General features: G+C 36.5%; 2 protein-coding genes and 8 pseudogenes across 2 annotated transcripts; all 10 read right to left on the reverse strand.

Annotated features, from left to right (window-relative positions):
• Positions 1-14846: 14846 nt before the first annotated feature.
• On the reverse strand, positions 14847-20035 carry LOC102285965 (olfactory receptor 4A47-like; annotated as a pseudogene).
• Positions 20036-31109: 11074 nt separating this feature from the next.
• LOC102286240 (olfactory receptor 4A15) lies at positions 31110-32027 on the reverse strand. Its single transcript, XM_005888752.2, has one exon. The coding sequence runs from the start codon at positions 32025-32027 to the stop codon at positions 31110-31112; it is 918 nt and encodes a 305-aa protein (XP_005888814.2).
• A 10323-nt stretch (positions 32028-42350) lies between these two features.
• LOC102286531 (olfactory receptor 4A47-like) lies at positions 42351-67612 on the reverse strand (annotated as a pseudogene).
• Positions 67613-68181: 569 nt separating this feature from the next.
• LOC102286821 (olfactory receptor 4A47-like) lies at positions 68182-69083 on the reverse strand (annotated as a pseudogene).
• A 1855-nt stretch (positions 69084-70938) lies between these two features.
• Positions 70939-78987, reverse strand: LOC102287101 (olfactory receptor 4A47-like; annotated as a pseudogene).
• A 16183-nt stretch (positions 78988-95170) lies between these two features.
• LOC102287381 (olfactory receptor 4A47-like) lies at positions 95171-95980 on the reverse strand. Its single transcript, XM_014482324.1, has one exon. The coding sequence runs from the start codon at positions 95978-95980 to the stop codon at positions 95171-95173; it is 810 nt and encodes a 269-aa protein (XP_014337810.1).
• A 6236-nt stretch (positions 95981-102216) lies between these two features.
• Positions 102217-103135, reverse strand: LOC102287665 (olfactory receptor 4A47-like; annotated as a pseudogene).
• An 11144-nt stretch (positions 103136-114279) lies between these two features.
• Positions 114280-115204, reverse strand: LOC102287953 (olfactory receptor 4A47-like; annotated as a pseudogene).
• Positions 115205-126171: 10967 nt separating this feature from the next.
• On the reverse strand, positions 126172-127100 carry LOC102288239 (olfactory receptor 4A47-like; annotated as a pseudogene).
• Positions 127101-141408: 14308 nt separating this feature from the next.
• Positions 141409-142364, reverse strand: LOC102264439 (olfactory receptor 4A47-like; annotated as a pseudogene).
• Positions 142365-144179: the final 1815 nt, after the last annotated feature.

Here is a 144179-nt window from a genome sequence, read left to right on the forward strand (position 1 = left end):
GACAAAGGGTTAATTGCCAAACTATACAAGCAGCTCATACAACTCAATACCAGAAAAACAAACAACTCAATCAAAAAGTGGGAAAAATCCTAAACTAAAATTTCTCCAAAGAAGACATATAGATGGCTAATAAGTGCATGAAAAGATGCTCAACATGACTCATTATCCAATTCAGTCCAGTTCAGTCACTCAGTCATGTCCGACTCTTTGAGACCCCATGAACTGCAGCACGCCAGGCCTTCCTGTCCATCACCAACTCCCAGAGTCCACCCAAACCCATGTCCATCAAGATGGTGATGCCATCCAACCATCTCATCCTTTATCATCCCCTTCTCCTCCTGCCCTCAATATTTCCCAGCATCAGGGTCTTTTCCAATGAGTCAACTCTTCGCATGAGGTGGCCAAAGTATTGGAGCTTCAGCTTCAACATCAGTGCTTCCAATGAACACCCAGGACTGATCTCCTTTAGGACGGACTGGTTGGATCTCCTTGCAGTCCAAGAGACTCTCAAGAGTCTTCTCCAACACCACAGTTCAAAAGCATCACTTCTTTGGCATTCAGCCTTCTTTATAGTCCAACTCTCACATCCATACATGACCACTGGAAAAACCATAGCCTTGACTAGACAGACCTTTGTTGGAAAAGTGATGTCTCTGCTTTTGAATATGGCATCTAGGTTGGTCATAACTTTACTTCCAAGGAGTAAGCATCTTTTAATTTCATGGCTGCAGTCACCATCTGCAGTGATTTTTGGAGACTGCCCCAAAAAAAAAAAAAAAAAAAAGTCTTTCACTGTTTCCATTGTTTCCCCATATATTTGCCATGAAGTGATGGGACCAGATGCTGTGATCTTAGTTTTCTGAATGCTGAGTTTTAAGCCAAAATTTTCACTCCTCTTTCACTTTCATCAAGAGGCTCTTTACTTTTTCTTTGGTATATGTATACATAAATTTCATCTTTTATGAATTTCCTTGCCACTTAGGTCACCACAGAGCATTGAGTACAGTTCCCTGTGATATACAGTCGGTTCTAATTAGTTATCTATTTTATACATGGTATCAATAGTATGTATATGTCAACCTCTATCTCTTAATTAATTTTCATTTAATCTTTACCTGTCCCATGGCTATTAACCCACATATGGTACATAGCAATATTTCAGAAAATATTTCAGCTGTCTAACTCACAGCTGTTGTCAACTATTACACCAACAGATCAGCAGATAATATTTTTTTCAAAACTCTTGGGGTGAGCTAGATAGTGACTTTTAGTCCATAAGTACTGAGAGTGCTAAAAAATAGGACTTCAGTAAGCACCATACTGAAGGGGAAAATCTGAGCTTAGTATGAGAAGGCATGGGTTTGAGTCCTTTTCTAACTGTAATGGAAAGTCTGTCTCAGTTTGCTCATTGGAAAATAAAGGAATTGAACTAGATGATCTTAGAATCCTTCCCAGTCTATCTGTTATACTCTTTGTGCAACTCCACCTTACGCTATTCTGCTGACATCTTTTTTCTTTCTTCAAATTTTTAAAATTAAGCCAAACTTTTCATGCTTGTGATTGTTACTTTAAAAATGCTAGGTAGCACTCAATAAAGGGATTTGATAATTATGGGGACCAAATAATTACTACACATTTCTCATCCAGTGTGCTCCTATTTAAAATCCAAAATATCCTTGAAGAGAGAGTATGGCACAGTGATGAGTAATGTTTGCTTAAGGGCTGTGCTGCCTATGTTGGAATCCTGACTTCATTATGTACAATCCAGGTGGCCTTGGCAACTTAATAAACCTCTCTCAACATCATTTCATCTGATGGAAACAGAGGATACCAATAGTGTCTGCCTCTTAAGGCTGTTTGTTTTATTAAATGTTAAATCCCTAGATGTCTCCATAGTACTTGTTAAAGGCTATATAAATGCTAACTATTATTACTGTTTCTAAATACTTTACTATGAACATTGTATCAGAAAAAATCATTTGGATTTTTTAGGTTAATAATATTTATACACAAAGTCAAGGATAAAAAAAAAAAAATAGTATGCCTATAAGTCACGAACCCTTACTTGGGCATAGAATACAACTATACACTTTAGGAATGATCCATTTTATTACATACAAGTATAATATTCATTTGTGATAGGATGTATTTTGACCAGAAACAAGCATAAAGATGGAGAAAAATAGGAAATGAAAGAAAAGAAGCCTCAAATCAGGAGGGAGAAATTATATTTAGGAAATGAGTACCTACAACAAATAAGAATATTTTTATGAAAATTAAGTCTTTATTTAAAAAAAAAAATCTTCAGAAAGATTTATTTTTTTAGAGAGGAAGTGCTGGAAGCCTATTCCTCTAGACTTCCATGAGTTACTCAGGGGGCTTACGGAACACATATTTGTAAAAAAAGGAAAATTCAAAAAGAAAAATAGCATTGATTATTCAGAGAACCCAAACTTTCATGTTATTCAGTGCTCAGAAAAGTTACAAAATCACTAAACCTCAAATGTAGACAAGTTGATTTTGTTTATGTATGTTTGCTGAGGGGAAGGGAGTGGACAGAGGATGATGAAGGAGGAAACATTGCAGAAAATGTTTGAGCTTTTCTTAAAAGCCCGCTCTGATAATATTCAACATGACTCACTCATGTTACTGCTCCCATCTGATTCAGGAGTTGTATCATTGTTGAAGTTATAGACTGATAAAGGCTATAGACTGATAAAGTTATAGACTGATTAAGGGTATATAGTAGTGTATAGCCAGTGATTTTTTTCCCCCACTCCTACTGAGAGTGTTAACAGCCTAAGTAGGCAGGCCAGAGGTCCCCAAGCAGAAAGAGGAAATAAAATGCAAGTGGAAGACATTTTTCCCTTTTCTCTTGAGGACACCTGGTTCCACCTGAATTTAACTTTTCTCAAACCTTGAGCTAACCAATTTTTTTTTTTTTTTCTTATAGAAATGTTTTTCTTAAGCTATGGTAATGAAACTATGTATTTACTTTGGAATCTTCCTTTCTTCAATGGATTCTGCCTAAGGCTAACTGTTTTTGTTTTGTTTTGTTTTTTCTTTTTCTTTTTTCTTTTCTCAAACCTTGGGGGTGATAATGGCTCAACAAACCAGAATTCATGTCAATTATTTTATGGACAGGGATGACACGCCTTGTGCCATTCCATCTTAAAAATGCATATTGTGGAAGAGGGGCCTGGTGAAACTTCCTCAGCCTTGAGGTGTTTCTTTTATCTGATTAGAAGCTTGCTAGCAGACATAAAATGCCTTGCTAAAAATTAACAAGGAGGCACTCTTTCTCTCCCCTTCTGATGTCCCTGTCAGAAGCCTTCCCTATCTCTATTATACTTTAATAAAATTTTGCTACACAAAAAGCTCCCAGAAGTCAAGCCTTGTCTCTGGACCCTGGATCGAAATCATCTCCTCTGGAAGTCACAAATCTCAGTGTGCCACAGCTTACAACCTCAATGTTTCACTGCTTTCTGCAAAATGTAATGCCCATACCTTTACTGAAATTATCAATGTTGGATGTCATGAGTATAAATTTTCTGGTAGGCATATATTTGCATGTAAAAATTAAGTATAAAAACTATTTTCTATCATTTAAGTTATCCAAGATCAACTAAATAACTTTGAAATTGATTTGAAATTTTTGAGAAAACCAGTTTATTTTGTAGTGTGAGTTTAAAAATGCCCTTTTTGTCACTGAATTCATATCTAGATTTGATCATTTTTTTTTTCTATACAATGGATTGCTTAAACAAAATAAATCAAAAAAAAAAAAAAAAGAGAGAGAGAGAGAGTAACGGGCTGGCTTTCTAGTTGGATTTTGGGTAAAATGTGCTTATGGTGAAGAAGGAATTCATAGGGCATGGACTCCATCTTAGGCCTGTTCATGCTGATCATGCTTGGCCACCTTTCTGATGGACTCTGAACTCTGTGTTTAGTGCCTATGAAAACAACAACAGAAGGATAAGACCCCTTCCAGACAGGGGAACCTTGAAGATCGTATCTAGGTTACTCATCACCTAAGAGAAAACATGCACTAATCACTCCTTCCTCCAGACAGGCCATAAATTTTTCTGTATCTATTGGAGTGTAACCTTGGGTTTATTAATTATTGGCTAATTGTTTGAGTACATTAGCACATAGTACGTGAATGATGGGGTTATTGGGATTGTATTTTCCTTGGTTTATATAAGTCTCAAGGAATTTGGGGAGGTGGGTTTGGACACGTACACATGGGGTATGAAAGATTTAAAATCCTTAACAAAATTCTAGCAATCAGAATCCAACAACACATTAAAAAGATCATACACCATGATCAAGTGGGCTTTATCCCAGGGATGCAAGGATTCTTCAATATCCACAAATCAATCAATGTAATACACCACATTAACAAATTGAAAAATAAAAACCATATGATTATCTCAATAGATGCAGAGAAAGCCTTTGACAAAATTCAACATCCATTTATGATAAAAAAACTCTCCAGAAAGCAGGAATAGAAGGAACATACCTCAACATAATAAAAGCTATATATGACAAACCCACAGCAAACATTATCCTCAATGGTGAAAAATTGAAAGCATTTCCTCTAAAGTCAGGAACAAGACAAGGGTGCCCACTTTCACCATTACTGTTCAACAGAGTTTTGGAAGTTTTGGCCACAGCAATCAGAGCAGAAAAGAAATAAAAGGAATCCAAATTGAAAAAAGAAGAAGTAAAACTCTCACTATTTGCAGATGACATGATCCTGTACATAGAAAACCCTAAAGATTCCACCAGAAAATTACTAGAAATAATCAATGACTATAGTAAAGTTTCAGGATATAAAATCAACACACACAAATCCCTTGCATTCCTATACACTAATAATGAGAAAAAGAAAGAGAAATTAAGGAAACAATTCCATTCACCATTGCAACGGAAAGAATAAAATACTTGGGAATATATCTACCTAAAGAAACTAAAGACCTATATATAGAAAAAACTATAAAACACTGGTGAAAGAAATCAAAGAGGACACTAATAGATGGAGAAATATACCATGTTCATGGATTGGAAGAATCAATATAGTGAAAATGAGTATACTACCCAAAGCAATTTATAGATTCAACGCAATCCCTATCAAGCTACCAACAGTATTCTTCACAGAGCTAGAACAAATAATTTCACAATTTGTATGGAAATACAAAAAAACCTCAAATAGCCAAAGCGATCTTGAGAAAGAAGAATGGAACTGGAGGAATCAAGCTACCTGACTTCAGGCTCTACTACAAAGCCACAGTTATCAAGACAGTATGGTACTGGCACAAAGACAGAAATACAGATCAATGGAATAAAATAGAAAGCCCAGAGATAAATCCATGCACATATGGACACCTTATCTTTGACAAAGGAGGCAAGAATATACAATGGATTAAAGACAATCTCTTTAACAAGTGGTGCTGGGAAATCTGGTCAACCACTTGTAAAAAGAATGAAACTGGACCACTTTCTAACACCATACACAAAAATAAACTCAAAATGGATTAAAGATCTAAACATAAGACCAGAAACTATAAAACTCCTAGAGGAGAACATAGGCAAAACACTCTCTGACATACATCACAGCAGGATCCTCTATGACCCACCTCCCATAATACTGGAAATAAAATCAAAAATAAACAAATGGGACCTAATTAACCTTAAAAGCTTCTGCACATCAAAGGAAACTATTAGCAAGGTGAAAAGACAGCCTTCAGAATGGGAGAAAATAATAGCAAATGAAGCAACTGACAAACAACTAATCTCAAAAATATACAAGCAATTCCTACAGCTCAACTCCAGAAAAATAAACGACCCAATTAAAAAATGGGCCAAAGAACTAAATAGACATTTGTCCAAAGAAGACATACAGATGGCTAACAAACACATGAAAAGATGCTCAACATCACTCATTATCAGAGAAATGCAAATCAAAACCACTATGAGGTACCATTTCACACCAGTCAGAATGGCTGCAATCCAAAAGTCTACAAATAATAAATGCTGGAGAGGGTGTGGAGAAAAGGGAACCCTCTTACACTGTTGGTGGGAATGCAAACTAGTACAGCCACTCTGGAGAACAGTGTGGAGATTCCTTAAAAAACTGGAAATAGAACTGCTTTATGATCCAGCAATCCCACTGCTGGGCACACACACTGAGGAAACCAGAAGGGAAAGAGACACGTGTACCCCAATGTTCATCGCAGCACTGTTTATAATAGCCAGGACATGGAAGCAACCTAGATGTCCATCAGCAGATGAATGGATAAGAAAGCAATGGTACATATACACAGTGGAGTATTACTCAGCCATTAAAAAGAATACATTTGAATCAGTTCTAATGAGGTGGATGAAACTGGAGCCTATTATACAGAGTGAAGTAAGCCAGAAGGAAAAACATAAATACAGTATACTAACGCATATATATGGAATTTAGAAAGAGGGTAGCAATAACCCGGTGTATGAGACAGCAAAAGAGACACTGATGTATAGAACAGTCTTATGGACTCTGTGGGAGAGGGAGAGGGTGGGAAGATTTGGGAGAATGACATTGAAACATGTAAAATATCATGTAAGAATCGAGTTGCCAGTCCAGGTTCGATGCACGGTACTGGATGCTTGGGGCTAGTGCACTGGGACGACCCAGAGGGATGGTATGGGGAAGGAGGAGGGAGGAGGGTTCAGGATGGGGAACACATGTATACCTGTGGCAGATTCATTTTGATATTTGTCAAAACTAATACAATTATGTAAAGTTTAAAAATAAAATAACATTTTAAAAAAAGACAAAAAAAAAAAAGAAAAAAGAAAGAAAGATTTTCATAAACACTGGTTGGGGTCCTAGGCTAAGAGCAGACTCTGCCTTGGGCCCGCCGGTGTAATAAACTGCACTCCACTATCTTCATTGTCATTCTGAGTGAGTTTATTTCCCGGAATGTATGGCTACAACAGTGGCCAGAGATCTTCCTTGGTATTTGATCTTTCCAACTCTTTTTTTTTTTTTTTTTAATACTGGTAGGTGTCACATTTATATCTGTACATTTAAATTCTGTCATATTTCACTCTAACCTTCTAGTGTGGCAAATGATTTTTAACTTTCAATTAAGCATTGCTAATTGAGCATCTGGTAATACTAGGAAATTATTCTGCAATTGAGCTTTGCACTCACCACATATGAATCATTCCTCATCTCTGATGTGCTCCAAATTCAGCTTCATTTTCCACATACCTTGATGTAGAATAAAGTATTTCATTATTCGGTGCAACAACAACAACAATAAATCTGTAATGAGCCTTATTAACTCTGGAAAGATTGCATTATTTGTCAGAAACAAAAAAATCTTTAACTGAGATAAATTCACAGTATTAACTATAGCTTAACTCATGACATAGAACATAAATCTGTGGTCTCAACAAAGATATTTTACATAAAAACTATACACAGTTTCATAAGACTTTCAATAACCTTAAAAACATATTTCAAACAAAATATATGTTTTGAACTAAGAAATTATGAAAATCTTAAAAGTATGTTTTGATCCCTGAAGGTATTCATATAATAAGAGATTTTAACAATGCCCAAGTTATTAAACCTGAGGAGAAATTTACTGCAGTTAAATAATAACACGTGGTTTTCCTGGAAACAGAAATTCTTCATTAAAAGTAGGTCATATACTTCCTTGCTGCCTCATTATCTTTGTGTGGCCCAGAGCTTTCTCATGCCATTTTTTCATTTCACCATTTCTCAGAGTGCAGATTAGAGGGTACAACATAGGGGTGACAATGGTGTAAAGCCCTCAAGGACTTACCAGTGGGTAAAATGGAAGGAGGTCTCACATACATACAAATATAGGGCATAAAGAAAAGCATCAGAGTAATGTGGGGGCCACAGATTCATAAGGCTTTAAGCTTCTCTTCCTGACTAAGATTCTTCAGGGAGTGCAGAATGACCCCATAAGAGATGAGTATGACTAATGAGGAGGCAAGTGATTAGAGACATACGTAGGAAAAGGACACATTACTAAATAAATGAGTATTCACAACTAGTTTTCAATCTAGAAGCTAATTAAATTATACATATAGTTAATAACTTACACAAAAATAAAAGTTGAGACATAAAGGTTCAATATAAAGTACACCAAGATTTACTTCATATTCTGTTTTGTTGCTTAGTCACTAAGTTTTGCCTAATACTTTGCAATCCCATGAACTGTAGCCCACCAGGCTCCTCTCTTCATGGGATTCTCCAGGCCTGAATACTGGAGTGGGTTGCCATTTCCTTTACCAAGGGATCTTCCGGATCCAGGAATCAAACCCGAGTATCCTGCATTGGCAGATGGATTTTTTTACCACTGAGCCACCAGGGAAGTACTTCATATATATATTTCCAGTTAATAAAGGAGATGACTTTCTTCATTCAATGGGTGGAAGAACCATCTGAATCACTCACTGAATTCCCAAATAGATGTCTTTGACAATTTCATTTCTTTATGTTGATCATAGCTTTGCTGAAGAACTGATGATTTTGAACTGTGGTGTTGGAGAAGACTCTTGAGAGTCCCTTGGACAGCAAGGAGATCAAACCAGTCAATCCTAAAGGAAATAAGTCCTGAATATTCACTGGAGGGACTGATGCTGAAGTTGAAGCTCCAATACTTTGGCCACCAGATGGAAAGAGATGATTCATTGGAAAAGACCCTGATGCTAGGCAAAGTCGAAGGCAGGAGGAGAAGGGGATGACAGAGGATGAGATGCTTGAATGGTATCACCAACTCAATGGACATGAGTTTGAGCAAGCTCTGCGAGTTGGTGATGGACAAGGAAGCCTGGCATGCTGCAGTCCATGGGGTCACAAAGAGTCCAACAGGACTGAGTGACTAAAGTGAACTGAACTGAACCACAATGTCAGTAGACAAAAGTAGTTTGTTGAAATTAATTACATCTTACAAGATATACACAGAGTTAATATCTAAAATAAATATTTCTAAGAGATTAACTAATATGATATAAAGAAAATAAAGAAATTATAAACAAGCAGTTCACAAAAAATAAATCCAAATGATCAACAAACATATGTTAGGATGCTAAAACTCACATGTGAACAGAAAAATAGTAGTTGAAGTAACAGATTGCTTACAGCAGTATTACCTTGGGTTCTTGAAAGCCATTCAATCAAGTTTCTCAGATGCTACACCACCTTCTGATTTTTTAACAGATAACTAAGTATCTTTAGAGAACATTATCAATTGAAACTATATGAGATTTAGAAATATCTGCCTTTTAAAATAACCTCAGATAGATGAACTCAAAATATTTCTAGGTATACTTAATGTGGGAGAAAGTAAATTCATTCTGTACCTCTGTAACATGAAAATATCCCAAAATAGTATTACATAATTGAATTTATCCCCACATCACATGCTAACAAGCTTGTGCTCAAAATCCTTCAAGCTAGGTTTCAGCAGTATATAAACCAAGAACTTATAGATGTACAAATTGGGTTTCAAAGAGGAGGAGGAAACAGAGTTTAAGTTGACAACATCACTGGACTATTCAAGGATAGCAAGAGAGTTCCAGAAAAACATTTACTTCTGCTTCATTGACTATGATTTGTGGATCTGCGATTTTGTGGATCACAACATGGAAAATTTTTGAAGAGATGGGAGTACCAGACCACATTGCCTGTCTCCTGAGAAACCTGCAGGCAGGCAAGAAGCAATAATTAGAATCAGACATGGAACAATGGACTGGCTCCAAATTGGGAAAGCGGTTCATCAAGGCTGTATATGGCCACCCTATTTATTTAACTTGTATGCAGAGCACATAATGTGAAATGCTGGGCTGGATGAATTACAAGCTAGAGTCAAGAATGGCAGGAGAAATATCAACAACTTCAGATAAGCAGATGATACCACCCTAATGACAGAAAGTGAAGAGGAACTAAAGAGCCTCTTGATGAGGGTGAAGGAAGGGAGTGAAAACATTGGTTTAAAACTCAATAGTCAAAAAACGAAGATCATGGTAATCGGTCCCATCACTTCACGGCAAATAGATGAGGAAACAGTGGAAACAGTGGCTGACTTTATGTTTTTGGGCTCCAAAATCACTGCAGATTGTGACTGCAGCCATGAAATTAAGACACTTACTCCTTGGAAGGAAAGTTATGACCAACCTAGACAGCGTATTAAAAAGCAGAGGCATTACTTTGTCAAGGAAGGTCCGTCTAGTCAAGGCTATGGTTTTTCCAGTAGTCATGTATGGATGTGAGATGTGGCTTATGAAGAAAGCTGAGTACCAAAGAATTGATGCTTTTGAACTGTGGTGTTGGAAAAGACTCTTGAGAGTCCCTTGGACTGCAAGGAGATACAACCAGTCCCCCCTCAGGGAGATCAGTCCTAGGTGTTCATTGGAAGGACTGATGCTGAAGCTGAAACTCCAACACCTTGGCCACCTGATGTGAAGAGCTGACTCAATTTAAAAGACCCTGATGTTGGGAAAGATTAAAGGCAGGAGAAGAAGGGGACGACAGAGGATGAGATGGTTGGATGGCATCACCGACTCAGTGGACATGAGTTTGGGTAAACTCCGGGAGTTGGTGATGGACAGGAATGCCTGGCATGCTGTAGTTCAAAGGGTCGCAATGAGTCAGACACGACTGAGCAACTGAAGTGAACTTAACTCAACAGTCATCAAGACAGTATGATACTGGCACAAAAACAGAAATATAGACCAATGGAACAAAATAGAAATAAACCCATGTTCCTATGGGTACCTTATGTTTGACAAAGGAGGCAAGAATATACAATGGGGCAAAGACAACCTCTTCAATAAATGGTGCCAGGAAAACTGGACAGCTACATGTAAAATAATGAAATTAGAACACTTCCTAACACCATACACAAATATGAACTCAAAGTGGATTAAAGACCTAAATGTAAGATCAGAAACTATACAACTCTTAGAGGAAAACATAGGCAGAACACTCAATGACATAAGTCAAAGCAAGATCCTCTATGACCCACCCCTAAGAGTGATGGAAATAAAAGCAAAAGTAAACAAGTGGGACCTGATTAAACTTAAAAGTTTTGGCACAGTAAAGGAAACTATAAGCAAGGTGAAAAGACTACCCTCAGAATGGGACAAAATAATTGCAAATGAAACAACTGATGAAGGATTAATTCCAAACTATACAAGCAGATCATACACCTCAATGCCAGAAAACAAACAACCCAATGAAAATATGGGAAAAAGACCTAAACAGACATTTCTCCAAAGAAGACATATAGATGGCTAACAAACACATGAAAAGGCACTCATCATTGCTCATTATTAGAGAAATGCAAATCAAAACTACAATGAGATATCACCTCACACCAGTCAGAATGGCCGTCATCAAAAAGTCTACAAACAATAAATGCTGGAGAGGGTGTGGAGAAAATGGAGCACTCCTGCACTGTTGGTGGGAATGTAAATTGATACAGCCATTAGGAAAGACAGTATGGAGATTCTTTAAAAAACTAGACCGAAGCCACCATAGGACCCTGTTCATTGCAGCACAATTTACCATAGCTAGAACCTGGAGGCAATGTCATCAACAGATGTCCATTGACAGATGAATGGATAAAAAAGTCAGGTACATATACACAATGGGATAATACTCAGCCATCAAAAGGAACAACTTTGAGTCAGCTCTAGTGAGGCTGATGAACGTAGAACCTATCATACACAGTGAAGTGAGTCAGAAAGAGAAAGATACATATCATATTCTAATGCATATAAATGGAATCTAGAAAAATGGTATTGAAGAATTTATTTTCAGGGCAGCAGTGGAGAAACAGACATAGAGAATAGACTTATGGACATGGGGAGAGGGAAGGAGAGGGTGAGATGTATGGAAAGAGTAACATGGAAACTTACATTACCATATGTAAAATAGATAGCCAATGGGAATTTGCTGTATGACTCAGGAAACTCAAATAGGGGCTCTGTATCAACCTAGAGGGGTGGGATGGGGCAGGAGATGGGAGGGAGGTTCACAAGGGAGGGGATATGTGTATACCTATGGCTGATTCAGGTTGAGGTTTGACAGAAAACAACAAAATTCTGCAAAGCCATTATCCTTCAATTAATAAAAGAGAGAGAAAGAGATCACTGGAAGTCAGTAGAGCCCTGTCTTTTTATCCAAACACATAGCATATTGTACAATACAAAGTTTGAATATCAAGTAATGAGGGAAAATATACATCTATATTATCTATTATACATTGATTTTCTATTATACATCTATATATTATATACTATACATCTATATCTATATAATACATCCATAAAAATGGTCATTTTCAAAAACAATTAAAATTTAATCCCTACTTAATATCTTATACCAAAGTGAAGATGGGTCAAAATTTACATATAAAATATATTTTTAAAGACTTAAAAATTAAAGGTCTACAAATATGGGAGAACATTTTGCTAAAATTGTAATAGGGAAATTCTTTCTTAGCAAATCATAAAAGAAATTAAAATATTGACAGATTTAAATACACAAATGTCAATATAATTCTCCATGACCTAGGATATTCTGCACCCTATGGATATAAATCAAATCAAACAAAGCATAAACTGAAAAAATAATAATGCAACACACATGGTAAATGGGATAATTTCCTTGGTATTTAATTAAATCATAAGAACAGTATGGAAAAAGATCAGCAGTCAAATAAAACATGTGAAATCCATTCACAAGCAAATCACAAAAAGGAATTTCCATGATTTTAAGATGTGAAGAGATGCCAAAATTTAAATCTATGTATTTGTATTTAAAGCATAAAAATGAAACACAATAGCATTTTTAAGACTGTCATATACCAGCAATGCTTATCAATTACTGATTGTTAACAATGTGATCAAATACACACATTCCAGAATTAGCGGAGTAGTGAATTTGAAGGTCATATATGTCATTTTGGCAATAAATATGAACATCAATATTTTAAATATATATACCGGTTGACTCAACAATTCCACTTCTAAGATTTCACATTTAGAAAATTTCATAAAGACTTATTGTAGAATTGCTTATCATAGGGATAAAATACGAAAATATGAAGAGAACTAGATACATTAGTTTTAATGTATATTCATATAACCCTTAAACAATATAAGGAAACAGAATGAGTTAAGTCTATTTAGCCTGATATGTAAAGATTTTGAGGAGAAGGACTAGTGAAATGCAATGTGTATACAGAGAGACATGATCACAAATCCATATATGCACATATATTTATTTTTTCAAAAGTTTTTGCTTGAAGAATTCTAGGAACAGAGTGACTGCATCTGGAACAACTGAATTTGGTTTGGTGTGGAAAGGAGTTTTTTTCTACACATTCCTTTTTACATGGTTTCTATTTTTAATATTTCCTATTAGCCATTATATTTTCTGTTTCTTACTTAAAAATCTAAAATGTTCCATTAAATATCACCCTACTTATTTAACTTATATGCAGGGTACATCATGCAAAATGCTGGGCTGGATGAACAAGCTGGAATCAAGATTACAGGAAGAAATATCAATAACCTCAGATATGCAGATGACACCACCCTTATGGCAGGAAGCAAAAGGAACTAAAGAGACTCTTGAGGAAAGTGAAAGAGAAGAGTGAAAAAGATGGCTTAAAACTCAACTTTCAAAAAATGAAGATCATGGCATTCAGTCCCATCACTTCATGACAAATAGATGGGGAAACAACAGAAACAGTAATAGACTTTATTCTCTTGGGCTCCAAAATCATTGCGGATGGTGACTACAGTCATAAAATCAAGAGATGCTAGCTCCTTGGAAGAAAAGCTATGACCAACATAGACAGCATAACAACAAAGGTATATCTAGCCAAAGCTATAATTTTTCCAGTAGTCATGTATGGATGTGAGAGTTGGACCATAAAGAAAGCTGAGCACTGAAAAATTGATGCTTTTGGACTGTGGTGTTGGAAAAGACTCTTGAGAGTCCCTTGGACTGCAAGGATACCAGTCAGTCAGTCCTAAAGGAAATCAGTACTTAATATTCATTGGAAGGACTGATGCTGAAGCTGAAACTCCAATACTTTGGCCACCTGATGAGAAAAGCTGACTCATTTTGAAAAAGACTCTATGCTGGGAAAGATTGGAGGCAGGAGGAGAAGGGGATGACAGAGGATGAAATGGTTGGATGGAATCACCAACTCAATGGACATGAGTTTGGGTAAACTCCAGGAGTTGGTGATGAACAGGAGAGCCTGGTGTGCTCTAGTCCATGGGGATGCAAAGAGTCAGACAGGACTGAGGGACTGAAATGAGCTGAACTGAACTGATTTCATTAAAATGTCATTTTAACACAAATGAAATTGATTGAAAAGGATAGTCTACATAATATTAAATATTTTATCTAGCAAAATAAAAAAAATGAACATAAAAATACAAGACTGCTGACAAACAATAACACTAAGAATGATAAAATAATAAAAGTAAAAGCAGAAATTAAGTAAAAATTAGTGGAAATATATATAAATTCCATAGACTAATTTATTGCATATGATTTATTGACTGTTTATTGTAAATGCATGCTACTTCTCTAGATGCAGAGCCAAACCAGACATTATAAAGTTTACAGTCTAAAAAAAAAAAAAAACCTGTTAATAGCAGAGTAAATTTACAGTCCATTCTTTAATTGTAAATATCATAACTCCTTTAAAGAAAAAGAAGTTTGTATCACTTTGGAAACTTCTATAATCCAAGAAGATTGGCTCTAATGCTAAATTAGCTTAGTCATATTGGATTTACCACTTTATATGATTTTTTTTTCTGCAGAGTTTCTTCACAGCATTAGACATCTTAGAATTTCTTAGACTGTAAATTAACAGGTTCAGCATGGGAGTTATGACTGAATAAAACACACTCAATTATTTGTCAATGGGGAAGGTTTTAGCAGGTCTTGTATACATGAAAATACAGGGAACAAAGAAGCAGACAACCAGAGTGATGTGGGAACCACATGTCTGGAGGGCTTTCCGCCTCCCTTCCTGACTCAAGTTCTTCAGAGAGTGCAGGATGACTCCATAGGAGATGAGTAGGAGCAGAAACACTATAGAGCAGATCAGTTCTCCATTGGCCACAACCAAAATGCCAATGACATAGGTGTCAGTACAGATGAGTTTTAGTAAAGGGAACATGTCACACATAAAGTGATCAATGACATTGGGGCCATAGAATGGGAGTCCATAGACAGTGCCAAGTTGAATTACTGAGTGCATAAAATCTCCAACACAGGACACCACCAGCAGTAAAATACACACCCTCTGCCTCATGATCACAAAATAATGCAATGGCTTACAGATGGCCACATAGCAGTCATGGGCCATCACTAGCAGAAGGATGATCTCTGATATACCAAAAAAAGTGCTCTGTAAACAGCTGGATAATACAGGATTGGAAAGATATGGTATTATTCCCAAAGAACAAGTCTGAAATAAATCTGGGGGAAATAGAAGAGCAAAAAACTAAATCTGTAAATGATAAACAAGCAAGAAAAAGTACACTGGTGAGTTCAGGGTCTTACTGCCTACTATAGTCGTGATGATGAGCAGATTTCCCACAACCGTCAAAATGTAGAGGAACAAGAACAAACAAAAAGAAATTTTCACTTCTTTGGATTCTGTGTGAGGCCCAGGAGGATTCCTTGGTTCCATCTAGTCTGAACAGGAGCTGAGTTAACCTATTAGAAGTTTACCTGTAAAACAAGGAGAAAAAAAATTAATGCATTATTGCATTTCTGCATGCTGTCACTTTAGCCATGTGCAACTCTTTGTGACCCTATGGACTGTTGCCCATCAGACTCCTCTGTCCATGGGATTCTCTGGTACAGAACACTGGAGTGGGTTGCCATTTCCTTCTCCAGGGATCTTCCTAACCTGGGGATTGAACTTGTGTCTGCCTGCATCTCCTGCATTGTAGTTGGATTCTTTACGCACTGAGCCACTTGGGAAAACCTAATGCATTAGAAATTTCATTTCTTCATCCATTCAATTAAAAGAATATGTTGGAGTATATAGATATTGTGATTACCAAGTAGAATAAGGCATAGCTCCCTACCCTCAGAACCAGAAAATTCCAGACCCACATAATAAGTACCATTATAAGAGTATATGTTCACACAAGCTAAGTGTAACAGAATAGGAATACATTAATTAAACTGAAATTGGAAAATGTTTCCCAAAGGAAGCAAATACATTAGGTGAATTTTAAAGGAAAATTGAAACAAGAGGAGAAGATGAGAAGGGAACTCCTTAAAAAGGTATACCATATATAAAGTCACAAATGTATAATATTGAGACCACTTTAACTCATTTACATATTTATTGTGAGTAGCTCAAATAAATAAAACATTACCATCCTGAATTTTCTCAAACCACATAGAGACTCTTTAGCGTCTTTAGTTAGATATTCCTCCTTTTCCTGACCAATACATGCTGAAGCAAATTAACTTTGTATCTCAAGCACCTATCTGCCCTCTTATTTCCAAATCTGTGTAGGCAGCATCTCCAGTTTAGGACATCTACAACTGGATATCAACCTAGTATAAAAAATAAATTTTAAAATTTCCACAATATAAGACATTAAATGGTACTACCTTCCTTTTAATTGCTGAGAAAACAACAACAACAACAACAACAACACACCTCAGAGTGTTCTTCACTGATTTATTACTCTCAGATTGTTTATTGATGATTTTAATCATGTTGTCTCACTTCCAAAGTATGTCACAAATTTGATCATTCCCTACTAGACTTACTCCCCAACAGGTTTTCTTCCTGGCTCACTGAAACAGCCTCCTGCCTACATCCTTCCACTTTTATTCTGGCCTCCAGAAAACTGTTTTCTTGAAGAAGCTCATATAATCCTCTTTAGATCTTGTTCTGATTATATCATCCACTTCTTAAAACCCCTACAGGGGACTGCGAACATGCCCCCACAATTCAATATGTCACGTGAAAATTTACAGTAACCAGATATGTAGTCCCCATTTCAGTTGGAGAAACTAAGGCTCAGAACATCTACTTTTCCAAAGATTGCACTTTCTTAAGTAATAAAGCTAGAATTGAATCTAAGTTTATTTCAGAGTAATTTAGTTTCTTACATAATAAAGCCTCACAATGGGGAAGCCCACTTCCCACTAGTTCTTTAGTCTTACCTTCTTACTTTATTTTTAACTCACTCATAGGACCTGAAATACCTCTTTTATCAAGTTAGATGCTAGATGGCAAAATACCACATTATTATTTGAGGTTGATTTTTACTTCATTCCATTGTCCATTTTATTCATGGAATTTTCTGATTATTCAGAATGTAAAGTTTAAAAATAAAATAAAATTAAAAAAATAAAATAAAATAAAGATGTTAAAAAAAAAGAAGATTGTTTTTATTTGCACTGTAAATTTTTAAATGAAATTCCATGCTGCATGTACACACACACACACACACACACACACACACACAAAATATACACACAATTTTCTAGGTTGGGATAATTTATCAAAGACAAATAAATGTTCTTTTAAAACAGGAAGAGCAACTAACCATTTGCAGGAAAAGTGTCACTAGTTACTTCTTTTCCTACTAATTTCAAGATAGAAAGATACCATCCAATTATTCAGCCATTTTCATTAGATCATCCAGACTACCTGACTTGGGACATGAGAAATATTTGTGTGTTTTGTATGCAATGCTTTAAGCCTAACCAAGGACCTCCTAAAATTTTTATATCAGTTCTTATAAGGATAAGATACTTTTCCTGATATGGGCAAAGATCAGGACATTTTATTCCTTTTAACCACATTTATGCTTGAATCTTTTTTATTTTTTTCTTGTATTGAGTCTTAGAATTGGAATTATCCAAGACTGACTTATGCTTAATTAAATTCACTGGGATTTTCCACAAAGATTTAAAAGTATATGTACTTGTAAATATACTGTTGGGGCAAATCATGTAGACAGGATCATAAAGCATAACATGAAGGAAAAAATAGTTTTAGAATCATTTTGAAGTTATTGGAACTTAGAATAAAAGATCAGCCCAATTATTCTGCTCCACTTAGACTGTTTAGAAACATGCTTTCTCAGTTCAGTTCAGTTCAGTTCAGTCACTCAGTCATGTCCACTCTTTGCGACCCCATGAATCTCAGCACGCCAGGCCTCCCTGTCCCTCACCAACTCCCGGAGTTCACCCAGACTCACGTCTATCAAGTCAGTGATGCCATCCAGCCATCTCATCCTCTGTCGTCCCCTTCTCCTCCTGCCCCCAATCCCTCCCAGCATCAGAGTCTTTTCCAATGAGTCAACTCTTCGCATGAGGTGGCCAAAGTACTGGAGTTTCAGCTTTACCATCATTCTTTCCAAAGAAATCCCAGGGCTGATCTCCTTCAGAATGGACTGGTTGGATCTCCTTGCAGTCCAAGGGACTCTCAAGAGTCTTCTCCAACACCACACTTCAAAAGCATCAATTCTTTGGCACTCAGCCTTCTTCACAGTCCAACTCTCACATCCATACATGACCACAGGAAAAACCATAGCCTTGACTAGATGCACCTTTGTTGGCAAAGTAATGTCTCTGCTTTTGAATATGCTATCTAGGTTGGTCATAACTTTCCTTTCAAGGAGTAAGCGTCTTTTAATTTCATGGCTGCAGTCACCATTTGCAATGATTTTGGAGCCAAAAAAATAAAGTCTGACAGTGTTTCCACTGTTTCCCCATCTATTTCCCAATAAGTGATGGGACCAGATGCCATGATCTTCATTTTCTGAATGTTGAGCTTTAGGCCAACTTTTTCACTCTCCACTTTCACTTTCAAAAAGAGGCTTTTCAGTTCCTCTTCACTTTCTGCCATAAGGGTGGTGTCATCTGCATATCTGAGATTATTGATATTTCTCCTGGCAATCTTGATTCCAGCTTGTGTTTCTTCCAGTCCAGCATTTCTCATGATGTACTCTGCATATAAGTTAAATAAGCAGGGTGACAATATACAGCCTTGACATACTCCTTTTCCTATTTGGAACGTACTTTCTAACCACCTACAGAAAGCTTTTCTTTCCTTTTATTTAATACTAAATTTATTCTGCCTTGGAGTTTGGATAGATTCATAAACAATTTTATCACCAATTTAGATGTAATGATCATTTATCTATTTTTTAAATTTAATGTATCTATTTAATGTCAGGAACTATACTATCAGTGAGGACACAGTAAAATAAAAATACTGGGGAAATCATGTAAAAGTTCCTTCCTACAGAGATCACATATTCTTATAATAAAGTTAAACAATTTTAAAAAAGTAAGTGAGGTCATTTGGTTTCAGTTCAGTCCCTCAGTCGTGTCTGAGTCTTTGTGACCCTATGGACTGCAGCACATCCATCACCAGCTCCCCGAGCCTACCCAAACTCATGTCCAATGCATCAGTGATGCCATCCAACCATTTCATCATCTGCCATCCCCTTCTCCTCCCGCCTTCAATATTTCCCAGCATCAGAGTCTTCTCCAATGAGTCAGTTCTTCGCATCAGGTGGCCAAAGTGCTGGAGTTTCAGCTTCAGCATCAGTCCTTCCAATGAATATTCAGGACTGATTTCCTTTAGGATGGACTAGTTGGATATCCTTGCAGTCCAAGAGACTCTCAAGAGTCTTCTCCAACACCACGGTTCAAAAGTATCTGTTATTCAGCACTCAGCTTTCTTTATATCCAACTCTCACATCCATATATGACTACTGGAAAAACCATAGCTTTGACTAGATGGACCTTTTCAGTAAAGTGAGGTCATAGTCACTTCTTGTAAGACAGTGAATTACAAATAGTAAAGTGACAGAAACTTGAAAGGAGATTGAGTCAGACCTACTTACTGATCTTAGAGAGAGTCTCCCAGAGAGGGAGGAAGCAGTTGGGACTCACTTTGGGGAGATAGATGTTGATAGCAGCCATTTTGGGGAGATATCCTACAATAGGACACTGGTGCTGGCAAGCTTTGTTTTGAAATTCTCCCTCTAGCTTTTTAGTTGTAGGACCCAGTCCCATCCACTAGCCAGCCAATCTATAAAATGTAACCAAATAGATGTCTTCCTCCGTGTTATACATGATATCAGGAGGTGAAATGTATGCTATGCCCTTTGGGTGAACAGCAGTGTGTCAGAAGGAAGAAAAGTGGATTGGAAAGAAGAAAGGTTTAGAGCAAGAAAAACCTGAGTTAGCATCTTATTTCTCCCATTTAACAGGTATGGGACTTTGGGAATACTATTTCACCTCACAGAAACTTAGTGTCTCATGTAAAATTGTTCATTTAATTTTAGGGTATTCTTGTGAAGATTAAGTTAGATACTACATGCATCCCCATCATGTTAGCCTTTTGTTGAAGTCTACTCCAAATATTTTAACTCACTGATGCTTCTAGAGCTCATTCTTCAGCTTTAGGATTCCAGATGTCATCCTGGCTTGTAGCTACGTCAATTGAACTGCCTTGTAACCAAATCAGTTATAGTGTAATTTGCATAAAATGAAAATGGCACACATTTGAAAAAAATGTAAGCAAAAGAAACCCAAAAAAATCTCTGAACATGCCCTTTAGATATGTGGATGATTGTATTTTTCAAAAATTAATACAACACCACTCATCCCATGTTCTATAAACACGATGTGACTTTGTCACTTTCAAATCACATGATGCCATCAATTTCTCCACCTCCTCAACCTTGGGCAGTGTATCTGACTGCTTTGAGCAATAGAGGATGGTGAAAATAGGAGTAAGCTAGTTTGGGGATAAGTTCTTAACTGGTGTGACACTATCTACTGTCATCCAGTGGGATCCCTGACTATCATGTCAAAAGTCTGACTATTCTACTGAAGAGAACTAGCTGACCTTCCTCTAAATAAATAGGGAGAGAAACCCCATGGGTCCCTTCCAGCCAGCACTTCTGAGATACCACACATGTATATTAAGTTGTCCTGGATCCTAGGGGCCATCCAGTTATCAGTTCAATAGCACAGAGTGACTTCATTCCATGACATCTGAAGCAGAAGAAATATCCAGTCAATCTCTGCTTGAATTCTTGGCCCACAAAATTTTGGGATAAATAAAATGATTAAGTCAAGAAAATGTAGTCTTATGCATGTAGCAAAAGATAATCAGAGGAAAAGGGGAAAGGTGCTTCCCTAACAAAAATTTAAAGCATGTGGCATTGGCTTGGTGCCAGAAGACTGATAGCAGTTAGAAGGGTTTTGAAGAGTCTGTAATTAAAGGCTTACAAAGAAACTGTTTTCTTTCCTGGAAAGGTCTGGCCATACCATCACCTACAATAACTGGAAAATAGAAACAGGTACTTTGATTAAGATTTCTAAGTAGAATACTGAAACTGACATCTGTTTCTTTTAGACGTGTTCAGTTCAGATCAGATCAGTCACTCAGTTGTGTCCAACTCTTTGCAACCCCAAGAACTGCAGCACTCCAGGCCTCCCTGTCCATCACCAACTCCCGGAGTTTACCCAAACTCATGTCCATCGAGTCGGTGATGCCATCCAGCCATCTCATCCTCTGTCGTCCCCTTCTCCTCCTGCCCCCAATCCCTCCCAGCATTAGGGTCTTTTCCAATGAGTAAGCTCTTCTCATGAGGTGGCCAAAGTACTGGAGTTTCAGCTTCAATATCAGGCCTTCAAAGTACACCCAGGACTGATCTCCTTTAGGATGGACTGGTTGGATCTCATTGCAGTCCAAGGGACTCTCAAGAGTCTTTTCCAACACCACAGTTCAAAAGCATCAATTCTTTAGTGCTCAGCTTTCTTCACAGTCCAACTCTTACATCCATACATGACCACAGGAAAAAACAGAGCCTTGACTAGACGGACCTTTGTTGACAAAATAATGTCTCTGCTTTTGAATATGCTGTCTAGGTTGGTCATAACTTTCCTTTCAAGGAGTAAGCGTCTTACTTTCATGGCTTCAATCACCATCTGCAGTGATTTTAGAGCCCCCCAAAAAATAGAGTCTGACACTGTTTCCACTGTTTCCCCATCTATTTCCCATGAAGTGATAGGACCAGATGCCATGGTCTTAGTTTTCTGAATGTTGAACCTTAAGCCAACTTTTTCACTCTCCTCTTTCACTTTCATCAAGAGGATTTTCAGTTCCTCTTCACTTTCTTCCATAAGGGTGGTTTCATCTGTATATCTGAGGTTATTGATATTTCTCCCAACAATCTTGATCCCAGATTGTGCTTCTCCCAGCCCAGCGTTTCTCATGATGTACTCTGCATATAAGTTAAATAAGCACGGTGACAATATATAGCCTTGACATACTCCTTTTCCTATTTGGAACCAGTCTGTTGTTCTATGTCCATTTCTAACTGTTGCTTCCTGACCTGCATATAGGTTTCTCAAGAGGCATCTCTCAGAATTTTCCACAGTTTATTGTGATCCACACAGTCAAAGGCTTTGGCATATTCAATAAAGCAGAAATAGATGTTTTCCTGGAACTCCCTTGCTTTTTTGATGATCCAGCAGATGTTGGCAATTGGATCTCTGGTTCCTCTGCCTTTTCTAAAACCAGCTTGAACATCTGGAAGTTCACGGTTCAAGTATTGGTGAAGCCTGGCTTGGAGAATTTTGAGCATTACTTTACTAGTGTGTGAGATAAGTGCAATTGTGTGGTAGTTTGAGCATTCTTTGGCATTTCCTTTCTTTGGGACTGGAATGAAAACACCTTCTCCAGTCCTGTGGCCACTGCTGAATTTTCCAAATTTGCTGGCATTTTGAGTGCAGCACTTTCACAGCATCATCTTTCAGGATTTGAAATAGCTCCACTAGAATTCCATCACCTCCACTAGCTTTGTTCATAGTGATATTTTCTAAGGCCCACTTGACTTCACATTTCAAGATGTCTGGCTCTAGGTGAGTGATCACACCATCATGATTATCTGGGTCATGAAGTTTTTTTTGTACAGTTCTTCTGTGTATTCTTGCCACCTCTTCTTAATATCTTCTGCTTCTGTTAAGTCCATACCATTTCTATTCTTTATCGAGCCCATCTTTGCTTGCAATGTTACCTTGGTATCTCTAATTTTGTTGAAGAGATCTCTAGTCTTTCCCATTCTGTTGTTTTCCTCTATTTCTTTGCATTGATCGCTGAGGAAGTATTTCTTATCTCTCCTTGCTATTCTTTGGAACTCTGCCTTCAGATGCTTATAACTTTCCTTTTCTCATTTGCTTTTCACTTCTCTTCTTTTCACAGCTATTTGTAAGGCCTCCCCAGATAGCCATTTTGCTTTTTGGCATTTATTTTCCATGAGGTGGTCTTGATCCCTGTCTCTGGTACAATGTTACAAACCTCTGTCCATGGTTCATTAGGCACTCTGTCTATAAGATCTAGTCCCTTAAATCTATTTCTCACTTTCACTGTATAATCATAATGGATTTAAGTCATACCTGAATGGTCTAGTGTTTTTCCCTACTTTCTTCAATTTAAGTCTGAATTTGGCAATAAGGAGTTCATGATCTGAGCCACAGTCAGCTCCTGGTCTTGTTTTTGCTGACTGTATACAGCTTCTCCCTCTTTGACTGCAAATAATATAATCAATCTGATTTCAGTGTTGCCCATCTGGTGATGTCCATGTGTAGAGTCTTCTCTTGTGTTGTTGAAAGAGGGTGATTGCTATGACCGGTGTGTTCTCTTGGCAAAACTCTATTAGCCTTTGCCCAGCTTCATTCCATATTCCAAGGCCAAATTTGCCTGTTACTCCAGGTGTTTCTTGACTTCCTACTTTTGCATTCCAGTCCCCTATAATGAAAAGGACATCTTTTGGGGGTGTTAGTTCTAAAAGGTCTTGTAGGGCTTCATAGAACCGTTCAACCTCAGCTTCTTCAGTGTTACTGGTTGAGGCATAGGCTCGGATTACCATGATACTGAATGGCTTGCCTTGGAAACAAACAGAGATCATTCTGTCATTTTTGAGATTGCATCCAAGTACTGCATTTCAAACTCTTTTGTTGATGGTGATGGCTACTCCATTTCTTCTAAGGGATTCCTGCCCCCAGTAGTAGATATAATGGTAAGTTGTGATAAATAATGGGTAAAGAGAGATGAGTCACTAAAGCAACTGTTAAATTTTCAAGCAGAATTCAGGAAAAAAAACAAAAAAACATAAAGGAGCCTGTACTTACTTTTCCATAAAATGGAACTGGTCCCATTCCCAGTCATTTCAAAGAGTCAAACTCTCTTAGAAGAAATGGCATCAAGATAACTGTCATCTCAATGTTGTAAATATAAGACTATTTGTTAAGACTTCAGAAGGACTTAAGGTGTGTCTCATAAACAGTTTAACTACATAAAATTATTTCTAAAAGCCTTAAGGGTATTGTCCTACTGCACACAAACTTTAACCAAAACGTGAGAAAGGTTATTCAGAAGATGTTTGTGGATGTGGCCCTTGTTTAATGAAGTAAACTCCAATTTTGAAAAGTCTACAAAATCTTTAAGAGGGCTACACTAAAAGAAGCAGTATAGACTTTCTTTGTGAACAAGAATATCATTTTATCCTGCTCCCATGCAAAATAATTATATGTAAGTTTATGTGGAAGAAATAGAATGTCTTTAGCTCATAAGTCTTCCCTTTTGAATTTTTAAAATATATACATATATTTTTCAGCTTTATTGAGATACAACTGACATGTAACATTGTGTAAGTTTAAGGACTCTGGAGGAGGAAATGGCAACCCCTTCCAATATTCTTGCCTGGAAAATTCCACAGACAAAGGAGCCTGGTGGGCTACAGTCCATGGGATTACAAAGAGTCAGACACCACTGAGTGAATAACATACACACCCTAGTTGTTTCAAACTTGATGATGATTTGGTATAGATACATATTGTGAAATATATGTATGCATATATTCCCAGCTGGCACAGTGGAAAAAGTATCTGCCTGCCAATGCAGGAGATGCAAGAGATGCTGATTCGATTCCTGGGTCGGGAAGATCCCCTGGAGAAGGAAATGGCAACCCACTCCAGTATTCTTGCCTGGAAAATTCCATGAACAGAGGAGCCTGGCAGACTGTAGTCCATGGGGTGGCAAAGAGTCAGACATGACTGAACACAATAACAACAGTATATATACATATATAAAATATATGTATGTATTATGAAGAGATTGCCATTATAAAGTTAATTAATGCATCCACCTGGAGAAGGAAATGGCAAGCCACTCCAGTGTTCTTGCCTGGAGAATCCCATGGACAGAGGAGCCTGGCAGGCCATGGTCCATAGGGTGGCAGAGAGTCAGCCACAACTGAAGCGACTAAGCACACACGCATGCAATGCATCCATCACCTCACACAATTATAATCTGTGTGCATGAGGTGAGAGCATTGAACATCTACTCTCTAGGAAACTTTCAGTATATATTACAATATTGTTAACTATTGTCACCGTGCTGTACATCAGATGCCCAAATCTTATTTATCTTATTAGTGGAATTATCTACCCTTTGAAAAACATCCTCCAATTTCCGTCATCCATCAGCACTTGGCAGTCAACATTCTACTCTCTGCTTCTGAGTTAAATTTCACATATAAATGAGATAAAATAGTATGGTCTTTCTATTTCTGCTTATTTCACTTAGCATAATGTGCTTAAAGTCTCTTCATGCTATATTGTCACAAATGACAGGACTCCCTTCTATTATATCATTGAATAATATTGCATTATATATATATATATGCTATTCTATTATATATAATGTTCCATTCCATATATATGTGTGTATATGTGTGTATACCATATTCAAAAGCAGAGACATTACTTTGCCAACAAAGGTTCATCTAGTCAAGGCTATGGCTTTTCCTGTAGTCATGTATGGATGTGAGAGTTGGACTGTGAAGAAGGCTGAGGGCTGGAGAATTGATGCTTTTGAACTGTGGTGTTGGAGAAGACTCTTGAGAGCCCCTTGGACTGCAAGGAGATCCAACCAGTCCATTCTAGAGGAGATCAGCCCTGGGATTTCTTTGGAAGGAATGATGGTAAAGCTGAAACTCCAGTACTTTGGCCACCTTATGCGAAGAGTTGACTCGTTGGAAAAAACTCTGATGCTGGGAGGGATTGGGGGCAGGAGGAGAAGGGGATGACAGAGGATGAGATGGCTGGATGGCATCACTGACTTGATGGACGTGAGTCTCAGTGAACTCTGGGAGTTGGTGATGGACAGGGAGTCCTGGCGTGCTGCGATTCATGGGGTCGCAAAGACTCAGACACGACTGAGCGACTGATCTGATCTGATCTGATCTGATATGCATTTGGGGTATTTTTTTATCCTTTCATGAATCAATGGTCATTTAGGTAGTTTACACATCTCCTGTGTTCTGAATAATATCTCAACAGGTTCCTGATTTCATATTTTGGATATAATCAAAGAAGTGAAATTCCTGAATCATAGGGCAGTTTTATTTTTAATTTTTTGAGAAATCTTCATAATATTTTCCATAGTGCCTTAACACATGTACATTCCCAACAACAGAAGTGGGGTTCCCCTTTCTGTACATCCCCACAAACATTTATCAACTTCTACATATCTCAGGTATCTCATTTTTATTACAGTTTGCATTTCCCTGATGATTAGTGATGTTGAGCAGTTAAGCACCTTCTAATGTTCCTGTTGGCCATTTCTATGTCTTCTTTGGACAAATATCTACTCGAGTTTGTTGCCCAGTTAAAATTGACTTATTTGGATATGTGTTAGTGAATTGTAGAGTTCCTTATGTAATTTAGAAATTAGCTTTGCAAATATTTTCTCCTATTTCATAAGTTACCTTTCCATTGTGTTGATTGTTCCTTTGATGTGAAGATCAGTCTGGATTAAGAACCTTAGGTCTTGGACTTTAGGCTGATGTCATGCTAGGATCAGACTTCAATAACCTTCTAGCTTTTGCCTCCTTCCTCTGGGAACTCTGAGCTGACATTTTACAAGGTTGACAACATCACTGGGTACCCACTGTATACATAGTCATGTATCTACATGGAGAAGGAAAGATACCTGGAAGAACTGATTTTCCAGCCATCCTTACCAAGGCATCATTCATATAAGTAAGTCTTCAATCTTTCTTAAAGTCCAGAAATTTGGCTTTGACTAGCAGAGTGACTTCAGTCCATACCACATGGAACAGAATAATTGTTCATCAAGTTCTATCTAAATTCATGTACATTCAGATACAGACCAATGTATAGCAAATTTTAGCCTGGTGTATGGACAGATACAAGCCTGTGTGTGATTAAATACAGACCTGTGAATGGCAAGATATGTGCAGACAAATCAAGTCTATGTGTGATCACATCAAACATATATGCATATACATATGCAAATACATTCAGGTCGGTATTCAGATACTCATCCATGGGTTTTCAGATGCAGACTGGTGTATGTTCACACACACTTGTTGTTGATGTTTAGTTGTGTCCAACTCTTTGTGACCCTGTGGACCATGACCTGTCAGGCTCCTCTGTCCATGGTTTTCTTCAAGCAAGAATACTGGAATGGGTTGCCATTTTCTTCCCCAGGGGATCTTCCTGACTCAGGGGTCAAACCTGTTTCTCTGCATCTCCTACACTGAAAATGCATTCTTTACTGTTGAGCCACCTGGAAAGCTCCTTCACGTATACAGACATACATGCATATAATTACAGATCTACAAATCATTGATGATGTACATACATTGTGGTCCTACAAATTCACAGGGGATTGGATACAGAGCTGAAGGCATGATGGGACTCATTGCACATTTTTGGATTTGGGCCTATTAATGTTTGAATACAGATATACACCTGTAGATTTGGGGTTGTGCTGTAATTCATGCCAGAATAAGACATTAAATCCTTTCTGACCAGCTTACTGAAACTGAATCAAATATAAGTAAGAAAAGCAAAAGGCAAAATTTTATATACTCCATGGAGATGATTGTAAATTTTTATTAATATGTCAATCAGTTTTCCACAATATGTGTCTTTTTCTAGATGGGAAAACAAAATATTAAAGCATGTAATTTTCCTCAAAATAAAAATGCAGTCATAGTATTCTAAATATGTCTTTATGGGATGTTTCCCATCTTTGTAAATGATCGTAAATTTTAGAAGAGAGGGGGGAAGTAAGGTAGGAGGACAAAGAAGAGGAATTAATAATTACGGTGACAGATATTTTCACCTGTTTGCAGAAACACAAGCAAAAATAAATTATTGATGGGTTTAACAATAAAATATTTTGAAAAGTTATTTAAAGAAAAGCAAGAAGTTAAAATTTATAAAATCAATGGAAGGAAATGGAGTTTTCCAAGTGTAATGTGATAGAAGGAAGAAAAAAGTGAAATTATATATAAATAGCATCATTATATTTAAAACATCCATTATTATGTCACTAATAGTATGATAAATGAATATTTATATAAAATGTTAAAGAACAGTAATTAGTTGTAGCAAATATATATTTAATATAGGAAGAGTTAATCAAATCAAATTTATCAATAAAAATTCTCACTCCCATATATTCATGATTCAAGGAATTGACACACTTTATGAAGTGGATTCTATTCCCATGTATGTATAAGGAACAGGGAATACAAAGACAATTAAATACCTTTTTCTGACTTGGTGAAGATGGTGATTGCAGCCATGAAATTAAAAGACGCTTACTCCTTGGAAGGAAAGTTATGACCAACCTAGACAACATATTCAAAAGCAGAGACATCACTTTGTCAACAAAGGTCCATCTAGTCAAGGTTATGGTTTTTCCATTAGTCATGTATGGATGTGAGAGCTAAACTATAAAGAAAGCTGAGCACCAAAGAATTGATGCTTTTGAACCATGGTGTTGGAGAAGGCTCTTGAGAGTCCCTTGGACTGCAAGGAGATCCAACCAGTCAATCCTAAAGGAGATCAGTCCTGGTTGTTCATTGGAAGGACTGATGTTGAAGACGAAACTCCAATACTTTGGCCACCTGATGTGAAGAACTATTTGAAAAGACCCAGATGCTGGGAAAGATTGAAGGCAGGAGGAGAAGGGGACGGCAGAGGATGAGTTGGTTGGATGGCATCGCTGACTCAATGGACATGAGTTTGGGTGGACTCCGGGAGTTAGTGATGGACAGGGTAGCCTGGCATGCTGCGGTCCATGGGGTCGCAAAGAGTCAGACATGACTGAGCAACTGAACTGAACTGAACTGAACAGACTAATGAACAAAGCTAATTAACAAATATTTTTTTTATTTTCTTTTCCTAATTTTATTTTATTTTTAAACTTTACATAATTGTATTAGTTTTGCCAAGTATCAAAATGAATCCACCACAGGTATACATGTGTTCCCCATCCTGAACCCTGCTCCCTCCTCCCTCCCCATACCATCCCTCTGGGCCGTCCCAGTGCACCAGCCCCAAGCATCCAGCATCGTGCATCAAACCTGGACTGGCAACTCGTTTCCTACATGATATTTTACATGTTTCATTGCCATTCTCCCAAATCTTCCCACCCTCTCCCTCTCCCACAGAGTCCATAAGACTGTTCTATACATCAGTGTCTCTTTTGCTGTCTCGCATACACGGGTTATTGTTACCATCTTTCTAAATTCCATATATATGTGTTAGTATACTGTATTTATGTTTTTTCCTTCTGGCTTACTTCACTCTGTATAATAGGCTCCAGTTTTATCCACCTCATTAGAACTGATTCAAATGTATTCTTTTTAATGGCTGAGTAATACTCCATTGTGTATATGTACCACAGCTTTCTTATCCATTCGTCTGCTGATGGACATCTAGGTTGCTTCCATGTCCTGGCTATTATAAACAGTGCTGCGATGAACATTGGGGTACACGTGTCTCTTTCCCTTCTGGTTTCCTCAGTGTGTATGCCCAGCAGTGGGATTGCTGGATCATAAGGCAGTTCTATTTCCAGTTTTTAAGGAATCTCCACACTGTTCTCCATAGTGGCTGTACTAGTTTGCATTCCCACCAACAGTGTAAGAGGGTTCCCTTTTCTCCACACCCTCTCCAGCATTTATTATTTGTAGACTTTTGGATCGCAGCCATTCTGACTGGTGTGAAATGGTACCTCATAGTGGTTTTGATTTGCATTTCTCTGATAATGAGTGATGTTGAGCATCTTTTCATGTGTTTGTTAGCCATCTGTATGTCTTCTTTGGAGAAATGTCCTTTTAGTTCTTTGGCCCATTTTTAAAAAAAATATTTGTTAATTTTTAATTAACAAATATTTTTAACTCATCATTTAAAATATCTCTACAAATTAGAAGATTAAATTTCTGTCTTTGATCACTTTGACTGCAAAACAAAGTCCAATTGGCAAAATAACTATGATTTGATTATTTTCTGCATATATACCTTTTCATTCAGATTGGTTTTGTATACTTAGCCTCTTTATGCTTAGTATTATATTGTCTGAAACATCACTTTTCTTCACTGTTAAGATGCTCAGCTATATGAAAAATAAGATATGAAAATTATCTGACAAATACTAACATAAAATACTTACTTCAAATATTTATGTGGGCTTTCTTTGAGTGGAGAGATGTGAATCAAGGTGTTATGTCTTATTTTTTATTATTGTAAGCTCTGTAATAGACCTTATTGATTCCAGAAAGATTACATTACTTAAGACAGAAACATAGAAAAAAATCTTCCACTAACTTAAATAAATTACAGTGTTAACTAAAGCTTAACACAGAACATCAATGTATAGTATCAACAGAGATATTTTACACCCCAAGTCTATACATATTTTCATAGTAAATGGTGACAGTGTTAAAAATATATTTAAAACAAAATACATATTTTAAACTAGGAAATTAGGAAAATCTTAAAAGTGTATTTTGATCATTGGAGGTATTCATATAATAAAGATTTTAATTATGCCCAAGCTATTAAACCTAAGAAAAAATTTACTACAATTAAAAAATTATACAAGGCTTTCATGGAAAGAGTAATTTTTCATTGAAAATAGGTGATACACTTTCCTGTTGCCTCATTTTCTTTTATTAGTCCAGAGCTTTTTCATGGCATTTTTCATCTCAGCATTTCTCAGAGTATAGATTAGAGGGTTCAGCATAGGAGTGATAATTGTGTAAAACACAGTCAAGGATTTATCAGTTGGTAAGGTGGAAGGAGGTCTCACATACATAAAAATACAGGGCACAAAAAAGAGGACCACCACGGTAATGTGGGAACCACAGGTGGACAAGGCTTTGCGCCTCCCTTCCTGACTAAGATTCTTCAGGGAGTGCAGGATGATCCCATAGGAGATGAGTAAGAGCATGAAGATGATCACACAGATCGCCCCATCATTGGCAACCACTGTGAGGCCAATAATGTAGGTGTCAGTGCAAGCAAGTTTCAACAAGGGATACATATCACAGATGAAGTGGTCAATGACATTGGGGCCACAGAAAGGAAGGTTGTAAACAAAGAGAAGTTGAACTACAGCATGTAAAAACCCACCAACCCAGGCCAGGAGAAGAAGCATAACACATACTCGCTGATTCATGATGGTCAAATAATGCAAGGGTTTGCAGATGGCCACATAGCGGTCATAGGCCATGACCACCAGGAGCAAAATCTCAGCACCACCAAATAAGTGTCCTATAAAAAGCTGGGTCATGCAAGCTTGGAAGGAAATGGTTTTCTTTACATAGAGTAAATCTATGATCATATTTGGCGTGACTGTAGTAGAATACACAGCATCCATAAATGATAAGTAGCCAAGAAAGAAGTACATAGGGACATCCAGGCTTGGACTGAACACCACAGTCAGGACAATGAGTAGGTTGCCCACCATCGTCACAATGTAGATGAGCAAGAACACCACAAACAATATTTTCTGACCCTGGACACTCTGAGTGAGTCCCAAGAGGACAAACTCAGTTACATTTCTCCTTTGTTCCATAGATTTTTCTATATGTCATATTTCAGAAATATTTCAGGACGAATTAGCTGTAAATATAATTCTTACACATGGCTGCCTGGAAAATTAAGATAATGCATTTACTTATTGAACCAATAGGCAGTATGGTTGTTATGTTCTAATACTTTCAGAGATTGTAATACCAGCCTGATTAAAATATCCTCCCTAACTTCAACAATATTATAAGCAGGAGGCAAGTGATTAGATAAGTCAGTGGAGTTCTACAGATACTATGTCATCTTCTAATGTTTAACATATTAACAAACAATGCTTAGAGAACATTATCAATTGAATCTATCAATGTAGAGATTTAGAAATACCTGCCCTTTAAAATATCCCCAGATAGAGATATTTGAATTTGGTTTCCAGGAACACTTGATATTAGAGAAGGTAAGTCTATTCTGGATCTTTATAATTTTAAACTATTTGGAAAAATGACACATTACAAAATAAATGAGTTACCACAACTAGAACTAGCTTTCAATTTGGAAGCTAATTAAATTGTACATATAGCTAATACCTTACACAAAAATAAAAATTGATTAAAAACTCAAAAAAAGTAAAGCAAGATTTACTTCATATTTACATTACAGCTAGTAAAGAAGACAATTTTCTCCATTCTAATGGTGGAAGAATCTTCTTAACGAATCACTGAAATTCCAAATAGATGTCTTAGAAATTTTCCATTATTTTTAAGGATTTAGGAAAAGATACCACAACATCAATAGACATACGTAGTTACTAGAAATCATTTTGGAGAAGGCAATGGCACCCCACTACAGTACTCTTGCCTGGAAAATCCCATGAACGGAGGAGCCTGGTAGGCTGCAGTCCATGGGGTCGCGAAGAGTCGGACACGATTGAGCGACTTCACTTTCACTTTTCACTTTCATGCATTGGAGAAGGAAATGGCAACCCACTCCAGTGTTCTTGCCTGGAGAATCCCAGGGACGGGGGAGCCTGCTGGGCTGCCATCTATGGGGTCACACACAGTCGGACACGACTGAAGTGACTTAGCATAGCATAGCATAGCATAGCAATCATTTACATTTTATAAGATATAATTGGAAATAATATCTAAAATAGACAAAGATCCCTAAAGAATCAACTAATAAAATATAAATTAAATATAAAATGAATTAAAAACAAGCAATTAAAAAAGAAGACATCTAAATGGCAAACATACATATGCTTGGATGCTGAAGCTCACCTGTGAAGACAAAAATAGGAATTGAAGTAATAGCTTGCTTGCTGCTGCTACTGCTGCTGCTAAGTTGCTTCAGTCGTGTCCGACTCTGTGAGACCCCATAGACGGCAGCCCACCAGGCTCCCCCGTCCCTGGGATTCTCCAGGCAAGAACACTGGAGTGGGTTGCCATTTCCTTCTCCAATGCATGAAAGTGAAAACTGCAAGTGAAGTCGATCAGTCGTCTCCGACTCTTAGCGACCTCATGGACTGCAGCCTACCAGGCTCCTCCATCCATGGGATTTTCCAGGCAAGAGTACTGGAGTGGGGTGCCATTGTCTTCTCCGCATAGTTTGCTTACAGCAGTATTACTTTGGGTTCTTTAAAGCCACTTGATCAAGTTCTACAGATGCTATATAACCTTCTAATTTTTAACATGTTAACAAGCAATACTTAGAGAACATTATCAATTGAGCTTATCATGAGATTTAGAAGTATCTGACCTCTAAAATACCCCCAGATAGATACACTTGAAGTTAGTTTCTAGGTACACCTGATGTTAGAGAAGGTAAATCTATTCTGGATCTTTATAATTTGAAAGTATTCTAAAACAGTATTACATAATAAAACTGATCCCAACATATTTTAGTAATAGCAAAGGACTCCTGATTTGGCTGATCATGAGAATAAGATAGGAGAACTTTTAAAGGACTGAATTCTCACCCCATCAGTGTACTGTTGCAAAATGGAAAGCCTAGTTCAGAATCTTGTTTGTCAATACACTTGCTGAGTTACCTGCATAAGGAGAAAGACTTTCAATCGATATTCTGGGCTCTGGTGGCTTCTTTTTTGTCTTTGAGGCACTGATGCCATCTCTGGAAACACAGAGCAAGATACATGCAGCGTCACTGGACCTTGAACTGGACACTTTTCATGTTTGTAGAAAATCAGATTATTTCCAGTCTTTCAGAAAAATATTACTCTTCATATTGCTGGAATTTTCAGAATGAATCTAAATGTCCTGTTGCCCAAAGAAATTTGAATCTTTATTGTGAGCAGACATTTAAAATATTCATTGCTGGCAAAAATTCTCCTTTTAAAAAGCTAATGTTAAATCAACATTTTGAGTAGAGAGAAAATTGTAAGTTCTGTGTGTATTTTCAAACAAAAATTGCTCTTTTTGTTTTATAACAATAAAAGTGAAACAGAGAAATAGCATTTACCACATTTTCATTCTCAATCAGTTATATTATTCTGTCTTCACTCAGTATTGTTGAATTTTGGGTTTTCTGAAAGGTGGAGAATAATTTCATATACATACTTTATTTATGTGTATGTATTTATTGTGTTTTTGAGTCTATCATTTTAATGCATGAAGAAGTCAGTCATGTGAGCACTGGTATAAGCTAATACTCTCAGAGGTAAGGGCAAATGTCTGTAAACACTTTATCTGCCTTTAAACTACACCACATATAATTGAGGCATTTAATTGGTGCATCTCCAAGAGTGATTCTTTTCTAATTATATTCTTGGAAACTTAATCAAAATTTTGACAACAGACTCTACCTCCAGAGATGCCACCAGATCACCAAGTTGATCTGGACTTAGAGAACTCTTTTGGGGAAAAAGCATAAAAGAACAAATTGAGGTCAAGCCACCAAAAGGGAAAAGCCCAATCTGGATAGAAATGAAACATGTGAAAACTTCTCTTTTAAATCATGACCTTCAAAGTCAGCAAATCTGTTGAAGTTCATTCTTTGTCTTTGCACATGACATCTGATCTGATTTCCAGAAATGATGAATGCCAACTTCAGAACAAGTCATTTAAAACTTGTTTCTATTGCAGATAAAATTGTCAAAAGAATCTGTATTTGTGTGAGAGTGAAGAAAGGAAAAAACATTTGTGAGACTCTTCTACCTATCTCAAAGTTCTGTTCACGGAGACACAATTCAGCAATATAAACAGCACATGACATACAGATGGCTAACAAACACATGAAAAGATGCTCAACATCACTCATTATCAGAGAAATGCAAATCAAAACCACTATGAGATACCATTTCACGCCAGTCAGAATGGCTGTGATCTAAAAATCTACAAGCAATAAATGCTGGAGAGGGTGTGGAGAAAAGGGAACCCTCTTACACTGTTGGTGGGAATGCAAACTAGTACAGCCACTATGGAGAACAGTGTGGAGATTCCTTTAAAAACTGGAAATAGAACTGCCTTATGACCCAGCAATCCCACTGCTGGGCATAAACACTGAGGAAACCAGAACTGAAAGGGACACATGTACCCCAATGTTCATCGCAGCACTGTTTATAATAGCCAGGACATGGAAGCAACTTAGATGTCCATCAGCAGATGAATGGATAAGAAAGCAGTGGTACATATACACAATGGAGTATTACTCAGCCATTAAAAAGAATACATTTGAATCAGTTCTAATGAGGTGGATGAAACTGGAGCCTATTATACAGAGTGAAGTAAGCCAGAAAGAAAAACACCAACACAGTATGCTGCTGCTGCTGCTGCCGCTAAGTCGCTTCAGTCGTGTCCAACTCTGTGCGACCCATAGGTGGCAGCCCACCAGGCTTCCCGTCCCTGGGATTCTCCAGGCCAGAACACTGGATTGGGTTGCCATTTCCTTCTCCAATGCATGAAAGTGAAAAGTGAAAGTGAAGTCGCTCAATCGTGTCCGACTCTAGTGACCCCATGGACTGCAGCCTACCAGGCTCCTCTGTCCATGGGATTTTCTAGGCAAAAGTACTGGAGTGGGGTTCCATTGCCTTCTCCCCAATACAGTATACTAACACATATATATGGAATTTATAAAGATGGTAACAATAACCCTGTATACGAGACAGCAAAAGAGACACTGCTGTATAGAACAGTCTTTTGGACTCTGTGGGAGAGGGAGAGGGTAGGATGATTTGGGAGAATGGCATTGAAACATGTATAATATCATATATGAAACGAGTCACCAGTCCAGGTTCCATGCACGATACTGGATGCTTGGGGCTGGTGCACTGGGATGACCCAGAGGGATGGTACAGGGAGGGAGGAGGGAGGAGGGTTCGGGATGGGGAACACATGTATACCTGTGGCGGATTCATGTTGACATATGGCAAAACCAATACAATATTGTAAAGTTAAAAACTTAAATTAAGGGAAAAAAAAAAAAAAAAAACAGCACACGAGTGCTTAGTCACTCAGTTGTGTGTGACTCTTTGCCACCCTTTGGACCATAGCCCATCAGGCTCCTCTGTACATGGGATTCTCCAGGCAAGAATACTGGAGTGGGTTGCCATGTCTTTCTCCAGGGGATCTTTCTATCCCAGGGATCGAATCTACTTCTCTTATGTCTCCTGCATTGGCAGGCAGGTTCTTTACCATTAGTGTCACCTGGGAAGCCACAGGAAATATACATATATATAACATTTTCCAGCTACTTATGAATTAAACAACATATCTAAATTACTAGTGTATAATTTAGAAAAAATAAAATTTCAATAGGAATATAATGGCATAATGTATAAAAGATATATGTAAGATGTTTATGAAGACTATATAAACTATATGCTGTTATATATAATATTGACTGTTGACTGGAGGCAGCTAAAGAAGTGGTTAGACATTTTTAGCTTTAAAGGCAAGTATTAGAAGACAAGATATGTTAAAAATGAACTAAGTTTCATTGTCAGGAAACTAGAAAAAGAAAAGCAAAATATGCATGGATAATATGGTAAAGTAGAAATAGTAAACATTAGACAGAAATAATTGAAATAAATACTAATTGCAAAATAAGGGAAATCTGTGAATGCAGAAATTGCTTCTTTGAAAGTTTGATAAAATTGATAATCTCCTAGCAAAATGAATTAAAAGAAAAATAATAGGAAAAACAAAATATCACTTGTTTGAAATTGAACTGAAATTCAATCAATTGAGTTGAAAATAAAAAGACTGTCTTCACTGCAGATTTTACTGATCTTAGAAAGATGAGAGAAAATATGATAAGTGAACTTATGACAATATACTTGCCAACTAAAAGAAGATGGGCTACTGCTATGAAAAACACAACTTTATCAAAACAGTAAGAAAAATAATGAAAAACGGGAATAATCTAATATTCCAGAAAAATGAGACTTCCCTGGTGGCACAGATGGTAAAGCATCTGTCTACAATGCAGGAGACCTGGGTTCAATCCCTGGGTTGGGAAGATCTCCTAGAGAAGGAAATGGCAACCCACTCCAGTATTCTTGCCTGGAAAACACCATGGACAGAGGAGCCTTGTAGGCTACAGTCCATGGGGTCACAAAGAGCCAGACACGACTGAGCGACTTCACTTTCTTTCCAGAAAATTAATTCTTACAATCCTTCCCTTCCCAAAATGAAATTCTATTATCATATAGCTTTGCAAATAAATTATATATTAAAATTAATCAAGAAATAGTACCAATCTTTTATTAACATTTTTAGAGATGACTAGAAATTATACTTCCCAAGTCATTTCATGCAGGCAGCATCGCTCTTACACCGGAATGAAACAAGGGCATCTCTTGTTTCATTATCATTATAATGTGAGATCAATATCTCACATTAACACAGACACAGAATTCTGAACATAATAATGTTAGATTTTTTTTTGAATGTTTTCTTTTTGGATTATTTTCCTTGCTGTTATGGTTTATGAGGAAACTGCAGAGGAGTGCTCAGTCTTGGGCTAATTATGTCCTACTACTTTCTTCACATTCATGAAGGATCATATTCATGATGCTTAGCCTCCATCATATTCAACCCACTGCACAGGCCCTGTGCATTATGAGGTTTTCCAGCTGGTGAAAATGAGTGCTCTTTCTGGTTCAGTGTGAGCACCAAGCTATCTTCTCTCTAACCCATCTGGATAAGTCTTTCCCCAGCCTGATGTAGTCTCCTCAAATGCATGAATAATTGAGGGAATGCTATCCAGATCGCCAGCATTTCCTTCCTCAGTCTCTCTCAATCTCTCTCACTGTATCCCAGGTCTATCAGTCTATCATTTGCAATATTCTATCATCACTGCTCTAGCCACCTTCGTCTCCTCAGAGCCTCAGCTTCATTTTTTACACTTAGGGGAACCATTCCACTCCAGAGGGGAATCTTTCTGACCCAGGGATCGAAACCCAGTGTCCTGCATTGCAAGCTGATTCTTTACTATCTGAGCCACCAGGGAGGCCCTGACTGTGATAAGTTTGGAATGCTACTCAGTAATGAAATGAACTACTGACAAACAGTAATCTGTATAAATTTCAAATGCATTCTACTGAGCGAAAGAAGAGATATTTAAAAGACCAGATATTAGACATTATCTCACATATAGAAAATCCATAAATTGCATCAAAAATTATTAGAACTAATAGATAAATTCAAGAAGCTTGCAGGATACAAAATCAACAAAAATTAGCTACATTTGCATATACTAACAATGATTATCAGAAATAATTTAATTTTAATTTTGTGTATAACCACATATACACTAGCATCAGAAAGAATAAAATACTTAGGTATTCACATGAGGTGATGGATGCATAAATCAACTTGATTTTTATAATCATATTACAGTGTATTTGTATATAAAACACTGACTTAAAACTCAGCACTCAAAAACCTTAGATCATGGCATCCAGTCCCATCACTTTATGGCAAATAGATGGGAGAAAAAGTTGAAACTGTGACAGATTTTATTTTCTAGAGCTCAAAATCACTGTGGATAGTGACTGCAGGCATGAAATTAAAAGACGCTTGCTCCTTGGAAGAAAAGCTATGACAAACCCAGGCACTGTATTAAAAAGCAGAGACATTACATTTTGAACAAAAGTCCTTAGAGTCAAAGCTATTGTTTTCCTAGTAGTCATATATGGATGTGGCAGTTGGACCATAAAGAAGGTGGAAAGCCAAAGAATTGATGCTGCCAAATTGTGGTGCTGGAGAAGACATTTGAATGTCCCTTGGACAGTAAGGAGATAAAATCAATCCTAAAGGAAATCAACCCTGATTATTCATTGAAAGACTGATGCTGAAGAGGAAGCTCCAATACTTTGGCCACCTGATGTGAAGAGACAACTCATTGCAAAAGATTCTGATGTTGGGAAAGATTGAGGGCAAGAAGAGAAAGGGGTGACAGAGGATGAGATGTTTGGATGGCATCAATGACTCAATGGACATGAATTTGAGCAGACTCCTGGAGGTAGTGAAAGACAGGGAAGCCTGGACTGCTGTAGACCATAGGATCATTAAGAGTCAGACATGACTTAGAGACTGAATAACAAAAACAAAAATTATGAAATTGTACAACTTTAGATACAACTCTAATTTATCAGTTATACCTCAATAAAGTTGGGGGGAAAGGCTAGGACGTTCTCAGTTCAATTCAGTTCCTCAGTCATGTTTGACTCTGCGACCCCATGGACTACAGCATGCTAAGCTTCCTTGTCCATCACCAACTCCCAGAGCTTGCTTAAACTCATGTCCATCGAGTCGGTGATGCCACACATTTTCCAGTGAGTCAGTTCTTCACATCAGGTGGCCAAAGTATTGGAGTTTCAGCTTCAGCATCAGTCCTTGTAATGAATATTCAAGACTGATTTCCTTTAGGATTGACTGGTTTGATCTTGCAGTGCAAGGGACTCTAAAGAGTCTTTTCCAGCACTACAGTTCAAAAGCATCAATTCTTCAGTGCTCAGCTTTCTTTAGGATCCAACTCTCACATCCTAGAAAAGAATGGAAATAGATCAGGGTTTTCCAAGACCTGGAGTGAAAGAAGGAGATGATACAAAGGGGTATGGGTAAATTTTTATTGATTTAAAATGATAAATTTTAAGACATCCTGCATATTTATTGATATGTTGGTTACCTAACTGTATGTATTTGTCAATACTTGGAGAACTTTAACTAAAAAGGATGAATGATATACTATGAAGATTATATCTTATGTAAAAATGGAAACAAAAAGAATTCTTATGCTGAAACATCAGACAACTGGAAGATATAATAGAAGACAAAATCTTGTTCACAATAGTAGCAAAACAAATTTAAAAAAAAATTTAAAAAGTAGCAAAATTCAAAAAGACTAAATCTCCAAAGAACATAGAAGAACACTTGTTAAGCGGAAATATCTACCCAGTTTACAGATAAGAATTCTCTTCTCTAAAGACATGTTTTTTTAATCAAATCTTACTGAAAATGCTATCTAAATGCAGCTTTTACCAACCTACCTAATTGAATTTTAGCTTAAGACTATAAGTATGGAAAAATAAGAGCTACCCTGGCAGCTCAGATGGGAAAGAATCTGCCTGAAATGCTGGAGACTCGGGTTCGATCCCAGTTTGGAAAGGGATCACAGTGTATTTTAAATCTAATGCAGTCATGTCACATGTTAAATGGTATATGAATAAAGAGATCACTGGCAATTAATATCACCCTGTTTTTTTTTTTTTTTAATTCAAACACGTCATATTGTAGGATACAAAGTTGGTATATCAAGTCGTGAAGGAAAATAATTATGCATCTATACAAATGGCCATCATCAGATTAAAATGTAGTGCCTACTTAATTCCTTACATAAAAGTATATGGCTCAAAAATTTAAACAAAAAAAAGACTTTAAAATGTTGAAAAATATTCAAGAATATGTTGATAATGTTTTAATAGAAAAGTTCTTTTAGCAAGACATAAAAATTGACAGATTTCATAATATAAATGTAAAAAAATTCTACATGACCAAAAATATTTTGCACCATATAGAAACAAAAAAATCAAATCAATGATAAATTGGAAAAAAAATGATAATCAACATGCATGGTAAATGGGGTAACTTCCTTACTACCTAATGAAATCATGAAAATCAGTATCAAACAGGACCAGTAGTCAAATAAAATGCATAAAATGCATTCACTGACAAGCCATGAAAAGAAATACACAAGACTAAAAATATGAAGAGGTGCCCAAATTTGAATCCATTTATTTGTAATTAAACTACATGGATGAAACACAATATCATTAACCAGACTCTCATAACTAAAAATGTTTAGCCTGTATGGGTGGTTGACAATGTGGTCAAATATATATTTGCCAGAATGAGAGAAGTAGGGAGTGTGATTGAAGTCATGGATGGCATTTTGTCAATAAATATAAACAACAACTGTTTATTTATTTTTTTCTAATTTTATTTTATTTTTAAACTTTACATAATTGTATTAGTTTTGCCAAATATCAAAATGTTTAGATACACATACTTATTAACTCAACAATTCCACTTCTAGCAACTCCCATTTAGAAAATTTCATAAAGACTTTATTGCAGAATTACTTGTCAGAGGAAAACATGAAGATAATTGGATACATTATTTTTAATGTATAGAATGGTATACAAAGGTCTTGAATAGACATAGTAGTAAAATACACGTGTATACACAGAGACATAATCACAAACACATATATGAAAATATACTTGTTTGTGCAATGACTTTTACTTGAAGAAGCATAGCAATAGAGTAACTGCATCTGAAACAACTGGAAGAATCTGGATTGGGATGGGAAAGAGGTTTATCTTACCTATTTCATTTTGCATAGATTCTATTTTTCCTATTTATTGTTATCCATTCTATGTTTTGTTTCTTACTTAAAGGATAAAAGACTATATTAAAATGTCCTGTGTAGCACAAATGAAATTGAATAAAGAGAATGCTCTATATGATGTGAAATATTCTATCTGGTGCAATAAAAAAAAAAAAAGATAAATTAAGACCTTAAGAATAAAACTAAAAATGGGAAAATAATAAAAAGTAAAAATAGAAGTTAAGGAAATTTTAGTGGAACTGTATAAAAATTTAATTTATTAGTCCATTGCATCCTATTTAGTGAGTTTCTATTGTAAATGCATTCTACCTTTCTAGGTGTGGTGTTGAAACAGAGTTTACATTCTAGCAGGGAAATAGTTACTAACAACACAAATACATAGCACATTCTTTAACAACAGCTACCATAAATCTTCAAGAAAGTGAAAGTTTGCATCAGATTTTTTAAAACTTCTACATTCCAAAACAATTGGCCATAATGGTAAATCAATCTCTTCAAACTGGATTTACCAACTGATATGACATTTTTTTCTAAAGAGCTTCTTCATGGCGTTAGTCAACTCAGAATTTCTTAGACTGTAGATTAGTGGGTTCAACATGGGAGTTATAACTGCATAAAACACACTCAATGATTTGTCAATGGGGAATGTCTTAGCAGGTCTTGCATACACGAAAATACAGGGAACAAAGAAACAGACAACCACAGTGATGTGGGAACCACAGGTCTGGAGGGCTTTCCACCTCCCTTCCTGACTCAGGTTCTTCAGAGAGTGTAGGATGACTCCATAGGAGATGAGTAAGAGCAGAAATAAAATAATGCACATCAGTCCACCATTGGCCAACACTAACATGCCAGTGACATAGGTGTCAGTACAGGCCAGTTTCAATAAGGGGAACATGTCACACGTATAGTGATCAATGACATTGGGGCCACAGAATGGGAGCCCATAAACGGTGCTAAGTTGAATTACTGAGTGCAGGAAATCTCCAGAACAGGACACGACCAGCAGCACAACACACACCCTCTGTCTCATGATCACCGAATAATTCAAGGGCTTGCAGATGGCCACATAGCGGTCATAGGCCATCACCAGCAGAAGGATGATCTCTGACCCACCAAAAAGGTGCTCAGTAAAAATCTGGATCATACAGGATTAGAAAGATATGGTATTTTCCCCAAGGAACAAGTCTGAAATCAATCTGGGGGAAACTGAAGAGGAAAAAACTAGATCTACAAATGATAAACAGGCAAGAAAAAAGTATATCGGTGAGTTCAGGGTTTTACTGACAGTTATAGTCACAACAATGAGCAGGTTTCCCACCACGGTCAAAATGTAGAACAAGAACATAGCAAAAAGGACTTTCTGCTCCTTTGGATTCTGTGTGAGGCCAAGCAGGATAAAGTTGCATTGTTCCTTTGTTTCATTCAGGCTGACCAGGAGCTGAGTTCATGTGTTAAAAGCAGTTCACCTACAAAGCAAGGGGAACAATTTTAAATGCATTATAAGTTTTATCTTTTTCACTCATTCACCTAAGATGTGTATGGAATATCTATTTGTGTCCAATGTTAGTGATGGGTCAGTTTTCATTTCAATACCAAAGAAAGTAAATGTCAAAGAATGTTCAAACTACTGCACAATTACACTAATCTCACACTCTAGGAAAGTCATGCTCAAAATTTTACAAGCCAGGCTTCAACAGTACATGAAATATGAACTTCCAGATGTTCAAGCTGGATTTAGAAAAAGGCAGAGGAATCAGCGATCAAATTCCCAACACCCATTGGATCATCAAAAAAGCAAGAGAGTTTGAGAAAATCATCTACTTCTGCTTTATTGACTACACCAAAGCCTTTGACTGTGTGGATCACAACAAACTGTGAAAAATTTTTCAAGTGATGGGAATAGCAGATCATCTTATCTGCCTCTTGAGAAATTGGTATGGAGGTCAAGAAGCAACAGTTAGAACTGGACATGGAACAACAGAATGGTTCCAAATAGGGAAAAGAGTACATCAGGGCTGTATGTTGTCACCCTGCTTATTTAAATTTTATGCAGAGTACAATATGCAAAATGCCAGGCTAGATGAAGCACAAGCTGGAATCAAGATTGTCAGGAGAAATATCAATAACCTCAGGTACATAGATGACACCACCCTTATGGCAGAAAGTGAAAAAGTATTAAAAAGAGCCTCTTGATGACAGTGAAAGAGGAAAGTGAAAAGTTGGCTTAAAACTCAACATTCAGAAAATTAAAATTGTGCAAGGAGATCCAACCAGTCCATCCTAAAGGAAATGAGTCCTGAATATTCATTGGAAGGACTGATGTTGAAGCTGAAACTCCAATATTTGGCCACCTGACACAAAGAGCTGACTCATTTGAAAAGACCCTGATGCTGGAAAAGATTGAAGGCAGGAGGAGAAGGGGTTGACAGAGGATGAGATAGTTGGATGGCATCAATGATTCAGTGGACATGAGTTTGAGTAAACTCCTGGAGTTGATGATGGACAGGGAGGCCTGGTGTGCTGCAGTCCATGGGGTTTCACAGAGTTGAACCCAACTGAGCAACTGAACTGAACTGAAGATCATGGCATTGTTTCATCACTTCATGGCAAATAGATGGAGAAGTGATGGAAACAGAGAGACTCTATTTTTCTGGGCTCTAAAATCACTATAGATGGTGACTGCAGCCATGACATTAAAGATGCTTGCTCCTTGGAAGAAAAGCTATAACCTACCTAGACAGCATATTGAAAACATTTGCCAACAAAGGTACATCTAGTCAAAGGCTATATATTTTTTTTCCAGTAGTCATGTATGGATGTGAGAGTTGGACTATAAACAAAGCTGAGTGACAAAGAATTGATGCTTTTGAACTGTGGTGTTGGAGAAGACTCTTGAGAGTCCCTTGGACTGCAGCAAGGAGATCCAACCAGTCAATCCGAAAGGAAATCAGTCTTGAATATTCGTTGTAAGTATTGATGCAGAATATGATTTGGGGAAGATTGAAGGCAGGAGGAGAAAGGGATGGCAGAGGATGAGATGGTTGGATTACATCACTGATGCAATGGACATGATTTTGAGCAACCTCCGGGAGAAGGTGATAAACAGGAAAGCCTGGTGTGCTGCAGTCCATGGGGTCACAAAGAGGTGGACACGACAGAGCAATTGAACTGAATTGAACTGAACTGTGTCATAGATAATCTTATCACCAAGTTTATAAGGCTGAGTTCACTACCTTCGGTGATATGATATGGCAAGGAATGAGAAAATTCCAGACCAATATAATAAATACCATTATAATACCATTCAAACAAGCTAAGAGTCACACAAGCTAGGAATATATCAATCAAACTGAATTCAGAGAAACCTTCCTAGAGGAAATAATGCTTTCAGCAAGTTCTAAGGGAAAAATGAACAAGAGAAGACAGGAAGTGAATTCCTTAAAAAGATATAACTTATAAAGTCACGGAGTTTAGTGTTTGAGATCATTTAATCTAATTTGCACATCCATTGTGAGTAGCTCAAACTATAAACAGAACATTGTTGTTGTTCAGTAGCTAAGCTGTGCCCAACTCTTTCTGACCCCATGAACTGCAACAAGCCAGGCTTCTCTGTCCATCATTATCTCCCTGAGTTTCTCAAACTCATGTCCATTGAGTCATTGATGCCATCCAACCATTTCATTTTCTGCCGCCCCCTACCTTCTTGCTCTCAATTTGTTCCAGCATCAGAGCCTTTTCCAGTGAGTCATCTCTATGCATCAGGTAGCCAAAGTATGGGAGCTTCAGCTTCAGCATCAGCCCTTCCAATGAATGTTACGACTGGTTTCCTTTAGGAATGACTGGTTTGATCTCCTTGCTGTCCAAGGGACTCTCAAGAATCTTCTTAAGCACCACAATTTGGTGCTCAGCCTTCTTTACAGTCCAACTCTCGCATCCATACATGACTACTGGAAAAAGACATAGCTTTGATTATATGGACATTTGTCTTCCAAAAGTGATGCCTCTGCTTTTGAAAACACTGTCTAGGTTTGACATAGCTATTCTTCCAAAGAGCAAGTGTCTTTTAATTACTGTCCTTAATTGTTTCAAATCACATTGAGAATCCTTAAGGTCTTTAGGTGAATATTCCTCTTTTTCTAGACAAATAAATGCTAGAACACTTCAGTGTTTTATCTCAAGCATTTACCTCCCCACTTATTTCTAACCTTGTGTGGAAAACATCTTCAATTTAGGATACCAACAATTGGATGCCAATTTAGTAAATACAAAAATAAATGTTAAAACTTCCACAAAAGGCGTTTCTCATCTCATTAAATTGTACCACCTTCCATGAAGTTGCTCAGATGAAAAACCTCACAATGTTCTTCACTCTCTTATTGTTGTCATATTATTTATTGATCCTTTAAACAAATTCTGCTGTCTCTACTTTCTTTTTTTGGGGGGAGGGAGGGGTGTGTTGCATGCTTTTGTTTTATTTTATTTTATTTTATTTTATTCTAGAAAATATAGTAACGTTTTTTTTTTTATTTTTTTTTTTTTTATTTTATTTTAAACTTTACATAATTGTATTAGTTTTGCCAAATATCAAAATGAATCCGCCACAGATATACATGTGTTCCCCATCCCGAACCCTCCTCCCTCCTCCCTCCCCATACCATCCCTCTGGGCCGTCCCAGTGCACCAGCCCCAAGCATCCAGCATCGTGCATCGAACCTGGACTGGCAACTCGTTTCCTACATGATATTTTACATGTTTCATTGCCATTCTCCCAAATCTTCCCACCCTCTCCTCTCCCACAGAGTCCATAAGACTGTTCTATACATCAGTGTCTCTTTTGCTGTCTCGCACACAGGGTTATTGTTACCATCTTTCTAAATTCCATATATATGCATTAGTATACTGTATTTTTGTTTTTCCTTCTGGCTTACTTCACTCTGTATAATAGGCTCCAGTTTCATCCATCTCATTAGAACTGATTCAAATGTATTCTTTTTAATGGCTGAGTAAAACTCCATTGTGTATATGTACCACAGCTTGCTTATCCATTCATCTGCTGATGGACATCTAGGTTGCTTCCATGTCTTGGCTATTATAAACAGTGCTGCGATGAACATTGGGGTACACGTGTCTCTTTCCCTTCTGGTTTCCTCAGTGTGTATGCCCAGCAGTGGGATTGCTGGATCATAAGGCAGTTCTATTTCCAGTTTTTTAAGGAATCTCCACACTGTTCTCCATAGTGGCTGTACTAGTTTGCATTCCCACCAACAGTGTAAGAGGGTTCCCTTTTCTCCACACCCTCTCCAGCATTTATTATTTGTAGACTTTTGGATCACAGCCATTCTGACTGGTGTGAAATGGTACCTCATAGTTGTTTTGATTTGCATTTCTCTGATAATGAGTGATGTTGAGCATCTTTTCATGTGTTTGTTAGCCATCTGTATGTCTTCTTTGGACAAATGTCTATTTAGTTCTTTGGCCCATTTTTTGATTGGGTCGTTTATTTTTCTGGAGTTGAGCTGTAGGAGTTGCTTGTATATTTTTGAGATTAGTTGTTTGTCGGTTGCTTCATTTGCTATTATTTTCTCCCATTCTGAAGGCTGTCTTTTCACCTTGCTAATAGTTTCCTTTGATATGCAGAAGCTTTTAAGGTTAATTAGGTCCCATTTGTTTATTTTTGCTTTTATTTCCAATATACTGGGAGGTGGGTCATAGAGGATCCTGCTGTGATGTATGTCGGAGAGTGTTTTGCCTATGTTCTCCTCTAGGAGTTTTATAGTTTCTGGTCTTATGTTTAGATCTTTAATCCATTTTGAGTTTATTTTTGTGTATGGTGTTAGAAAGTGGTCCAGTTTCATTCTTTTACAAGTGGTTGACCAGATTTCCCAGCATCACTTGTTAAAGAGATTGTCTTTAATCCATTGTATATTCTTGCCTCCTTTGTCAAAGATAAGGTGTCCATATGTGCGTGGATTTATCTCTGGGCTTTCTATTTTATTCCATTGATCTGTATTTCTGTCTTTGTGCCAGTACCATACTGTCTTGATAACTGTGGCTTTGTAGTAGAGCCTGAAGTCAGGTAGGTTGATTCCTCCAGTTCCATTCTTCTTTCTCAAGATCGCTTTGGCTATTCGAGGTTTTTTTGTATTTCCATACAAATTGTGAAATTATTTTTTCTAGCTCTGTGAAGAATACTGTTGGTAGCTTGATAGGGATTGCGTTGAATCTATAAATTGCTTTGGGTAGTATACTCATTTTCACTATATTGATTCTTCCAATCCATGAACATGGTATATTTCTCCATCTATTAGTGTCCTCTTTGATTTCTTTCACCAGTGTTTTATAGTTTTCTATATATAGGTCTTTAGTTTCTTTAGGTAGATAAATTCCTAAGTATTTTATTCTTTCCGTTGCAATGGTGAATGGAATTGTTTCCTTAATTTCTCCTTCTGTTTTCTCATTATTAGTGTATAGGAATGCAAGGGATTTGTGTGTGTTGATTTTATATCCTGAAACTTTACTATAGTCATTGATTATTTCTAGTAATTTTCTGGTGGAATCTTTAGGGTTTTCTATGTAGAGGATCATGTCATCTGCAAATAGTGAGAGTTTTACTTCTTCTTTTCCAATTTGATTCCTTTTATTTCTTTTTCTGCTCTGATTGCTGTGGCCAAAACTTCCAAAACTATGTTGAATAGTAATGGTGAAAGTGGGCACCCTTTGTCTTGTTCCTGACTTTAGAGGAAATGCTTTCAATTTTTCACCATTGAGGATAATGTTTGCTGTGGGTTTGTCATATATAGCTTTTATTATGTTGAGGTATGTTCCTTCTATTCCTGCTTTCTGGAGAGTTTTTATCATAAATGGATGTTGAATTTTGTCAAAGGCTTTCTCTGCATCTATTGAGATAATCATATGGTTTTTATTTTTCAATTTGTTAATGTGGTGTATTACATTGATTGATTTATGGATATTGAAGAATCCTTGCATCCCTGGGATAAAGCCCACTTGATCATGATGTATGATCTTTTTAATGTGTTGTTGGATTCTGATTGCTAGAATTTTGTTTAGGATTTTTGCATCTATGTTCATCAGTGATATTGGCCTGTAGTTTTCTTTTTTGTGGATCTTTGTCAGGTTTTGGTATTAGGTGATGGTGGCCTCATAGAATGAGTTTGGAAGTTTACCTTCCTCTGCAATTTTCTGGAAGAGTTTGAGCAGGATAGGTGTTAGCTCTTCTCTAAATTTTTTGTAGAATTCAGCTGTGAAGCCGTCTGGACCGGGCTTTTGTTTGCTGGAAGATTTTTGATTACAGTTTCAATTTCCATGCTTGTGATGGGTCTGTTAAGATTTTCTATTTCTTCCTGGTCCAGTTTTGGAAAGTTGTACTTTTCTAAGAATTTGTCCATTTCTTCCACGTTGTCCATTTTATTGGCATATAATTGTTGATAGTAGTCTCTTATGATCCTTTGTATTTCTGTGTTGTCTGTTGTGATCTCTCCATTTTCGTTTCTAATTTTGTTGATTTGATTTTTTCCCTTTGTTTCTTGATGAGTCTGGCTAATGGTTTGTCAATTTTATTTATCCTTTCAAAGAACCAGCTTTTGGTTTTGTTGATTTTTGCTATGGTCTCTTTTGTTTCTTTTGCATTTATTTCTGCTCTAATTTTTAAGATTTCTTTCCTTCTACTAACCCTGGGGTTCTTCATTTCTTCCTTTTCTAGTTGCTTTAGGTGTAGAGTTAGGTTATTTATTTGACTTTTTTCTTGTTTTTTGAGTTGTGCCTGTATTGCTATGAACTTTCCCCTTAGGACTGCTTTTACCGTGTCCCACAGGTTTTGGGGTTGTTGTGTTTTCATTTTCATTCGTTTCTATGCAAATTTTGATTTCTTTTTGATTTCTTCTGTGATTTGTTGGTTATTCAGCAGCGTGTTGTTCAGCCTCCATATGTTGGAATTTTTAATAGTTTTTCTCCTGTATTTGAGATCTAATCTTACTGCATTGTGGTCAGAAAAAAATGCTTGGAATGATTTCTCTTTTTTTTGAATTTACCAAGGCTAGCTTTACGGCCCAGGATGTGATCTATCCTGGAGAACGTTCCATGTGCGCTTGAGAAAAAGGTGAAATTCATTGTTTTGGGATGAAATGTCCTATAGATATCAATTAGGTCTAACTGGTCTATTGTATCATTTAAAGTTTGTGTTTCCTTGTTAATTTTCTGTTTAGTTGATCTATCCATAGGTGTAAGTGGGGTATTAAAGTCTCCCACTATTATTGTGTTATTGTTAATTTCTCCTTTCATACTTGTTAGCATTTGTCTTATGTACTGTGGTGCTCCCGTGTTGGGCATATATATATTTATAATTGTTATATCTTCTTCTTGGATTGATCCTTTGATCATTATGTAGTGACCTTCTTTGTCTCTTTTCACAGCCTTTGTTTTAAAGTCTATTTTATCTGATATGAGTATTGCTACTCCTGCTTTCTTTTGGTCCCTATTTGCATGGAAAATCTTTTTCCAGCCCTTCACTTTCAGTCTGTATGTGTCCCTGTTTTGAGGTGGGTCTCTTGTAGACAACATATGTAGGGTCTTGTTTTTGTATCCATTCAGCCAGTCTTTGTCTTTTGGTTGGGGCATTCAACCCATTTACATTTAAGGTAATTACTGATAAGTATGATCCCGCTGCCATTTACTTTATTGTTTTGGGTCTGAGTTTATACACTGTTTTTGTGTTTCCTGTCTAGAGAATATCCTTTAGTATTTGTTGAGAGCTGGTTTGGTGGTGCAGAATTCTCTCAGCTTTTGCTTGTCTGAAAAGCTTTTTTGATTTCGCCTTCATACTTGAATGAGATCCTTGCTGGGTACAATAATCTGGGCTGTAGGTTATTTTCTTTCATCATTTTAAGTATGTCTTGCCATTCCCTCCTGGCTTGAAGAGTTTCTATTGAAAGATCAGCTGTTATCCTTATGGGAATTTCCTTGTGTGTTATTTGTTGTTTTTCCCTTGCTGCTTTTAATATTTGTTCTTTGTGTTTGATCTTTGTTAATTTGATTAATATGTGTCTTGGGGTGTTTCTCCTTGGGTTTATCCTGTTTGGGACTCTCTGGGTTTCTTGGACTTGGGTGATTATTTTCCCCATTTTAGGAAGTTTTCCACTATTATCTCCTCAAGTATTTTCTCATGGTCTTTTTTTTTGTCTTCTTCTTCTGGAACCCTATGATTGAATGTTGTAGCATTTAATATTGTCCTGGAGGTCTCTGAGATTGTCCTCATTTCTTTTAATTCGTTTTTCTTTTATCCTCTCTGATTCATTTATTTCTACCATTCTATCTTCTAATTCACTAATCCTGTCTTCTGCCTCTGTTATTCTACTATTTGTTGCCTCCAGAGTGTTTTTTAATTTCACTTATTGCATTATTCATTATATATTGACTCTTTTTTTATTTCTTCTAGGTCCTTGTTAAACCTTTCTTGCATCTTCTCAATCCTTGTCTCCAGGCTATTTATCTGTGATTCCATTTTAGTTTCAAGATTTTGAATCAATTTCACTATCATTATTCGGAATTCTTTATCAGGTAGATTCCCTATCTCTTCCTCTTTGTTTGGTTTGGTGGGCATTTATCCTGTTCCTTTATCTGCTGAGTATTCCTCTGTCTCTTCATCTTGTTTAAATTGCTGAGATTGGGGGTGTCCTTTCTGTATTCTGGCAGTTTCAGGAGTTCTCTTTATTGTGGCGTTTCCTCACTCTGTGTGGGTTTGTACAGGTGGCTTGTCAAGGTTTCCTGGTTAGGAAGCTTGTGTCGGTGTTCTGTGGGTGGAGCTGTATTTCTTCTCTCTCCTTTCGAAGAGTTGGGTTGCTTTTCTGGGTTCCTGATGTCCTCTGCCGGCATTCAGAAGTTGTTTTTTGGAATTTACTGACGTTTAAATGCTCTTTTGATGAATTTGTGGGGAGAAAGTGTTCTCCTGTCCTATGCCTCCGCCATCTTGGCTCCTCCCTCTTATTTTTTTAAACTTTACAATATTGTATTAGTTTTTGCAAATCTACTTTCAAAATATATCACAAATTTGATCGTTTCTAACTGCCCCACTCTGCTTTTTTTCTCTGTGCAAAGAAATAGCCTTCTGCCCACATTTTTCAACTTTTATTTTAATCTCAAAACTTGTTCTCCTAAAGCAGCCCATATGATCCTCTTTAATTTTCTTCTGATTATATCACTCTATAGAGGTTCCCTTTTCTCCACCCTCTCCAGCATTTATTATTTGTAGACTTTTGGATCGCAGCCATTCTGACTGGTGTGAAATGGTACCTCATAGTGGTTTTGATTTGCATTTCTCTGATAATGAGTGATGTTGAGCATCTTTTCATGTGTTTGTTAGCCATCTGTATGTCTTCTTTGGACAAATGTCTATTTAGTTCTTTGGCCCATTTTTGATTGGGTCATTTATTTTTCTGGAGTTGAGCTGTAGGAGTTGCTTGTATATTTTGAGATTAGTTGTTTGTGGTTGCTTCATTTGCTATTATTTTCTCCCATTCTGAAGGCTGTCTTTTCACCTTGCTAATAGTTTCCTTTGATATGCAGAAGCTTTTAAGGTTAATTAGGTCCCATTTGTTTATTTTGCTTTTATTTCCAATATTCTGGGAGGTGGGTCATAGAGGATCCTGCTGTGATGTATGTCGGAGAGTGTTTTGCCTATGTTCTCCTCTAGGAGTTTTATAGTTTCTGGTCTTATGTTTAGATCTTTAATCCATTTTGAGTTTATTTTTGTGTATGGTGTTAGAAAGTGGTCCAGTTTCATTCTTTTACAAGTGGTTGACCAGATTTCCCAGCACCACTTGTTAAAGAGATTGTCTTTAATCCATTGTATATTCTTGCCTCCTTTGTCAAAGATAAGGTGTCCATATGTGCGTGGATTTATCTCTGGGCTTTCTATTTTATTCCATTGATCAATATTTCTGTCTTTGTGCCAGTACCATACTGTCTTGATAACTGTGGCTTTGTAGTAGAGCCTGAAGTCAGGTAGGTTGATTCCTCCAGTTCCATTCTTCTTTCTCAAGATTGCTTTGGCTATTGAGGTTTTTGTATTTCCATACAAATTGTGAAATTATTTGTTCTAGCTCTGTGAAGAATACTGTTGGTAGCTTGATAGGGATTGCGTTGAATCTATAAATTGCTTTGGGTAGTATACTCATTTTCACTATATTGATTCTTCCAATCCATGAACATGGTATATTTCTCCATCTATTAGTGTCCTCTTTGATTTCTTTCACCAGTGTTTTATAGTTTTTTTTTTCTATATATAGGTCTTTAGTTTCTTTAGGTAGATAAATTCCTAAGTATTTTATTCTTTCCGTTGCAATGGTGAATGGAATTGTTTCCTTAATTTCTCTTTCTGTTTTCTCATTATTAGTGTATAGGAATGCAAGGGATTTCTGTGTGTTGATTTTATATCCTGCAACTTTACTATAGTCATTGATTATTTCTAGTAATTTTCTGGTGGAATCTTTAGGGTTTTCTATGTAGAGGATCATGTCATCTGCAAATAGTGAGAGTTTTACTTCTTCTTTTTCAATTTGGATTCCTTTTATTTCTTTTTCTGCTCTGATTGCTGTGGCCAAAACTTCCAAAACTATGTTGAATAGTAATGGTGAAAGTGGGCACCCTTGTCTTGTTCCTGACTTTAGAGGAAATGCTTTCAATTTTCACCATTGAGGATAATGTTTGCTGTGGGTTTGTCATATATAGCTTTTATTATGTTGAGGTATGTTCCTTCTATTCCTGCTTTCTGGAGAGTTTTATCATAAATGGATGTTGAATTTTGTCAAAGGCTTTCTCTGCATCTATTGAGATAATCATATGGTTTTTATTTTCAATTTGTTAATGTGGTGTATTACATTGATTGATTTGTGGATATTGAAGAATCCTTGCATCCCTGGGATAAAGCCCACTTGATCATGGTGTATGATCTTTTTAATGTGTTGTTGGATTCTGATTGCTAGAATTTTGTTTAGGATTTTTGCATCTATGTTCATCAGTGATATTGGCCTGTAGTTTTCTTTTTTTGGGATCTTTGTCCGGTTTTGGTATTAGGGTGATGGTGGCCTCATAGAATGAGTTTGAAGTTTACCTTCCTCTGCAATTTTCTGGAAGAGTTTGAGCAGGATAGGTGTTAGCTCTTCTCTAAATTTTTTGGTAGAATTCAGCTGTGAAGCCGTCTGGACCGGGGCTTTTGTTTGCTGGAAGATTTTTGATTACAGTTTCAATGTCCATGCTTGTGATGGGTCTGTTAAGATTTTCTATTTCTTCCTGGTCCAGTTTTGGAAAGTTGTACTTTTCTAAGAATTTGTCCATTTCTTCCACGTTGTCCATTTTATTGGCATATAATTGTTGATAGTAGTTTCTTATGATCCTTTGTATTTCTGTGTTGTCTGTTGTGATCTCTCCATTTTCGTTTCTAATTTTGTTGATTTGATTTTTCTCCTTTGTTTCTTGATGAGTCTGGCTAATGGTTTGTCAATTTTATTTATCCTTTCAAAGAACCAGCTTTTGGTTTTGTTGATTTTGCTATGGTCTCTTTTGTTTCTTTTGCATTTATTTCTGCTCTAATTTTTAAGATTTCTTTCCTTCTACTAACCCTGGGGTTCTTCATTTCTTCCTTTTCTAGTTGCTTTAGGTGTAGAGTTAGGTTATTTATTTGACTTTTTCTTGTTTTTTTTGAGGTGTGCCTGTATTGCTATGAACTTTCCCCTTAGGACTGCTTTTACCGTGTCCCACAGGTTTTGGGTTGTTGTGTTTTCATTTTCATTCGTTTCTATGCAAATTTTGATTTCTTTTTGATTTCTTCTGTGATTTGTTGGTTATTCAGCAGCGTGTTGTTCAGCCTCCAGATGTTGGAATTTTTAATAGTTTTTCTCCTGTATTTGAGATCTAATCTTACTGCATTGTGGTCAGAAAAAATGCTTGGAATGATTTCTATTTTTTGAATTTACCAAGGCTAGCTTTACGGCCCAGGATGTGATCTATCCTGGAGAACGTTCCATGTGCGCTTGAGAAAAAGGTGAAATTCATTGTTTTGGGATGAAATGTCCTATAGATATCAATTAGGTCTAACTGGTCTATTGTATCATTTAAAGTTTGTGTTTCCTTGTTAATTTTCTGTTTAGTTGATCTATCCATAGGTGTAAGTGGGGTATTAAAGTCTCCCACTATTATTGTGTTATTGTTAATTTCTCCTTTCATACTTGTTAGCATTTGTCTTATGTACTGTGGTGCTCCCGTGTTGGGTGCATATATATTTATAATTGTTATATCTTCTTCTTGGATTGATCCTTTGATCATTATGTAGTGACCTTCTTTGTCTCTTTTCACAGCCTTTGTTTTAAAGTCTATTTTATCTGATATGAGTATTGCTACTCCTGCTTTCTTTTGGTCCCTATTTGCATGGAAAATCTTTTTCCAGCCCTTCACTTTCAGTCTGTATGTGTCCCCTGTTTTGAGGTGGGTCTCTTGTAGACAACATATGTAGGGTCTTGTTTTTGTATCCATTCAGCCAGTCTTTGTCTTTTGGTTGGGGCATTCAACCCATTTACGTTTAAGGTAATTACTGATAAGTATGATCCCGTTGCCATTTACTTTATTGTTTTGGGTTCGAGTTTATACACTGTTTTTGTGTTTCCTGTCTAGAGAATATCCTTTAGTATTTGTTGGAGAGCTGGTTTGGTGGTGCAGAATTCTCTCAGCTTTTGCTTGTCTGAAAAGCTTTTGATTTCGCCTTCATACTTGAATGAGATCCTTGCTGGGTACAATAATCTGGGCTGTAGGTTATTTTCTTTCATCATTTTAAGTATGTCTTGCCATTCCCTCCTGGCTTGAAGAGTTTCTATTGAAAGATCAGCTGTTATCCTTATGGGAATTCCCTTGTGTGTTATTTGTTGTTTTTCCCTTGCTGCTTTTAATATTTGTTCTTTGTGTTTGATCTTTGTTAATTTGATTAATATGTGTCTTGGGGTGTTTCTCCTTGGGTTTATCCTGTTTGGGACTCTCTGGGTTTCTTGGACTTGGGTGATTATTTCCTTCCCCATTTTAGGGAAGTTTTCCACTATTATCTCCTCAAGTATTTTCTCATGGTCTTTCTTTTTGTCTTCTTCTTCTGGAACCCCTATGATTCGAATGTTGTAGCATTTAATATTGTCCTGGAGGTCTCTGAGATTGTCCTCATTTCTTTTAATTCGTTTTTCTTTTATCCTCTCTGATTCATTTATTTCTACCATTCTATCTTCTAATTCACTAATCCTGTCTTCTGCCTCTGTTATTCTACTATTTGTTGCCTCCAAAGTGTTTTTAATTTCACTTATTGCATTATTCATTATATATTGACTCTTTTTTATTTCTTCTAGGTCCTTGTTAAACCTTTCTTGCATCTTCTCAATCCTTGTCTCCAGGCTATTTATCTGTGATTCCATTTTAGTTTCAAGATTTTGGATCAATTTCACTATCATTATTCGGAATTCTTTATCAGGTAGATTCCCTATCTCTTCCTCTTTTGTTTGGTTTAGTGGGCATTTATCATGTTCCTTTATCTGCTGAGTATTCCTCTGTCTCTTCATCTTGTTTAAATTGCTGAGATTAGGGTGTCCTTTCTGTATTCTGGCAGTTTGTGAAGTTCTCTTTATTGTGGCGTTTCCTCACTCTGTGTGGGTTTGTACAGGTGGCTTGTCAAGGTTTCCTGGTTAGGGAAGCTTGTGTCGGTGTTCTGGTGGGTGGAGCTGTATTTCTTCTCTCTCCTTTCGAAGAGTTGGGTTGCTTTTCTGGGTGCCTGATGTCCTCTGCCGGCATTCAGAAGTTGTTTTGTGGAATTTACTCGACGTTTAAATGCTCTTTTGATGAATTTGTGGGGGAGAAAGTGTTCTCCCCGTCCTACACCTCCGCCATCTTGGCTCCTCCCTCTTATTTTTTTTTTAAACTTTACAATATTGTATTAGTTTTGCCAAATCTACTTTCAAAATATATCACAAATTTGATCGTTTCCTAACTGCCCCACTCCTGCTTTTTTCTCTGTGCAAAGAAATAGCCTTCTGCCCACATTTTTCAACTTTTATTTTAATCTCAAAATCTTGTTCTCCTAAAGCAGCCCATATGATCCTCTTTAATTTTCTTCTGATTATATCACTCTATTTCTTTTTTTCTTTTTTAAGTGGTAAAGATATAGAGCTTGATGGATTTTTTAATATAAATTTATCTATTTTAATTGGAGGCTAATTACTTTACAATATTGTATTGGTTTTACCATACATCAACATGGATCCACCATGGGTGTACATGTGTTCCCCATCCTGAACCCCCCTCCCACCTCCCTGCCCATTCCATCCCTCTGGGTCATCCCAGTGCACCAGCCCCAAGCATCCTGTATCCTGCATTGAACCTGGACTGGCGATTCATTTCTTATATGATATTATACATGTTTCAATGCCATTCTCCCAAATCATCCCCCGCCCCTCCCACAGAGTCCAAAAGACTGTTCTATACATCTGTGTCTCTTTTGCTCTCTTGCATACAGGGTTATCATTACCATCTTTGTAAAGTCCCTATATATTCGTTAGTGTACTGTTGGAGAAGAAATGGCAACCCACTCCAGTATTCTTGCCTGGAGAATCCCAGGGATGGGGGAGCCTGGTGGGCTGCCATCTATGGGGTTGCACAGAGTCGGACACGACTGAAGTAACTTAGCAGCGTACTGTATTGGTGTTTTTCTTTCTGGCTTACTTCACTCTGTGTAATTTGCTCCCGTTTCATCCACCTCATTAGAACTGATTCGAATGTGTTCTTTTTAATGGCTGAGTAGTACTCCATTGTGTATATGTACCACTGCTTTCTTATCCATTCGTCTGCTGATGGACATCTAGGTTGCTTCCATGTCCTGGCTATTATAAACAGTGTTGTGATGAACATTGGGGTACACATGTCTCTTTCAATTCTGGTTTCCTCGGTGTGTATGCCCAGCAGTGGGATTGCTGGGTCATATGGCAGTTCTATTTCCAGTTTTTTAAGGAATCTCCACACTGTTCTCCATAGTGGCTGTACTAGTTTGCATTCCCACCAACAGTGTAAGAGGGTTCCCTTTTCTCCACACCCTCTCCAGCATATATCACTCCATTTTTTAAAACTACTACAGTGGACTGCAATCATGCCTTCACAATTCAGTATGTCACGGTAAATTTAGGTATCAAGATATGCAGTCCCCATTTCACAGTTGAAGAAACTAAGGCTCAGAACATGTAATTAATTTTCCTACATTTTAAGTGACAAAACTAGAATTTAATCTAAATTTGATTTATTTCAAAGAAATGTAATTTCTTACGAAATAAATTCACACATTGGTAAAGCCTGCTTTTCACTATTTTCTTTTAGTCTTACCTTCTGGAGGCTTGTTCACAAAATGAAGGAAGACAACTTAACTCACTCATAGGAACCTGAAGTTCCTCTTTCATCCAGTTTGATACTGGAAGGCAAAAGACTGCATCATTACTTGAGATTGTATTTTATTTCATTTGACAGTCTGTCCATTTTCTCCATAGAGTTTTCTAATTATTCAGAAGATTGTTTTCATTTGCACTGTAATAAAAAAAAAAATTCCATGGTGCATACACATACACAATTTACCAGGTAGAAATCATTTATCAAAAAGACAAGCAAACCTTTTGTTGATATAGGAAGATAGCAACTAGGCATTTGCAGATAAATTGTCTCTAGTAACTTCTTTTCCTACTAACATTAAAATATAAAAATGACATTTAATTGTTTGGTCCTTCTCATTATATCATGTTGTAGAGCCAGACTCACTAACTTGGGGTTTCGAGAGTAATTTTTCTGCTTTTTGTCTTTTAATGTAATGCTTGAAGCCTGACAAAAGAACTAGTGAAATATTTTTATCAGTTCTTAAAAGAATAGCATCTTTTCCCTGATATTGACAGAATCACTGAATGTTTTATTCCTTCTAACCACATTTATCATTACATCTTGGTATTGGATTGTGTCCAAGACTAATTCTTGCTTAATTAAATACACTGGGATTTTCCATAAAACATTACAGTATGTGTACATGTAAAGATATCAACTCCAAACATAATTAGGATAATAAAGTGTAACATAGAGCTACAAAAAAAGTAGCTTTAAAACCATTATGAAGTTATTGCAACTCAAGAATGAAATATCTATTTCACTTATGATAATATACATGTTTCAGTGCTATTCTCTCAAATTATCCCACCATTGTCTTCTCCCACAGAGTCCAAAAGTCTGTTCTTTACATCTGTGTCTCTTTTGCTGTCTCGCATATAGAGTCATCATTACCATCTGTCTAAATTCTATATATTTGTGTTAATGTACTGTATTGGTGTTTTTATTTCTGACTTACTTCACTCTGTATAATAGGCTCCAGTTTCATCCACCTTATTAGAACTGATTCAAATACATTCTTTTTAATAGCTGAGTAATATTCCATTGTGTATATGTACCACAGCTTTCTTATCCATTTGTCTGCTGATGGACATCTAGGTTGCTTCCATGTCCTGGTTATTGTAAACAGTGCTGTGATGAACATTGGGGTACACATAAAATAGATCACCAGTCCAGGTTCAATGCATGAGACAGGGTGCTCAGGGCTGGTGCACTGGGATGACCCAGAGGGATGGGATGGGAAAGGAGGTGCAAGTGGGGTTCAAGATGGGGAACACGTATACACCCATGGCTGATTCATGTCAGTGTATGGCAAAAACTACTACAATGTTGTAAAATAATTAGCCTCCAATTAAAATAAATAAATTAAATTTTTAAAAAAGTATAAAATATCAGCCCAGTCATTTTGATCCAGTTCAACTTATTAGACAGGTATTTACTGATATGCCACAGCAAATTTTTCTTTCTTTTTATTCAGTACTGAATTATTCAGTCTTGAAGTATGGGTAGATAGATAAAAATTCACCACCAATTTAGATGAAATAATTAACTATCCATCTAATTACTAATTTTAAACTAAAGTTAGCCTATTTAATGCCAAGAACTGTACTAAGGACACAGCAATTAATAAAACAGGAAAAAAATTACACAAAAATTCCTTCCTACACAGATCTCATATTCTTATGATAAAGTCAAACAAGAAAAGATAATATCTAAAAAAGCAAGTGTAGTCTTATTAACTATCAATAAGACACAAACAGAGCACTGTGACAGAAATAAGGAAAGTTCTACTATGGATAATGTAATCGAAAAAGCCTTTCCTAACATGTGATGTTTAACATAGATTAAAAATTGGAAGTGGCTACCATGGCACACACTATTGCAGACAGTTAAATTATGCAAAATTTAGTTCATTAAATAAAACCTATGTTCAGAGATGACACTGTGGGTGCGTGGATGCTAAGTCGCTTCAGTCTTGTCTGATCCTTTGCCATCCTATGGACTGTAGCCCATCAGTCTCCTCTGTCCCTGGAGATTTTCCAGGCAAGAATACTGGAGTGGGTTACCTTGTCCTCTTCCCTGGGATCTTCCCGACCCAAGAATTGAACCCACCTCTCATGTCTCCTGCATTGCAGCAAGTTCTTTAGTGATATCACCATCTGGGAAGCCCCAGAAATAGTATTATATACATGTACAAAACTTGAAAAACATCAAAGGAATTATTTTTTTGCCCTACAATAGGAAAAAAAAAAAGTAGTTCCTGTGTGCATTCTTGTCCTGGTCCTAATTTTTCTAGGAAAACTTTCAGTCTTTCAATGGTGAATGTGATACAAGCTGTGGATCTGTCACATACAGACTTTAGTATGCTTAGATGAAATACTTCTGATTTTCCCAGGTGGCTCAGTGGTAAAGAATCCTCCTGCAATGCAGGAAATGCTGGCTCAGTCCCTGGGTCAGGAAGAACTCCTGGAGGAGGAAATGGCAACCCACTCCCGTATTCTTGCCTGGACAATCCTATGGGCAGTGGTGTGTGGCGGGCTATAGTCCATGACCTCACAAAGAGTCAGACACAAATGAGCATGCACATACAATCCTTCTATACTCATAATTTTGTGAGGTATTTTTTTAATCACAAAAGAATATTTGATTGCTATATTCTCAGCCATCTAAATTAAGAAAATTCCATTTACAACAGCTTCCAGAAGAATAAAAAAATATTTTATTATTACTTTTTATAATACTTTATAATGCTTTTTATAATAATTAAAAAACTTAAGCAAGGAAGCAAAAGCTTTTTATGATGAAAACTGAAAAATGCTGCTGAAAGATATTACAGAAGGCACACATTGACAGAAAACATTCATGAATTGGAATATTGAGGCATCAATACTACCAAAATGGATCTACACAACCAATTCAATCCCTTTTAAAATTCCAAAAATGTTGTTTAAAGAAATAAAAATCCATGTTGATATTTATGTGAAATCTCAAGAGAATCCAAATATCCAGGCAAGAAGAACAAATTTGAGGGTTTCCTATTACTGGTTCTAAAACATACTACAAAATGATGGTAATCAAGGCAGTGTGGGTCTGACATAAAGACCGACACATAGGAAGTGGCTAACACAGCAGCTTAGAAAGACCCTGAGTTCACTTCCTCCCATGGGGACACCAAAATTACAACCATTTGCAGAGATACTACTGATGAGATCAACTCGAAGACTAGCAGAAAAGTTCCTGTATGACAAAAGGGTAGGAATACTCAAGAGAAGACACAGAATAGTCAAGACCCTTACTCCCAAGTGGGTGGCCCACAAATGGGAGGGTAACTGCAATTGCTGAGATTCTACCTAAGAAATCAGGGGTCCAAGATCTACATCTAGCTCCAAAGACAATAAGTCCTGCGCCAGGATGACTAACCTCCAAAATATTAAAGCACTCTCAATCCAAATGAAATATTAAATGGTATTTCAATATATTAGCATTAATAACATTTGGAAAACTGAAACAGTGTGTTTACCTTTCACAAAAGCATCTAGAAATACAAATACTTTAAACTATGAGAAAAGCCCTGCAGGAAAAATACAAGTCTTTTCAAAACTCCTAAGTAGATATATATCATGTTCAGGAATTAGAAAACTCAGTTATGGTAAAAAGCTATTCATTCTTAGGCCATCTATAGACTCAACTCAATCATAGTAAAAACTCAGATCCTGACTTTTAGAGATGTGGACGATTGTGTTTCCCAGAAATGAATACAACAGTATCTCCCATCCCACGTGATCTTCCACAATGTGACTGCCACTTTACCATTAAACAATGTCATCTATTTCTCCACCACCTCACATCTGGATAGGACATGTGATTACTTTAAGCAACAGAGGATGCTGAAAATGTGAGTAAGCTAGTTTTGGAAATAGCTCTTAACTGGCATTACTTTCTCCTCAGTAGACTTTCTTCTAATTTATTCCCCTGGATTCCCTGAACCCTGTGTCAAAAGTCTGATGTTCTATGGAAGAGAACTTGCTGACCTGCATCTAAATGGATAGGGGGAGGAACCACATGGGTCCCTTCCATCCATCACTTCCAAGATACCACACATGTGAATTAAATTGTCTTGGGTCCTACAGGACATCCCATTATGAGCTGAATAACACTGAGTGACTTCAATCCATGCCGACTAAAGCAGAAGAAATACCCAGCCAATATCTGCCTGAATTGCCAGCCCACAAATTTTGAGATAAATAAAATGATTGTTTTAAGTAAAAAAAGAATGTAGAGTCTCATGTGTGTAGCCAAAGATAATCAGAGCAAAAAGGGGAAGCTGGAAATGTAATGCTTCCATAACAAAAATTTAAAGCATATGGCATTGTCTTTGGTACCAGGTCACTGATGGCAGCTGGAAGGGCTTTGAAGAATCTGTTTGTAATTAAAGGCTTTAAGAGTTTGTAATTAAAGGCTTAAAAGGAACTGTTATCTTGTCCTGGAAAAGTTTGACAATATCATCACCCATAGTAACTAGAAAAAAAGAAAATATACTTGAGTGAATACATATTTTGATTAAGATAGCCAATTACACATATAAAATCTGAAATCCAGGGATACTTGGTCACACAGTCCATTACTGTCTGAACTGTATTTCAAAACCATGTCTCATGTCTCCTGATCTCTACTTCAGGTTTCTCTCCATCTTATCACAGAACTACTCATCTTAAGACTGGCCAGTGTTAATTATTTTTAATAAAACCTGACATGTTTAAAAAAAAAAAAAAAGATAGGCAATTAGAGTATTGAAAGCTCCACTTGTTTCTTTTATCAGGGTATACTGTGACAAATGGGCTTCCCAGGTGGCTCACCGGTAAAAAAAAAAAAAAATCCACCTGCCAATGCAGGAGATTCAGGTTCTTTTCCTAGGTTGGGAAGATGCCCTGGAGGAGGAAATGGCAACCCACTCCAGTATTCTTGCCTTAAGAACCTGAAGAGGTGCCTGGAGTGTTCTTGGGTCGTAAAGAGCGGAACTTGATTGAGTATGCACGCACACTGTGATAAATAATGGATAAACATGATGCGTCAAAAAAGTCACCGTTGAGTTTTCAAGCAGAATTCAGGAAAATCATAAGAGCCTGAACTTACTGTTTCCTGTAAATGAAACTGGTTCACATTCCCAGCAGATCCACAGAGCAAAATTCTCTCAGAGTTAGAAATGGCATCATAATAACTGTGATCTCAATGTTACAGATGTAAGACCCTTTGTTAAGACTTCAGGAAGATTTAAGGTGTGTCTAATAAATCCATGAACTACACAAAAGTATTTCTAATAAGCTTAAGGATTTATCCCACTACACACAGTTGTTGGTGGTGGTCTGTCGCTAAGTCGTGTCTGACTCTGGACTGCAGCACTGCCAGGATTCCCTGCCCTTCACTATCTCCCAGAGTTTCTCAATTCATACACACAGACTTTAATTCAAATGGGAGAAGGGCTATTCTCAAGATATTTGTGGATCTGATCCTTGTATAATGAAGTAAACGCCAACTTAAAAAGAAAGATGGAGAAAGGTTTACAAAACTTTTAAGAGGACTTCAGTAAAAGAAGCACCATAGCTTTCCTTTGTGAACAACAATATCTATTATGGTTATCTTGCTCTCTCCAAAATAAAGTGTGTGAAGGTACATGAAAGAAATTGCACAACTATATTTCATAGACCTTCCTTTTTTGTTTCATTAGATGCAATTGACATATAACATTGTATAAGTTTAAGGAATACACAATGATAATTTGATATACATATATATTGTGAAAAGATTACCACAATAAAGTTAGTTAACATATTCATCACCTCACATAATTATAATCTCTGTGTGTGAGGTAAGACACTTAACAACTATTTTCTTAGCAATTTTCAGTATATATTAACAATATTGTTAGCTGGTGTCACCATACAGAAATTCTTCATGTTATAAGTGTAAGTATGTACCATTTAAACAACAGCCAATTTCCCCTAATCACTAGCCCTTGGCAATCAACATTCTACTCTATGCTTCTCAGCTTTGTTTTAAATTCCACCTAAAACTGAAGTCATATAGTATCGATATTTGTCTTTCTATTTCTGTTTATTTCACTTAGCAAATGTTCTCAAAATCCCTCCATATTGTCAGGAATAATAGGCTTTCCTTTTTTATATTGCTGAATGATATTCATATGTCTTCTTCATCCGTATTTCTTTATCCATTCATTAATGGACATTTGAGTTGTTCCTGTGTCCCACCTATTCTACACAATGGTTCAATAAACACTGGAGTATGAATAGCTGTTCAGGTTTTTTATTTCATATAATGGATGTATTTACACAAGTGGGATTCCTGAATCATAATGGTAGTTTTATTTTTGTTTTTGTGAAACTTCTGTAATGTTTTCCTTAGTGGTGTAACACATTTATATTCCCACCATCAGTGTAGGACGGGTCCTTTATCTCTATATTCCACAAACATATATAAACTTTTATATATCCATATAGCCATCCTAACGGGTATGAGATTATATATCATTTTTGTTATGGTTTGCATTTCCCTGATGATTTGTGATGTGAACACTTGAGCACCTTCTTATGCTACTGTTAGCAATTTCTATGCCTTCTTTGGAAAAATACCTATACAAGTTCTTCATCTATTTTTTAAATTGGGTTATCTGATATTTGCTATCAAGTGCTAGAAGTTCCTTATAATTTTAGACATTAACTGCTTATGAGATACATGTTTTGCTAATATTTTTCCCATTCCATAAGTTACCTTTGCATTTCATCATTTCCATTTATGTGAAGAGTTGTCTGGATTAAGTACCTGAAATTAAATACCTGGATTTTAGACTGATGTCAAAATGGGATGAAGCTTAACTAACCTGATAGCTTCTGCCTCCTCCCTCTGGAAGCCCTGAGCTCGCATTATACAAGTCTGACAACATCACCGGACAGACACTGTCAACATAGTCCTGTATGTACATGGAAAAGAGACCAGAAGGTCCTGGGCTTCCATTCATCCCTGCCAAGGCAGCATTCATATAAGTGAAATCATCTTGGACCTTCCTGAAAGCCCAGAAATCACCTGAATAGCAGAAAGTGATTTCAGTCCATGTCACATAAAACAGAACAATTGTTCATCAAGATTCTATCTAAATTCATATATGTTCAGATACAGACCTGTGTATGGTAAATTTTAGCCCTGTGTATAGAAAGATACAGGCCTGTATATGATCAAACATAGTTGTGCATGACAAGATACAGTCCTGTATGTGTAGATGGATACAATCTACGTGTGATCAATAAATACATTTGCATATGCTTATACAAATGCATTCATGTCAGTAGTCAGATACTGATCCATGTGTTTTCAGATCCATATGTTCATATATACATACACACATGCGAATGGACAGAAGCCCACATATCATTAATAATGTACATACATGTGATCATATATCTTACAGGAAGTTAGATAAGATCTAAATGTGTGATGGGACACATATGTGTATGTTTTGGACTCAGGCCTATGAATATTCACATACAGACATGCACCCATGTCTATGGGGTTATTCTGTAATTCATATCAGAGTAAGAGATTAAGCCCTTTCTGACAAGCTCAGCAAAAATATGAATCAAATGTAAATAAGAGAGTTCTCCTTTTAAATAAGAATACCAAAAACCAAGATTAATGTACATTCTATGGAGAGGAATGAAAATTTTTTAATGAAATATCAATCAATCTTTCACAGTATTTTTTTTTTCTGGAAGGGAAAAAGATATCAAAAATGTCATTTCCCTAAAAATAAATGTGTAGAGTCATGACATTATAAATATATCTTTATGAGATGTTTATAAACTTTTCAAAATGACCTTAAAGGTTATGGAGGGTACGGAGGTAGAGGATAAAGAAATACATCAGAATTTAACCTTCTAGATGGTATAAAACCTGACATACTAAATAGAGAACATTCAAATTAACAATTATGTTGACAGATTATGTCACCTGTTTTGGGGAAAATAGTCATAGATATTTCCACATCATGAATGAAATTCTAGCTCAGTTAATTAATAAAATGCTTTGAAAAGTTATTTTAAAAGAAAGGAGGTTAAAATTCATAGGATCAGTGGAAGCAAATGGATTTTTCAAGAGCGATGTGAGTGATGAAATCAAAAAGTGAAAAAAATAACATATTTATATAAACACACTCATTATTACACATAAATACAAAATAAATATTTATAGCAAATGTCCAAGAACAGTAAATATTTGTAGCAAATATATATATATATATGTATGCTGCTGCTGCTGCTAAGTTGCTTCAGTCATGTCAGACTCTGTGCGACCCCATAGACAGCAGCCCCCCAGGCTCCCCAGTCCCTGGGATTCTCCAGGCAAGAATACTGGAGTGGGTTGCCATTTCCTTATCCAATGCATGAAAGTGAAAAGTGAAAAGTGAAAGTGAAGTCGCTCAGTCATGTCCAACTCTTAGCGACCCCATGGACTGCAGCCTACCAGGCTCCTCCATCCATGGGATTTTCCAGGCAAGAGTACTGGAGTGGGGTGCCATTGTCTTCTCCATATATATGTATGTATGTGTGTGTGTGTGTGTGTATATATATATATATATATATATATATATATATATATATATTTCATGTGTAAAAAGTGAATCAAGATTTTCCAATAAAAATTCTCACTTCAGTAGATCAAGAATTCAAGTAATTGGCAAGTTTGATAGAGTGAATTTTATGTTTCATATATTGTGTAAGGTACAGAAAACACAAAGATAGTTAAGCAACTTTCCCTGTCTTTAGGGAGCATACAGACCAATCAACATAGACCATGAGCAAATATTTGTATCTCTTGAAATATACAAGTTTAAAGAATAGCTAAACCTGACTGGCATCTCGTTTCAAATATTTTTTTTTTTTTAATAAAATAAAAAAAAAAAAACAAGAATAAAATAAAAATTTAAAGAATAGCTAAGTTTCCATCTTTGACCACTTGAACTGCTATTACACAACACCATGGACTGGATGGCTTAAAACAAACAAAAAAAAGGCATTTGTTTTTCACAGTTAAGGTATTCAGAGGTCCAAGTTTGAGATGCTGGCAGATTTCATGTCTGCTGAGGTTCCCTTCTTAGGTCATACAGAACTATCTCTTGCTGTGTCTGCACATGGTAGTAGGATCAAGTGAGATCTCTGACACCTCTTTTGTAAGGTGTCTAATTCATAAGAGTCTCACCTCCAGGATGTAGTCATTTTCCAAAGGTCCACCACCAAATGCCAACATACCTTAAAGCATTTAACTTTATAATTTGGAGAAGAAAGAAATTTTGTCTTTAGAAACATCCAAAAGGGGAAGAATTAGTTGCACAAAGATCAATTCAAATGCTTGACTTTATTTGGTAAATGCTAAAATATTTGGGAAGATTGAGATAATATAAGAAATTCCCAATTTATAATAATAGTAATAAAAATCAGAATATAAGGTTTATTCAGACAGTGCAAACTGACCAGTGAAAAACAGTCACTAACTACAATAAATTCATAGTATTAACTGTAGCTTAACTCAACACATTGAATATAAATTGATAGTCTCAACAAAGATATTTTACACCCTAAAACAATATATATTTTCATAAGAAAATATAAAATCTTAAAAATGTATTTAAGACAAGATACAGAATTTTAATTAGGAGAGTATGAAAATCTTAAAATTATATTTTGGTCATTGGAACCATTCACCTAATAAATGTTTATGTCATGACCCAGTTATTAAACTTGAGGAGAAATTTAATATAGTTAAATAACCACACATAGCTTTCCTGGAAAAAGCAACTTCTCACTAAAACTAGGTGATCATTTCTTGACTTCCTCACTGCTTTTTTCAGTCCAGAGCTTTCTCATGGCATTTTTCATCTCTCCATTTCTCAGAGTTGAGATTAGAGTGTTCAACATAGGGGCAATTGTGGTGTAAAACACTGCTAAAGACTTATCAATGGGTAAAGTGGAAGGAGGTCACACATACATATACACGCACATACATACGCAGGGCACAAAGAAGAGGACCACCACGGTAATGTGGGAGCCACAGGTGGATAAGACTGTGCCTCCCTTCTTGACTAACATTCTTCAGGGAGTGCAGAATGACCCCATAGGGGCTGAGTAAGAGGATAAACATAAGCACACAGACTGTCCCATCATTGGCCAGCAAGCCAGTTTTAACAAGGGGTACATATCACAGATGTAATGGTCAATGATATTGGGGCCACAGAAGGGAAGTTTGCAAACAAAGAGAAGTTGAACTATAGCATGTAAAAAATCAGCAACACAGACCAACAGAAGCAAGAGAACACACACTCGCTGATTCATGATTATCAAATAATGCAAGGGTTTACAGATGGACACATAGCAATCATAGGCCATGACCACCAGGAGTTAAATCTCAGCACCAACAAATAAATAATCCATAAAAAGCTGGGCCATGAAAGCTTAGAAGGAAATGGTTTTCTTCTCATAATGTAAGTTAATAATAATTTTTCTGGTGACTGTAGTAGAATAAACAGCATCCATAAATGATAAGTAATAAAGAAGTACATAGGGGAATCCAAGGTTGGGCTGAATACAACAGTCACGACAATGAGTAGGTTTCCCACCATTGCCACAATGTAGATAAGCAAGAAGATGATAATATTTTCTAACCCTAGACACTGAGTGAGCCCCAAGAGAAAAAACTCAGTTACATTGCTCCTTTGTTCCATAGGAGCAATTGCTCCTTTGTTCTTCTGTATGTCTTATTCCAGAGATCAGGACAGAATTAGCTCTAAATATAATTATTACTAGTGACTTTCTAAAAAATAATGTGTTCACTTATTGACCCAATAGGCAGTATGGTTATGCTTCAGCACTTTAAGATATTATAATATAAGGGTAATTAAAAAATCATTGCTAATCTCAAAAATCATATAGACTAATGGCAAGGCAAGTGATTAAGAAATATAAATGTGAAAAGGACACATTATTAAATAAATGAGTTGTCACAACTAGCTTTCCATTGGAAGCTAATAAAACTGTTTACAGAACTAACATCTTACATAGTAATAAAAGTTGATAAAAGATTTAATAGAAAGTAAAGCAAGATTTATTTCATATTTTCTTTACAGTTAATAAAGGAAGAGAATTTCTCCATTCTAGGGGTAGAAGAACCTTCTTTAACCAATCACTGAAATCCCAAATAGAAACCTTGGACAACTTCAAAATTTTTTAAAGATTTAGGAAAAGATACCAGAACATCAATAGACAAAATTAGTTTGTGTAAACAATTTATATTATTGAGGCTATCCACATAGTTAATATCTATAATAGTAAAAAAACTTTAATAAACTAACTAATAAAGTATAAACAATTACAGATGAATAAAATAACCAACAAATATAGGATGTTGAAACTCATGTATGAACAGAAATATAGGAATTGAAGTAACATCTTGCTTACTACAGTGTTATCTCAGGATCTTGAAAGCCACTCAGTGAAATTTTACAGATGCTGCATCATCTACGTTTTAACAAGCAATGCTCACAGAACATTTATTTATTTATTTTACCAGTTGATATCCTCATCTTTGCTATATTTTTTCATTTTTTAATTTATTTATGTTTAATATAAATTTATTTATTTTAATTGGAGGTTCACATTTAAATTGAACCTACAAAGAGCTTTAGAAATATCGGTCCATTAAAATATCCTCAGATAGATACATTTGAAATTAGTTTCTAGGTGCATGATGTTAGAGAGAAAAATGTATTCTGGATCTTTAAAATGCAACAATATTGGAAAGATAATTTACAGGATAGAATCAGTCTTTACAGATCTTAGTAAACACAAAGGATCCCTAACTTGGTTGATCATGAGAATCATATGGGAGAACTTTTAAAAGACTAAACTGTCACATCCCCAATGTATTCTTTCAAAATGTAAAGCCTAGCTCAGAATCTTACATATAAATACACTTCCTGGGTTACCTGCATGAGGAGAAAGCCACTCAGTCCATGTTCTGTGCTCTGGGGTCTTCTCCCTTGTCCTTCCTACACTGATACCAGATCTGGGAACACAGATAGTAAAAGACAAGCAGCATCACTGGACCTTCCACTAGTTCCACGTGACCAGCTCTTTCTGTGCTTGCAGGAAATCTAATTCACCTCAGTCATTCAGAAAAATACTCCTTTTCAAATTGTCAATACTTTCAAAATGAACATGAATGTCCTGTTACCCAAAGAAATTTGAATCTTGATTGTGAACAGAGACTAAGCAATATTCATTGCTGGCAGAATTTGTCCTATTAAAAACCAAATGTTAAATCAATAATTTTGAGTGGAGATAAAGCTTTAAATTATATATGAATTATTCAAATAAGAAAAGTATTATTGTTTTCATACCAATAAAAGTAAATTAGCCTTAAAAACATTTTAATCTCAATCAATTATACTACACTGCCTTCATACAGTATTGCTGAACTTTGGGTTTCCTGAAAGATGGAGAATAATTTCATCCACATACTTAATTATGTTTTTGAGTCCATCACTTTAATACATGAAGAAGCCCACCATGTGGTACAGACTAATACTCTTGGCGGTAAGGACAAATGTCCACAAACGCTTTATCTACCTTTGAACTACAGCCCACTCTATTGAGGCATTTAACTGGGGCATCTCCAAGACTGACTTTTATCTAATTAAATTCATTCGGACCTCAATCAGAATTTTGACGATAAGACTCTTTATCTCCAATGCCACCAGAATAATCACCATGTAGAAATGGACTTACAGAACCCTGTTCTCTGGGGGAATAAGCATAAAATAACAACTTGAATTCAAACCACCAAAAGGAAAAAGTTCAGTCTGGGCAGAAAAGAAATATGTAAAACCTTTCCTGTTTAAATTATGGCCTTCAAAATAGGCAAATCTGTTAAGTTCATGCTCTGTCTTTGTATATGACATCCGATCTGATTTTCAGAAATGTTGCATGCTAATCTCAGAAGTCATTTAAAATTTATTTCTAGTGCACATGATTTGTTACACAGTTTCAGACATGCAATTTAACAGAATCTGTATTTGTGTAAGGGTGGAGAAGTAGAAAGCATTTGTGGGACTACTCTATTCATCTCAAAGTGCTACTCATGGAGCATTCACCAAAATAAACAGTGCACTTGGCCACAAAAGAAGTTGCAATATATTTCAAAGGACTTAAATCATATAGAACATATAGATAATTTAAATATGCAATTCAACTAGAAAATGATTTTAAAAAACTTTTCCTAGCTATTTACAAATTAAGCAATGCATCTATGAACATTTTGAAAAATAAACTTTCAATAGAAATATGATCACTCGTGCATATATGTATATTAAATATATCTATGAAGTGTATATATATTAGAATATATGTAAATTAATTGGATACACAACATCACTAATAATTAGAGAACTACAAATCAAAACTACAATAAGGTATCACCTCACACCAGTCAGAATGGTTATTATAAAAAATCCACAAACAAAAAATGCTGGAGAGGGTGTGGAGAAAAGGGAACCCTCTTGCATTGTTGTTGGGAATGTAAATTGATATTGCCACATGGAGAACAGTATGTAATTTCCTTAAAGTACTAAAAATAAAACTACCCAGCAATCCCACCAGTGGGCATAAACCCTGAGAAGACCATAATTCAAAAAGACATATTACCCCAACATTCATTGCAACAATATTTACAATAGCCAGGAGATAGATGCAAGCTAAATGTCTGTTGACAGATGAATGATAAAGATTATGTGGTATACATATACAATGGAATATTTCCTGGTCATAAATAGGAACAAAATTGGGCCATTTGCAGAGATGTGGATGGATCTAGAGTCTGTCATACAGAGTAAAGTAAGTCAGAAATAAAAAATAAAATACTGTATATTAACTCACATATATGTAATCTAGGAAAATGGTACAGATGAACCTATCTGCAGGGCAGGAATACAGACGAAGACATAGAGAATGGACATGTGGACACAAGGGCAGGAGGTGGGTGGAGGATGAGTTAGGATCGGCACATGTTGACCAACATGTGTAAACTACATGTAAACTACACCTGTGCTAGCATCAGGGAGCTCAGCTCAGTGCTCTGGGTGATGTAAAGGGGTGAGAGGGAGATCCAAGAGGGAGTTTGAACATAGCGGATTCATTTCATTGCACAGCAGAGACTAATGCAACATTGTAAAGTAACTATACCCCAACTAAAAAAAAAAAGTGATTCTTAAAACATCAAAAAAAATTAACTGGATATAGCTTAAGGAATGTTTAGGTAGCTGTTTATATCTTTAAATGCAAGTATTAGAGAACAAGTAATGTTAAAAATGAATTAAACTTTGATATAAGAAAATATTGATAGAAAGGAAAAGCAAAATAAGCATAGAGAACATTGTAGAATGGAAATAGAAGATAGAAATCAATGAAGTAAATGCTAATTGGAAAATAAATAAAATACATGAATCCATGAATTAATTCTTTGAAAGTTTGATAAAATTGATAAGCTCCTAGCCAAAAAAGAAAACTAAGAAAACAAATTATCAGAATTGAGAATGAAAAGATCATCATCACTGCAGATTCCATAGATCTTAAAAACATTATAAGGGGATATGATCAATGAACTTATGACAATATACTAGCCAACTAATGAAAATGGGCCACCACCACAACTTTCTAAAAGCACTGTGAAAAATAATGAGAAACTGGAATAATCTAATATTCCAGAAAATTACTTCTTTAGAATACTTCCTTTCCCAAAACAAAATTCCATTCTCACATGGCTTTACCAATAAATTCTATATGGCAATTAATCAAGAAATACTACCAATCCTACAGAAATACTTTTAGAGATGGGAAGAAATTATTAAACTTCCCAAGTCATTTTATGCACCAGAATAACTCTTATACCAGAATGAAGCAAGCACATCACAAGAAAAGCAATCAGATCAAATCTCACAGTAACACAGTCAGAAAACTCTGAACATAATATTATTTGGATTCCTTTGGATGTTTTATTCATTTATTTTCCTCTTGCTGTTGTTGTTTATGATCCAGGTCTGGAGAAGTGCTTAGGCCAGGGCTAATTATGTTGTATTCTACTGATGCACAACCTCCCTGGTATTCAACCCACAGCACTGACCCCATGAATTATGAGGTTTACCAGCTGTTGAGAATAAGCACTATTCCTGGTTCAGTGTGAGCACTACTCTCTCTCTCTAATCCATCTAAGTAAGTCTTTCTCCAGCCTGGGGTAGTCTCCTCAAACACATGAATAATTGAGGGGAATCCTCTCCAGATATCCAGCATTCCCTTTCTATGTATCTCTGAATCTTTCTCTCTGTCCTCTTGATCTATAAGTCTATCATCTGTGATATTCTACCATCAGAATTCTAGATGCTTTGGTCTCCTTAGACCCTCAACTTCATTTCCTCTGCTCAGGGAGTCTCCCAGGATCTAAGTTATCTCCTTCTCTACCAAAACATGAAAATATCTAACAGTAATAAACAGGAAAAAATCCTAGAACTCAACTTGTTTTCCATTGCTCAGTGATCACTATCAATTATTCCTGACATCCACTGTCTTCAAAATAATTACTTCATATTTTTTGTTTACTTGGTTTTACACAAACATGTACATTAATATTTATAACAGCTCTACTCATAATCACAAGTAGCTCAAAACAAAATAGCTCTTAATGGAGAAAAAGATAAGCAAACTGTGATACTGTTTGTAATACTATACAACAATGAAATTAACTATGGAAAAATACAATATATACATAAATCTCAAATACAGGATACTGAGTTCAAGAAATCAGATTAAAAGACTAAATATTAGATATGATATGACATATAAAAATGCAAAAATTGCCCCCCAAATTTTTATAACTAAGTTTTAGAAATTCAGGAAGGTTGCAGGATACAAAAGCAGCAAAAAGACAGCTGCATTTATATATATTAATGATGAACCATTCAAAATACAATTTAATTTAAATTTTATAAATAATTCAATTTAAGAGAATAAAATACTTAGGTATTCATGTAAGGTCATGATGTACAACTTACTTGATTGTAATAATCATTTCAATGTATATATTTACATAAAATCTTGACAATGACACCACCCTTATGGCAGAAAGCAAAGAGGAACTAAAGAGCCTCTTGATGAAAGTGAAAGAGGAGAGTGAAAAAGTTGGCTTAAAACTCAACATTCTGAAAACTAAGATCATGGCATCCAGTCCCATCACTTCATGGCAAATAGACGGGGAAAGAGTGGAGCAGTGAAAGACTTTATTTTGGGGGGCTCCAAAATCACTGCAGATGGTGACTGCAGCCATGAAATTAAAAGACATTTGCTCCTAGGAAGAAAAGCTATGACCAATCTAGACAGCATATTAAAAAAGCAGAGACACTACTTTGCCAACAAAGTTCCATCTAGTCAAAGCTATGGTTTTTCCAGCAGTCTTGTATGGATGTGAGAGTTGGACCATAAATAAAGCTGAGAGCCAAAGAATTGATGCTTTTGAACTGTGGTTTTGGAGGAGACTCTTGAGAGTCCCTTGGACTGCAAGGAGATCCAACAAGTCCATCCTAAAGGAAATCAGTCCAGAGTATTCATTGGAAGGACTGATGCTGAAGCTGAAATTCCAATACTTTGGCTACCTGATGCGAAGAACTGACTCACTAGAAAAGATCCTGATGCTGGGAAAGATTGAAGGCGGGAGGAGAAGGGGATGACAGAGAATGAGATGGTTGGATGGCATCACCGACTTGATGGACATGAGTTTGGGTAGGCTCCAGGAGTTGGTGATGGACAGGGAAGCCTGGTGTGCTGCAGTCCATGGGGTTGCAAAGAATCGGACATGACTGAGTGACTGAACTGAACTGAATACCTTAATATATATATAAATACTCTGCATATTGAATAATATGGTGGTTACTCAACAGTATGTATTTTTCAATAGTTGCAGAACTCTGACTAAAAAGATGAATGACAAACTATGAAGTTATATTTTATGTAAAAATGGAAAACAGAAAGAATTACTACATTGAAACATCAAACAATTGGGAGATGCAATAGAAGACAAGATCCTAGGTACCACAGAAGCAAAAAAAAAAAAAAAGAAAGAAAATCTCAAAAAGGCGAAATCTTCAAAGAAACATACTAGATCTACTGCTACTGCTACTGCTAAGTCACTTCAGTTGTGTCCGACTCTGTGCGACCCCATAGACAGCAGCCCACCAGGCTTCCCCATCCCTAGGATTCTCCAGGCAAGACCACTGGAGTGGATTGCCATTTCCTTCTCACTTTCCTGCATGAAAGTGAAAAGTGAAAGGGAGTCATGTCCGACTCTAGCGACCCCATGGACTGCAGCCTACCAGGCTCCTCCGTCCGTGTATACATAAAAGAAGACTTGTTAAATAGAAATACCTCCTTAGTGTGTGGAAAAGAATTCTCAATTCTCTGAAGAGACAAATACTTTCTCAATCAAATCTTATTGAAAATACTAACTAATTAGTTACTTACACTAGACTACCTTATTGGAATTTGATTTTAATATATAAATATGCAAGAATAAATGTAATTCTGATAAGGAAAATAATGAAAGAGTGCCAGGCTTATGAGATATTAGAGGGTATTTTAAATAAAATGTCATAACATCATATGTTAAGTGATTAATGAATAAAGAAATCACTGGAATTTAATAGTGGCCTGATTTTAATTCAAACATATACCATATTTTAGAATACAAAGTTCAGATATCAAGTCATGAGGAAAAATAAAAATGGCCGTCTTCAAAAATGACTAAAATTTATTCCCTACTTAACTCTTTACACAAAATTGTAGATGGTTCAAAAATTTAAACATAAAATATAAAACAACAAAATTACCTGATATTAAATGTTGAAGAAATGTGGAAGAATATTTTTATAACATTGAAATATGGAAATTCATAGCAAGATACTGACGACACAAAATATTGATGGATTTATTATACAAATGTAAAAATAATTCTACATGATCCAGAGTATTCTGAACAGTATAGAAATAAAAAAATAATAAAATGGAAACTTTCATTTAATTCCATATACATGGTAAGATGGATAATGTCTTTAGTAGTTAATTAAATAATAAAATTAGTATGGAAAAAAGCAATCAATATAACACATAATTCATCAATAGACATTTTATGAAAAGGAATACAAGTCATTTATAATATGTGAATAGATGTCCAAATGAAATTGTATTTATTTTGCAATTAAAGTGTGCAAATGAAATACAGTATCATTAGACTGTCAAACACCAAAAAATGTTTATCAATCACTAGTTGCAGATGATGTGTCAAAACAGATATTTTCCAGAATCAGGGGAACAATGGGCTTAGTTGAAGGTTATGTATGGCATTTTGGTCATAAATATAAGCATCAACATTTTCAACACATATACCAATTGACTCAACAATTCCACTTCTAGGAGCTCATGTTTAGAAAATTTTGTAAAGATTTTTTTGCAGAATCATTTCTCACAGAAAAAGAGGGAACAGGAAAAGACCTGAGGCATTAATTTTAATGTATCTTTATCTAAAGTTAAGAAGCATGAGGAGGTAGAGATATTCAGAAGACTGAGTAGTAAAATGCAACATTTATATACAGAGATGTAACCGCAAGCACTCCTACGAAACTGTACTTGCTTTTGCAAAGAACATTACTTGAAGAATCTTAGGAACAGAGTGACTACATCTGGAACACCTGGGAGAATATGGTTTGTGATGAGGAGGAAAAATATTCTACATATTCCATTGTGCATGGACTCTATTCTTAATATTTATTACTATCCATACATTTTCTTATTTTAAAGCACAAAGCATCACACTAAAATGTCATATGTACTAGAAATGAAATTAAATAAAAACACAATCTGTATAATATTAAATATTTTAACTAATAAAATAAAAATAATAAAAATAAGTGTCAAGACTCAAAATAAAACTAAGAATGAGAAAATAAAGTAAATGAAGAAATTAAGTAAAAATTAGGGGAAATCCATAAAATTTTCATCAGTTAATTCATTGTATATTGTTTGTCAACATCATCATCTCAGTTGCTAAGTCGTATCTGACTCTTGGCAACCCACCAGGCTCCTCTGTCTACAGAATGTTCCAGGCAAGAATACTGGAGCAGGTTGCCATTTTCTTCTCTGGGGGATCTTCCTGACTCAGGGATCAAACCTGTGTCTGTTGCATCTCCTTCACTGGCAGGTGGATTCTTTACCACTGCAACACCTGGGCAGACCACATATTATTAACTCCCTGTTGTAAAGGTATCCTACCCTTCTACTGCAATGTTAAAGCAAACATCATAGGGTTTACATTCTAACAGAGAAACTGTTACTAATAGCAAAAACATGTAGTATATTCTTTAATTTTAAACATTATAAATACTTTATAGAAAACAAAAGCTTGCATCAGATTTCTGTAGATATTTACATTTCAAGAAGATTGGCCCTAATAATGAATTACTTTATTTATGTTGAATAATGCGTTCATTTACCACTTGATATGATATGCTTTGCTAAAGATCTTCTTCATAGAATTACTCAACTCAGAATTTCTTAGACTGTAGATTAATGGGTTCATGGACTCTGTGGGAGAGGAGAGGGTGAGATTTATGAGAATGGCATTGTGAAATGTCATGTATGAAACGAGATGCCAGTCCACTCAACAGAGGGATTTGTCAATGGGGAAGGTACCTTATTCATTTTGGTATTTGGCAAAAACTAATACATGTAAAGTTTAAAAATAAAATAAAAAATTTTTAAAAAAGCAAGGGAACAAACATACATGAAAAGCAGAACAAACAACCACAGTGATGTGGGAACCACAGGTCTGGAAGGCTTTCTGCCTCCCTTCCTGACTCAGGTTCTTCAGAGAGTGCAGGATGACTCCATAGGAGATGAGTAAGAGTAAGAAAACAATAGTACACATCAGTCCTCCATTGGCCACAACTAAGATGCCAATGACATAGGTGTCAATACAGATGAGTTTCAATAAGGGGTACATGTCACACATAAAGTGATCAATGACATTGGGGCCACAAAAAGGGAGTCCATAAACAGTGACAAGTTGAATTACTGAGTGCACAAAACCACAAACAAATGACAACAGCAGCAGCACAACACACACCCTCTGCCTCATGATCACCAAATAATGCAAGGGCTTACAGATGGCCACATAGCGGTCACAGGCCATCACCAGCAGAAGGACGATCTCTGATCCACCAAAAAAGTGCTCTGTAAACAGCTGGGTCAGACAAGTTTGAAAGATATGGTATTTTCCCCAAAGTACAAGTCTGAAATCACTCTAGGGGAGATAGAAGAGGCATACATTAGATCTATAAATGATAAGCAAGCAAGGAAAAAGTACATCAGTGAGTTCAGGGTCTTACTGACAGTTATAGTCACCACAATGAGCAGGTTGCCCACCAGAGTGAAAATGTAGAAGAGCAAGAGCAGAACAAAAAGGACTTTCTGCTCCTTTGGATTCTGTGTGAGGCCCAGGAGGACAAAGTAAGTTACATTGTTCCTTGATTCCATCTAGTCCGGACAGGAGCTGAGTTCACGAATTAGAAGTAGTTTACCTACAAAACAAGATGGGGGGGTGCAGTTTATGCATTATAAACTTCATCTTTTTCAATCATTTATTTAAAAGAATTTACATAAAGCTTATAATGCATAAACTGCAGAATTATCTATGTGTCCACTGTGTCATAGACATTGTGAATACCAAGTTGAATAAGGCATAGTTCCCTAACCTCAGTGATATAATACAAAATTCCTGACCCTTTAGTAAGTGCCTTTATAAGAATATTCACACAAGTTTACAATTAATTTATCAATATAATAGATCAACCTAAAGCATAATAGCAATCAAACTGAATATAATATCAGTCAAGCCGAAGTCAGAGAAGACTTCCCAAAGGATGCTATATTTAATGTGGAGCTTTAAAGGAAATATGAAAGAACAAAAGAATATGAGAAAGGAATTCCTTAAAAATGGTACACCATTTATAAAGTCACAAAGATGTAATACTTGAGATCCATTAAAGCTAATTTCTATATTCATTGAGTAGATAAAACTTTATGTAGAAGGTCACTGTCCTGAATTGTCTCAAACCTCACTGAGACTTCATTTCTAGGGTCTTCAGTTGAATATTCTTCATTTTCTGCCCAATTAATGCCAAAGCACTTTAAGTTTGCCTCCAGTCTGTATATTTCTTTTTATTTTCAACTTTGTTTTAAAATTCTACATAAATCTGTACAATGACTAAAAAAAAATTATTACAAATGAAGCTTTGGAATCCAGCACCTGTTACACTTTGATAGTTTTGCTGGACAATGAAAACAGCTATTAGATATTGTAAAACAACACAAAACAAAATATATGCAACATCTCCAACTTTGGACATACCATTGGATATCAATTTAGTATATATAAAAATAAATTTTAAATATTCCATAATAAAAAGGGAGTTCCCTATGTCATTAAATGATACCACCTTCCATGTAATTGCTCAGACTTCTACCCCCATCCACCAAAAAAATACCTCACAATGTTCTTCACTCCCTATTGTTCTCTTACTTAGGGATACCTTTAGCAAACCTGTTGTCTCTATTTTCAAAATACATCACAAATTTGATCATTCTCTACCCTCCACTTCATTCCCAGCCCAATGCAACAGCCTCCTGTCATGCTTTTCCACTTTTATTCTGGGCTCCAAAAAAATATTTTCTTAAAGCAAACCACATGATTCTCTTTAAATCTTGTTCTAATTATATCGCTACATTCCTCAAAACTCCTGCAGTGTACCGAACTGAACTCCCTATGTTATATAGCAGTTTCCCACTCATGGGGGCAGAGTGGGAGGGAGCTCTAAGAAGGATGATACATACATGTACATATAGCTGATTAACTTTGTTGTACAGCAGAAACTAACACTATATTGTAAAGTCCTTATGCTCTAATAAAAAATAAACTTCTATGTTGGATTTCAATCATGTACTCAAAATTTAATACATCACATTTAAATTTACAGCAACAAGAACTGTAATCTCTATTTCAGTTGAAGAAACTTAAGGCACAGAACATTCAGTTAATTTTCCCAAGGTCACACATTTTTACGTGATAAAAGTAGAATTGAATTTAAATTTGATTACTTTCAAAGTAATTTCCTACATAATAAAATCACACAATTATGAAATGTGCTTCCCACTATTTACTGTTAGTCTTACCTGTGGAGACTTGCTCATTATCTGAAGAATAAGTTTTTAAATCACTCATTTGGATCTGGAATTCTTCTTTCATCCAGTTTGACAATAGAGGGCAAAAGGCTGCATTATTTCTTTTATTTTATTTTTTATTTATTTATTTATTTATTTTTATATTTTTTAAATATTTTATTTTATTTTAACTGTACAATATTGTATTGGTTTTGCCATATATCTAAAAGAAATAGTTTATATCACTCCAGTGGCTTTTCATTTTCTCCATGGAGTTTTCTGATTATTCAAGATAATTTTTTTAAATTTGTACTCTAAGTTATTTAAAAGAAATTTCACACATATACAGAAAAAAATACCACATTAGGATAATTTACCAAAAACACAAACAAATCCTATATTTACATAGTAAGATAGCAACCAGTCATTTCCCAGAAAAAGATTTCTCTAGTAACTTATTTTCCTACTATTTTCAAAATAGAAAAAAAAAATCATTCAATCATTTAGTTCTTTTTTTATCATGTTAGTAAGTCCAGAATAGTTGAGCTGAGAATTTGACAGAAATTCTTGTGCTATTCTCTCTTTTTATGCAATGCTCTAAGCCTAACAAAGGACCCCCTGAAAATTTTATATCAGTTCTTAAAAGGATATCACCTTTGTCCTGATATTGGCAAAGATAACTAGGCCTTTTTATCCTTCCTAACCACATTTATCCTTGAGTCATAAAATTGGAGTGTGTCCAATATAGATTCTTGCTTAATTAAATTCACTGGGGTTTTTCACTAAATGTTTGAAGTATCTGTACATATAAAGATAATGTGAGGTCAAATCATATAATTAGGGTCAAGAAGTGTAACATGATAGCTCAGTTGGTAAAGAAACTGCCTGCAATGCAGGAGAACCCAGTTTGATTCCTGGGTCAGGAAGATTCGCTGGTGAAGGGATATGCTACCCACTCCAGTATTCTTGGGCTTCCCTTGTGGCCTAGCTGGTAAAGAATGTGCCTGCAACCTGGAAGGCCTGAATTTGATCCCTGCGTTTGGAAGATTTCTGGAGAAGGGAAAGGCTCCAGTACTATGGCCTGGAGAATTCCATGGACTGTATAGTCCATGGGATCTTAAAGAGTCAGACATGACTGAGCCACTTTACTTAACATATAGCTAGTGTAACATGGAGGAAAATATGGCCTTAGAACAATTATGAAGTTATTGCAACTCAGGAATAAAATATCAGCCCAGGAATTTTGTTCTAGTTCACCTAATTAAAGACATATTTCCCAAACTGCCACAGCAAGCATTTGTTTCTTTTTATTTAATTATTACTAAGATTATTCTGCCTTAAACTTTGTTTAGATATATAGTAATTTTATCACCGATTTACTAATTATTTACCTAATAGTTTTGTTTTTGTTTTAAAGTACTTATTTAAAGCCAGGAACTCTACTATGAGTGAGGACACAGTAAATAGTAAAATGATGGGAGTGGGTCATGTAAAAGTTCCTTCTCTCAAGAATCTCATATTCTTATGAAGAGTAGAACAATAAAGGAAAAAAGTTAATGAGGTAATTATACACTTATTTGCTGATAATAAGACAACAAATAGAGGATGGTGACAGAAATAAGCAAATTTTGCTATGGATAATATATTCAGAGAAGATGATTTTTAAGGTGATGTTAAAGCTGAAATCCAAACACTAGATTGTTTCTAACATTGGAAGCACTGTGACAGACAGCAAAATTAAGTAAAATTTAATTATAAAATTACTTCATTTTTGGAGATGATGCTATTTGAGGAAAATTCTAAAAATTCAAAGAAAATTTTTTTAAAAATTTTAAACTCAGATTCTCTGTAGACCAGAAACTATAAAAATGGTGAAAGCATGCACTATTCTCTTATTCTTAATTTTTAAACAAATGGACCTAAACAAAAAAAAAGCTTTGCACATCAAAGGAAACAAAGGTGAAAAGTGCCCTGTGGATCTGTTATATACAGCTCTATTATGTTGAGATACATTGCTTCTGTACCTAATTCACTGAGAACTTTTCATCTCGAAAGGATGTTGAATTTCTATGCTGTCAATGAACACAGCAAAGAGGAAATTAAGAAGCAATTTCATTTATAGTAGCATCAAAGAGAATAAAATAATTAAGAGCAAACTTAAGTGAGAGATTAAGTCTTCTACACTGAAAACTACAAAATATTGGTGAAAGGGATTAAAAAAACCTCAACAAACCTGTCCACCCGCATGCTGGCTACTGTGGGAAGTTCTGAAACCCAAGTTGCCATCGATGCACGATGCTGCAACCATGGTGCACACTCACCAGGTACATGGGGGCTCCAGATCCATGACTAAGTTTTAAAATAAATAAAAAAAAGTTCTGTGTCCCCAGTCCCACTATGGCTGGCCAAGATCAGACTCTGAACTCCTGCACCTGCCACAGAAACCCCAGGATGAGTTTCCCCCACCAGTGGGGTAGGTCCAGGACCCACTAGGGTGTGGCTTCAAACACCAATAGGTGGACACCACCCCTGGGATCATAAAGATCCTTCAGCCCACCATGCCAGGACTCACCTCACACCATGGGCCAGGGGAAATATCAGCCAGTGGGGTAGGTCCAGGACCCACTAGGGTGTGGCTTCAAACACCAATAGGTGGACACCACCCCTGGGCCCAGCCCACCACCATGCCAGGACTCACCCACCAGGAATCAGCCAACACAGCCCCAGGATTCCCTGGACCCAACACAACTACCAGTGGACTGGCACTAACCTCAGTACCAAGGCTCACCCACTAGTGGGTGGACACAGGCCCTAATACCCGATAGGCCTCAGACTCAGCCACCAGTGATCAACACTAGCCCCAGAATCACTGGGACCTACATCCAGCTATGTCAATATCTGGATCAAGCAACCAGCATATTGTCATAAGCAGAAGTATACATTTCTTTTCTAAAGGCAGTTGGAATATTCTCCAGGTTGGATCACATGCTAGGAGACACAGAAATAAGTCTCAGTTTTTAAGTTTGAAATCATATAAAGAATCTTATCGAATCATAGCATATGAGACTAAAAATGAACTACAAGGGGAGGAAAAAAGGCAAACATGGAGGCTGAACTAACACTACTACACAAGCAATGGTCAGTGAAATCATCAAAGAGGAAACTGAAAAATGCTTGCAGACACATGAAAATTTATTCAAAATCTGAGAGATGAAGTAAAAGCAGTTCTAAGTAAAGTTTCTAGTAATACAAGCTTACCACATATCCCAGTAGACACCCTGAGTCAGCCAACTTTAAATGGAGTACATTTTTTCTTTTAATACAATGAATGTTTAACATTTTGGGTACAAACTAGTGAAAGTCCTTCTGATTTTCTGTAACCTATATGTTCTTGACTAAAATTATAAATCAAAGGTGTTTTCTTTGCTTTTAATTTAGTGGTTCTATAATAGTTTGGGGTCAAAGATTGTTAAGAAAGCATCTGATAAGGTTCTGGCGTTACATGTTTTTTATTATAATTCAAATCAATACACAGGAACTGAGGCATAAAGCGTGTCTTTACCATTTTCTGAAATTATAATTGGATCATTTATACTTAGCAATATGAAAGCCCCCAATATTTAGCACGTATTGAAGGAATATCAACAATGAGCTTCCCTTTATTCTTTGGTGAAAGAAATAAAAAGCATTCTAGATCTTCTAATCAGAAAACTGGAAGTAAAAAGTGAAAGAGAAAGTTGATCAGTAGTATCCAGTTCTTTGTGACCCCATGGACTACACAGTCCATGGAAATCTCCAGGCCAGAGTACTGGAGTGGGTAGCCTTTCCCTTCTCCAGGGGTTTTTCCCAACCCAGGGATCGAACCCAGGTCTCCCGCATTGCAGGTGGATTCTTACCAGATGAGCTACCAGGGAAGCTCTCTAATCAGAAAGAAAGTGAATAATGAATTGCATGCTTCCAAATTATGAGAATGGGAAGAGCTCACACTAGATTCTGCAGTGAACATGGTTTGGATCAAGGATTCATCGTTCCCTATGGTGTGATGTAGGGATATGGAAAGTGGATCCAGGATGAAATAACTATACATGTACATATCAAAGTTCTTGCTGCCTTGAGTTTATAAAGATAATTATCTTTAAGCTTTTTAAAGTGGTTTCTTTTCAAAGTGTGAAGTGGAAACATTTCTCTCTGATCATAAGGGTAAATGAATTTTCCCAGTATATATACTGAATAATTATTCTGCTTCCCAGTAGCCTGCAATATCACTACTTTCATATGTTAAAACATATTTTTTTTCCTTAACTTTCTCTTTTGTTTAATTAGTATATGTATCCATGAGCCAGTAACATAGGGCCTAAATGACTGCACTGTTTCAGATACTATTGTAGCACAAAAAAAGTATACCATCATTTATGGTTTTAAAGCAACAACATTCACTTTATTATAGTTAGTGATTTCAATGGGTCAGGAATTTGCTTAGCTCAGTTAAGTACTTCTAGCTCCACATCTGTCATAAGTTTGCATTTAGAAACAGGTTGAAGTCACCTAAAATGTTTATTCACTCTTATATCTGGTACCTAAACTTGGAAACCTTGGACAATGAGGACTAGAATAGCTGGTACTATTGAGGTCATAACAATAGGACGGGTGTCCTTAGAAGAACAGGAAGGGACAACAGAGCTGGCTCTTGTACACAGAGGAAAGGCCATATGAAAACAGATTGAGAAGACAGTTATCAGCAGACCACAAAGCGAGGCCTCCAGAACCAGCCTTGCTGTCCCCTTGATCATGGACTTCTAGCCTCTTATCTGAGAGAAAATAAACATGTTTTGTTGAAACTACCTAGTCTGGTGTATTATCTATGAGAATCTTAGCCAACTAATATAATGGTGAGATGGATAATGATGACAATGATAAACTGCAATCTAGGTTTGTGAAGAGCAGTTTGAAATGAACCCCAGAGTTCAATTCAGTAAAATCCAGCCCCTTTCCAATTACCAAGTGTGATGCTTTTCCAAAGTCAGAGCATTTTGAATAATAGTCATCAGTCATTCTTCAATAGATCTTTGTGATATCACCACAAATAGGTAGCATAAATGTGCATCCTAACTTTTCTATCAGGGATCTGAGACAATTTGCAATCAGTATTACCCCCAGGGCAAGGAGAAATACTTTCTGGGGATTACTGTTTGAAGCTAACACTCATTCCTGCGTGCCAAATGCTGCTGTCCTCCCCTGGTCAGGATATAGACCTGAAACAGAGTGCCGGCCATCTCTTCAGCAACCTAGAAAGCATATTAAAAAGCAGAGACATTACTTTGCCCACAAAGGTCTGTCTAGTCAAGGCTATGGTTTTTCCAGTGGTCATGTATGGATGTGAGAGTTGGACTGTGAAGAAAGCTGAGCACCAAAGAATTGATGCTTTTGAACTGTGGTGTTGGAGACTCTTGAGAGTCCCTTGGACTGCAAGGAGATCCCACCAGTCCATTCTAAAGGAAATTGGTCCTGGGTGTTCATTTGAAGGACTGATGCTGAAGCTGAAACTCCAGTACTTTGGCCACCTCATGAGAAGAGGTGACTCATTGGAAAAGACTCTGATGCTGGGAGGGATTGGGGGCAGGAAGAGAAGGGGACAACAGAGGATGAGATGGCTGGATGGCATCACCGACTCGATGGACATGAGTTTGGGTAAACTCTGGGAGTTGGTGATGGACAGGGAGGCCTGGTGTGCTGCGATTCATGGGGTCGCAAAGAGTCGGACACGACTGAGCTACTGAACTGAACTTAACTGAGCCAGTTTATTCAGCAGCAGCAGAGAACAGCAATTTGAGGACCGCAAACTTACCAAGCTCTTGTATCAGTTCCTGAATGGTGTCTCTGGTGGCTCAGTTGGCAAAGAATCCACCTGCAATGCAGGAGACTGCCTGCAATGCAGTTGACCCAAGTTCAATCCCTGGGTCGGGAAGATACACTGGAAAAGGAAATAGCAACCCACTCTAGTATTCTTGCCTGGAAAACCCACTGGACAGAGGAACTTGGCAGACTACGGTTCAAGGGATCCCAAGAATTAGACATGACTTATTGACAAAACCACCAAGGCAATAAAAATATTTTTATGGAAGGGGGAAAAGAACTTTTAAAGGGTTCTAGTAACTCTCATCTCCTCAACTCAGGAGTCTTCCAAGAGCTTCTGATGTATACCTCTCTGAACCACAGCATGGAAACTTTTTGAATATAATAACCTGGAAAAATCATAGAGCTCAACTTGTTTGGTTCCCATCTCTCAGTCATCACTGTCAATTGTTTCTGACATCTAGTATCATGGAAAGAATTATTTTATACTATACTCAAGATTATTTGCTTATTTTTCCAAAAATCTATATATCAATATTTATAGCAGCTTTATTTATAAATTCAAATATCTGGAAACAATAAAAAAAATTAGTTAATGGAGCAAGGGACAAACAAACTTTGATATATCCATTAAATGTAACACCACTCAGCAACAAAATTAATAAACTATTGATAAATAAAATAATGCACATAAATCTCAGTAACATGAAACTAAGTTCAACAAATTTAGATGAAACTATTGAAAACCTAAAACTCCACAGAAAATTACTAGAACTAATCAATGATTATAGTAAAGTTGCAGGATATAAAATAAACACAGAAAAATCCCTTGCATTCCTATACACTAATGATGAGAAAACAGAAAGAGAAATTAAGGAAACAATTCCATTCACCATTGCAACGGAAAGAATAAAATACTTAGGAATATATCTACCTAAAGAAACTAAAGACCTATATATAGAAAACTATAAAACACCGGTGAAAGAAATCAAAGAGGACACTAATAGATGGAGAAATATACCATGTTCATGGATTGAAAGAATCAATACAGTGAAAATGAGTATACTACCCAAAGCAATTTATAGATTCAATGCAATCCCTATCAAGCTACCAACGGTATTCTTCACAGAGCTAGAACAAATAATTTCACAATTTGTATGGAAATACAAAAAACCTCGAATAGCCAAAGCTATCTTGAGAAAAAAGAATGGAACTGGAGGAATCAACCTGCCTGACTTCAGGCTCTACTACAAAGCCACAGTCATCAAGACAGTATGGTACTGGCACAAAGACAGAAATATAGATCAATGGAACAAAATAGAAAGCCCAGAGATAAATCCACACACATATGGACACCTTATCTTTGACAAAGGAGGCAAGAATATACAATGGATTAAAGACAATCTCTTTAACAAGTGGTGCTGGGAAAACTGGTCAACTACTTGTAAAAGAATGAAACTAGAACACTTTCTAACACCATACACAAAAATAAACTCAAAATGGATTAAAGATCTAAACCTAAGACCACAAACTATAAAACTCCTAGAGGGGAACATAGGTAGAACACTCTCCGACATACATAACAGCAGGATCCTCTATGACCCACCTCCCAGAATATTGGAAATAAAAGCAAAAGTAAACAAATAGGACCTAATTAAACTTAAAAGCTTGATACAACAAAGGAAACTATTAGCAAGGTGAAAAGACAGCCTTCAGAATGGGAGAAAATAATACAAATGAAGCAATGACAAACAACTAATCTCAAAAATATATTCCTACAGCTCAATTCAGAAAAATAAATGACCCAATCAAAAAATGGGCCAAAGAACTAAATAGACATTTGTCCAAAGAAGACATACAGATGGCTAACAAACACATGAAAAGATGCTCAACATCACTCATTATCAGAGAAATGCAAATCAAAACCACTATGAGGTACCATTTCACATCAGTCGGAATGGCTGCGATCCAAAAGTCTACAAGCAATAAATGCTGGAGAGGGTGTGGAGAAAAGGGAACCCTCTTACACTGTTGGTGGGAATGCAAATTAGAACAGACACTATGGGGAACAGTGTGGAGATTCCTTAAAAAACTGGAAATAGAACTGCCTTATGATCCAGCAATCCCACTGCTGGGCATACACACTGAGGAAACCAGAAGGGAAAGAGACACGTGTACCCCAATGTTCATCGCAGCACTGTTTATGATAGCCAAGACATGGAAGCAACCTAGATGTCCATCAGTAGATGAATGGATAGGAAAGCTGTGGTACATATACACAATGGAGTATTACTCAGCCAATAAAAATAATATATTTGAATCAGTTCTAATGAGGTGGATGAAACTGGAGCCTATTATACAGAGTGAAGTAAGCCAGAAAGAAAAACACCAATACAGTATACTAACACATATATATGGAATTTAGAAAGATGGTAACAATAAAGAGACAGCAAAAGAGACACTAATGTATAGAACAGTCTTATGGACTCCGTGGGAGAGGGAGAGGGTGTGAAGATTTGGGAGAATGGCATTGGAACATGTATATATCATGTATGAAACCAGTTGCCAGTCCAGGTTCGATGCACGATACTGGATGCTTGGGGCTGGTGCTGGGACAACCCAGAGGGATGATATGGGAAGGGAGGATCAAAACATGTATGCCTGTGGCAGATTCATTTCGATATTTGCAAAACCAATGCAATATTGTAAAGTTTAAAAATAAAATAAAATTTATAAAAATAAAAAAATAGACTACATACTGAATATGATCTAACATACAAAATATATAAAAAAAAGAATAATAATCCAACAGTTGCAGGATAAAAAACTCAACATACAAAAATCAATTCCATATGTATATACTAATAATGAACCATCTACAAAGCAATTTAAGTAAATAATCTGATTCACAACAGCATCAGAAAGAATAAATACTTAGAAATAAATTATATAATATAAATTATATTATATGCTATATAATTATTAATTATATGATACATTATATAACACTGAAGAGAGAAATTAAAGACACAAATAAATGAAAAGATATTCCATGTTCAAAAATGGAAAAATAAATATTGGTAAAATGCCTACTTTATCCAAGCAATCTACAGATTTTTTAAAAATCCCTATCAAGATTTCAATGGTGTTTTTCCAAAGAATTAGGAAAAAAACAAGCATAAATTTGATATAGAATCACATAAGACCCCAAAGTGGGAAAAAATTTTAAGAAAGAACAAGCTTGAGACATCACACTTTCTTATTTCTATGCATGCTTACATATTGAGAGTAATCAAAACCGTGTGGTCCCTGGCTTTTAACTTTGTAATGGAGGCATTTTTCAAAAATAAAGCTTTACATATCTGAAAAAAGTGTGGTGCCAGTATAAAAAATCAATGGGACCCAATAACAAGATCAGAAATATACACATGTGTATATGATCAACTGATCTTTTAAAAAGCGGCCAAGATTACACTCTGAGCAAAGAAAAGTCTCTACACAGTGTTGAGAAAACTATATAACCATATGCAAAGAATGAAACTAGACCTTTGCTATGGTTTGAATGTTTGTGTCCCTAAAATTCATATGTTGAAATCCTCACGTTCAATGTGATAACATTAAGATGTGGAGCCTCAGGTAGGTAGGTAGATCATGAAGCACATGTTTCATGAATGAAATTAATGTCTTATAAAGGAGGAATGTTGGTGAGGATGTAAAAAAGTTGGAACCCTTAAACACTCTTGGTAGGAATATAAATTGATCCAGCCACTGTGGAAAGCAATATAATGGTTCCTAAAATAACTAAAAATAAAACTACTGTATGATCTAACATTTCCATTTCCGGGTACTTTTTCAAAGGAAATGGTATCAGTTTCTCCAGGAGATACATAACCTCTCTTATCAAATGAAGCATTACTCACAATAGCCAAGATTCTAAAACAACTGAAGTTCAGTCAACAGATGAAAGGACAAAGAAATGAGGCACTTATAACCAATAGACTATTATTCAGGCATAAAATGAAGGAAATTATGCCTTTAGGACATACATGGGCCTGGGAAATATTAAGTTAGATTATAATTGCACCCCACTCCAGTACTCTTGCCTGGAAGATCCCATGGATGGAGGAGCCTGGTGGGCTGCAGTCCATGGGGTCGCTAAGAGTCGGACACGACTGAGCGACTTCACTTTCCCTTTTCACTTTCATGCATTGGAAAAGGAAATGGCAACCCACTCCAGTATTCTTGCCTGGAGAATCCAGGGACGGGGAGCCTGGTGGGCTGCCGTCTATGGGGTCACACAGAGTTGAACACGACTGAAGCAACTTAGCAGCAGCAGCAGCATACCAGGTATAGCAATATAAAATTTGTACTATCTTACTTACCTGTAGAATCTACTAACAAACAAACTCTTAAAAGCAGAGAGTAGAATGTAAATTTTAGGGACTGAAGGTGTGTGATAAATGGGAAGATATTTTTCAAAGGATCCAAACTTTGAGTTATAAGATGAATAAATTCTGGGGGTCTAATATAAAGTATGTTGGCTACGTGTGCGTGTGCTCAGTCGTGTCCAATTCTTCACGACCCCATGAACTGTAGCTCACCAGGCTCCTCTGTCCATGAGATTTCCCAGGCAACGACATTGGAGCGAGTTGCCATTTCCTACTGTAGGGGACCTTCCTGACCCCGGGATTGAACCTGCCTTCCTTATGTCGCCTGCATTGGCAGGCGGATTCTTTGCCACTGGCGCCACCTGGTGGCTCAGACAATAAAGAATCCTCGTGCAATGCCGGAGACCTGGGCTGGATCCGTTGGTGAGAAAGATCCCCTGGAGGAGGGCACTGGAACCCCCTTCGGTGTTCTTGCCTGGAGAATCCCCATGGACAGACGACCCTGACGGGCTACGGTCCATGGCATGGGGTCGCAAGAGTAGAACACGACTGAGCCACTAAGCACAGCACTACCTGGGAAGCTTAGGTTGGTTGGCTATAGTTTATTAACCCATATTGTGCCCTTTGTTTATTTGTTTGTTTTCCTTTTCTTTTTTTCTATTTTTGGCTGCACCATGCAGCAAGAGGGATCTTACTTCCACCACAGATCCAACTCAAGCCCGCTGCCTTAGAGCTTGCAAGTCTTAACCTCTTCAACAAAGCGTATGTGAATAAAATCATCTCACTGCACTTCTGAAATATACACTTTAGTTTGTCAATTATATTCCAATAAAGCTAGGAGGGAACGTCTACATGTGGTGTGATTCAATTTGATTGACAAATGGCAAAAAAATGGAAAATGGCAAAACCTAAAGGAATGGAAATGGACCTGTGTCTTCCAGGACCTGGAGATGAAGGCAGGAGGTGACTACAAAGGTGCTGAAGAAATACTTTTTAAGATGAAACATTCTGCGTATTGAATGTGACAGTGACTACATGACTTATGTATTTGTCAAAACTTGTAGAACTTCAATTTTTTTTAAATGACAGATGTACTGTGAAGATCATGTTATTAAAAAAGCTTAAAAAAACAGATGTCATACATTGAAAGTACAGATTCTTGGAAAATGTGAAAGAAGACATAATCCAGTTTAGAACAGTGGCATAAAAAATTCAAAAAGCTAAAGTTCCAAACTAGAAACATAGGGAGACTTGAACATAAGAGAAAACCTGCTAAGTGGAAGACCTATGCAGTTTGTGTATAAATATTGTGAATTCTCTGAAGATCAAATTCTTTCCCAATCAAATCTTATTCAGAAAACTAACTAAATATAGTTTTAAGCAGAATAGCTTATTGAAATTTTGTTTTAAAGTATGAATATGTAAGAATAAACATAGCTCTGATAAGGAATACTAATAAAGGAGCCCTAGACTTATGAGATATAAAGGTTATTTTAAATAAAATATAATTATATTCTGTGTTAAATAATACATGAATAAAGAGATCAAGTGAAGATGAAGATAATAGCACCCTGAATTTGATCCAAACACATGTCATATTTTTTATTGCATAGTTGAAATACCAAAGCTATGGGGGAAAATAATTATGCATCTAAAAAATAGCAACCTAGAGCAATAATTAGAATATAATACCTACTTAACTCTTTACATCAAATGAGTGTAGATGGTTTAAAATTTTAAATATAAAACACAAAACAGAAAAAAGACCTGAAAAGTAAATTGTGGAGAAAATGTGGAAGAATATTTTGATTACATTAAAATAGGGAAAATCTCTAAGAGCAAGACCAAAAAAAAAAAGCTATAGAATAGTGGTCGATTTAATTTTGTGAATTTAAAAACTTTTATTTGTAGACAAAAAAAAATTCTGTCCAGTATAAAAGTAAGAAAAACAAATCAGAAGCTAGAATAATAATGATTCCATAAACAAAATAAATCAGACCATTTTAAAAGTATATAATTAAATGCCATTCAGTATGGATAAAGATGAACAATGCATAAATGTATAAAATTCAAGTAAAATGCATAAAATTTCTTAATAAGCAAAGCATGAAAAAGGGATACAGATCATTTTAAGTCTTTAAAAGAGACCAAATTCAACTTTATTTATTTATAGATAAAGTATACAAATAAAACACTTTCATTAGTCAGACTTTCATATATCGTAAATGTTTGCCAAGCACTGCTGCTGCTAAGTCACTTCAGTCATGTCCGACTCTGTGCGACCCCATAGATGGCAGCCTACCAGGCTGCCTCGTCCCTGGGATTCTCCAGGCAAGAACACTGGAGTGGGTTGCCATTTCCTTCTCCAATGCATGAAAGTGAAAAGTGAAAGTGAAGTCGCTCAGTCGTATCAGACTCTTAGCGACCCCATGGATTGCAACCTACCAGGCTCCTCCGTCCATGGGGTTTTGCTAGGCAAGAGTACTGGAGTGGGGTGCCATTGCCTTCTCCGTGCCAAGCACTAGTTTTTTCAATTCAGTTCAGTTCAGTTGTTCAGTCGTGTCTGCCTCTTTGCGACCCCATGAATTGCAGTACACCAGGCCTCCCTGCCCATCACCAACTCCCAGAGTTCACTCAAACTCATGTCCATCAAGTCAGTGATGCCATCCAGCCATCTCATCCTCTGTTGTCCCCTTCTTTTCCTGCCCCCAATCCCTCCCAGCATCAGAGTCTTTTCCAGTGAGTCAACTCTTCACATGAGGTGGACAAAGTATTGGAGTTTCAGCTTCAGCATCAGTCCTTCCAAAGAACACCCAGGACTGATCTCCTTTAGAATGAACTGGTTGGATCTCCTTGCAGTCCAAGGGACTCCCAAGAGTCTTCTCCAACACCACAGTTCAAAAGCATCATTTTGGAATGTGTCAAAAGGGCATTTTCCAAACTGAGTGGAGAAAAAAACTGATGAAAACATGAATAGGACTGAATACATCAGTGCTATTGTATTTTTATAACACACTTAAGCAGTATGAGAAAACAGAACGTTAGTTTTATACACACTTGTATGTAAAAACCTTCAGAAGGTTGAGAAGTAAAAGGCAAAGTTTATACACGGAGACATAGTAACAAAACTATGTGAAAAATGCATATTTTTGCAAAGATCGTTACTTAAAGAATTTTAGAAACAAAGCAGGGTGACTGCTGGAGAAGACAATGGCACCCCACTCCAGTGTTCTTTCCTGGAGAATCCCAAGGATGGGAGAGCCTGGTGGGCTGCCATCTATGGTGTTGCACAGAGTCAGACACGACTGAAGCGACTCAGCAGCAGCAGCAGAGAGACTGCATCTGCAAGAACTGGGAGCTCCAGTTTGGGATGAGCAGGGCTGTCACTCTACAGTACAGACTTTTCCATAAATTGTATTTCATATGAATTATTATATACTTTCAATACAGTGGGCTTCACCAGTAGCTCAAATGGTAAAGAATCTGCCTGCACTGCAGGAGACCGGGGTTCCATCCCTGGGTCGGGAAGATCCCCTGGAAAAAGAAATGGCAACCTACTCCAGTACTCTTGCCTGAAGAATTCCATGGGCAGAGGACCTGGCTGGCTACAGTCCATGGGATCACAAAGAGTCACATATGACTGTGCAACTAACTCATTTTCATTTTATTTAAAAAATTAAATAATACATTAAAACATAATATGTAACACAAATGAAATTGAATAAGAGGATGGTCTATATAGAACTTTATTTTTTAACTAGTACAATAAAAATAGTGAAGGTAAAACCAAAAAATACTACTAAAGTAAACAAAGAATGAGAAAGAATTAAAAGTGAATCAAAAATTGAGCAAAAGATGTTGTGTTTATAAAATTGTCATTCACTAGTAAATAGCATATTATTATTGACTCCCCACTTTAAATGTACTTTACCTCTCTAGGTGCCCTAGTAAAACAGACATTATACATTTTACATTTTTGCAGAGAAACTTAATAATATCACAAATATGTAGTTAAGTTTTAAATAATATTTTCATAAATCTCTTAATGAAAATTTTCCATTAGATTTATGAAATCTTTACTCTCCAAGATTATTTGCTTTAATATTAAAATACTTTTGTCATGATGGATAATGCACTTATTTACCACCTGGAATAACATATTTTTCTCCAGAGCTTCTTCGTAGCATTAGTCAACTCAGAATTTCTTAGACTGTAGATTAATGGGTTCAACATGGGGGTTATGACTGTATAAAATACACTCAAAATGATTTGTCAATAGGGAAGGTCTTAGCAGGTCTCACATACATGAAAATACAGGGAACAAAGAAGCAGACAACCACAGTGATGTGGGAACCACAGGTCTGGAGGGCTTTCCACCTCCCTTCCTGACTCAGGTTTTTCAGAGAGTGCAGGATGACTCCATAGGAGATGAGTAATAGTAAGAAAACAATAGTACACATCAGTCTTCCATTGGCCACAACTAAGATGCCAATGATGTAGGTGTCAGTACAGATGAGTTTCAGTAAAGGGAACATGTCACAGAGAAAGTGATCAGTGATATTGGGGCCACAGAATGGGAGCCCATAAAAGGTGAAAAGATGAATTACTGAGTGCACAAAGCCACCAACAAATGACAACACCAGAAGCATGAAACACACCCTTTGCCTCATAATCACCACATAATGCAAGGGCTTACAGATGGCCACATAGTGGTCACAGGCCATCACCAGCAGAAGGACGATCTCTGATAAACCAAAAAAGTGTTCTGTAAACAGCTGGGTCAGACAAGTTTGGAAGGATATGGTATTTTCCCCAAAGTACAAGTCTGAAATCACTCTAGGGGAGATCGAAGAGGCATACATTAGATCTATAAATGATAAGCAAGCAAGAAAAATGTGCATAGGTGAGTTCAGGGTCTTACTGACAGTTATAGTCACCACAATGAGCAGGTTGCCCACCAGAGTGAAAATGTAGAAGAGCAAGAACAGAACAAAAAGGACTTTCTGCTCCTTTGGATTCTGTGTGAGGCCCAGGAGGACAAAGTAAGTTACATTGTTCCATGGTTCCATCCAGTCTGGACAGGAGCTGAGTTCACGCATTAAAGCAGTTTACCTACAAAAGAAGATGGCGGGGAGGGGGTGCAGTTTATGCATTATAAGCTTCATCTTTTTTAGTCAGCCAGTTAAAAGAATTTACATGAATTATTTGTGTCCAATGTGTCACAGACATTATGAATACCAAGTTAAATAAGACATATTTCCCTACTCTCAGTGAATAGATAATTCCAGAACCATGTAGTAAGTACCTTTATGAGAATGTTCACACAAGTTTATAGTCAATATACATATATATTAATCAAGCTAAAGCATAACATCAATCAAACTCAATATAATATCAATCAAACTGAAGTCAGAGAAGGCTTTACAGAGGAAGCAATTTTTAAAATGTTTTTTAAAGGAAAAATGAAACAAGAATATGATAAAGGAATTCCTTTAAATGGTACACCATATATAAAGTCACAAAGGTATAATACTTGAGATCCATTTAAGCTAATTTCAATATTCAGTTAGTAGATAAAACTATAAATAGAAGGTCACTGTCTTGAATTGTGTCAAACCTCACTGAAACTTCTTTCCTAGAGTCTTCAGTTGGATATTCCTCATTTTCTAATCAGTAAATGCTGAAGCATTGTAAGTTTGTCTCCAGGCTCTAGCTTTCCATCTATTTTCACCTTTGTCTTAAAATTCTACATAAATATGTGCAAAGACTATAAAAACATAACCATTGTTACAAATGGAGCTTTGGATCCTGGCACATGTTACATTTTATTTTGCTGGGTAATAGAAAGAACTATGAGACAGCTGTAAAACAATGAAAAACAAAATATATGTAACATCTCCAATTTTGGACGTGCAATTGGATATCCATTTAATACATTTAGAAATAAGTTTTAAATATTCCACAATAAAAAGGGAGTTCCCCATCTTATTAAATACCAATGTCCATATAACTGCTCAAACAAACCAGGAGTTTGACCATGTTCTTCACTCCCTAGTGTTCTCATCTTACTTAGGGATACCTTTAGGAAACCCTGTTGTCTCTACTTCTAAATACATCACAAATTGGATCATTAACTACTTGAATTTTCTTCATGGTCCAAAACAATGGCCTCCTGCCCTGTTTCTCCACTTCTATTCTGGTCTCCAATAAATGTGTTCTCTTAAAGCTATCAGTGAATATAAAGTGAATATAATGCAGGAGACCTGGATTTGATACCTGGACTGGGAAGATCCTTTGAAGCAAGAAATGGCAAACTACTCCAATATTCTTGCCTGGAGAATCCCATGGACAGAGGAGCCTGGTAGGCTACAATCCACAGGGTCAAAAAAGTCAGACACTACTGAGTATGTATGCACATAAAGTCAGTTTCAATCACGTGCTCACAATTTAATATATTACATTAAATTTATAGTAATGAGAACTGTAATCTCTATATCATAGTTGAAGAAATTAAGGCATAGAACATTAAATTAATATTTCCATGGTCACATATTTTTAAGTGATAAAACTAGAATTGATTCTAAATTTGATTTATTTCAAGGTAATTAAATTTCCTCAATAGTAAAGAAAATCACACAATTATGATGCCTACTTCCCACTATTTACTATTAACCTTACTTGTGGAGGCTTGCTCATTATCTTCAGAATAAATACTAAAATCACTCGTATGCATCTTGAATTCTTCTTTCATCTAGTTTGATAACAAAAGGAAAAGGTTTGCATTATTTCTTAAAGAAATAATTATATCACTCCAGTGTCTGTCTACTTTCTCCATGAGTTTTCTGACTATTCAAAAGAGTTTTTTATTTGTATAAGTTATTTACAGAAATTTCATGCATATACAGAAAGAAATTACCACATTGGGATAATTTATCCAAAAGTGAAACAAATCCTATATTTACATAGAAAGGTAGCAACCAGTCATTTCCCAAGAAAATGTGTCTCTAAGAATTTATTTTCCTACTAATATCAAAATAGAAAAATACCATTCAATTGCTTAGGTCTTCTCTTTTCATTTTGTTAGTAAAGCTAGAATACTTGAACTGAGATTTTGACAGAAATTCTTGTGTTTTTCTCTTTTTTATGCAATGTTTTAAGCCTAACAAAGGACCTCCTGAAATTTTACATCAGTTCTTAAAAAGATATCATCTTTTTCCTGATGTTGACAATGATAACTAGACACTTTTCCCTTCTAGCTACATTTATCCCTGAGTCTTTAAGATGGAATGTGTCCAATATCAATCCTTCCTTAATTAAATTCTTTGAGATTTTCCACTAAATGTTTAAACTACCAGTACATGTAAAGATACTATAAGGTCAAATCACATAATTAGGGTCAGAAAGTGAAACATGGAGGAAAATATGGTCTTAAAACCATTATGAAGTTATTGCAACTCAGGAGTGAAATGTCAGACCAGGCATTTTGTCCCAGTTTGACTAAAGACATATTTCCCAACTGCCACAACAAATTTGTGTTTCTTTTTATTTAATTAATATTAAATTTGCTTACCTTAAATTTTGGTTCAGTTCAGTCTCTCAGTCGTGTCCAACTCTTTGCGACCCCATGAATCACAGCATGCCAGGCCTCCCTGTTCATCACCATCTCCCGGAGTTCACTCAAACTCACGTCCATCGAGTCAGTTATATGCCATCCAGCCATCTCATCCTCTGTCGTCCCCTTCTCCTCCTGCCCCCAATCCCTCCCAGCATCAGAGTCTTTTCCAATGAGTCAACTCTTCGCATGAGGTGGCCAAAGTACTGGAGTTTCAGCTTTAGCATCATTCTTTCCAGAGAAAACCCAGGACTGATCTCCTTCAGAATGGACTGGTTGGATCTCTTTGCAGTCCAAGGGACTCTCAAGAGTCTTCTCCAACACCACAGTTTAAAAGCATCAATTTTAATTTTGTCACTAGTTGATATGCAATTACTAGTTATGTATACAGTAGTTATTTTTTAAGCTAAGTTACCTATTTAATGCCAGAAACTGTACCATGAATGAGTGAGTGAAAGTCGCTCAGTTGTGTCCAACTCTCTGTGACCCCATTGGACTTTAGCCTGTAAGGCTTCTCTGTTCATGGAATTTTCCAGGCAAAAGTACTAGAGTGGTTTGTCATTTCCTTCTCCAGGGGATCTTCCCAACCTAGGGATCAAATCCGGGTCTCCACCATTGCAGGCAGACATTTTACCATCTGAGCCACAGGGAATCCCCATTCACTGACTATAAGACAACAAATAAAGTACAGTGACAGAAATAAAAGAGGAAATTTTTCTATGGATAATGTAATCAGAGAAGATGATTTTTAAGGTGATGTTGAAGCTGAAATCCAAACATTAGAATGTGGCTACCATTGGAAACAATGTTAAAAACAGTAAAATTGAGTAAAATTTAATTAATTATAAAATCACTTCAGAGATGATACAATCTATTTGTAGAAAACTCTAAAAATTCCAAGAAAAGTTTTGAAGGTCTGTGTTTCTAAAACGTGGTGACAGTGTACACACTTCTCTTATTCCTACTTTTTAAGGGGAAAGTGTTCAACTTGTCTATTGAGTCTAACGTTCCCTGTGGATGTGTCATACACAGCTCTATCATCAGTTCAGTTAACTCACTCAGTTGTGTCTGACTCTTTGCGACCCCATTCTGTACTTTTTGAGATTTCATCCAAGTACTGCATTTCAGACTCTTGTTCACCATGACATGATGGCTACTCCATTTCTTCTAAGGGATTCCTACCCGCAGTAGTAGATATAATGGTCATCACAGTCTTTTCTCAAGAGTCTTCTCCAACACCACAGTTCAAAAGCATCAATTCTTCAGCACTCAGCTTTCTTCACAGTCCAACTCTCACATCCATACATGGCTACTGGAAAAACCATAGCCTTGACTAGACAGACCTTTGTTGACAAAGTCGTGTCTCTGCTTTTCAATATGCAGTCTAGGTTGGTCATAACTTTCCTTCCAAGGAGTAAGTGTCTTTTAATTTCATGGCTGCAGTCACCATCTGCAGTGATTTTGGAGCCCAAAAAAATAAAGTCTGACACTGTTTCCTCTGTTTCCCCATCTATTTCCCATGAAGTGATGGGATCAGATGTCATGATCTTCGTTTTCTGAATGTTGAGCTTTAAGCCAACTTTTTCACTCTCCACTTTCACTTTCATCAAGAGGCTTTTGAGTTCCTCTTCACTTTCTGCCATAAGGGTGATGTCATCTGCATATCTGAGGTTATTAATATTTCTTCTGGCAATCTTGATTCCAGATTGTGCTTCTTCCAGCCCAGCGTTTCTCATGATGTATTCTGCATAGAAGTTAAATAAGCAGGGTGACAATATACAGCCTTGACATACTCCTTTTCCTATTTGGAACCAGTCTGTTGTTCCATGTCCAGTTCTAACTGTTGCTTCCTGACCTGCATATAGGTTTCTCAAAAGGCAGGTCATGTGGTCTGGTATTCTTATCTCTTTCAGAATTTTCCACAGTTTATTGTGATCCACAGAGTCAAAGGCTTTGGCATAGTCAGTAAAGCAGAAATAGATATTTTTCTGGAACTCTCTTGCTTTTTCCATGATCCAGCGGATGTTGGCAATTTGATCTCTGGTTCCTCTGCCTTTTCTAAAACCAGCTTGAACATCAGGAAGTTCATGGTTCACATATTGCTGAAGCCTGGTTTGGAGAATTTTGAGCATTACTTACTAGCGTGTGAGATGAGTGCAATTGTGCAGTAGTTGGAGCATTCTTTGGCATTGCCTTTCTTTGGGATTGGAATGAAAACTGACCTTTTCCAGTCCTGTGGCCACTGCTGAGTTTTCCAAATTTGCTGGCATATTGAGTGCAGCACTTTCACAGCATCATCTTTCAGGATTTGGAATAGCTCCACTGGAATTCCATCACCTCCACTAGCTTTGTTCGTAGTGATGCTTTCTAAGGCCCACTTGACTTCACATTCCAGAATGTCTGGCTTTAGGTCAGTGATAACACCATCGTGATTATCTGGGTCTTGAATATATTTTTTGTACAGTTCTTCTGTGTATTCTTGTCATGTCTTGTTAATATCTTCTGCTTCTGTTAGGTCCATACCATTTCTGTCCTTTATCGAGCCCACCTTTGCATGAAATGTTTGTTTGGTATCTCTGATTTTCTTGAAGAGATCCCTAGTCTTTCCCATTTTGTTGTTTTCCTCTATTTCTTTGCATTATGCCAGTAAAATTAAAATTTTAAAGTACACAAATGAAACAATTTCTTAATCAGGCTTCCATATACTACAAATGCTTATCAAACACTGGTTGTTCAGAATGTGATCAAAAAATTTTTTCCACTCGCAGTGGTAACAATTTTGGTCATCAGTGACATTTTGCCAATAGTTATAAACCTCAGCCTTTTAAATAAATATACCAGTTGATTCAACTGGTCCACTTCTAGGAACTCAAACTTAGAAAATTTCAAAAAGATTTCACTGTATAATTATTTCTCATAGAAAAAGACCAAGGAAAACATGAACAGGATTTAATACATCAATGTTAGTGTATCCTCAAACCACAGTTAAGCAGTATGAGGAAAAAGAATGAGTTAGGTCTATATAAACTGAGGCTGAGGAGTAAAATGCAAAATTCATATATGGAAGCACAGTTACAAACACATTCATTTTTGCAAAGATTATTGTTTGAGTGACTCCATCTGGAAGAAATGGGAGGGGCTCTGGTTTGGGATGGATTTGTAAGGTTTATTCTACAGTACTGAATTTTGCTTAAATCTATTATATATATGTTAATATCTAGCATATATTCAATAATTTATTTAAAATTAAATATCACCCTAAAATGTCATATGTAATGCAAATAACATTGAACAAAAAGGATAATCTGTGTAGCATTAAATATTTTAACTATTACAATCAAAAAGATACAATAAAAGAATATTGCTAAAATAAAACTGAGATTGTACTGAAAGTAAATCAGAAATTAAGTAAAAATTAGTGCAACTGTGAAAATTTCATTGACTAATATTATCTTTGATTCCCTACTGCATATCAGCTTTCTAGATGCAATAATAAAACAGACATTAAAAGGTTACATTTTAGTAGAGAAACTATTATTAATACACAGACATGTAGTTCTGTTTTTAGTTATAATTATCATAAATCATTTATAGAAATGGAAAGTTTGCATCAGATTTATGAAAACTTACATTCCAAGGAGACTGGCACTAACACTACATTACTTTCTTCACTATGAATAATGCAATCATTTGCTACTTGATAAGACATAATTTTCTCCAGAGTTTCTTCATAGCATTGGTCAACTCAGAATTTCTTAGACTGTAAATTAATGGGTTCAGCATGGGGCTTATGACTGTATAAAATGCACTCAATGATTTGTCAATGGGGAAGGTCTTAGCAGGTCTCACATACATGAAAATGCAGAGAAAAAAGAAGCAGATAACCACAGTGATGTGGGAACTACACGTCTGGCGGGCTTTCCGCCTCCCTTCCTGACTCAGATTCTTCAGAAAGTGTAGGATGACTCCATAGGAGACAAGTAAGAGCAGAAATAAAATAATGCATATCAGTCCTCCATTAGCCAACACTAAGACGCCGATGACATAGGTGTCAGTACACACGAGTTTCAATAAGGGGTACAGGTCACATGTAAAGTGATCAATGACATTGGGGCCACAGAATGGGAGCCCATAAACAGTGCTAAGTTGAATTATTGAGTGCAGAAAACCTCCAACTCAGGACACCACCAGCAGCACAACACACACCCTCTGTCTCATGATTACCAAATAATGCAAGGGCTTGCAGATGGCCACATAGTGGTCATAAACCATGACCAACAGAATAGATATCTTAGACCACCAAAAAAATGTTCTGTAAATAGCTGGGTCATGCGAGATTCAAAGGAAATGGTGTTTTTCCCGAGGAACAAGTCTGAAATCAATCTCAGGGTAATAGAAGAGGAATACATTAGATCTATAAATGATAAACAGGCAAGAAAAAAGTACATTGCCCAGTTCAGGGTCTTACTTACAGTTATAGTCACAACAATGAGCAGATTGCCCACCATAGTCAAAATGTAGAAGAGCAAGAACAGAACAAAAAGGACTTTCTGCTCCTTTGGATTCTGTGTGAGGCCCAGCAAGACAAAGTTAAATTGTTCCTTGGTTCCATTTAGTCTGTACAGGAGCTGACTTCACATATTAGCAGTTTACCTACAAAACAAGAGGAAAACTTTTATTATGCACTATGATCTCAACCTTTTTTAATCTATTCAGTTAAAAGAGTATTGTGGAGTATTTGAATGCAATGTGTCATAAATATTCTGATTACCAAGTTGAATGAGGCATAGTTTCCTACCCTCCATGATATGATACATGATGAGGATTCAGACAATTTAAGGCCCATATAATAAGAGCCATCTTAAGGGTATTCACAAAAAGCCAAGGTTCAGTGTAAAAATATATCAATCAAACTGGAATCAAGAAAGAAGTTTGAGAGGAGAGAAAGCTTTATCTGAGTTTTAAAAGAAAAGTGAAAGCACAAGAGAAGATGAGAAGAAAATTCCTTTAAAATATGCATCATATATGACATCACAAAGGTGCAACACTTGATACCAATCAAGCTAATTTCCATAGTCAGTATAAGTGGATCAAACTGTGACTTGAAGGTCACTGTCTTGAACAGTCTCACATCACATGGAGAATCCTTATGACCGTACCCTGGATATTCATCCTTTTCCGGCACCATAAATGCTGAAGCACTTTAATTTTGTGTCCACCCCCTATCTTTCTACTTATTTTTAACCCTTATAGGCAACATACTATTTTGGGCATCTATAACTAGATATCAATTTAATACATATAAAATTTTTTTTAAGTTTCCACAATATAAAAGGAGTTCCCTGTCTCAGTAAATGGTACCCACCTTCCATGTAATTGCTCAGACAAAAAACTTTAGAATTTTTTTCACTGCTTTATTGCTCTAATTTTATTTATCGACACACTTGACAAATTCTGTTGTCTCTGCTTTCAAAATATAACAAGTTTTATTTCCTTCCTGGCCAATAGCAGTAGCTTGCTGCTGTGTTTTTCTACTTTTATTTCTGCCAGGAAAAACTTGTTGTCCTAAAGTGGCTTGTACGATTGTTTTTGAATCTTGTTCTGATTATCTTACTCCACTCTTAAAACTCCTGTAGTGAATTCCAATCAAGCACTCACAGTTTACTACGTCACACTATAATCCTCATTTCATAGTTGAGGAAACTAAGGTTTGTATGGTCATATATGGATGTGAGAGTTGGAGTGTGAAGAAAGCTGAGCACCGAAGAATTGATGCTTTTGTGGTGTTGGAGAAGACTCTTGAGAGTCCCTTGGACTGCAAGGAGATCCAACCAGTCCATGATAAAGGAGATCAGTCCTGGGATTTCTTTGGAAGGACAGATGCTAAAGCTGAAACTCCAATACTTTGGCCACCTCATGCAAAGAGTTGACTCATTGGGAAAGACCCTGATGCTGGGAGGGATTGGTGGCAGGAGGAGAAGGGGACGACAGAGCATGAGATGTCTGGATGGCATCACCGACTCGATGGACATGAGTTTGAGTGAACTCCAGGAGTTGGTGATGGACAGGGAGGCCTGGCGTGCTGCAATTCATGGGGTCACAAACAGTCGGATATGACTGAGTGACTGAACTGAAGGTTTAAAACATCTAATTAATTATCCCAAGATCACATATTTTTCTTTATTTTATTTTATTTAACTTTACAATGTTGTATTGGTTTTGCCGTATATAAAAATGAATCAGCTACAGGTATACATGTGTTCCCCATCCTGAACCCTCCTCCCTCCTCCCTCCCCATACCATCCCTCTGGGTCGTCCCAGTGCACCAGCCCCAAGCATCCAGTATCATGCATCGAACCTGGACTGGTGACTCGTTTTATATATGGTATTATACATATTTCAATGCCATTCTACCAAATCATCCCACCCTCTCCCAAAGAGTCCAAAAGACTGTTCTATACATCAGTGTCTCTTTTGCTGTCTCATATACAGGATTATTGTTACCATCTTTCTAAATTCCGTATATATGCATTAGTATACTGTATTGGTGTTTTTCTTTCTGGCTTACTTCACTCTGTATAATTGGCTCCAGTTTCATCCACCTCATTAGCACTGATTCAAACGTATTCTTTTTAATGGCTGAGTAATACTCCATTGTGTATATGTACCACAGCTTTCTTATCCATTCATCTGCTGATGGACATCTAGGTTGCTTCCGTGTCCTGGCTATTATAAACAGTGCTGCAATGAACATTGGGGTACACGTGAAGATCACCTATTTTTCAATGGTCAAACCAGAATTAAATCTGAGCTTGACTTATTTCAAAGGAATTTAATCCCTTACATAATAAAAGTCACATAATTGTGAAGCCTGGATCCCAGTCTTCACTGTTGGTGTTACCTTGTGGAGTCTTGGTCACAATCTGAAGGAAAACTTCTTAAGTTACTCATAAAAACTTCAAATTCTTTATTCATTCAGTATGACAATAAAGGCAAAAGGATGCAGTAGTACTCCAGGATATATTTTATTTCATTCAGCTGTCTGTCCACTTTCTTCATGTAGTTTTTTGGTTATTCAGAAGATTGTCTTAATTACACTATAGATTATTTAAAAGAAATTTCATGGGGCACACACATAGACACATACATGCACAAAAATAAATATTTACCATGTTAGGACAATTGATTAAAATTATAAACAAATCCTATGTCTTGAAGGAAGATAACATTCATCTTTTCCCAAGCAAATGTGTCTCTAGTAATTTCTTTTCCTACCAACTTCAAAATATAAGAATACCATTTAGTTGTTTAGTCCCTCTCATTAATATACCATGATGTAGAACAGACTAGTCAACTTGAGATTTTGAGAGACATTCTTGCATTGTTTTTCTTTTTTTAATGCCATGTTTTCAGCCTAACAAAGGACCACCTGAAAATTTTATATCAGTTCTTAAAATAATGTCACTTCTTTTCCCCAAAGGGGCAAAGATCACTGGACATTTTGCCCCTTCTAACCACATTTATCATTGAGTTTTGAAGCTGGACTGTGTCCAAGACTGATTCTTTCTTAATTAAATTCACTGGGATTTTCCACAAAATTTTAAAAGTGCATTTGTGTGTGAAGATACATTTGGGTCAAATCACATAATTAGGGTCTGAAAGTGTAACATGGAGAAAAAAATTCCTTTAGAACCATCATGATGTTATTACGAGTCAAAAATAATCAGCTCAATCATTTTTTTCCAGTTAGACTAGCTAGGCATGCAATTCCTAGCCTGCAACAGCAATTTTTCTTTCCTTTTATTTAATACTAAATTTATTCTGCCTTGAACTTAGGTTAAGTATACAATAATTTTCTCACTAAAATTTAGATATAATACTTAATTATTTATCTGATTTTTTTTAAGTTACCTATTTAAAGCCAGGAACTATACTCTGAGTGAGAACACAGCACTTAATAAAACAGGATGGAAATCATGTAAAAACTCCTTCCTGCATGTGTCTTATGTTCTTATGAGTCAAACAATACAGGAGAAAATTTAATAAAGCAAGAATTGCCTTATTCACTGCTTGTAAGAAAGCAAATAGGGTACTATGACAGAAATAAAAGGAAAAAAATTACACTGAAAAGTTGCTCCTTTAAGCCGGGTGTTATGCCAGGATTCATGGTCTCTGGAGCAGGGGATTTCAATCCAGGGTCAGAAACGAGGCTTAACTACTTGGAACTTCTGTGTGGCAAAGTTTTATTAAAGTATAATAGAGATAGGGAAAGCTTCTGACATAGACATCAGAAGGGGACAGAAAGAGTGCCCCCTTGCTAGTTTATAGCAAGGTGTTTTATGTCTGTTGGAAAGCTATTCATCACATAAGAAAGACACCTCAGGCTGAGAGAGTTTCACCAGACCTGTCTGACAATATGCGCTTTTGAAATAGGATGGCACAAGAGAGTACCATAAAAACATCTATTTCTGCTTTATTGACTGTGCCAAAGCCTTTGACTCTGTGGATCACAATAAACTGTGGAAAATTCTGAAAGAGATGGGAATACCAGACCACCTGAACTGCTTCTTGAGAAACCTATATGCTGGTCAGGAAGCAACAGTTAGAACTGGACGTGGAACAACAGACTGGTTCCAAATAGGAAAAGGAGTATGTCAAGGCTGTATATTGTCACCCTGCTTATTTAACTTATATGCAGAGTACATTATAAGAAACACTGGGCTGGATGAAGCACAATCTGGAATCAAGATTGCCGGGAGAAATATCAATAACCTCAGATATGCCGATGACATCACCCTTATGGCAGAAAGTGAAGAGGAACTAAAAAGCCTCTTGATGAAAGTGAAAGAGGAGAGTGAAAAAGTTGGCTTAAAGCTCAACATTCAGAAAATGAAGATCATGGCATCTGGTCCCATCATTTCATGGGCAATAGATGGGGAAACAGTAGAAACAGTGTCAGACTTTATTTTTTTGGGCTCCAAAATCACTGCAGATGGTGACTGCAGCCATGAAATTAAAAGACGCTTACTCCTTGGAAGAAAAGTTATGACCAACCTAGACAGCATATGCAAAAGCAGAGACATTACTTTGCCAACAAAGGTCCGTCTAGTCAAGGCTATGGTTTTTCCTGTAGTCATGTATGGATGTGAGAGTTGGACTGTGAAGAAGGCTGAGCACTGAAGAATTGATGCTTTTGAACTGTGGTGGTGGAGAAAACTCTTGAGAGTCCCTTGGATTGCAAGGAGATCCAAGCAGTCCATTCTAAAGGAGATCAGCCCTGGGATTTCTTTGGAAAGAATGATGCTAAAGCTGAAACTCCAATACTTTGGCCAACTCACGTGAAGAGTTGACTCATTGGAAAAGACTCTGATGCTGGGAGGGGTTGGGAGCAGGAGGAGAAGGGGACAACAGAGAATGAGATGGCTGGATGGCATCACCGACTCAATCAACATGAATTTGAGTGAACTCCGGGAGTTGGTGATAGACAAGGAGGCCTGGCTTGCTGCGATTCATGGGGTCTCTAAGAGTGGACATGACTGAGCGACTGAACTGAACTGAACTGAAGGTGTGTCATCCCCTGGCCAAAAAGCAATTGACAGGAATACTGGTTTGTTGAGCCATTTTCAGCCCAAGGTTAGGGAAAGGAAAAAAGTTAGCCTTCGGCAGAACCATTTTGAAGAAAGGCAAATTCCAAAGAAAATTCGTAGTTTCATTAACATAAGAAAAACACATTGGTTAGCTCAAGGCAGAACCAGGTGTCTTTATTTTATTTTTTAATATACTTTATTTATTTTAATTGCAGGCTAAGTACTTTACAATATTGTATTGTATTTGCCATACATCAACATGAATCCTCCACAGGTGCACACGTGTTCCCCATCCTGAACCCCCTTCCACCTCCCTCTCCATACCATCCCTCTGGGTTATCCAAGTGCACCAGCCATGTATAATATCATATGTGAAACGAATTGCCAGTCCAGGTTCAATACATGATACAGGTGTCTTTAATTTTGTGTAGAAGGAAAAAAAAATCTGCCAGTTGCAGTTTATTTCCTCCTGCCCCATTGGGGACCTCTGGCCTTCCTGCCTGTTACCCTCTCAACACTATGATAAAATAATTAGAATAAATATTCTCTAAAAGGTGATGTTTAAGTTGAGATTCAAATACCAGAGAGTGGCCACCATTGGAATCACTGTTACAGACAGTAAAATTTAATTAATTATAAAATTGTTTCACTTTGGTGATGTTATGATCTATATGTAGAAAACTCAAAAAAAATTTCAAAGAAAAATTTTCACAGTACTTTGTTTTTGATTTCTTTAAGTGATAAGTGGTTGCACTTTTATGTTACTCCTGATTTTTAACAAGAAAGATTTCAGCCTTCCAATGCTGAGTCTAATGTGAGCTATGGAACTGTTCTATAAAGTCTTTATTATGTTGAGGTACACTCTTTCTATACCCAGTTTCTTGAGAGAGTTTTTTATTGAGAATGAGTGTTGAATTTCTATACTATCAATGAACAACCCAAAGATCAAATTAAGAAAACAATTCCATTTACAACAGTGTCAAGGAGTAAACTACCTCAGAACAAACTTAATCAAAGTAGGAAAAGGTTTGTGTGCTAAAAACTACAAAAATGTTGCTGAAAGATATTACAGAAGACACAAATAAATGGAAAACATTTATTTTCTGGACTGATGATCTGGACTATTTGATATTATTAAGATGTCAATGCTACCTAAAGTGATCTATAGATTCAATGCAATCCCTAATACATCCCCCAATATTTTTTGTACAAATAGAAACCTTCATCCTAAAATTCATATGAAATCTCAAGGGAATCTAAATCAGCAGAACAATCTTGAAAAAAGAACAGATTGGTGGATTTCCTATTCCTGGTTCTATAACATACGACAAAACAATGGTCATCATGGCAGTGTGGCTTTGGCATAAAGACAGACATATAGGAGAGAGTAGTCAACATGCAGGTAGGAAAACCCTGAGATCACTTCCTTCCGTGCAGATACCAAAATTATAACTACTTACAGAGCGCTTTTCAAGTGGCAGAGTGGAAAAGAATCCACCTGCTAATGCAGGAAACACAAGAGATGCAGGTTCTATGCCTGAGTCAAGAAGATCCCCAGAGTAGGAAATGGCAACTTGCTCCAATATTCTAACCTGGAAAATCCCATGGACAGAAGAGCCTGGGGGGCTATAGTCCATGGGGTCGCAAAGAGTCAGATATGACTTGAGCACACACACATAATAATAATATAGAACAATTACTAAAGAGAACAATGTGAAGATTAGCAGGATAATCCCCTACAGCAAAAGATATGATATAAAGAAGGAACCACAGCAAACAGGTAGGAAGAGTGAAGACACAATATTGTCAAGACCATGCCCCCTAGTGGGTGAACCACACAGGATGGTAATAACAGTTGTAGTTTTTCCTCAAAAATCAAGAGTCTGAGCCTCATTTTAAGCTCTGCAGCCAAGAGTCCTGAACCAGGAAGAGGGACTCTCAAAATATTCTGGCTTTGAGGACCAGTGGGGCTTACTTTGGGGAGAGCTGGAAGATAGCTGTAAGAAGCAGAGACTCCAACCTACAAAAGCACAGATAAACAGTATTTTGAAAAGAGCTCAGATAGACTAAGGTGACAATGATGATGATAAAAAAGTAATCTAGGTTTGGTGAACATAGGCCTGAATTGAAACACCAGAATTTGGTTCAGGAAAATCATGGCCCCTTATCTAATTACCAGGCTTCCCTGGTGACTGAGATGGTAAAGAATCTGCCCTGCACTGCGGGAGACCTGTCTTTGATCCCTAGTTGGGAAGATCCCCTGGAGGAGAGCATGGTAATCCAATCAAATATTCTTGCCTGGAGAATCCCATGGACAGAGGAGCCTAGCGGGCTACAGTCCATGGGGTCGCAAAGAATCGGACATTATTGACTGACTAAGCACAACACACATCTAATTACCTGGTGTAAAGACTTTTTGGACCCCCTCAGTTGGTGCAGTGGTAAAGAATCCATCTGCCAATGCAGGAGACACAAGAGAGGATGACTTGATTGCTGAGAAAGATAGATTCCCTGGAGTAGGAAATGGCAACCTGTTCTAGTATTCTTGCCTGGAAATTTCATGGACAGAGCAGCTACAGTCCATGGGGCTGCAAAGAGCCAGACAGGACTGAGCATACACTCACATTTTTTGCCCCCAAATCCAGAGATTTTTGAATGAATGAATCTTCTTGTATTATGGAATAAGATGCTTGCAATATGACCACACATAGGTGATATGTCTTCATTCCAACCTTTATATGAAGGATCTGAAAAAGAAATATTTAATTCACTGTACTACACACTTCCAAATTATGAGTAAGGGGAGTTCACACCTGGATACTGCAGTGAACATGATTGGGGTCAAGAATTAACCACATATGCTATTATGTAGTAATATGGAAACTAGATTCAGGATGAAAGTTCTCTGCATCTTAGTTCTCAAAGTCCTTCCCTGCCTCAACTTTATAAAGATAATTATCTTTAAGCATTTTAAAGTTATTTATTTCACATTTACATATATAGCCCATATAGACTATACTTTTCAAAATATACTATGAAGTGAAAATACACTTTCCTATCATAAGGATAAATAGGGACTTCCCTGGCAGTGTAGTGGTTAAGAGTCTGTGCTTCTAATGCAAGGGTACAGGTTCAAAACCTAGGTGAGGAACTAACCTCACCTCACAAGGCTGTGCCTTGTTGCACAGCCAATTAAATAAGTAAATAAATAAATCATGATTGTTTTAAAAAAATAAATTTTCCCAGTACATATAGTGAATAACCATTCTGTCTCCCATACCCTGAAACACCATTACTTCCATATATAAAAATCTGTATATTTATCATTCTATTTCTTAGCTTTCTCTTTTGTTCAGTTAGTGTACATATCTATGAGCCAATACCATAGTGTCTAAATTACTAGTGTTTCAGATACTATTGTGATATCTGAAAAAATTAAAACTATTTGAAACACCAACATTCACTTTATTATATTAGATTATTTCAGTGGGTCAAGAATTTGATCCATTCAGCTGAATACTTCTGGCTCCACCTCTCTCAAGATGGAAGTTAGAAATTATCAGACTGAGGTCATCTGAAAAGTTTATTCACTCCTCCATCTAGTACTTAGGCTTGGAAACCTTGAAATGGCAACTGAAATAGCTGGTAGTCCTTGAGATCATAAGGGTCAGTCCCAATCTGATAGAACTGGCATCCATATAAGAAGTGGAGGGGACAAAAAGCTTTCTCTTGCACAAGTGCACAGAAGAAAGGCCATGCAAGAACAGAGTGAGAAGGTGCCCAATGCAAGGTAGGAAGAGAGGATTCACCAGAGACCAACCTAGCAATCACCTTGGTCTTGGATATCAGCCTGCATAACTATTAGGAAATAAATGTCTGCTGTCTAAGCTCCACAGTCTACAGTATTTTGTGATGGCAACCCATGCAGACTAAGGTGACAATGATAATGATAAAAAGTAAGGTGACAATGATAATGATAAAAAGTAATCTAGGTCTGGTGAACAGAGGCCTGAACTGAACCACCAAAATTCAACTCAGGAAAATCATGTTCCCTCATCCAATTACCAGACATAAATATTTTTCAAATCTGGAGATTTTTGAATTCACATATTCTTGAATAAGATGTATGAAATATGACCACAAACAGATGGCATAAATCTTCATTCCAACCTTTCTCTGATGGATCTGATACCATTTAGCTTGTGGATAGGAATTCTCAATTCTCTGAAGATGCAGATGCTTTCTCAATCAAATTTTACCCAAAATACTAATTCAATGTAGTTTTTACCAGACTAGCTTATTGAAATTTAATTTTAAAATACAAATACTATGTTTTTCCTTTTTACAGACTAGCTTTTTGAAATTTAATTTTAAAACACAAATATGGGGAAAAATAGATTCATTTTGATAGTCTAATACAATTAAAAAGTTTAAAAATAAAATAAAATTAAAAAAAATACAAATATTAAAAATAGACATAGTCCTGATAAAAAACTAGCAATGAAGGAATCCTAGACTTTTCAGATAATAAAATATATTCTAAATCAAACGCACACAATTAAATTGTGTGTTAAATGGCACAGGAATAAAGACATCAATGGAAGCTAGTGGAGGGATGAATTTGATGCAAGCACATGCAATATTTTGGAATACAAAGTTAGGATATCAAAGCCATGGGGAAAAATAATTATGCATCCATAATAATGACAATCTATAAAAATAATTAAAATGTAATCCCTACTTATCTTCTTATATCAAAGGAAAATGTAAATATAAAATGTAAAACAACAGAAAGACTGAAAAAATTAAATGTTTAAAACTGTGAAGAGTATTTTGGTAACAGTGAGATAGACAAATTCAAGACATAGAGGCAAAAAAAATTAATAGAATCAATTATGTAAATGTAAAAATATTTATACAGCCCCAGAAATATTCTGAAGAGTATTAAAAAAATTAAAAAAATAAATCACAAGCAAGAAAAATAATAACCAAAAACAGGGTAAATGGGATACCTAGTGTATAATTCAATCATTAAAATCAGTATGGAAAAGTATTGGCAATCAAATACACACACAAAATTCATTAATAGGCAATTCATGAAAAAGGACTACAAATCATTTAAACATGGGTGATACTCAAATTCAATTATGTTTATTGAATATCAATAAAAGTATACAAATGAAACAGTTTCTTTAATCAGATTTTCATATACCATAAATGTTTACCAAGCACTAGTGGTTCAGCATGTTGTCAAATGTGTTTTCCAAAGTGAGGGGAGTAGTAAGTTTGTTCAAGGTCATAATGGCATTTTTGCATAACTATGAATATCAACATTAAAAATACATATACCAATTAAGTCAACAATTTCACTTCTAGAAACTCATGCTTAGAAAATTTTAAAAAGACTTCATTGCAGAATTTTAAAGAAGCTGAGCAGTATGAGGAAACTATAATGAGTTAGATCTGTTAAGACTGTATGGAAAGATCTTCAGAAAACTGAGTTGCAAAATGCAAAATGTATAAACAGAGACATACAGGCAAACACATATAAAAATATGCTTTTTTGCAAAACTTATTATTTGAGGAATCTTAGAAACAGTATAGTGACTGCATCTGGAAAAATTGGGAAACTCTGATATTGGGTGAACAGGAGGTATATTTTATATGATTCCATTTTGTAGGGATTCTATTTTTTAACATTATTATTGTCCATCATACTTTTAAACATTCTATACAAAGGAAAATTTTACAGTAAATTTTCATATGTAACAAATAAAAGTGAAAGAAGAGGATAGAATATAGTATTAAATATTTTAATTAGTTCAATAAAAAGTGACTATAAAAATAAGAATCTGGTTACAAAAAATGAGAAGTAATAAAGTAATGCATAATAGTTAATTATTTTTGTAATACTGACAAATGCATTACATATTACTTATTGACTCTATTTTAAATGAATTTCACCTTTCCAGGTGCAGTGATAAACTAGACATTAATGTTTACATTCAAGGAGGGAAACTACCACTAATAACATAAACATAAATTTTATTATTTAATAAAACAAGATACATTATTCAGAGAAAAGAAAAATTTACATCAGAATAATAGACTTTGATATTTGAACTAAATTCCTAGTGTTAAACTACTTTCTCTGTAATGCATAATGTACTTAGTTACAGCTTGATCTCACTTTTCCTGCCCAGAGCTTCTTTATAGCATTCATGATCTCAGAACTTCTTAGACTGTAGATTAATGGGTTCAGCATGGGACTTATGACTGTATAAAACATTTTCAATGATTTTTCAATGGGGAAGGTCTTAGCAGGTCTTGCATACATAAAAATACTGGGAACAATGAAGCAGACAACCACAGTGATGTGGGAACTACAGGTCTGGAGGGCTTTCTGCCTCCCTGCTTGACTCAGGTTCTTCAGAGAGTGCAGGATGACTCCATACGAGACGAGTAAGAGCAGAAAAACAAGAGTGCAGATCAGTCCCCCATTGGCCACAATTAAGACGCCAATGAAAAAGGTGTCAGTACAGATGAGTTGCAATAAGGGGAACATGTCACACATAGTGATCAATGATATTGGGACCACAAAAAGGGAGCCCATAAACACTGCTAACTTGAATAATTGAGTGCTGAAAACCTCCAACACAGGATACCAGCAGCAGTATAACACATATCCTTTCCTCATGATTATCAATAATGCAAGGGCATACAGATGGCCACATAGAGGTCATAGGCCATCACCAACAGAAGAGGTATCTCAGATCCACCAAAAAATTGCTCTGTAAACAGTTCGGTCATACAGGGTTCAAAGGATATGGTATTTTCCCCAAAGAACAAGTCTGAAATCAATCTGGGGGAAGCAGAAGAGGAATAAACTAAATTTATAAATGATAAACTAGCAAGAAAAAGTACATTGGTGAGTTCAGGGTCTTACTGACGGCTACAGTCACAACAATTAGCAGGTTTCCCACTAGAGTCAAAATGTAGAAGAATAAGAAAATAACAAAAAGGACTTTCTGCTCCTTTGGATTATGTGTGAGGCCCAAGAGGATGAAATAAGTTACATTGTTCCTTGGTTCCATCTAGTCTGTATGGGTGCTGTCTTCACATGTTAGAAGCAGTGTACCTACAAAACTTTGGGAAAACTTTTAAATGAATTATAATTTTCATCCTTTGTTATAAATTCAGTTAAAACAATGTGTGTGGAGAAAATTTTCATGTCCAATGTGTTTTTGACTTTGTAATTGCCAAGTTAAATAAAGTAGAGTTACTTGCCCTCATGACTAGGAATAGGGAAGAGATAATTTCAGATCCATGTATTAAGTTAAAAGGATAATCACAGAAGCTAAGAGCTATAGTATAGGGATATATTCATCAAAATTGAATCAGAGAAGAATTTCCAGAAGAATTGTTGCAGCTGATTTAAAAAAAAAAAAAAAAAACTTGAAAGCAATCTTGAGAAAGAAGATTGGAAATGGAGGAATCAACCTGCTTGACTTCATACTATACTACAAAGCTGCAGTCATCAAGACAGTATGGTACTAACACAAATATAGATCAATGAGCAAAATAGGAAGCCCAAAGAAAAATCCACACACATATGGACATCTTATTTTTGACAAAGGAGGCAAGAATATACAATGGAGAAAGGACAATCACTTTAACAAGTGGTGCTGTGAAAACAGGTCAACCACTTGTAAAAGAATGAAACTAGAACACTTTCTACACCGTACACAAAAATAAACTCAAAATGGATTAATGATCTAAATGTAAGACCAGAAACTCTAAAACTCCTAGAGGAGAACATAGGCAAAACACTCTCTGACATAAATCACAGCAGGGTCCTTTTTGACCCACCTCCCAGACTTATGGAAATAAGAGCAAAAATAAACAAATAGGATGTAATTAAACTTAAAAGCTTTTGCACAACGAAGGGAACTATTCAGTTCAATTCTGTCATTCAGTCATGTCCAACTCTTTGCGACCCCATGAATTGCAGCACGCCAGGCCTCCCTGTCCATCACAAACTCCCGGAGTTCACTCAGACTCATGTCCATCAAGTCAGTGATGCCATCCAGCCATCTCATCCCTGTCGTCCCCTTCTCCTCCTGCCCCCAATCCCTCCCAGCATCAGAGTCTTTTCCAATGAGTCAACTCTTCGCATGAGGTGGCCAAAGTACTGGAGTTTCAGCTTTAGCATCATTCCTTCCAAAGAAATCCCAGGACTGATCTCCTTCAGAATGGACTGGTTGGATCTCCTTGCAGTCCAAGGGACACTCAAGAGTCTTCTCCAACACCCCACTTCAAAAGCATCAATTCTTCGGCACTCAGCTTTATTCACAGTCCAACTCTCACATCCATACATGACCACTGGAAAAAACCATAGCCTTGAATAGATGGACTTTTGCTGGCAAAGAAATGTCTCTGCTTTTGAATATGCTATCTAGCTTGGTCATAACTTTCCTTCCAAGGATTAAAAGTCTTTTAACTTCATGGCTGCAGTCACCACCTGCAGTTATTTTGGAGCCAAAAAAATAAATAAATAAATACTGCCACTGTTTCCTCTGTTTCCCCATCTATTTCCCATGGAGTGATGGGACGAGATGCCATGATCTTTGTTTTCTGAATATTGAGTTTTTAGCCAACTTTTTCACTCTCCTCTTTCACCTTCATCAAGAGGCTTTTTAGTTCTTCTTCACTTTCTACCATAAGGGTGATGTCATCTGCATATCTGAGGGTATTGATATTTCTCCTGGCAATTTTGATTCCAGCTTGTGCTTCTTCCAGCCCAGCGTTTCTCATGATGTACTCTGCATAGAAGTTAAATAAGCAGAGTGACACTATACAGCCTTGACATACTCCTTTTCTATTTGGAACCAGTCTGTTGCTCTATGTCCAGTTTTAACTGTTGCTTCCTGACCTGCATGCAAATTTCTCAAGAGGCAGGTCAGGTGGTCTGATATACCCATCTCTTTCAGAATTTTCCAGTTTATTGTGATCCACACAGTCAAAGGCTTTGGCATACCAATAAAACAGAAATAGATGTTTTTTTCTGGAATTCTCTTGCTTTTTCGATGATCCAGCAGATGTTGGCAATTTGATCTCTGGTTCCTCTGCCTTTTCTAAAACCAGCTTGAACATCTGGAAGTTCACGGTTCATGTATTGCTGAAGCCTGGCTTGGAAAATTTTGAGTATTAGTTTACTAGTGTGTGAGATGAGTGCAATTGTGCAGTAGTTTGAACATTCTTTGGCATTGCCTTTCTTTGGGATTGGAATGAAACCTGACCTTTTCCAGTCCTGTGGCCACTGCTGAGTTTTCCAAATTTGCCGGCATATTGAGTGTAGCCCTTTCACAGCATCATCTTTCAGGATTTGAAATAGCTCAACTGGAATTCCATCACCTCCACTAGCTTTGTTCATAGTGATGCTTTCTAAGGCCCATTTGACTTCACATTCCAGGATGTCTGGCTCTAGGTAAGTGATCATACTATCATGATTAGCTGGGTTGTGAAGATTTTTCTGTACAGTTCTTCTGTGTATTCTTACCATCTCTTCTTAATATCTTCTGCTTATGTTAGGTCCATACCATTTCTGTCCTTTATAGAGCCCATCTTTGCATGAAATGTTCCTTTGTTATCTCTGATTTTCTTGAAGATATCCCTAGTATTTCCCATTCTGTTGTTTTCCTCTATTTCTTTGCATTGATCGCTGAGGAAGGCTTTCTTACCTCTTCTTGTTATTCTTTGGAACTCTGCATTCAGATGCTTATATCTGTCCTTTTCTCCTTTGCTTTTCACTTCTCTTCTTTTCACAGCTATTTGTAAGACCTCCCCAGACAGCCATTTTGCCTTTTTTCATTTCTTTTCCATGGGGATAGTCTTGATCCCTGTCTCCTGTACAATGTCACGAACCTCAGACTATAGTTCATCAGGCATGCTATCTATCAGATCTAGGCCCTTAAATCTACTTCTCACTTCCACTGTATCATAAGGGATTTGATTTAGGTCATATCTGAATGGTCTAGTGGTTTTCCATACTTTCTTCAATTTCAGTCTGAATTTGGCAATAAAGAGTTCATGATCTGAGCCACAGTCAGCTCCTGGTCTTGTTTTTATTGATTGTATAGAGCTTCTCCAAATTTGGCTGCAAAGAATATAATCAATCTGATTTCAGTGTTGACCATCTGGTGATGTCCATGTGTAGAGTCTTCTCTTGTGTTGTTGGAAGAGGGTGTTTGCTATGACCAGTGCATTTTCTTGGCAAAACTCTGTTAGTCTTTTCCCTTCTTCACTCTGTATTCCAAGGACAAATTTGCCTGTCACTTCAGGTGTTTCTTGACTTCCTACTTTTGCATTCCAGTCCCCTATAATGAAAAGGACATCTTTTTGGAGTGTTAGTTCTAAAAGGTCTTGTAGGTCTTCATAGAACCGTTCAGCTTCAGCTACTTCAGCATTACTGGTTGGGGCATAGACTTGGATTACTGTGATATTGAATGGTTTGCCTTGGAAACGAACAGAGATCATTCTGTCATTTTTGAGATTGCATCCAAGTACTGCATTTCAGACTCTTTTGTTGACCATGATGGCCACTCCATTTCTTCTGAGGGATTCCTGCCCACAGTAGTAGATTTAATGGTCATTTGAGTTAAATTCACCCATTCCGGTCCATTTTAGTTTGCTGACTCTTAGAATGTTGACGTTCAGTCTTGCCATCTCTTGTTTGACTGGTTCCAATTTGCCTTGATTCATGAACCTGACATTCCACGTTCCTGTGCAATATTGCTCTTTACAGCATCGGACCTTGCTTCTATCACCAGTCACATCCACAGCTGGGTATTCTTTTTGCTTTGGCTCCATCCCTTCATTTTTTTCTGGAGTTATTTCTCCACTGATCTCCAGTAGCATATTGGGCTCCTACTGACCTGGGGAGTTCCTCCTTCAGTATCCTATCATTTTGCCTTTTCATACTGTTTATGGGGTTCTCAAGGCAAGAATACTGAAATGGTTTGAAGGGAACTATAAGCAAGGTGAAAAGACAGCCTTCAGAATGGGAGAAAATAATAGCAAAGTAAGCAACTGCCAAAGAAGTAATCTCAAAAATATACAGGCAGTTCATGCAGCTCAATACCAGAAAAATAAACTACCCAGACAAAAAATAGGCCAAATAATTAAACAGAAACTTCTCCAAAGAAGACATACAGATGGCTAACAAACACATGAAAAGATGTTCAACATCACTCATTATCAGAGAAATGCATATCAAAACCACTATGAGGTACCATCTCATGCAGGTCAGAATGGGTGCTATCAAAAAGTCTACAAACAGTAAATGCTGGAGAGGAGAAAAGGGATAAAAGAGAATCCTCTTACACTGTTGGTGGGAAGGCAAACTAGTATAGCCACTATGGAGAAAAGTGTGGAGATTCTTTAAAAAACTGGAAATAGAACTGCCATATGACCCAGCAATCCCACTGCTGGGCATACACACCAAGGAAACCAGAATTGAAAGAGATACATGTACCCCAGTGTTCAGCACAGCATTGTTTACAATAGCTAGGATGTAGAAGCAACCTAGATGTCCATCAGCAGACAAATGGATAAGAAAGCTGTGGTACATATACAGAATGGGATATTACTCAGCTATTAAAAAAATACATTTGAATCAGTTCTAATGAGGTGGATGAAACTGGAGCCTCTTATGCAGAGTGAAGTAAGTTAGAAAGAAAAACACCAATACAGTATATTAACACATATATACAGAATTTAGAAAGATGATAATGATGACCCTATATGAGAGACAGAAAAAGAGACACAGATATAAAGAACAGATTTTTGGAGTCTGTGAGAGAAGGTGAGGGTGGGATGATTTGAGAGACCAGCACTGAAACATGTATATTATCATATGTGAAATAGGTCACCAGTCCAGGTTTGATGAATGAGACAGGGCACTTGGGGCCGGTACACTGGGATAACCCTGAGGAATGGGATGGGGAGGGAGGTGGATGGGGATTCAGGATGGAGAACACATGTACACCCATGGCTGATTCATGTCAATGTATGGCAAAAATCACCAGAATATTGTAAAGTAATTAGCTATCAATTAAAATTAATTAATTAAAAAGAAAATAAAAATTGTATTTTCTCTTTTCCATTTAAAGAGAAGCTCACTTTTTTTTGTTATGATTATTTCCCAAAGTCAATTTTTCATTCTAGAACTTACTCATAGCATTTTCATGTCTAAATTTTTGAATGTGAAGTTTAAGAAGTTTAACAAATGCCTTATCATGATATAAAATGTACCCAAACCTTGGGTACAAATACACAAATAAGTAGGGCACAAAAACTAAGATGACCACAGTGATGTGAGAGACAGGTGGAGAGAGCTTTGCATCGCCCCTCTAAGCTATGTCTCTAGGGAGGACAAGATGACCACATAGGAGCCCAACAAGTGAAAATATTTTAATGGGTAAATGAACCAATGGTTGGCAGTAACAGAGACCAAGGACGTGAATGCTATTCAGACAAGTTTCAATAAAGGGTTCAAGGCACACAAGAATGGTCCATGACATTGAACCACAGACAGACAGCCATACTATGAAGATCTGTGTGGTTGCAAGTACAACCCTCCAGCTCCTAATATTGAAAGAGATAGCCACATTCTTGTCACTCATGATGGTTTCACAGTTCAAGGTTTTGCAGATAATATATTCAAAAGCAGAGACATTACTTTGCCAACAAAGGTCCATCTAGTCAAGGCTATGGTTTTTCCTTTGGTCATGTATGGATGTAAGGGTTGGACTGTGAAGAAAGCTGAGCACCGAAGAACGGATGCTTTTGAACTGTGGTGTTGGAGAAGACTCTTGAGAGTCCCTTGGACTGCAGGGAGATCCAACCAGTCCATTCTGAAGGAGATCAGCCCTGGGATTTCTTTGGAAAGAATTATGGTAAAGCTGAAACTCCAGTACTTTGGCCACCTCATGTGAAGAATTGACTCATTGGAAAAGACTCTGATGCTGGGAGGGATTGGGGGCAGGAGGAGAAGGGGACAACAGAGGGTGAGATGGCTGGATGGCATCACTGACTCGATGGACGTGAGTCTCAGTGAACTCCAGGAGTTAGTGATGGACAGGGAGGACTGGCGTGCTGCGATTCATGGGGTCGCAAAGAGTCAGACACGACTGAGCGACTGAACTGAACTGAGTATAGTGCTCATTGGCAACCACTAGGGGCGGGAAGATCTCAGCAGCAAAAGATGTTCAGCAAAGATGTGAGTCCTGGACTTCCTGAGAGAGATGATTGCTTCTTACAGTGAGTGTCAGTTGGTGTTTCAGGTGTTATAGATGAAGAACAGCAGATGTCCACAAGGGACAGAAACACAGCAGGAACTGTAAGCTCTACACAAATTTTAAAAAGGTGACTTTTAACTCAAGACATCTTTTCATACCTGGGTCACAGTTTTGTACTCTAAAGATATCAACTCCTCTAAAATCAATCCACCCATCAACAGAAAATCAGATTAAAGATTTGCTGAGCATGGCCCTTCCAATCAGAACAAGACCGTTTCTCCCTCAGTCAGTCTCTCCCATCAGGAAGCTTCCTTAAGCCTCTTATCCTTCTTCATCAAAGGGCAGAGAGAATGAAAATCACAATCAGAGAAAACAAAGCAATCTGATCATATGGCCCACAGCCTTGTCTAACTTGATGAAACTGAGCCATGCCATTAGGGCCACCCAAGACAGATGGGTCATGGTGGAGAGTTCTGACAAAATGTGGGCCACTAGAGAAGGGAATGGCAAACCACTTCAGTATTCTTGTCTTGAGAACCCCATGAACAGTATGAAAAGGCAAAAAGATGGGACAGTGAAAGATGAACTCCCCAGGGTGGTAGGTGCCCAATATGCCACTGGAGATCAGTGGAAAAATAACTCCAGAAAGAATGAAGGGATGGAACCAAAGCAAAAACAACACCCAGTTGTGGATGAGACTGGTGATGGAAGCAAAGTCTGATGCTGTAAAGAGCAATATCGCATAGGAACCTGGAATGTTAGGTCAATGAATCAGGGCAAATTGAAAATGGTCAAGCAGGCCATGGCAAGAGTGAACATCGAAAATTTAGGAATCAGTTAACTAAAATGGACCGGAATGGGAAAATTTAACTCAGATGACTATTGTACCTACTACTGTGGCAAGAATCCCTTAGAAGAAATGGAGTAGCCATCATAGTCAACAAGAGTCCAAATGCAATACTTGGATGCAATCTCAAAAAAGACAGAATGATCTCTGTTTGTTTCCATGGCAAACTATTCAACATCACAGTAATCCGACAAGCAACGCTGAAGAAGCTGATATTGAATGGTTTATGAAGACCTAGAGAACTAACCTTCTAGAACTAATACCCAAAATAGATGTCGTTTTCATTATAGGGCACTGGAATGCAAAAGTAGGAATTCAAGAAACACCTGGAGTATCAGGTAAATTTGGCCTTGGATTACAGAAAGAAGCATGGCAAAGGCTAATAGAGCTTTGCAAAGAGAAAGCACTAGTCACAACAAACATGCTGTTCAAAAAACACAAGAGAAGACTCTACACATGGACATCACCAGATGGTCAATATGAAATCAGATTGATTATATTCTTTGCAGCCAAAGATGTAGAAACTCTATACAGTCAGCAAAAACAACACCAGGAGCTGACTTTGGTTCATCCTTATTGCCAAATTCAAACTTAAATTGAGGAAAGTAGGGAAAACCACTAGACCATTCAGGTATGATATAAATTAAATCCCTTATGATTACACAGTGGAAGTGACAAACAGATTCAAGAGATTAGATCTGATAGACAAAGTGCCTGAAGAACTATGGATGGAGGATTGTGACATTGTACAGAAGACAGGGATCAAGACAGCCCAAGAAAAAGAAATGCAAAAAAGCAAAATGGCTGTCTGAGAAATAGCTGTGAAATGAAGAGAAGTGAAAAGCAAAGGAAAAAAGGAAAGACATATCCATTTGAATGCAGAGTTCCAAAGAACAGCAAGGAGAGATAAGAAAGTCTTCCTCAGTGATCAATGCAAAGAAATAGAGGAAAATAATAGAATGGGAAAGACTAGAAATCTCTTCAAGAAAATTCCAGATTCAAAGGGAACCTTTCATGCAAAGAAGGGCTTGATAAAGGACAGAAATGGTATGTACCTAACAGAAGAAGATATTAAGAAGAGGTGGCAAGAATATACAGAAGAACTCTACAAAAAAGATCTTCATAACCCGAATAACCACGACGCTGTGATCACTCACCTAGAGCCAGACATCCTGGAATGTTAAGTCAAGTGGGCCTTAGGAAGCATCACTATGAACAAAGCTAGTGGAAGTGATGGAATTCCAGTTGAGCTAGTTAAAATCCTGAAAGATGACGCTCTGAAAGTGCTGCACTCAATATGCCAGCAAATTTGGAAAACTCAGCAGTGGCCATAGGACTGGAAAAGGTCAGTGTTCATTCCAATCCCAAAGAAAGGCCTGGCGTGCTGTGATTCATGGGGTTACAAAGAGTCGGACATGACTGAGCGACTGATCTGATCTGATTATTTTGTTTGTAATATTTGGAACATAAATAAACAAATCTTATACTTCTGGCAAAGGCAATGGTGACCCACTCCAGTACTCTTGCCTGGAAAATCCCATGGCTGGAGGATCCTGGTAGGCTGCAGTCCGTGGGGTCGCTGAGTCAGACACGACTGAGTCACTTCATTTTCACTTTTTACTTTCATGCACTGGAGATGGAAATGGCAACCCACTCCAGTGTTCTTGCCTAGAGAATCCCAGGGAAGGGGGAGCCTGGTGGGCTGCCCTCTATGGGGTCGTGCAGAGTCAGACATGACTGAAGTGACTTAGCAGCAGCAGCAGCAGGCATACTTCTGAAAAAGAATAGTAATGAGTGACTGCTAGTCTCTTTACTTATCAAAATGTGTTATATATCATAGAAATTACATTATGTGTCAATTTACACATGAATATAGAGATCAATGTAAAAGAATAGAGTCTTGAATCAGATCCAAATACATTGGACTTCGGGATACAATATTCAGAATTTCAAATCAAAAGGGAAAAGGTATTTATGTGACTAATTTAAAAAACCCTAAAAATTAGATAAACAACTGAAAATTGAATCCATATTTAACTCCTTAGCAAAATTAATTCAAGACAAATCAAAATTTTCATATCATATCAAAAATGTTCTAAAAAGTAAATACTAAAAGAGAACTGAAGTATTGTCACAAGTGAAATGAGAAAATTTTTCGTAAGCAATATACAAAAATTTGAATATAAAGATTAAAATATTACATGCAAAAGGCACTCCACATAGGATAAAACATCAAGAACATATAACCAAAAAGCATTAATTTTATATACAATGTAAAAGAGATCATTTCTTTTATATATAATCTCATAAAAATCAATAATTGAATGAAATAAATAAGACATATATATATGTATATATATATATATATAATCCAAAAAGAATAAATACAAATCAAATAAACATATGGAATTATGCCCAGCTAAATTATATCAAAAGGGTAGCAAAGTATAAAAATGACTTTAATCAATTGTCATAAATATTTATCAGGTACTGGTCTTGAAAACGTGGACAAAAGAATTCTCACTGACAGTAGATGAGACTGTAGCTGTTGTACAACCTCAAGAACAATAGTTTATCAATAACTATCAATATCAGCATTTTAAATGCAAATGTTACCTGATCATTGATTCAAATATCAAATCAGCAATTCTATGCCTTGGAAATCATATTTGCACATATTAAAAAAAACGTATATTTATTTGAAAGCTGTTTGTCATAAAAATGTTTAGAAACCACATGAAAAGGAATGGGCATATGGATTTTAAAATTAAAGAATCTTCTTTAATTAAAAAATAAAGTAAAATAAATTTATAAGGAGTATTGTGAAACATGAGGAAGGTTAAGGGATATGTTTGAGCTGGTATTGAAATATCTTTAACATGTGGCATAGTAAAAGCAAATCTGATATATACAGAAAAAAACAAATATACATATGGTAAATAGACTAGCATTTGCAAAGATTTTTACCAGATGAAAATTAAGAAAAAAATTTAGATTCTACATCTTAGAATGAAGAATGGAAAATATTAAGAGAAAAGGGAGAAATTTGTTTGACACTTGACCCCATATTATTTGGTTTTATTTATTGTTTATTATTATCTATTTTACTTTAATTTTCTTGTGAACACCACCAGTATTAAAGTAAAAAATTTGTGTATAATGCAACTGAAATATGCTAACAAAGGGACCTATATAGAATTAAATATTTTAAATTGTAAAAATTAAAAATTTCACTTAAATTACAAGAATTTAAACAAAAATTATCCTGTCTCTGAAAAAGAGTAAAAAAGGTAAATGCATAAAATGATTAAAAATCAATGTTACTATATTGTACTTTTCTCACTTTATCATTATTTATTATTAACTCCTTACTCTAAAGGTATTCGGAGAAGGCGATGGCTCCCCACTCCAGTACTCTTGCCTAGAAAATCCCATGGATGGAGGAGCCTGGTAGGCTGCAGTCCACGGGGTCACAAAGAGTCGGACACGACAAGTGACTTCACTTTCACTTTTCACTTTCATGCATTGGAGAAGGAAATGGTAACCCACTCCAGTGTTCTTGCCTGGAGAATCCCAGGGATGGGGGAGCCTGGTGGGCTGCCATCTATGGGGTCACACAGAGTCAGACACAACTGAAGTGACTTAGCAATAGCAACAACATACAGGTATTACACATTTCTAGGTACAGTGATAAAGATTATTATGGACCTTACATTTTAGCATAGAGGAAACTTATTAATAGCACAGCTGTTTAGTTGTAATCTTTAATTACAATTATCATAAACTCTTTGAAGAAAGAGAGTTTTTTCTTTTTAAAGAAAATATTTAAAATCAGAATCAAATTTTAAAATGGCTTCTGTATTCTAAGGAAATGGACCTTGATGACAAATGACTCCCTTCATTATAGCTGATGCAATTATTTAATATAAAATATAATGTTTCTTCTCCAGAGTTTCTTCATATCATAAGTTAATTCAGAACTTCTTATACTGTAGATTAATGGGCTGAGCATGGGGTTATGACTGTACAAAACACGCTCAATGATTTATCATTGGGGAATGTTTTAGCAGGTCTTGCATACATGAAAATACAAGGAACAAAGAAGCAGACAACCACAGTGATGTGGGAACCACATGTCTGGTGGGCTTTCCACCTCCCTTCCTGACTCAGGTTCTTCTGAGAGTGTGGGATGACTCCCTAGGAGATGAGTAAGAGCAGAAACATGATAGAGCAGATCAGTCTTCCATTGGCCACAACTAAGATGCCACTGATATAGATGTCAGTAGAGACGAGTTCCAATAAGGAGTACATGTCACACATATAGTGGTCAGTGACATTGGGACCACAGAATGGGAGCCCATAAACAGTGCACAGTTGAATTACTGAGTGCAATAAACCTCCAACCCAGGACAGCACCAGTATCACAACACACACCCTCTGCCTCATGTTCACCAAATAATGCAAGGGCTTACAGATGGCCACATAGCGGTCATAGGCCATTACCTGCAGAAGGAAGACCCCTGATCCAGCAAAAATGTGCCCTGCAAACAGCTGGGTCATACAAGATTCAAAGGATATGTGTTTTTCCTGGAATAACAACTCTGAAATCAATCTGGGGGTGATAGAAGTGGAATAAGTGACATCCATATATGATAAGCTGGCAAGAAAAAAGTACATCGGTGAGTTCAGGGTCTTATTGACAGCTAAAGTCACTATAATAAGAAGGTTGCCCACCGGAGTCAAAAGGTGGGTGAACAAGAACAAAACTAAAAGGACTTTTTGTTCCTTTGGATTCTGTGTGAGACCCAGAAGTACAAAGTAGATTACATTATTTCTTGATTCCATCTAATCTGGACAGACACTGACTTCACATATTCAAGCAGTTTACCTAAAAACAAGTGGGATAACACTTAAAGGGTAAAAATGCTCAAATGTATAAGAATACTTTTTTATATATCCATTCACTGTAAGAACGTCAACAGAACATCCATTTGTGTCTAATGTGTCATAAACATTTTGATTACCAAGTTGAAAAAGGCGTAGTTCTTTTTGTTATTGTTGTTTTTTTTTAATCTCAGTGATATGACATAGAACAAAAAAACAAGCATTCCAGACACATGTATTAAGTTCCATTAAATTCACACAGCACCAAAGAATCAGAATATAGGAGTACATCAAGTGGTATCACAGAAGACATCCAAGAGGAAGTAATGCTTCAGCTGAGTGTAAAAAGGGGATAACAGAGGATGAGATGGTTGGACAGTGTCACTGATTACTGGACATGAATTTGAGCAAACTCCAGGAGATGGTGAAGGACAGAGGAGCCTGGGCTGCTGCACTCCATGGGGTCACAAAGAGTCAGGACACGACTTAGTGACTGAATAATAACACAAAAAATGAATAAAATGAACCTTGATTCTGACATTTTATCATATTTAAAATTATTGAGATAAGTATCAGGAAAAAAATAATTGAAAGTATAAAGAAATAGAAAGTCATGAAAAGGTGCAGCATTTGTAAAGACACAAATATAATACATGAAACACACTTAACATAATACACATAATCAGTGTGGGTAGACGAATGTATGAATAGAAGGTCCTTGTCCTAAACTGTCTCAAACCTCACGGACACTTCAGTGTTTAGTTGGTTATTTCCCATTTTGGACCAATCAATTATATTGTAGCAGTCTAATTTTCTATCTCCAGTCCTTACATTTCCCCTAAAATTCAAAGGTTTATTTGCAACATCTCTTACTTTAAAATCCAACTGAATAGCAATTTACTATTTGTAAAACATAACTTCTAAGTTTTCCAGAATAAACATGAATGTTTTCTAAATAAAATTTAAAGAGGCATTCCTTTTCCCATTAAATACTATAATTTTCTTTTTTTTAATTTATTATTATTATTTTTAATTTACAATATTGTATTGGTTTTGCCATACATCAACATGCATCCGCCATGGGTGTACATGTGTTCCCCATCCTGAACCCCCCTCCCACCTCCCTCTCCATATCATCCCTCTGGGTCATCCCAGTGCACCAGCCCCAAGCTTCCTGTATCCTGCATCGAACCTGGACTGGCGATTCGTTTCTTATATAATATTGTACATGTTTTAATGCCATTCTCCCAAATCATCCTCCCCCTCCTTCTCCCACAGAGTCCAAAAGACTGTTCTATAGATCTGTGTCTCTTTTGCTGTCTCGCATACAGGGTTGTCATTACCATCTTTCTAAATTCCATATATATGCGTTAGTATACTGTGTTGGTGTTTTTCTTTCTGGCTTACTTCACTCTGTATAATACTATAATTTTCATGTTAATGTTCAGAAAAAATTTCAGTGCTCTTTACTCATTTGTCACTTTCATAAAACTTAAATAAATCCTACTAACTCTACTTTCAAAATATATCACAGATTTGATCATTCCCTACTTCTTAATTTCTTCCTGGTCCACTGTAACAGCCTCCTACTAAGTCTCTCCACATTTATATTGGACTCAAAAGTCGGTTCTCCTGAAGCAAACCAAATTGTCCTTTTTAATCTTATTCTAATAGCATCGCTCTACTTCTCCAAACTCTTACAGTATATTCCAAACATGCACTCATATTTTATTTTTTATTTTTTTTTTTTAAATTTTATTTTATTTTTAAACTTTACAATATTGTATTAGTTTTGCCAAATATTGAAATGAATCCGCCACAGGTATACATGTGTTCCCCATCCTGAACCCTCCTCCTGCCCCATACCATCCCTCTGGGTCATCCCAGTGCACCAGCCCCAGGCATCCAGTATCGTGCATCGAACCTGGACTGGTGACTCGTTTCATACATGATATTATACATGTTTCAATGCCATTCTCCCAAATCTTCCCACCCTCTTCCTCTCCCACAGAGTCCATAAGACTGTTCTATACATAAGTGTCTCTTTTGCTGTCTCGTACACAGGGTTATTGTTACCATCTTTCTAAATGCACTCCTATTTTAATGTAACACATTTAATATTTACAGTAGCAAAAACTGTAATATTTATTTCAGAAGTGAAGAAATTAAGGCTCAGAATATCTAATTCATTTTCTCAACTACACATTTTTAAGTGCTATACCTAGAATTGAATCTGTTTGATTGATTTCAAAGTAATTAACTTTCTTATATAATAAAGAAAGTCCCACAGCTGTGAGCTTGGTTCCCACTATTTAATGTTAGTCTTACCTTCTGGAGGCTTGTTCAGAACCTGAAGAATCACTTAAAGTTACTCATAAACACTTGGAATTATTTTTCATCCAGTTTGACAACAGAGAACAAAAGGCCACCTTATTACTTGAGCATATAGTTTATTTGCCACTTACTTCATGGAGTCTTCTAACTATTCAGGTCATTTTTAAGTGCAGTGTAAATTATTTGAAAGGAATTCCATGGTGCACACACTGAAAAACAAGTTTATTGCATCAGGAAATAAATCAAAATGACCAGCAAATCCTACTTATACATAGAAGAAATCAGGTAGCTATTTGGCAGGGAAATTTTTCATAAGTAACTTCTTTCCTACTAACTTTAAAAATAAATATAACATTTGACTCTTCAGTTCTTTTCACTCTGTCATATTAACATGCCCAGACTAGTTGACTGAGATTTTGAAAGACATCCCCATGACTCTTTTTAACTCATGCTATATGTCTAAGAAAGGGCCTCCTGAAGTTTGTATGCCAGTTACTAAGCGAACAGTATCTTCTTCCTATTAGAGGTTGAATATCTCGGGATATTTCATCCCTTCCAGCTACAATTATCACTAAGTCTTGGACTATGTCCAAGGCTGATTCTTGTTTAATTAATTCATTGGGATTTTACACAAAGGTTTTAAAGAACATCTGTAGGGGCTTTCCTGGTGGCTCAGCAATGAAGAATTCACTTCCCAACGCATAAGATTCAGATTTGTCCCCTGGGTTGGGAAGATCCCCTGGAGAAGGAAATAGCAACCCATTCCAGTATCCTTGCCTGGGAAATCTCATGGACAGAGGAGCCTGGCAGGCTACAACCTGTAGGGTAGCAAAAGAATCAGACATAACCTAGGTAGTAAACAACAATAAATATGTGAAGATATCAGTAGAGCAAATCATATAATTAATATCAGAAAGGTACAATATGCAAAAAAAGTAGCTTTATAATTTTTATGAGGCTGCTGTCAATAAGGATAAAATATAGAGTCACTCATTTTGATCTAGTGGACTTATTAATATATTCTCCCCTGCCATGGAAATAATATCTTTCCTTTTATTTAATACTAGATTTAATCACCTTAAAATTTGGTTAAACAAATAAAAATTATAGTAAAATAAAATTAAATTTTTTTAGTTTTAGATGTAACAACTAATAATTTATCCAATTATTAATTGTTTTTAAAGGTTAGGGCACATCTCTTATGCCAGCAACTGTGCTATGAGTTGAGACACAGCACTTAATAAAACCAGAGGGAAAATTATGTAGAAAACTTTTTCCTGCATGGATATTATAAGTCAGACAATAAAGAAGATGTTTAATAAAGTAGTTATAGTCTTTTTCAGGGTTTATAATGTAAGAAATAGAATAATGTGACAGAAAAGAAGAGGGAGAAGTCTACTGTGGATAATGTAATCAGAGAAGACCCTTCTTAAAAGGTTATATTTAAGCTGTGATTGAAAGGTAGGAAGTTGCTGTCTATAGAATCACTGTTAAAAAATAAGTAATACTAAATTAAAATTAATAAACTTATCTCCTGTTATCAGAGATGACAGGACCTATATTTAGAAAAATATAAACTTTTCACAGGAATTTTTATGGCAGTGCTATGTTATAGAAGGACTTGTGAGAGAGTGCCCTCTTGTCTTATTTGAAATTTTAATAAGGAATATTTCAACCTTTCTGTGTTGAGGATGATGCTAGCTATAGATCTATTATATATGGACTTTCTTATGTCAAGGTACATTCCCTCTATTTCCAATTTGTTGAGAGATTTTTTACAAAATGATGTTGAATTTCTATGTTTTAATTAACAACTCAAGAAAAATTAAGAATATAATTCCACATAAAAAGCATCAAAACATAAAATATTGAAGTAAACTTAACCAAAGAGACAAGTCTTGTAAACTGAAAACTACAAAAGGTTACTGAGAGATATTATGGAACACACACAAATATGAAAAGACATTTATGATCTCGGACATTTAAAAGTATTAAGCTGTTAATATTATCTCAAGTGATCTACAGATCAAAATAGAAAAATTGAGTTTGCAGAAACAGAAAAACCCATGCTAAAATTCATATGAAATCTCAAGGATTTGAAATTGCCAAAACAATCTTGAAAACAAGAAAGCTGGGGGTCTCATACTTCCTGACTCTAAAACATACTATACAAAGCAATGGTAATCATGGCACCAGTATTCTAATAAAGATGGACAGTGGACTAATGGAATAATATAGAAAGTCTAGAAATAAACCTTTGTATATGTCTTTAGATAATTTTCAACAAGGGTTCCAAGAGTATTTAGTGGGGAAAATATATTATAACAAGTTATAAAAAGGCAATCACAAAAAAGCAATTATTGTATGATTTCACTTACTTGAAGCACTCAAAGCAGTCAGATTCATAATGGGACTCCATGAGCTTAAATGGAGAATTTTGTTTAATGACAAATCTCAGTTTGGGAAGTTGGAAAAGTTTAGGAGATGGATAGTGGTAATGTTTGCATAACAAGTATGTGTCACTTTAAAATGATTAAAATTATAAATTTTATTATGTATGTTTTACAAAGTCATGTCCAACTCTGCTGATTCCATGGGCGGCAGAAGACCAGTCTTGCCTGTCCTTTTTTTTTATTTTATTTTATTTTTAAACTTTACATAATTGTATTAGTTTTGCCAAATATCAAAATGAATCCACCACAGGTATACATGTGTTCCCCATCCTGAACTCTCCTCCCTCCTCCCTCCCCATACCATCCCTCTGGGTCGTCCCAGTGCACTAGCCCCAAGCATCGAGTATCGTGCATCGAACCTGGACTGGCAACTCGTTTCTTACATGATATTTTACATGTTTCAATGTCATTCTCCCAAATCTTCCCACCCTCTCCCTCTCCCACAGAGTCCATAAGACTGTTCTATACATCAGTGTCTCTTTGGCTGTCTCGTACACGGGTTATTGTTACCATCTTTCTAAATTCCATATATATGCGTTAGTATACTGTATTGGTGTTTTTCTTTCTGGCTTACTTCACTCTGTATAATAGGCTCCAGTTTCCTCCACCTCATTAGAACTGATTCAAATGTATTCTTTTTAATGGCTGAGTAATACTCCATTGTGTATATGTACCACAGTTTGCTTATCCATTCATCTGCTGATGGACATCTAGGTTGCTTCCATGTCCTGACTATTATTAACAGTGCTGCGATGAACATTGGGGTACATGTGTCTCTTTCCCTTCTGGTTTCCTCAGTGTGTATGCCCAGCAGTGGGGTTGCTGGATCATAAGGCAGTTCTATTTCCAGTTTTTTAAGGAATCTCCATACTGTTCTCCATAGTGGCTGTACTAGTTTGCATTCCCACCAACAGTGTAAGAGGGTTCCCTTTTCTCCACACCCTCTCCAGCATTTATTGCTTGTGGACTTTTGGATCGCAGCCATTCTGACTGGTGTGGAATGATACCTCATAGTGGTTTTGATTTGCATTTCTCTGATAATGAGTGATGTTGAGCATCTTTTCATGTGTTTGTTAGCCACCTGTATGTCTTCCTTGGAGAAATGTCTATTTAGTTCTTTGGCCCATTTTTTGATTGGGTCATTTATTTTTCTGGAGTTGAGCTGTAGGAGTTGCTTGTATATTTCTGAGATTAGTTGTTTGTCAGTTGCTTCATTTGCTATTATTTTCTCCCATTCCGAAGGCTGTCTTTTCACCTTGCTAATAGTTTCCTTTGATGTGCAGAAGCTTTTAAGGTTAATTAGGTTCCATTTGTTTATTTTTGCTTTTATTTCCAATATTCTGGGAGGTGGGTCATAGAGGATCCTGCTGTGATGTATGTCGGAGAGTGTTTTGCCTATGTTCTCCTCTAGGAGTTTTACAGTTTCTGGTCTTACGTTGAGATCTTTAATCCATTTTGAGTTTATTTTTGTGTGTGGTGTTAGAAAGTGGTCTAGTTTCATTCTTTTACAAGTGGTTGACCAGATTTCCCAGCACCACTTGTTAAAGAGATTGTCTTTAATCCATTGTATATTCTTGCCTCCTTTGTCAAAGATAAGGTGTCCATATGTGCGTGGATTGATCTCTGGGCTTTCTATTTTGTTCCATTGATCTATATTTCTGTCTTTGTGCCAGTACCATACTGTCTTGATAACTGTGGCTTTGTAGTAGAGCCTGAAGTCAGGTAGGTTGATTCCTCCAGTTCCATTCTTCTTTCTCAAGATCGCTTTGGCTATTCGAGGTTTTTTGTATTTCCGTACAAGTTGTGAAATTATTTGTTCTAGCTCTGTGAAGAATACTGTTGGTAGCTTGATAGGGATTGCGTTGAATCTATAAATTGCTTTGGGTAGTATACTCATTTTCACTATATTGATTCTTCCAATCCATGAACATGGTATATTTCTCCATCTATTAGTGTCCTCTTTGATATCCTGGAGTCTGCTCAAAGTCATGCTCATTGAATTTGTGATTCTATCTAACCATCTCATCCCCTGTCGTCCCCTCTCCTCCTGCCTTCAATCTTTCCCTGAATCAGGGTCTTTTCCAATGAGTTGGCTCTTTGTATCAGGTGGCCAAAATACTGGAGCTTCAGCTTCAGCATCAGTCCTTCCAAGAATAGTCAGGGTTGATTTCCTTTAGGGTCAGCTGGTTTGATCTGTTTACTGCACAAGGGACTCCCCGGAGTCTTCTCCAGCACCACATTTCATAAGCATCAATTCTTTGACACTCAACCTTCTTTATGTATATATGACCACAATTTTCAAACTAAATGTAAGAACTAAGGGATTTCCCTGGTGGTGCAGTGGATGGGAATCCGTCTGCCAGTGCAGGGGACATAGGTTCAATCCCTGGTCTGGGAAAATTCCACACGCTGCAGAGCGATTAAGTCCATGCTCCACAACCACTGAGCACATGCTCTAGAGCCTGAGAGGCACGACTTGAGAATTGCACACCACAACTACCAAAGTCTGCATACTCCAGGATCCTCTAGCCACAACTAATGAGCCCCGGTGCTGCAATTACTGAAGACCAGGCACCCTAGAGAGAGCAAGTCACAACTACAGAGCCCTCAGGTTGCAGCTATTGAAGCCCGTGCACCTAAAGCCTATGCTCCTCAACAAGAGAAGCCACTGAAATAAGAAGCCCACACACCACAACTAGAGAGCAGGCCCACTCTCTGCAACTATAGAAATCCCACATGCAGCAAAGAAGACCCAGTGCAACCAATAAATAAATAAAACAGTGTATGTGTTAGTTTCTCAGTCATGTCCAACTCTTTGCAACCCCATGGCTGTAACCCGCCAGGCTCCTCTGTCCATGGGATTTTCCAGGCAAGAATACTGGAATGGGTTGCATTCCACGTCAAAAAAAAAAAAAAGAAGTCAGTTTCTTAAAGAGAAAAAAAAGTTTAATTAGGTCCCATTTGTTTATTTTTACTTTTATTTCCAATATTCTGGGAGGTGGATCATAGAGGATCCTGCTGTGATGTATGTCAGAGAGTGTTTTGCCTATGTTCTCCTCTAGGAGTTTTATAGTTTCTGGTCTTACGTTGAGATCTTTAATCCATTTTGAGTTTATTTTTGTATATGGTGTTAGAAAGTGTTCTAGTTTCATTCTTTTACAAGTGGTTGACCAGATTTCCCAGCACCACTTGTTAAAGAGATTGTCTTTAATCCATTGTATATTCTTGCCTCCTTTGTCAAAGATAAGGTGTCCATATGTGCGTGGATTTATCTCTGGGTTTTCTATTTTGTTCCATTGATCTATATTTCTGTCTTTGTGCCAGTACCATACTGTCTTGATAACTGTGGCTTTGTAGTAGAGCCTGAAGTCAGGTAGGTTGATTCCTCCAGTTCCATTTTTCTTTCTCAAGATTGCTTTGGCTATTTGAGGTTTTTTGTATTTCCATACAAATTGTGAAATTATTTGTTCTAGCTCTGTGAAGAATACTGTTGGTAGCTTGATAGGGATTGCGTTGAATCTATACATTGCTTTGGGTAGTATACTCATTTTCACTATATTGATTCTTCCAATCCATGAACATGGTATATTTCTCCATCTATTAGTGTCCTCTTTGATTTCTTTCACCAGTGTTTTATAGTTTTCTATATATAGGTCTTTAGTTTCTTTAGGTAGATATATTCCTAAGTATTTTATTCTTTTCGTTGCAATGGTGAATGGAATTGTTTCCTTAATTTCTCTTTCTGTTTTCTCATTATTAGTGTATAGGAATGCAAGAGATTTGTGTGTGTTGATTTTATATCCTGCAACTTTACTATTAGCAAGGTGAAAAGACAGCCTTCAGAATGGGAGAAAATAATAGCAAAAGAAGCAACTGACAAACAACTAATCTCAAAAATATACAAGCAACTCCTACAGCTCAACTCCAGAAAAATAAATGACCCAATCAAAAAATGCGCCGAAGAACTAAATAGACATTTCTCCAAAGAAGACATACAGATGGCTAACAAACACATGAAAAGATGCTCAACATCGCTCATTATCAGAGAAATGTAAATCAAAACCACTATGAGGTACCATTTCACACCAGTCAGAATGGCTGTGATCCAAAAGTCTACAAGCAATAAATGCTGGAGAGCGTGTGGAGAAAAGGGAACCCTCTTACACTGTTGGTGGGAATGCAAACTAGTACAGCCACTATGGAGAACAGTGTGAGATTCCTAAAAAACTGGAAATAGAACTGCCTTATGATCCAGCAATCCCACTGCTGGGCATACACACTGAGGAAACCAGAAGGGAAAGAGACACGTGTACCCCAATGTTCATCGCAGCACTGTTTATAATAGCCAGGACATGGAAGCAACCTAGATGTCCATCAGCGGATGAATGGATAAGAAAGCAATGGTACATATACACAATGGAGTATTACTCAGCCATTAAAAAGAATACATTTGAATCAGTTCTAATGAGGTGGATGAAACTGGAGCCTATTATACAGAGTGAAGTAAGCCAGAAGGAAAAACGTAAATACAGTGTACTAACGCATATATATGGAATTTAGAAAGATGGTAACGATAACCCTGTATACGAGACAGCAAAAGAGACACTGATGTATAGAACAGTCTTATGGACTCTGTGGGAGAGGGAGAGGGTGGGAAGATTTGGGAGAATGGCATTGAAACATGTGAAACGTCATGTATGAAACGAGATGCCAGTCCAGGTTCAATGCACGATGCTGGATGCTTGGGGCTGGTGCACTGGGATGACCCAGAGGGATGGTGTGGAGAGGGAGGAGGGAGGAGGGTTCAGGATGGGGAACACATGTATACTAATTAAATAATTTTCTATTAAAGAAAAAAAAAAAGAACCTACTGTACAGTACAGGGAACTGCCAATATTCTATAATAACCTATATGGGAAAATAATGTGAAAAAGAATGGATACATGTATAACTGAATCACTTTGCCGTACATCTGAAACACACAACATTGTAAGTCAACTGTACTCCAATATAAAATTAAAAAAATTTTAATATTGTACCCTCAAAAAAAGAAAAAAAGAGAAAAAACCTAAGATGACTTCATTAATTGGTTTATGATGGGAACATAAACTATAGCTAGATAGCCCAAAGCATATGCAAATATCATTGACTTCAGATAAAGCTGGGTAGCTTGTTTAAGAGGCAAATATGTTAATCCAATGGCAAAACCACTAAATTAAATTTTCTATTTTTTATTTTTATTTTATATTGGTGTACAGCTGATCAACAATGTGTTAGTGTCAGAGGCAAAGGGACTGAGTTATACATATATATGTATCTATTGTATCAAATTCTTTTTCCATTTAGGTTATTACAAAATATTTAGTATAGTTCCCTGTGTTATAGAGTAGCCCCTTGTTGATTATCTACTTTAAATAGACAAGTGTGTATTGTCAATATCCAAATATTATGTAATCAACTTGAGCAGCCTGCCAGGCTCCTCTGTCCATGGAATTTTTCAGGCAAGAATACTAGAGTTGCCACTGTCTGCTCCAGGGAATCTTCCCAATCCAGGGAACAAACCCAAGTCTCTTGCACTGGCAGGTGGATTCCTTACTTCTAGTGGCATCTGGGGTTGTAATAAGTCATAATAAAATAAACATGTTCTCATTTCAGGAAAAAAAATCTCTAAAACTGTATCCTAACACATTTTTTTAGGTTTCTTTCTTTCTTTCCTTCTTTTGGGAGGGAGCTGTATTCTTCCTGGCAAAGCCCATGGACAGAGAATCCTGGTGGGTCATGGTTCATACAGTTGCAAAGAGTCAGACAGGACTGAAGCGACTTAGCACAGCACATGGCAAGAAGATCTCAGCAGCACAAGATGCTCAGCAGTGATTTAAGTCCTGAACTTCCTTGAAAGAGATGATTTTTTTCCCTAAAGCAAGTGTCAGGTAGCATTTTAAGTGTCATAGCTAAAGAACAGCAGCTATCTACAAGGGATAAGAAACACGGGCAGGAGCTGCAAGTTCAACCCAATGTTACAGTAGGTGACTTGTTAACTGAAAACACCAATTCTTATCTGGATAACAGTTTTTTTAATACTCTAAAGGTATAAACTCTTTGTAAATTAACCTTCTTAATGGGACTATTAAAGGAAATAATGGTTTTGAACATATTTTAAATTTACTTTAACAATTTTAAGCTAATTTTCATTTAAACATTTTTGTCTTATTTATACTTAATTTATTATTTATTTTTTACTAATTTTGATATAGAAATATACAGGTTTAGGCAAAATTCTAAGGAAGAATACTAATAAGGGACTTCTAGAGTCTTCACATGTCAAAATATCTTAGCTATCATAGTAATTATGTGTCAAGGTACACATGAATAAAGAGATCAGTGAAAAGATTATTTTGAATTGGACCCAAATACAGTGGGAGTTTTAAATATAATAGAATTTCAAATCAATGGCAAAAAGATAAATAGGTGAATATTTTTAAAAATTCTAAAATTTACAGAACAAATACAATCAACCCCTATTTAAACTCCTAAATAAATTCAAGATGAATCAAATGTTATAAGATGTAAGATTTGAAAAATGCTTGAAAAATTAAATGCAAAAGAAAAAAACAATTGAAAAACTTTTGGCTCAAGTGAAATGAGAAAATTCTTCCTAAGCAAGATACAATTTTTTAAATTTAATATAAACTACAAAAAATTTTACATGCAAAACTAATTCTACATAGGATAAAAAGTTAAAAACATATAGCCAGAAAACATTAACTATATATACAATGTAAAAGAGATCATTTCTTTTGCTTGAAATTCTTTCATAAAAATAAAAATTGAATGAATCAGATTAAATTATATATATATATATATATATATATATATAAATCCACAAACAAATACAAATCAAATTAAACATGTGGGAAGATACTCAAACTCAATTACATCAAAAGGTTTGCAGTTAAAATAAAAAATAACTTTAATCAAATGTGATACATATATTTATCAGGTACTGTTTGTTGAGAATGTTGTCAAACAAATTCACATGAACTATGGATAGGACAATAGCTGTTAGTGGCTCTTCTTCAATGGCTCAGTGAGTAAAAGAGACACAGGGGACATGGGCTCGGTTCCTAAGTCAGGTAGATCCCCTGGAGGAGAAAATGGCAACCCATTCCAGTATTCTTGCCTGAAAAATCCCAAGAACAGAGAAGCCTGGCAGGCTACACTCCATGGAGTTGCAAAGAGTAGGACACAGCTGAGCAGCTAAGCACAGACACAGTAGCTGTTAGTACAACCTCAAGAGCAGTAGTTTGGAGTGAAGTAAGTCAAAAAGAGAAAAACAAATATAGTATATTAACGTATCTGTATGGAATCTAGAAAAATGGTGTTGATGAATCTATTTTCGGGAAAAAAATGGAGATGCAGAGATAGAGATGGGACTCATGGATGCAGTAGGGGAAGGAAAGAGTGAGTAAACAGACAAAGCAGCATCAGCATATATACACTACCTTGTGTAAAATAGATAACTGTGGGAAGTTGCTATATAACACAGGGAGCCCAGCTTGGCACTCTGTGGTGAGCTACAGGGGTGGAGTTGGGGGAAGAGAGGGAGGCTCAAGATGGAAGTGGTGCTGGTTCAGTCACTAAGTTGTGTCTGACTCTTGCAACCCCTGGACTGTAGCCTCTGTCCATGGGACTCTCCAGGCAAGAATCCTGGAGTGGGTTGCCATTTCCTTCTCCAAGAGATCTTCCCGACACAGGAATCAAACCTGGATCTCCTGCATTGTAGGTAAATTCTTTACTGACTGAGCTAGGAGGCAAGGTGACAGTCTGTGCATGATTATGACTGATTTGGGCTGTTGTATGGCAGAAACCAACACAACATTGCAGAGCAATTTTCCTCCAGTTAAAATTAATTTTTAAAAAAGAGAATGATATTTTGGCAATACGTATCAGTATCATCATTTTAAATGCATATACTACCTGACCATTGAATCGAATGTAATATCAACAATTCTACACCTAGGATCTTATATTTGCACATATTCAAAAACACATTTATTGGAAATACAACTGTCATAAGGTTTAAGAATCTCATGAAAAGAATGGACATTGATTTTGATATAAATTTATAAAGAGTGTTTTGAAAAATGAGAAAATCTAAGAAATACCTATGGACTGGTATGGAAATATCTTTAAGATATTGAGTATTAAAGCAAGTGATGCATATATAGAAAGAAACAAATATACATATAGAGAATACACTTGCATCTGCAAAGATTATTACTAGATGATAATTAAGAAACAAATTTAGGGTCAGCCTCTGAGAATGAGGACTGGAAGAAGCTGAGAGAAAAATAGAAAATTCATTTTACATTTCACCTCATATTGTTTGGATCTCCTTGTGGTTCAGACAGTGAACGACAACCCTGTATGCAAGACAGCAAAAGAGACACAGATGTATAGAATAGTCTTTTGGACTCTGTGGGAGAGGGAGGGGGGATGATTTGGGAGAATGGCATTAAAACATGTATAATATCATATAAGAAATGAATCTCCAGTTCAGGTTCTGTGCAGGATACAGGAAGCCTGGGGCTGGTGCACTGGGATGACCCAGAGGGATGGTATGGGAAGGCAGGTAGAAGGAGGGTTCAGGATGGGGAACATGTGTACACCCATGGCAGATCCATGTTGAGGTATGGCAAAACCAATACAATATTGTAAAGTAAAAAAAATAAATAAATAAATTAGAATGTTAAGAAAAAAAAAAGAAAGAAATTGCCTGCAATGCAGAAGACCCAGGTTCCATCCCTGGGTTGGGAAGATCCCCTGGAAAAGGGAATGGCAATCCATTCCAGTATTCTTGCCTGTGGAATTCCATGGACAGAGGAGCTTGGTGGACTACAGTCCATGGGGTGGCAAAGAGTCGGATTATACTGAGTGACTACACTTTTGTAACATTTAGTTTTCACTTATGCTATTTATTATCTATTTTACTTCAGTTTCATTGTAAACAGTAAAAGTATAAAAGTAAAAATGTTGTGTATAATGCAAATGAAAAACAGTATAGGCAAGCCATACACAATTATGCATTTTAAACTGTATAAGCAAAAATGCTAACTTAAATGACAAGATGCTGAATAAAAATTACACTGTCCCTGAAAAAGAATAAAAATATAAATGCATAAGTTGATGAAAAATCAGTATAACTATATAAAAATGTACTCTCTAATTCATTACATATCAATTCCTTGCTATATAGGCATCACACCATTCTAGATACACTGATGGGCAAGTAATTATAGTCTTTATATTCTAGTAAGTATGAAAACTGCTCTTATACCATGGTTGTATAATTGTAATCTTTAATTACTATTACCATAAACTCTTTGAAGAAAGAAAAATCAGAACAAATTTTATAATGACTTTTGTGTTCTAAGAAAAGGAACTTTGATGTCAAATGACTCCCTTCATGATGGATGATGCATTTATTTAATATGAGATATGATGTTTCTTTTCCAGAGCTTCTTCATAGCATAAGTTAACTCAGAATTTCTTAGACTGTAGATTAGTGGGTTCAGCATGGGGGTTATAACTGTATAGAACACGGTCAATGATTTATCAATGTAGAAGGTCTTAGCAGGTCTTACATATATGAAAATACAGGGAACAAAGAAGCAGACAACCACAATGATATGGGAACCACAGGTCTGGAAGGCTTTCCACCTCCCTTCCTGACTCAGATTCTTCAGAGAGTGCAGGATGACTCCATAGGAGACAAGTAAGAGCAGAAACACAATAGTGCAGATCAGTCCCCCATTGGCCAGCACTAAGATGTCAATGACAAAGGTATTAGTACAGACCAGTTTCAATAAAGGGTACATGTCACAGAGAAAGTGATCAATGATATTGGGGCCACAGAAAGGGAGCCCATAAACAGTGCTAAGTTGAATTACTGAATGCAGAAAACCTCCGACAGTTGAATTCAGTTGAATTACTGAATGCAGAAAACCACCACAAACAGCACAACACATACCCTTTGCCTCACTATCACCAAGTAATGCAAGGGCTTGCAGATGGCCACATATCGGTCATAGGCCATCACCAGCAGAAGGAAGACCCCTGATCCAGAGAAAAGGTGCTCTGTAAAGAGCTGGGTCATGCAAGATTTGAAAGTTATGTTTTTTTTCCAACGAACAAGTCGGAGATCAATCTGGGGGTAATAGAAGAGGAATAAGTAATATCCATAAATGACAAGCAAGCAAGAAAAAAGTACATTGGTGTGTTCAGGGCTTACTGACAGTTACAGTGACTATAATTAGAAAATTGCCCACCACAGTCAAAATGTAGACAAACAGGAACATAACAAAAGTACTTTCTCCTCCTTTGGATTCTGTGTGAGTCCCAGGAGAACAAAGTAGGTTATATTGTTTTTTGACTCCATCTAATCTGTACAGATTATAGGGACTTCCCTGGTTCAGACGGTGAAAGCATCTGCCTACAATGCGGGAGACCCAGGTTCGATCCCTGGATCGGGAAGATCCCCTGGAGAAGGAAATGGCAACCCACTCCAGTACTCTTGTCTGGAAAATCCCATGGACGGAGAAGCCTGGTAGGCTAAAGTGTGGGGTCACAAAGAGTCAGACACAACTGAGTAACTTCACTTTCACTTTCAATGTGTACAGGAGGTGACTTCATATAGTAGAAGCAACTTACCTACAAAACAAAGAGGGAAAGTTAAAGGGGGAAAATGCTCAAATGTAAGATTTTTTTTTTTTCCATTCGTTGGAAGAATGAGTATAGAACAACTATTTGTGTCCAATGTGTCATGGACATTTTTATTATCAAGTCCAAGACAGAGTTTCTGTCCCTCAATGTTATGACACACACCAAGAAATCAGGCAATTCCAGACTCAGGTTATTAGTGCCATTAAATGAATATTCAAATAGTGCTAAGAGTCATAGTACAAGAGTATATCAAATAGGTATGACAGAAGACTTTCCAGAGGAAGCAAAGCTTCAGCTTTGCTGAAGTGAAAAAAGAATTGAATTAATTAAAAAAATAAGTTAGAGAAATCCAAAAAGTGCAGCATTTATAGTCACAAAAGTCTAATACTTGAGGCCCACTTGAGGTAATTTACATAATCAATGTGGGTAGATCAAACTGTGAATGGAAGTTCCCTGTCCTGAATTGTCTCAGACCTCACTGACACTTCTTAGGCTTTTAGGTGGATATTTCCCTTTTTCTGACAATTAAATGTTACAGCAGTGGTTTTGTGTCCCTAGCCCCTAACCTCTCTTCTTACTTTGCAAACTTGGATATGCAACATCTCTAATTTTGACATCCAAGTGAATGGCATTTAGTATTTAAAAACTTTTTAAATGTGCATAATAAACATAAGCATTTTCTATACAAAATTTAAAGAAATATTCCCTATTTATCTCATTAAATGCTTTTTCCATGTTATTGTTCAGACAAAAAATTGCTGTACTCTTCACTCTCATTATCCTTTAATAAATCCTATTCACTCTACTATGAAAATATATCACAAATTTGATCATTCCCTACTTCTCAATTTATTCCTGGTCCACTGCAATAGGCCCCTACCAAGTCTCTCCATGTTCATTCTAGCCTCCAACAATCAGTTCTCCTGAAACAGTCCAAATGACATCACTCTACTGCTCAAAAATCTTAGAGTATATTCTAATCATACAGCCATGGTCTACTGTTTACAATATTGACAGTAACAAGAACTGTAATCCTCATTTTATAATTAAAGAAACTAAACTAATTTCTTTATAATTAAAGAAATTAAAGAAGATCTCATTCATTTTCCCAAAATCATACATTTCTAAGGGACATACCTAGAATTGAATCTAAGTTTGATTGATTTCAAAGTAATTAAATTTCTTACATAATAAAGACAGTCCCACAATTATGAGTCTGGTTCCCACTACTTACTGCTAATCTTACCTTGTGGAGGTTTGTTCAGAATCTAAGAGTGACTTTAAGTTACATGTAAAGGTTTGAAATTATTTTTCATCCAGTTTGACAACAGAGGACAAAAGGTCACCTTATTACTTGAGTATGCATTTTATTTCATTTGACTATCTGCCCATTTTCTCCATGGAGTCTTCAGATTATTAAGAGGCACATTTTTATGCATTGTGTTGATTATTTGAAAGGAATTCCATGGTGCACACCCAGAAAAACAAAAGTTTACCATGTTAGGAAATTTATCAAAATGAGTAGCAAATC

Source organism: Bos mutus, unplaced genomic scaffold (assembly GCF_027580195.1).
Source record: "Bos mutus isolate GX-2022 unplaced genomic scaffold, NWIPB_WYAK_1.1 CTG206, whole genome shotgun sequence".
Taxonomy (NCBI): domain Eukaryota; kingdom Metazoa; phylum Chordata; class Mammalia; order Artiodactyla; family Bovidae; genus Bos; species Bos mutus.

Excerpts from the sequence above, each read along its gene's own strand:
- LOC102286240 (XM_005888752.2), bottom strand. The coding sequence starts at position 32,027 with ATGGAACAAAGGAGAAATGTAACTGAGTTTGTCCTCTTGGGACTCACT.
- LOC102287381 (XM_014482324.1), bottom strand. The coding sequence starts at position 95,980 with ATGGAACCATGGAACAATGTAACTTACTTTGTCCTCCTGGGCCTCACA.